We start from the raw sequence: 126,656 nt of genomic DNA, 5'->3' as shown, positions 1-126,656 counted from the left end.
GTTTTTCACTTTTTTCGACATTCTATACTATGACTGTTTTTTACTTTTTTCGACATTCTATACTATGACTGTTTTCTACTTTTTTCGACATGCTATACTATGACTGTTTTCTACTTTTTTCGACATTCTATACTATGACTGTTTTTTACTTTTTTCGACAGGCTATACTATGACCGTTTTTCACTTTTTTCGACAGGCTATACTATGACCGTTTTTCACTTTTTTTGACAGGCTATAATATGACTGTTTTCGACAGGCTATACTATGACTGTTTTCGACATAATATACTGTGACTGTTATTTGACTTTTTTCGACATGCTATACTATGACCGTTTTTCACTTTTTTTGACAGGCTATACTGTGACTGTTTTCGACAGGCTATACTTTGACTGTTTTCGACAGGCTATACTATGACTGTTTTCGACATATTATACTATGACTGTTTTTTGACTTTTTTCGACATGCTGTACTATGACTGTTTTCGACATAATATACTATTACTGTTTTTTGACTTTTTTCGATATGCTATACTATGACCGTTTTTCACTTTTTTCGACCGGGTATACTATGACTGTTTTCGACAGGCTATACTATGACTGTTTTCGACATAATATACTATGACTGTTTTTTGACTTTTTTCGACATGCTATACTATGACCGTTTTTCACTTTTTTCGACAGGCTATAATATGACTGTTTTCGACAGGCTATACTATGACTGTTTTCGACATAATATACTGTGACTGTTATTTGACTTTTTTCGACATGCTATACTATGACCGTTTTTCACTTTTTTTGACAGGCTATACTGTGACTGTTTTCGACAGGCTATACTATGACTATTTTCGACATAATATACTATGACTGTTTTTTGACTTTTTTCGACATGCTATACTATGACTGTTTTTTGACTTTTTTCGACATGCTATACTATGACCGTTTTTCACTTTTTTCGACAGGCTATAATATGGCTGTTTTCGACAGGCTATACTATGACTGTTTTCGACATATTATACTATGACTGTTTTTTGACTTTTTTCGACATGCTATACTATGACTGTTTTTCACTTTTTTCGACATGCTATACTATGACTGCTTTCGACAGGCTATACTATGACTGTTTTCGACATAAAATACTATGACTGTTTTTTGACTTTTTTCGACATGCTATACTATGACCGTTTTTCACTTTTTTTGACAGACTACACTATGACTGTTTTTCACTTTTTTCGACAGTCTATACTATGACTGCTTTCGACAGGCTATACTATGACTGTTTTCGACATGATATATAAAATGACTTTTTATAGACATACTATGCGAGCAGTTCTCAATAGCTGTCCGTGGCTAAGTGGGGAGCAAGGCTCCCTCTCAATCAGAGGGTCGTCGGTTCAGTCACCGGCTCATGCTATGCTGAGTCTCAATTCCAAAATATTATTATGACTGTTTTTTGACTTTTTTTGACATGCTATACTATGACCGTTTTTCACTTTTTTCGACAGGCTATACTATGACTGTTTTTCACTTTTTTCGACAGGCTATACTATGACTGTTTTCAACATAATATACTATGACTGTTTTTTGACTGTTTTCGACATGCTATACTATGACCGTTTTTCACTTTTTTCGACAGACTACACTATAACTGTTTTTCACTTTTTTCGACAGGCTATACTATGACTGTTTTCGACAGGCTATACTATGACTGTTTTCGACATAATATACTATGACTGTTTTTTGACTTTTTTCGACATGCTATACTTTGACCGTTTTTCACTTTTTTCGACAGGCTATACTTTGACTGTTTTCGACAGGCTATACTATGACTATTTTTTTTACTTTTTTCGACATGCTATACTATGACTGTTTTTCACTTTTTTCAACAGGCTATACTATGACTGTTTTCGACAGCCTATACTATGACTGTTTTCGACATAATATACTATTACTGTTTTTTGACTTTTTTCGACATGCTATACTATGACCGTTTTTCACTTTTTTTGACAGACTACACTATGACTGTTTTTCACTTTTTTCGACAGGCTATACTATGACTGTTTTCGACAGGCTATACTATGACTGTTTTCGACATAATACACGATGACTGTTTTTTGACTTTTTTCGACATGCTATACTATAACCGTTTTTCACTTTTTTCGACAGGCTATACTATGACTGTTTTTCACTTTTTTTGACAGGCTATACTATGACTGTTTTCGACATAATATACTATTACTGTTTTTTGACTTTTTTCGACATGCTATACTATGACCGTTTTTCACTTTTTTCGACAGGCTATAATATGACTGTTTTCGACAGGCTATACTATGACTGTTTTCGACATAATATACTGTGACTGTTATTTGACTTTTTTCGACATGCTATACTATGACCGTTTTTCACTTTTTTTGACAGGCTATACTGTGACTGTTTTCGACAGGCTATACTTTGACTGTTTTCGACAGGCTATACTATGACTGTTTTTTTCACTTTTATCGACATGCTATACTATGACCGTTTTTCACTTTTTTCGACAGGCTATACTATGGCTGTTTTCGACAGGCTATACTATGACTGTTTTCGACATAAAATACTATGACTGTTTTTTGACTTTTTTCGACATGCTATACTATGACCGTTTTTCACTTTTTTCGACAGTCTATACTATGACTGTTTTCGACAGGCTATACTATGACTGTTTTCGACATTTTATACTATGACTGTTTTTTGACTTTTTTCGACATGCTATACTATGACCGTTTTTCACTTTTTTTGACAGACTACACTATGACTGTTTTTCACTTTTTTCGACAGGCTATACTATGACTGCTTTCGACAGGCTATACTATGACTGTTTTCGACATAAAATACTATGACTGTTTTTTGACTTTTTTCGACATGCTATACTATGACCGTTTTTCACTTTTTTCGACAGTCTATACTATGACTGCTTTCAACAGGCTATACCATGACTGTTTTCGACATGATATTCTTTGACTGTTTTTTGACTTTTTTTCAACAGGCTATACTATGACCGTTTTTCAATTTTTTCGCCATGCTATACTATGACCGTTTTTCACATTTTTCGACAGGCTATACTATGACTGCGTTCGACAGGCTATACTATGACTGTTTTCGACATGATATACTATGACTGTTTTTTGACTTTTTTCGACATGCTATACTATGACCGTTTTCAACATGATATATAAAATGACTTTTTATAGACATACTATGCGAGCAGTTCTCAATAGCTGTCCGTGGCTAAGTGGGGAGCAAGGCTCCCTCTCAATCAGAGGGTCGTCGGTTCAGTCACTGGCTCATGCTATGCTGAGTCTCAATTCCAAAATATTATTATTATGACTGTTTTTTGACTTTTTTTGACATGCTATACTATGACCGTTTTTCACTTTTTTCGACAGGCTATACTATGACTGTTTTTCACTTTTTTCGACAGGCTATACTATGACTGTTTTCGACATAATATACTATGACTGTTTTTTGACTGTTTTCGACATGCTATACTATGACCGTTTTTCAATTTTTTTGACATGCTATACTATGACCGTTTTTCACTTTTTTCGACAGGCTATACTATGACTGCTTTCGACATAATATACTATTACTGTTTTTTGACTTTTTTCGACATGCTATACTATGACCGTTTTTCACTTTTTTCGACAGACTACACTATGACTGTTTTTCACTTTTTTCGACAGGCTATACTATGACTGTTTTCGACAGGCTATACTATGACTGTTTTCGACATGATATTCTTTGACTGTTTTTTGAATTTTTTTCAACAGGCTATACTATGACCGTTTTTCAATATTTTCGACATGCTATACTATGACCGTTTTTCATTTTTTTCGAAAGGCTATACTATGACTGCTTTCGACAGGCTATACTATGACTGTTTTTGACATAATATACTATGACTGTTTTTTGACTTTTTTCGACATGCTATACTATGACCGTTTTCAACATGATATATAAAATGACTTTTTATAGACATACTATGCGAGCAGTTCTCAATAGCTGTCCGTGGCTAAGTGGGGAGCAAGGCTCCCTCTCAATCAGAGGGTCGTCGGTTCAGTCACCGGCTCATGCTATGCTGAGTCTCAATTCCAAAATATTATTATTATGACTGTTTTTTGACTTTTTTTGACAGGCTATACTATGACCGTTTTTCACTTTTTTCGACAGGCTATACTATGACTGTTTTTCACTTTTTTCGACAGGCTATACTATGACTGTTTTCGACATAATATACTATGACTGTTTTTTGACTGTTTTCGACATGCTATACTATGACCGTTTTTCAATTTTTTTGACATGCTTTACTATGACCGTTTTTCACTTTTTTCGACAGGCTATACTATGACTGCTTTCGACAGGCTATACTCTGACTGTTTTCGACATAATATACTATGACCGTTTTTCACTTTTTTCGACATGCTATACTATGACCGTTTTTCAATTTTTTCGACATGCTATACTATGACCGTTTTTCACTTTTTTCGACAGGCTATACTATGACTGCTTTTGACAGGATATACTATTACTGTTTTCGACATAATATACTATGACTGTTTTTTGACTTTTTTCGACATGCTATACTATGACCGTTTTTCAATATTTTCGACATGCTATACTATGACCGTTTTTCACTTTTTTCGAAAGGCTATACTATGACTGCTTTCGACAGGCTATACTATGACTGTTTTTGACATAATATACTATGACTGTTTTTTGACTTTTTTCGACAGGCTATACTATGACCGTTTTTCAATATTTTCGACATGCTATACTATGACCGTTTTTCATTTTTTTCGAAAGGCTATACTATGACTGCTTTCGACAGGCTATACTATGACTGTTTTTGACATAATATACTATGACTGTTTTTTGACTTTTTTCGACATGCTATACTATGACCGTTTTCAACATGATATATAAAATGACTTTTTATAGACATACTATGCGAGCAGTTCTCAATAGCTGTCCGTGGCTAAGTGGGGAGCAAGGCTCCCTCTCAATCAGAGGGTCGTCGGTTCAGTCACCGGCTCATGCTATGCTGAGTCTCAATTCCAAAATATTATTATTATGACTTTTTTTAGACATACTATACTATGACCGTTTTTCACTTTTTTCGACAGGCTATACTATGACTGCTTTTGATAGGCTATACTATGACAGTTTTCGACATAATATACTGTGACTTTTTATAGACATACTATGCCTGTGGCTCTCAATTGCTGTCCGTGGCTAAGTGGGTAGCACGGCTGTCTCTCAATCAGAGGGTCATCAGATCAATCCGCAGCTCCTGCTATGCTAGTCTCAACCCCAACATATTATTATTACGACTTTTTTCGACATGCTATACTATGACCGTTTTTCTATTTTTTCGACATGCTATACTATGACCGTTTTTCACTTTTTTCGACAGGCTATACTATGACTGTTTTCGACATAATATACTATGACCGTTTTTTGACTTTTTTCGACAGACTACACTTTGACTGTTTTTCACTTTTTTCGACAGGCTATACTATGACTGTTTTCGACAGGCTATACTATGACTGTTTTCGACATTTTATACTATGACTGTTTTTTGACTTTTTTCGACATGCTATACTATGACCGTTTTCAACATGATATATAAAATGACTTTTTATAGACATACTATGCGAGCAGTTCTCAATAGCTGTCTGTGGCTAAGTGGGGAGCATGGCTCTCTCTCAATCAGAGGGTCGTCGGTTCAGTCCCCGGCAAATGCTATGCTAGTCTCAACTCCAAAATATTATTATTATGACTTTTTTTAGACATACTATACTATGACCGTTTTTCACTTTTTTTGACAGGCTATACTATGACTGCTTTCGACAGGCTATACTATGACTGTTTTCGACATAATATACTATGACTGTTTTTTGACTTTTTTCGACATGCTATACTATGACCGTTTTTCAATATTTTCGACATGCTATACTATGACCGTTTTTCACTTTTTTCGAAAGGCTATACTATGACTGCTTTTGATAGGCTTTACTATGACTGTTTTCGACATAATATACTGTGACTTTTTATAGACATACTATGCCCGTGGCTCTCAATTGCTGTCCGTGGCTAAGTGGGTAGCATGGCTCTCTCTCAATCAGAGGGTCATCAGATCAATCCCCGGCTCCTGCTATGCTAGCCTCAACCCCAAAATATTATTATTACGACTTTTTTCGACATGCTATACTATGACCGTTTTTCACTTTTTTCGACAGGCTATACTATGACTGCTTTCAACAGGATATACTATTACTGTTTTCGACATAATATACTATGACTGTTTTTTTACTTTTTTCGACATGCTATACTATGACCGTTTTTCAATATTTTCGACATGCTATACTATGACCGTTTTTCACTTTTTTCGAAAGGCTATACTATGACTGCTTTCGACAGGCTATACTATGACTGTTTTTGACATAATATACTATGACTGTTTTTTGACTTTTTTCGACATGCTATACTATGACCGTTTTTCTATATTTTTGACATGCTATACTATGACCGTTTTTCACTTTTTTCGACAGGCTATACTATGACTGCTTTCGACAGGCTATACTATGACTGTTTTCGACATAATATACTATTACTGTTTTTTGACTTTTTTCGACATGCTACACTATGACTGTTTTTCACTTTTTTCGACAGGCTATACTATGACTGTTTTCGACAGGCTATACTATGACTGTTTTCGACATAAGATACTATGATTGTTTTTTCACCTTTTTCGACAGGCTATACTATGACTGCTTTCGACAGGCTATACTATGACTGTTTTCGACATAATATACTATTACTGTTTTTTGACTTTTTTCGACATGCTATACTATGACCGTTTTTCACTTTTTTCGACAGACTACACTATGACTGTTTTTCACTTTTTTCGACAGGCTATACTATGACTGTTTTCGACAGGCTATACTATGACTGTTTTCGACATAAGATACTATGATTGTTTTTTCATCTTTTTTGACAGGCTATATTATGACCGTTTTTCACTTTTTACGAAAGGCTATACTATGACTGCTTTCGACAGGCTATACTCTGACTGTTTTTCACATAATATACTATGACTGTTTTTTGACTTTTTTCGACATGCTATACTATGACCGTTTTTCACTTTTTTCGACAGGCTATACTATGACTGCTTTTGACAGGATATACTATTACTGTTTTCGACATAATATACTATGACTGTTTTTTGACTTTTTTCGACATGCTATACTATGACCGTTTTCAACATGATATATAAAATGACTTTTTATAGACATACTATGCGAGCAGTTCACAATAGCTGTCTGTGGCTAAGTGGGGAGCACGGCTCCCTCTCAATCAGAGGGTCGTCGGTTCAGTCCCCGGCAAATGCTATGCTAGTCTCAACTCCAAAATATTATTATTATGACTTTTTTTAGACATACTATACTATGACCGTTTTTCACTTTTTTTGACAGGCTATACTATGACTGCTTTCGACAGGCTATACTATGACTGTTTTTGACATAATATACTATGACTGTTTTTTGACTTTTTTCGACATGCTATACTATGACCGTTTTTCAATATTTTCGACATGCTATACTATGACCGTTTTTCACTTTTTTCGAAAGGCTATACTATGACTGCTTTCGACAGGCTATACTATGACTGTTTTTGACATGATATACTATGACTGTTTTTTGACTTTTTTTGACATGCTATACTATGACCGTTTTTCACTTTTTTCGACAGGCTATACTATGACTGCTTTTGATAGGCTTTACTATGACTGTTTTCGACATAATATACTGTCACTTTTTATAGACATACTATGCCCGTGGCTCTCAATTGCTGTCCGTGGCTAAGTGGGTAGCATGGCTGTCTCTCAATCAGAGGGTCATCAGATCAATCCCCGGCTCCTGTTATGCTAGCCTCAACCCCAAAATATTATTATTACGACTTTTTTCGACATGCTATACTATGACCGTTTTTCACTTTTTTCGACAGGCTATACTATGACTGCTTTCGACAGGATATACTATTACTGTTTTCGACATGCTATACTATGACCGTTTTTCACTTTTTTCGACAGGCTGTATTATGACTGTTTTCGACAGGCTAAACTATGACTGTTTTTTTCACTTTTTTCGACATGCTATACTATGACCGTTTTTCACTTTTTTTGACAGGCTATACTATGACCGTTTTTCACTTTTTTCGACAGGCTATATATACTATGACTGTTTTCGACAGGCTATACTATGACTGCTTTCGACAGGCTATACTATGACTGTTTTCGACATAAAATACTATGACTGTTTTCGACATAAAATACTATGACTGTTTTTTCACTTTTTTCGACATGCTATACTATGACCGTTTTTCACTTTTTTCGACAGGCTATACTATGACTGCTTTTGACAGGATATACTATTACTGTTTTCGACATAATATACTATGACTGTTTTTTGACTTTTTTCGACATGCTATACTATGACCGTTTTTCAATATTTTCGACATGCTATACTATGACCGTTTTTCACTTTTTTCGAAAGGCTATACTATGACTGCTTTCGACAGGCTATACTATGACTGTTTTTGACATAATATACTATGACTGTTTTTTGACTTTTTTCGACATGCTATACTATGACCGTTTTCAACATGATATATAAAATGACTTTTTATAGACATACTATGCGAGCAGTTCTCAATAGCTGTCCGTGGCTAAGTGGGGAGCAAGGCTCCCTCTCAATCAGAGGGTCGTCGGTTCAGTCACCGGCTCATGCTATGCTGAGTCTCAATTCCAAAATATTATTATTATGACTGTTTTTTGACTTTTTTTGACATGCTATACTATGACCGTTTTTCACTTTTTTCGACAGGCTATACTATGACTGTTTTTCACTTTTTTCGACAGGCTATACTATGACTGTTTTCGACATAATATACTATGACTGTTTTTTGATTGTTTTCGACATGCTATACTATGACCGTTTTTAAATTTTTTTGACATGCTATACTATGACCGTTTTTCACTTTTTTCGACAGGCTATACTATGACTGCTTTCGACAGGCTATACTCTGACTGTTTTCGACATAATATACTATGACCGTTTTTCACTTTTTTCGACATGCTATACTATGACCGTTTTTCACTTTTTTCGACATGCTATATTATGACTGCTTTTGACAGGATATACTATTACTGTTTTCGACATAATATACTATGACTGTTTTTTGACTTTTTTCGACATGCTATACTATGACCGTTTTTCACTTTTTTCGACAGGCTATACTATGGCTGTTTTCGACAGGCTATACTATGACTGTTTTCGACATAATATACTATGACTGTTTTTTGACTTTTTTCGACATGCTATACTATGACCGTTTTTCACTTTTTTCGACAGGCTATACTATGACTGTTTTCGACATATTATACTATGACTGTTTTTTGACTTTTTTCGACATGCTATACTATGACCGTTTTTCACTTTTTTCGACAGGCTATACTATGACTGCTTTCGACAGGCTATACTATGACTGTTTTCGACATAAAATACTATGACTGTTTTTTGACTTTTTTCGACATGCTATACTATGATCGTTTTTCACTTTTTTCGACAGTCTATACTATGACTGTTTTCGACAGGCTATACTATGACTGTTTTCGACATTTTATACTATGACTGTTTTTTGACTTTTTTCGACATGCTATACTATGACCGTTTTTCACTTTTTTCGACATGCTATACTATGACCGTTTTTCACTTTTTTCGACAGTCTATACTATGACTGCTTTCAACAGGCTATACCATGACTGTTTTCGACATGATATTCTTTGACTGTTTTTTGACTTTTTTTCAACAGGCTATACTATGACCGTTTTTAAATTTTTTCGCCATGCTATACTATGACCGTTTTTCACATTTTTCGACAGGCTATACTATGACTGCATTCGACAGGCTATACTATGACTGTTTTCGACATGATATACTATGACTGTTTTTTGACTTTTTTCGACATGCTATACTATGACCGTTTTTCAATATTTTCGACATGCTATACTATGACCGTTTTTCATTTTTTTCGAAAGGCTATACTATGACTGCTTTCGACAGGCTATACTATGACTGTTTTTGACATAATATACTATGACTGTTTTTTGACTTTTTTCGACATGCTATACTATGACCGTTTTCAACATGATATATAAAATGACTTTTTATAGACACACTATGCGAGCAGTTCTCAATAGCTGTCTGTGGCTAAGTGGGGAGCACGGCTCCCTCTCAATCAGAGGGTCGTCGGTTCAGTCCCCGGCTCATGCTATGCTAGTCTCAACTCCAAAATATTATTATTATGACTTTTTTTAGACATACTATACTATGACCGTTTTTCACTTTTTTCGACAGGCTATACTATGACTGCTTTTGATAGACTTTACTATGACTGTTTTCGACATAATATACTGTGACTTTTTATAGACATACTATGCCCGTGGCTTTCAATTGCTGTCCGTGGCTAAGTGGGTAGCATGGCTGTCTCTCAATCAGAGGGTCGTCGGTTCAGTCCCCGGCAAATGCTATGCTAGTCTCAACTCCAAAATATTATTATTATGACTTTTTTTAGACATACTATACTATGACCATTTTTCACTTTTTTCGACAGACTACACTATGACTGTTTTTCACTTTTTTCGACATGCTATACTATGACCGTTTTCAACATGATATATAAAATGACTTTTTATAGACATACTATGCGAGCAGTTCTCAATAGCTGTCTGTGGCTAAGTGGGGAGCATGGCTCTCTCTCAATCAGAGGGTCGTCGGTTCAGTCCCCGGCAAATGCTATGCTAGTCTCAACTCCAAAATATTATTATTATGACTTTTTTTAGACATACTATACTATGACCGGTTTTCACTTTTTTTGACAGGCTATACTATGACTGCTTTCGACAGGCTATACTATGACTGTTTTCGACATAATATACTATGACTGTTTTTTGACTTTTTTCGACATGCTATACTATGACCGTTTTTCACTTTTTCGAAAGGCTGTACTATGACTGCTTTTGATAGGCTTTACTATGACTGTTTTCGACATAATATACTGTGACTTTTTATAGACATACTATGCCCGTGGCTCTCAATTGCTGTCCGTGGCTAAGTGGGTAGCATGGCTGTCTCTCAATCAGAGGGTCATCAGATCAATCCCCGGCTCCTGCTATGCTAGCCTCAACCCCAAAATATTATTATTACGACTTTTTTCGACATGCTATACTATGACCGTTTTTCACTTTTTTCGACAGGCTATACTATGACTGCTTTCGACAGGATGTACTATTACTGTTTTCGACATAATATACTATGACTGTTTTTTTACTTTTTTCGACATGCTATACTATGACCGTTTTTCAATATTTTCGACATGCTATACTATGACCGTTTTTCACTTTTTTCGAAAGGCTATACTATGACTGCTTTCGACAGGCTATACTATGACTGTTTTTGACATAATATACTATGACTGTTTTTTGACTTTTTTCGACATGCTATACTATGACCGTTTTTCTATATTTTTGACATGCTATACTATGACCGTTTTTCACTTTTTTTGACAGGCTATACTATGACTGCTTTCGACAGGCTATACTATGACTGTTTTCGACATAATATACTATTACTGTTTTTTGACTTTTTTCGACATGCTATACTATGACCGTTTTTCACTTTTTTCGACAGACTACACTATGACTGTTTTTCACTTTTTTCGACAGGCTATACTATGACTGTTTTCGACAGGCTATACTATGACTGTTTTCGACATAAGATACTATGATTGTTTTTTCACCTTTTTCGACAGGCTATACTATGACTGCTTTCGACAGGCTATACTATGACTGTTTTCGACATAATATACTATTACTGTTTTTTGACTTTTTTCGACATGCTATACTATGACCGTTTTTCACTTTTTTCGACAGACTACACTATGACTGTTTTTCACTTTTTTCGACAGGCTATACTATGACTGTTTTCGACAGGCTATACTATGACTGTTTTCGACATAAGATATTATGATTGTTTTTTCACCTTTTTTGACAGGCTATATTATGACCGTTTTTCACTTTTTACGAAAGGCTATACTATGACTGCTTTCGACAGGCTATACTCTGACTGTTTTTCACATAATATACTATGACTGTTTTTTGACTTTTTTCGACATGCTATACTATGACCGTTTTTCACTTTTTTCGACAGGCTATACTATGACCGTTTTTCTCTTTTTTCGACAGGCTATACTATGACTGTTTTCGACAGGCTATACTATGACTGTTTTCGACATATTATACTATGACTGTTTTTTGACTTTTTTCGACATGCTATACTATGACCGTTTTTCACTTTTTTCGACATGCTATACTATGACCGTTTTTCACTTTTTTCGACAGGCTATACTATGACTGTTTTTCACTTTTTTCGACAGGCTATACTATGACTGTTTTCGACAGGCTATACTATGACTGTTTTTGACATATTATACTATTACTGTTTTTTGACTTTTTTCGACATGCTATACTATGACCGTTTTTCACTTTTTTCGACATGCTATACTGTGACCGTTTTTCACTTTTTTCGACATTACATTACAGTCATCTTGCAGAGGCTTTTATCCAAAGCGACATAAAATGCAGTATCTACACACCGCAGGCACAGTTACGAGAGCAATTTTGGGGTTAAGTGTTTTGCTCAAGGACACATTGACATGAGACTAACAGAGCAGGAGGTGGGGATTGAACCACCAACCCTCTGATTCTAAGGCAGCCCTGCTCTCCACTTATCCACGCTACACTATAACTGCATTTCCTTTTTTTGACATGCTATACTATGACTGTTTTTTACTTTTTTCGACATTACATTGCAGTCATCTAGCAGACGTTTTTATCCAAAGTGACATAAAATTCTGTATCTATCTACACACCGCAGGCACAGCTAGGTGAGCAATTTTGGGGTTAAGCGCATTGCTCAATGACACATTGACATGAGACCATCAGAGCTGGAGACGGGATTCGAACCATTGACTTTCTGAATGTAAGGCGGCACTGCGCTCCACTTATCCACGGTATACTATGACCACATCTCACTTTTTTCGACATGCTATACTATGATCGTTTTTCACTTTTTTCGACATGCTATACTATGACCGCTTTTCACTTTTTTCGACAGGCTATACTATGACTGTTTTCGACAGGCTATACTATGACTGTTTTCGACATAATATAGTATGACTGTTTTTTGACTTTTTTCGACATGCTATACTATGACCGTTTTTGACAGGCTATACTATGAGTGTTTTCAACATAATATACTGTGACTGTTTTTTGACTTTTTTCGACATGCTATACTATGACTGTTTTTCACTTTTTTCAAAATGCTATACTATGACCGTTTTTCACTTTTTTCGACAGGCTATACTATGACTGTTTTCGACATAATATACTATTACTGTTTTTTGACTTATTTCGACATGACCGTTTTTTACTTTTTTCGACATTACATTACAGTCATCAAGCAGACGCTTGTATCCAAAGCGACATAAAATTCTGTATCTATCTACACACCGCAGGCACAGCTAGGTGAGCAATTTTGGGGTTAAGTGCATTGCTCAAAGACACATTGACATGAGACCAGCAGAGCTAAAGACGGGATTTGAACCACTGACTTTCTGAATGTAAGGCGGCACTGCGCTCCACTTATCCACGGTATACTATGACCACTTTCCACTTTTTTCGACATGCTATACTATGATCGTTTTTCACTTTTTCGACATGCTATACTATGACCGTTTTTCACTTTTTTCGACATGCTATACTATGACCGTTTTCGACAGGCTATACTATGAGTGTTTTCAACATAATATACTGTGACTGTTTTTTGACTTTTTTCGACATGCTATACTATGACTGTTTTTCACTTTTTTCAAAATGTCTATACTATGACTGTTTTTCACTTTTTTCGACAGGCTATACTATGACTGTTTTCGACAGGCTATACTATGACTGTTTTCGACATAAGATACTATGATTGTTTTTTCACCTTTTTTGACAGGCTATATTATGACCGTTTTTCACTTTTTACGAAAGGCTATACTATGACTGCTTTCGACAGGCTATACTCTGACTGTTTTTCACATAATATACTATGACTGTTTTTTGACTTTTTTCGACATGCTATACTATGACCGTTTTTCACTTTTTTCGACAGGCTATACTATGACTGTTTTTCTCTTTTTTCGACAGGCTATACTATGACTGTTTTCGACAGGCTATACTATGACTGTTTTCGACATATTATACTATGACTGTTTTTTGACTTTTTTCGACATGCTATACTATGACCGTTTTTCACTTTTTTCGACAGGCTATACTATGACTGTTTTTCACTTTTTTCGACAGGCTATACTATGACTGTTTTCGACAGGCTATACTATGACTGTTTTTGACATATTATACTATTACTGTTTTTTGACTTTTTTCGACATGCTATACTATGACCGTTTTTCACTTTTTTCGACATGCTATACTGTGACCGTTTTTCACTTTTTTCGACATTACATTACAGTCATCTTGCAGAGGCTTTTATCCAAAGCGACATAAAATGCAGTATCTACACACCGCAGGCACAGTTACGAGAGCAATTTTGGGGTTAAGTGTTTTGCTCAAGGACACATTGACATGAGACTAACAGAGCAGGAGGTGGGGATTGAACCACCAACCCTCTGATTCTAAGGCAGCCCTGCTCTCCACTTATCCACGCTACACTATAACTGCATTTCCTTTTTTTGACATGCTATACTATGACTGTTTTTTACTTTTTTCGACATTACATTGCAGTCATCTAGCAGACGTTTTTATCCAAAGTGACATAAAATTCTGTATCTATCTACACACCGCAGGCACAGCTAGGTGAGCAATTTTGGGGTTAAGTGCATTGCTCAAAGACACATTGACATGAGACCAGCAGAGCTAAAGACGGGATTTGAACCACTGACTTTCTGAATGTAAGGCGGCACTGCGCTCCACTTATCCACGGTATACTATGACCACTTTCCACTTTTTTCGACATGCTATACTATGATCGTTTTTCACTTTTTCGACATGCTATACTATGACCGTTTTTCACTTTTTTCGACATGCTATACTATGACCGTTTTCGACAGGCTATACTATGAGTGTTTTCAACATAATATACTGTGACTGTTTTTTGACTTTTTTCGACATGCTATACTATGACTGTTTTTCACTTTTTTCAAAATGTCTATACTATGACTGTTTTTCACTTTTTTCGACAGGCTATACTATGACTGTTTTCGACAGGCTATACTATGACTGTTTTCGACATAAGATACTATGATTGTTTTTTCACCTTTTTTGACAGGCTATATTATGACCGTTTTTCACTTTTTACGAAAGGCTATACTATGACTGCTTTCGACAGGCTATACTCTGACTGTTTTTCACATAATATACTATGACTGTTTTTTGACTTTTTTCGACATGCTATACTATGACCGTTTTTCACTTTTTTCGACAGGCTATACTATGACTGTTTTTCTCTTTTTTCGACAGGCTATACTATGACTGTTTTCGACAGGCTATACTATGACTGTTTTCGACATTATACTATGACTGTTTTTTGACTTTTTTCGACATGCTATACTATGACCGTTTTTCACTTTTTTCGACAGGCTATACTATGACTGTTTTTCACTTTTTTCGACAGGCTATACTATGACTGTTTTCGACAGGCTATACTATGACTGTTTTTGACATATTATACTATTACTGTTTTTTGACTTTTTTCGACATGCTATACTATGACCGTTTTTCACTTTTTTCGACATGCTATACTGTGACCGTTTTTCACTTTTTTCGACATTACATTACAGTCATCTTGCAGAGGCTTTTATCCAAAGCGACATAAAATGCAGTATCTACACACCGCAGGCACAGTTACGAGAGCAATTTTGGGGTTAAGTGTTTTGCTCAAGGACACATTGACATGAGACTAACAGAGCAGGAGGTGGGGATTGAACCACCAACCCTCTGATTCTAAGGCAGCCCTGCTCTCCACTTATCCACGCTACACTATAACTGCATTTCCTTTTTTTGACATGCTATACTATGACTGTTTTTTACTTTTTTCGACATTACATTGCAGTCATCTAGCAGACGTTTTTATCCAAAGTGACATAAAATTCTGTATCTATCTACACACCGCAGGCACAGCTAGGTGAGCAATTTTGGGGTTAAGTGCATTGCTCAAAGACACATTGACATGAGACCAGCAGAGCTAAAGATGGGATTTGAACCACTGACTTTCTGAATGTAAGGCGGCACTGCGCTCCACTTATCCACGGTATACTATGACCACTTTTCACTTTTTTCGACATGCTATACTATGATCGTTTTTCACTTTTTTCGACATGCTATACTATGACCGTTTTTCACTTTTTTCGACATGCTATACTATGACCGTTTTCGACAGGCTATACTATGAGTGTTTTCAACATAATATACTGTGACTGTTTTTTGACTTTTTTCGACATGCTATACTATGACCGTTTTTCACTTTTTTCAAAATGTCTATACTATGACTGTTTTTCACTTTTTTCGACAGGCTATACTATGACTGTTTTCGACAGGCTATACTATGACTGTTTTCGACATAATATACTATTACTGTTTTTTGACTTATTTCAACATGCTATACTATGACCGTTTTTTACTTTTTTCGACATTACATTACAGTCATCTAGCAGACGCTTGTATCCAAAGCGACATAAAATTCTGTATCTATCTACACACCGCAGGCACAGCTACGTGAGCAATTTTGGGGTTAAGTGTATTGCTCAAGGACATATTGACATGAGACTAGCAGAGCAGGAGATGGGGATCGAACCACTGACCCTCTGATTGTAAGGCTGCCCTGCTCTCCACTTATCCACGCTCTACTATGAGTTTTCAGTTTTCGACATAATATACTATGAGTTTTTTCCATTTTTCGACATATTATACTATGACTGTTTTTCATTTTTTTCGACATGCTATACTATGACTGTTTTTTCCATTTTTTGACATGCTATACCATGACTGTTTTTTTTACTTTTTTCGACATGCTATAGTATGACTGTTTTTGTCAATCTGTAAATACCTCTTAAATAAATAAATATCCTCTTCTGTGTTATGCTCATTGTATTGTTTTATTTTTATTGTATTGTTAAGCACCTTATAATGCGATTTTTCACAAGGCTAAGCTAAGCTTACGAGCTTTTGGCAGTAGCTTCACATACAGACGTGAGACATCTCATAACTCTAGTCAGAAAGAAAATAACCCTTTGCCTAAAATTTCAAATTTTCCTTTTCACACACTTGAGCAATAGTGTTACATGTATTACCGTTGGTTTTCCAAATGACTTCTCCTGAATTTTTGTTTAAGTATGAGCGTAATACAGCATTGAAATAAGTCATTTAATTCACATGGCTTTTCATCTTTTTCCCGAGAAGCGTCCTCTGCCAAATGCATGAATGTTGCTTCACAACCTCCCCCCCCCCCCCCTCCATCATCATTTTTAACTTACTGTCTCTTCGAACAGAGAGGCCTCATCTCCACCAATTCACGACAAAATGGAATAAATTCTACTTCGACAAGCCTGCCGGGCCATTGCTGGCGGTTCAGCTGAGCCAATCAAATGAGATGTCTTGGGGCTGTGTGAAACCAGTCTCACGATCGTTCTCACACTTGTGTTCAGGTGTGCTCTCCAACATCCATTTTATCTCTCGCTGTTACCTAATTCATTTCCTGCAGAAAATGATTTCCTCTCCGTGAACAACGGGATTACAGAAAAATTACAAAATGCTGAAATCAATTACTGAATAAAGCTTGTAATTCGAAATGCAGACCGCCTGTGCCTGTCATCTTCACGCCTATTGTCTGCAATGCTGAAATCATCACTGTGGGAGAGAGGCGAGATTGAAGTGACACTGTGTCGTATTGACTGCTGCTCTTTGGTATTTCATGACCATGGGGCAATCACATTATTGTTCAGAAACAGCTGCTTCTGCACATGATTGCCTTAACTCTGAATAGAGTTGCTTCCTGCTTTACTTTCTTCCGATTACATTTTCATTTTTTAGGTTCCAATATTGTTACTGTGATAGGAAGAGATTTAACATTTTTAATGTTGTCTTCTGTTCATGATGAATAACTACTTCTAGATTTTAGAGGCCAAAGGTGATATTTGAGTTTGAAAAATCGGATTGATCTATTAGCTCCCCCCACCAACATACACATAACAAATAATTAATAAAATAAAATCGACTAGTGATATACCTATATAATAATATTTGGATGTTAGACTGTTGGTTGGACAAAACAAGACACTGAAGGTTTCACCTTGGCCATAGTGGGATTTTCACTATATTACATTTGATATAATTTACAGACTAAACGATTATTTAAATTGCTATATGAATTGAGAAGACTAATACAAAATAATCATGAGATCATTGTAAATGTGCTATGCATTGAACAGGACATTTTACAGTAAACATAAATAAACAAGTCAGTGCTCTCTAGTGGACAAACTATGTAATGTTGTTCCGGTTTCTCATTGCATCAAAACACTGACATCTCCTTACTGCAATTACTTGTAATTCATCAGCCAACATTTACACCGACACCGGCTGAGCACTTAATTGTTCAGGCCCACCTAGCGAAAACAGCCCTACAATTAAAATCGATGGTAATTTGGGGGGACCGCAGATTGTGTCTTCTATATTTTTTGTTATGAATTATTTCTTATTACAAATACTACAACATAATCAAAACCAACCACGTGTAAGTATTTCTATAAATGCTTTGTGACTTCCCTACCTTGTCTGTGGCACTCATCCAAACCCATTTGTTCCAACTTGTGACATAAATCTTTAAGAACAGGTCACACATATATAGTTTATAGTATAAAACAGCTGGGCACTGCTGGGATTTGCTGACAATAAGAACATTCCACTAATACTAGTACTCTCTTTCATGGAAACCTAACCCACCAGTGGTTCAAAGAAAGCACCGAAAGGCTAAATTTCACCATTAATGGACCTGAACACAAATTTGAGTCATCTTCGCTCTTCGTGGCTTACAGTCTTTTTCCTCAGTGCCCACTCTATCAATCAGTTCATCCACTTGAGGCTTTAAAGGCGATGGACGGATGAGTTATTGTTACACCACAGAGACTCATTCAGCTGCTCGCTGAGGAAGAATGACTTGTTTCACTACAGACAAAATTGTATCAGGCAACGACTCCCACTGCGTTTTAGATGTTCCTCATTCCGACTGCGAGGCTTTTTTATTCGCTCTATGCTCATTTCAGTTATGGATTCTTTATATCACTGCTTCACGTCTATATTTTTATGATGTAGACATGAAGAACTAACATCATTTAAAACCTGTACTCTGGGACATTTATTGAGGTTTAAAAGTACTGTTTGGCAGCCAAATAATCAGCATTCTCTATGTTGCTATTTATTGCAACTAAGAAATACATACTTTGAATTACATCTAACAGCACAAGTTGCTGTGTGGCCAAATCAGGTTGTCAACTCATAACTGAAACGAGGGCGGCAAGCCTGAAATTGAAGCAGCAGCGAAAGCAGCATGTTTAATAACTGGCTTCGTGCATATGGTCTTGTTAAAATGGAAATGCAGGGTTTACACCTATTGACATGGGAGTAGTGCTGAAGCGCAAGGTGATCATAGTGAATTATTAAAGGCTGTATAATTTGAAGCCCAGAGAAGCCGTGATTCTGTAATTCATTGCAGCTACAGCAGATGTTCATATTTGATTTGAATGGTTGAAATAAAACCTGCACAGTCACATATGCAAAACTGTAGCAGCGCTGAAATAATCACTGAAAGGTTTATTATTTATTAATCTAATTGTTGAGCTGTATTTCTTGTACATTTTGTCTTTTCCACGCTTCAGAATACTACCACAGGAGGGAGAAACACAACGTCCCTTCATCATATTTTAGATAATTTACACCAAATATTGGTCGGTTCCAGTCTCTCAAACGTGAGGATTCAAATGAATAAATTTTCATCTTTATATCATTATAATCTGAACATCCATGAACTGTTGGTTAGACCAAACCAGTGATTTGAACATTGGCCCTTCTGCCTATTTCTGAATTTGTATAAATTAAACATTTATTGACAACAAATGAACACATGTTGTAGATAATAGCAACAGAGCAGTTTGTTGCAGCTTAATCGCGTTGCATCTGATGCATCTTGTGGAGTTGCTGCCCTCCTAAATGTCATCTCCTAAAAACGTAACCATCGTTGTTCGTTGTGCGTGGCCTGCGCTGCTGGAGCCTGGCCTGCCTCTGATGCTGATGCAAATGGCTCTGCTGGTGAAGGACGTTTACTTTTAATGCTTGATTATAGTGCTGGAAACATCATGTGTGTAGTCATGTCCCCTCATGAGGGGGGCAGGAGCAGAAGATGATTTATTTTTGACGTGAGAAAATAGTGTGCAGTGTAATTTGGGCACATCGCTTGTCATCTCCGTTGCGGTCGGCCCGTCATCAGCTGTCTCTCTTGGGGTTAATGGCGTTTATTGTGGAGACCACTCCGGAGGTCCCTCAGAAAGTGCGGGCACAAGACAAATGGAGCTCATCAATAATCTGCCTGCTGCTCTGTAGCCACGGCAAAATGAAATGAATGATAGAACGCTTCTTTGACGTCAGAAGATGTCTCTTGGGGGAAAAACGGCCATGCATAACTCAGATCAAGAGGCGTTTGGAGAGGAAACGCTGCAATCTGTTCATGCGACAACATCTCAGAAATGTTGTAATTAGAAGAAAATCTGTTGTTACTCCAGTAAATGCTAGAAATATTGTGCGTTAGACGTGTGCTTCTTCTGTTCAATTGAATCACATTTGAACAAAAACAGTGACATGAGATCTTTTTTCTTATTATCATTTTAATATCTTGGGGAATGAAATGATTAGAAGTCAGATTACAGAGCATCTTCCTCTTACTAACAATTATTGACCCCTGACCTTTCATTCTTTTTTTTTGTATTATTACTGTAATGTCACATTTAATCTATTATGGCATTGTTGAAAAAAAATAAAATAAAACATTGTTGCACTGATCCCCGCGGGTGGAAAATGTCAACTGTCACATCCAACATCACTGAGCGTGTGTTCTGTTATCGATGACCACACAGTGATGTTATACCGCAGTAGTGTAGGGGTGAGAGTCACGAAGGTAAATCACAATACAAAGCTACAGCGACATTCATCCGATGCATCTAGTGCTGAAGCAATGACTTTATTAGTCGATAAAAGGAAAACAAATGTGACAATATGCTGCTTTTTCTATTCATATCTTGTCGGACTAATAAAGCAATTTGAAGACGTCAGTTTAAATACGTCACACACCGGCCACTTCACGTGGCATTGCATCATCAGACGCGTGTAAATTGGCTCTGGACCACACCGGGGGCACGCTATACAGAAGAGGCAGTCATTTTACGGTAGCCTTGAAGTGCCAAAATTGAGGCTTCTCTGATAGGTTAACGTGAGTCGGTGCTGGGAAATAAGACAGTGGTGGCTCTCTATGCATGCGTTGACCCGTATGGACGAGAATCGATGCGCTACTGGTGTGCAGGTTTACATCACAAACAAGAGGTGCAGGCGTTTTGACGCATGCCACATGCTGCTGGTTTGTGTTCGATTGCCATTTTCACCATTTTCCTAACGTCTCAATGAATCAACAAAAGGTAACCTGTGACGTTCTGATCAGCAGTAGCGCTTTATTTCACGGGGCGGCCTTTATCGTCTCTTTATTTCTAGCGCCGTCTGCTGTGTCCCACTAACATCGCAGCTCCAGTTACGCTGCTCAATATAAATATGTAAAAAGTCAGCTTTGTCAATGTGAAAGGGAGGGAGGCAATGCATTTAACTTTTTCATTTGGTAAACCCAAAGGAAACATAACTTTTGTTTGTTTACAAGAAAACTCAACGGAGTACCTTTAGGATGAAAATATACCACTAAAATAGGAAGAAAACGTTTCAACAAGCCCAGCATTCACTGCACTGTTTATGTGTTTTATGTGATAATATTGGTGGCAATGTCTTGGTGTGCATTGTGATTTACTGCAGTCATTTTTTTTTTTTTGGTCTCACCTCTACAACAACTTTATCAGCGTGGGGACAGGCCGTGCAGCAAAGATAACATTTTCAACCAGCAGCAACAGCTGAAGTAGGATCTTCAGCCTGTGTGACAAGAGAAATAAATTCTGCACTGCTTTGCATTTTTGCAACCTATGGACAAAAGGCAAAAAAAAAGTAGGATAGAAAATATTGTTCCAAGCATCTATCCTAGAGCTACCAATTCCCTTTTTTTTGTTTTGTTAACACAGCATCAAATAGCACTACAATAACATAGTGTGGTCACAGGATGAAACAGTCAACCCTGTGGTACACAGGAGCTTTCCCTAAATCTTGACTTTTAGCTTACTTCCTCTAGAGTTTCAACTTAAAGAAGGTAGATGTAACGACATCTTTAAATGTTGCGTTAAAGTGTGCCATTTTGTTCCTCACTATCAGTACATTCCAATAAAATAATTTGTCTGCATATATATTTATTTTTTTTCTGTACACTTATCTTATATGCTACCATAAATTGAGAGCTTGCTGCTGCCCTTCACACTAAAGATTACTGCAGAACTGGCACAATACCACCACATGACATCATCACGTCAGGAAAAGGACTTCAGTCACATCACCGTCAGAGCTGCAGTGTCTCGAGAACAGCCATAAACCTTCACCGAATGCTCATCCTCCGATGGAACTGGAATATAGACACTAAAACAAGATTAGAGTGTGGAAGTTGGTGCCGTTTATCTCCAGGTCTGACATCATTGTAGTCCCGATTGATCCTTTTGGTCCGAAGGATTCTGGGGTTGAAGTCGCTTTGCTCCCGCACAAAGACTACATAAAGCCAACTGGTTGGACAAACAGCATCAACAACCAGTGTTTGGTCTCCCTTTGTCCAAACGCACCAGTACTCATTACATAAGCCTCACACAGACGTACACTCACATGCGTCTCACTTCGCCTGTCCTGAACGTGCATGACGCTGCAGTCCAGGAGGGCGAAAGTGCTCATCTTGACTTCCTCCTCGATCTCTTCACCGCGGTTCTTAAAGGCCCCAGTACGGAGCCAGGCTCCTGCGGTCCCTCTCATACACATCGGGTATGACCCCGTAGGGCGTCTGCACCATCTTAACAGAGTTTCGACCGAACAGCTTCCTCTCGTACTCGATGAGCTGGCGCCAGAAGCCACCGTTGGGCCTGATGATGGGGCGGCGGGCTTTGACCCAGGCGTGGGCCTCGGCCAGAGACACGCGGTGATACTTCATGAGGTACGCCAGACACAGAGAGGCCGAGCGGCTCACCCCCGCCGCACAGTGCACCAGCACCGCACCCCGCTTTCGTCCCACGCTGTGGATCTTATCGGCCACGCTGTCGAAGTACAAGGAGAGGGGGGAGTGGGGCATGTCCGCCAGAGGGACCTTTACGTACTCCATGTGGGGCCAGTTGAAGTTGGGGAGCTCGATGGTGGCGTTGACCACACAGGTGATGCCTTTAGACAGCAGCAGGCTGCGGTTGGATGCCACGTTCCCTCTGCTGAGGAAGAGGTTGGGGGTGATTTGCGCAATGCCCCCCAGCAGGCTGCTGTTCTCGGGAAGCAGCCTCGGCACCATAGTGGGCACCATGGTGCTACGATGGTGGTGGTGGTGGTGGAAGAAGCCTTGGCTGCGGGAACCCATCGAGGAATCAAGTAGAATCAAGAAGGACGCCAATTGTTTTCTTTTTAAAGCAAAAATGTTCAGGAGCTCAGAGTCATAGTAGTGCAGCCAGCCAAACAGCTCCTGTAACACACAAACAGATTTCCCTTTCAATCGAAATTCAACATGTTTCTACTTCACTGTAGGCCAAGCACAAACACGATACAACCACTTCACAACGATACGCCGTTGCCGTTTGCAAAGACTAAAGAGTGTTAAATTCCGTCTTCGCTTTACGATTACGTCAAAAGGTTTTTTCGTGAATCGACGGACAGATGAAAAATGTTTCCATCTCAGCCACAGAGATACATTCAGGTTGAAAGGCCTCCTTGCAACACCAAGACGTGCCTCCCTCTGCCATGTGAGCGCAGACCCCCTGGAGGCGTGTCTTCACCTCCTCCCATGTTCATCCATCCACGGCCCTCACATACAGATTACATCTCTCCTCTCCTCTCATCGTGCCGTTGATGTCATTTTGGAACCGAATGGAAAAGTAATTATATAAAATCATATAAAATATGATCACGCATCATTTAAGCACCACATTTTCCAAACTTTTTTTTTTTTGCTTTTCCTTTTTGCAAAAAAAAAAAAAAAAAAAGATCACGTTCCATGAAGAAAAAGATCTTACATGAACCGTAACGTGACATGTCTGGCTGCACTGTATATGATGGAAACACCTTCCCGTGTGAATACTTCAGTTATCAGCAGAGAGCTCACAGCTATACTTCACACACTGTTGCACTTTGTCGTGCGTCATCCACACCTTGTGCACCAGTCTAGCCGGCAGGTCTTTTTCTCTCATTTTCTGCTCCAGTCTGGTTAACAAGACACAACGGGTCAACTGCTTTAAACTGGAGCTCAACCTGCAGGAAAAAAAACCAGCGCCTGATCACCTGCAAAAAGACACACTGCCAACACGGATTGGGATTCTTCTCATTCATAAATTGTAACACGAAAAAAAACACGAGTGGAACGACATGAATTTAAATACATAACTGACAATACAATGAAATTGTAGCTTTGTTATCTAACGACAGATTTCTGCTGCCTCATCCTTTAAATCAGTGATTCTCAACTGGTGGGTCGCGACCCAAAAGTGGGTCGCGGGCCTTTGCCTGAAAAAAAAAGAAAGAAAAAAAATGTAAAAAAAAAATAATCCTGTGCTTTTATTTTGAAGGGGATTTTTTTTTTTATGCAGCAGAGTTATTCACACTCCTTAACAGTATTTGGCGTTAGTGCTTTGTAATGCTAATAGACACCCGCCATTTCACAGTATAGAAGAACACCCACAGTTTGTTTTCATATGTGCTAATTGAGCGAAACGCAAGTATGACACCGACTACATGAGATATGGATTGAGAAATTTAGGTCGCAGCTTGTCATTAAGGGGTGATGGTGGGTCCCTCAGCCAGACCAGTTGAGAACCACTGCTTTAAATCAGTTGGTCCCGAGCATCAGGGCCATGGTGTATTATTTAACCAGATAGAAGCCAAACTAGAAATATTTGTGCTTCACAAAACTTTTCCAGAATTTACAGAAATCAAATTATTACTGAATAATGTTGCCTCCCTGTGCCATAAATCACATTTTAAGATACAGTTTTAGTTGAAACGGTCACACGTTTGTTCAAACAGGTCACAAGTCAGACAGGTTGGGAACCAACTGCTTTAAATGTAACATAGCTGAAGGCCAATGTAAAGAAAGTATCCAGAACAAGTCAAAATAATAATAATCCTCATCTCCAGAATGTTTTGAGCTTCAGCGTTTCACCGTCACCTTCCTCTACACCCTCTCCTCCTATCGATCGCAGCTTTGCCACCTCAGCATGGTCTGCTTTTCTCTTTCCAAAAAGCAGCTACAGGAAAAAAAAGGATCGGAAGCTAAAACAAACACCCTCCTCCCTACTCGCTCAGTTCCTCCCTATTGCCAATTACTCTGCCTCTGAAATGGTTGCCAGGATCCACCGTCCAACACGCCGTCACCACTGGTGATGAGACAACATCGACGCAGCGTCCCAGACTCTGGGAAACAAGTGTGACCGTCAAACCGCATCAGGAGGCGGTCAGATAATAACAAACAAGTCCTACATACAGTAAGTCCTGCACCAGTGCTATGGTAGTTTGTCTTGTACATTGTTAGAACAGAGCAAAACCTGTGTACGCCTTCGTCTCACTGAACTCAAACAATTGGTTGATTAATGATCGACAGAAAGGTAATCGGCCACTACTTTGATAATTAATCAAGTCATTTTCTATAAGTATAAAGAGAACATTCCCTATAATCGGAGAGGATTTGCTTCTTTTCTGTCCCACGTGACAGGAAATTGAGTAGACTTATTGTGTGTATGATATTAGACATCCGTGTTTGACAACAGGGTTTATCTCACTCTAATCAATCAGTAGTGCTAGATCTGAAAAGGGGAACTTCGATGATGCGTTCTCTGCTTCAGCGGGACGCACAGTCGACGCAGTGATTTGCGGAGATAGAGAAGATGTACGTCAGCTGAACATATAGGTACAAACTCTGTTGCTACGGCAACCTACTGACCACAGCATAAGACGGTCAACGGAGAAATGAAGAAGAGCGAGGGGAGCGAAATGATCTCCCCGGGCCCTCCCCCGAAGTGCCGATGAACCACAGCGCCGGCCTTTGCTCCATCCACATGGTTATTTATACGACGAGCAGGGCAGGAGTGAAGCCGCACAGAGCGGAGGAGGGAGAAGTATGCAGAGAGAACGATCCAATGTCACGTTGGAGATGGTGGGAATACTCCGCAGCTCGCTGTCAATCAAATTTACCGTGATGACTGATTCTCCAAAATAAGGAAGAAAAAAAAACACACACACAGAGGAAGGTCAGTAGCATTCAAAGGCCAGCAGAGACCGGGAGCGTCGTTTCACAAATCAACCCCTCATGTCTCCTTCTGTTGATGTTACTAAAACAACCCGGCGATCAATCATTCAAGATGGATCTGTCGACAGGTGGTTCCACCTCACAAATCTTCCTTTGCACATCTTCGTCTCTCTCTCACGGGGGGGGGGGGGGGGGGGAATTCCTTGAGGGTCCAGTTCCACCTCCGCTAACACAAATTTGGAAACATGACCCACCTGCAGGAAAACTAGAGCAGCACAACCTGACGGCAACCTCACTCTTTACGACGACCGGAGTCTGAGCTGAGCCTCAGATCAGATCCTCGACGGACGCTCCCTCACACCACGGAGTAAAAACAGTGAAACGGCAGGAAGAAGGTGCACAGGCAGACACTCGGCCCTCATCAGTAGCTCTCAATCGAAGGCAATCCATCTCTACTGTCTGGCTGATCTCTGAAAGTGACTCTGCCGCCAACGGTCTGGATAATTATCAGGAGAAAATGAGCAGCAATGGTCGCAGCTTCTGGGTGCGACTTTACAACCCACAAACAAGGCTTCTGGGTAAAAAAAAGGTTTGCTGCAAAGGGTTCAAAAGAGAGCACGGTCAACAGGGGTTTAGGGACAAATTCCTCTTGAGGACAGGGTTCGGCTTTGACACCTTCCTGCAAACTGCAGCGACTGGGTGCCGCTCACTCCAACCACAACGTCACACCTCGGACACAAACAAGAGCCGGAGACTCTTAAAAAAAAAGCCACGTTTGTAGGAACAACTGCATCCATCACTACAGCAGATGGATGAGACAGATAAATCCAGTGACTCTATGAGGCAGACTTATTACCTATGATTGCTGCTACAAGCAATGAATGTCAAACAGAGCTGAAACCATTAGTAGGATCAATTTTGAAATTAATCTGCAACCATTTTGAAAACCCAGAAAAATACCAAAAGACTATGCAGGCTCTAGTAGTGCTGGGCAATAATCAATGTGATGATTTATCATCATCTTTCAATGGAGCCACATCCTGATGAAATCATACATCGCAATATCATGATACATGTCTAAATTGATAATAACAAGCACATACTAAATGTAATGTATTTTGCCTTAAAGTTCCTAATTACATGAGAAATCACTCATTTGTCAAGTATTTAATTCACACAAGAGTAAAACCATGTGGATGTTTCATATTTATGTATTTAAATAACAGAAAACCGGCTATATGAAATGACCTATATCATTATTGAGGATTTGGGCCGGGTCCTAATAAGCTCTAGCTTCCTAAATGTGATATTTGTTGATTTTCTTTGACACCTCTGATTTGAAATTGAGTATCACTGAGTTTTTACTTTTGGTCGGATGAAGGGAGCAATTTGAAGATGACACCTTGAGCCCTGAGAAATGCAAATGACCCTTTTATAGACAAATGAAGTAATCAATTACTATAACGAGCAGATTATTCTATAGTTACAATACTTGTTAGTTGCAGCCCTAATATTGAATATTGTTTATTCTAAGTAGTGTGTGATGCTCAGGCCATTACACATGTTTAGTCTTAAATTGATTGTACAGTTTAAGACACACCTTTTTATCAAGTTATTATTATCATCATGTTCTACATTGTAGATTTAAAAAGTATGAAAAAAAAAAAAACATTCTTCAGGGAGTGTCCACAGACTTTAAAATATCCACACTGCCTAAAGGAAGTGCGACACCGCCGTGTGTGAAAATGTGGAGCTTTAAGTGAACGATTGCCAGAGTTTTATTATTTATGATTGGAGATGTGAAAAGGACTGCTCCGCTGCGCGCGGGCTGCTCGTCACCGTTAACAATAGATTATTTTAAGTGTAAAATATAAAAAGTGTGGAACGTTATGGTCCTTGTTGGAATAAGACAGAACTAAGAGACATGTGACACACAGAAGTGTGGCAGGTGCCGCTCGATTCTTCAGTTTCACCCATGTTACATCAGAAAACTGAACCTGATGGTAAATGCTTTTAAAACATATATTAAAACATATATTAATGCTTTGTTTGAATTTAAATAAAAAACAAACAAACATCTTATTCTAGGTCATAAAGACGCAGATAAACTGCCTCCATCAGATGTAAAACTCAACTTACCAGTCGACTCTCAGTCGGGCAGAGATGGAGGTTCTTAAAGCGCCTTCACGGGCAGCAGCAATCCGGCGAGCTGGTCTCACACTCCGGACATCTATCTTCAGTCAGTCCGCTCTTACAGACGTCCGGCAGGAGGGCGAGAGGCCAGGTAGCGGGAGACCAACCGCGACACTCAACAACATAATGTGAAAGTCAACAGAAATACGAGCCATCAGCATACATCCGCCTGCTTCTACACTGACAGTAGCGGCGTGCACCGGGCAGCCTCGGTATGAGGAGTGATCAGTGCCACACAGAAGAGGAAGAGGAGGAGGAGGAGGAGGAGGAGGAGGAGGAGGAGGAGGAGGAGGCAGGGACATGCATGTCGAGATCGAAAAGTGGCCGATGGTATGCCACTGTTGCTCAGCGGTATACCGATGCCTGGAGTGGTATGCCACTACTTTCCCAATGGCATATATATATATATATATATATATATATATATATATATATATATATATATATATATATATATATATATATATATATATATATAGCCTAACATTGGTCATTTCAGGGTACATCACTTTGTCATTTCAAAAGCCTTGCCTATATCCCCAACAAGATCAAATAGATGCATTCCTTTATCTATTAAGCCGCTGTGTTGCGCTATTTTGTCGATAAAGTTTTTTTATTTCCTCATGCATCAGGAGGCGGCACTGGTGGTGTGTCTGTCTGACAATGAACTTTCACTTTCAAGCAGCACCTGCCTTCAGGAAGCGGTGTGCCGCTGGAAAAGTATAGTGGCATACCGCTCCAGGAATAGGTATATGCCTCCGAACAACAGTGACTTATCACTCCAGGCATTGGTACCGCTGAACACAGTGGCACACCATCTGTCACTTGTCCATCTCAGCTCAGCGCGACTGTGTTTAAAGACAACTGCATACAGCCTGGGAGGCGGCGCCCCGTTCATTCCTACGAAGGTTGTTGAGTGGCGCATGTAGAAAACAAGTAGTAGTTTAGAATTTAGATGAAAATACTTGGTTCATACTCTCCTCGTCTTCATTTCAGAGAGACATATTGTAGTTCTTACTGCACTACATTTATCTGACCGCTTTAGTTGACCCACATATGCTCACTTTATAAAACATGATTCTGTTCTAAACTTTTAAACAGTAAATTAAGTAATTCAAATCTGCTCCACCTCCAGCGGCTGTAACATTAAAATCCCGCTTACATGTTAAAGATTCAGGAATAATATGATTTATCTAATAATATAACTATGTGAAATATACCATTCTGCCCAAGTACTTATACTTCAATACTCCACGTGCATTTAGCTTTTAATACATTTGTGCTTTTAGTGAAATCTTGAATGCATGATGATGTTAAATTGTATTTTTTAAAGAGCTACTTTTACTTAAGGGACCTTCTTCTACCACTGGGAAGCATCTAAACAGGGCAATACATATATCATCATTACAACATGCAACAACTGATGGGTCACCGCTAAAGGTGCGGTCACAATGTTATTTATTCACTGAATACAATGCCAGTAAAACTCAAAAAGGAGAAAGCTTACTATTGTTCTGTTTATCACCGGGTCTACTGTTGTTTTTAATTGTGTGGTGCTCTGAAAAGCTCATTTAGTTTGTTAATGGATTGCATTTTTGGTCCATATATGTGTACTGACCACTATCTTTGCACATATTGCATAACATCTGGATTAAATGCATTTTTAGTGAGGTTTTGGATTCCTGTTTCAACGTCTCAACCTACATTTAAGCCAAAACCGTATAGACTAAAGCAGGGGACAGGAAGTACTGCGGGTTAGGGTGGTAAACATCTACTGCAGTAGTCCACAAAGTTGTAAATCAAACTGCTTTATCAAACGTCAACCTTAAAACGTGTACGTATGCAGTTTAACAACACCCTGACACTCCTGTGTTATTTGCTACAGCTGAACGTGATGCGGTAGCTTCACATACAACACTTTATTTGAATGCCTCCAGGGACCTGTGTGCTCATGTTGCAGGTCTTGAACTTATAAAACCCAGAGAGCAAACTCAGAGTTGGAGATGCAATAAACAATGTAGGATCACACCCCAAAGTGGCAATATCTTTCCATTTCAGTTGTTATGTAATTGTTTCACTATATGCACCCAAATGCGCACATTACCAATTTAAATGTGGGCTACAGGCGGGAATGGAAAACAAATACACTGTCTGTTATTTGAAATCTCATTATGCTCTGCCCTGGACAAAAAAAAAAAAGAGCTTGATATCCCTGCAGACCTGGAGACTCGTAGACGTTTCCACCGTCTACATGGCCACAATTGGAGACCTTCAAGACTGCATCAAGGCTGTCTGTGCAGCCCTTTGTGTATATATCCGTGTTCAAAACCATAATTAGACATGCCTTCCAAAGTCAATCCTATTTCAAGGGGCTCCTGGGGGAGATATAACACTATCCATAAACCCGTGGCCCCCTGCCTCAGAGTCGCTCCTAATTACATTGCAAATTCAATCAACTGGAAACAAACAGTCGCAGTACCAGGCAGTGCAAACTGACGCAAAAGGTGACTGTCTGCACAACAAAGGGAAAAAGAAAAAAAACGTGACACTGATTTTTTTTTTTTTTTAAACAATGTACTTAAAATGCTAGTCATCAAGAGATTGAAATTCACCGGAAGAGATGAGGAAACGGTGACGAAATTAACAGAATGAGCAAAGAAAAAAAAGAAAAAAAGATCGTATTTAAGAAGTGGCAACCTTGAATTTGAACTGTGAAATGTGAGCGAAGGATCGATAAGACGGATAAGAGGGATAAGAGTGAGAACGATCGCGCTGCAGGCTGGAGACGACGACGGTGGTTCACGCCGAAATGTCAGATGAGTCAGAGGGATTCTGGGAAGACGCTCCTGTTTAATATGGCTGCCATGGAGGCTGGAAATTTACAATGACACCATCGCGGTAATAACAAGCACCTGAAGCCACGTTCTGACAGAGCTGTCTGCTCGTAATGAAGCGGGTAGTGACATTGATTAACCCTGACCGCCTGTTACACAGAGCAACTGAAAAGGCTGATTTAACCGTGAAAAATCCTTTGCACATCTCTCACACACGGACATAGTAACCTGTGCTGCTCAGTTTTGGCACTTAAGAAAAATCACTGAGAGAGAATGCTGAAGATTCGTGATAGCAGAGAAACACAAGTGGTATCTGGAAATATTGGCACAAGCTAAGAGTCCAGATGAGCTCGTCTGCTAATAAGTTGATGGATGATTATCGCTGAGAAAGTAAACCGCAGACTGTAAATCTCCAAGATGATCCCAGCTTGTAACACTAGAGACGTTTATTTCAGTCTGTGCTGATGTGTGTGACTGGGAGGAAGGAGGGAGAAAAGGGGGGGGGGGGGGGGGGGGGGGTTGGGGTTTGGGATGGTGGTCGAAATAAAGTCGCTGCTGATCCCACAGGTGGCCCCGTGGCTCCAGCTGTGACGGCGGTAAATAGACATGGGGGCTAAGTGTTTGCTGTGGCAACACGTGAGAGCGGCGAGGTGGCTGCGCGCAGCATGGAGCCTCCCTCTGATCAGTGATGCTCTGACATCAAACAAACACATTCGCTGCGAGACCTGAGACGCCGCGCGCGCGCGCACACACACACGCACACACACAACCACACACAACCACAACCACAACCACAACCACACACACACACACACACACACACACACACACACACACACACACATCCTGTTACCATCCATCCATCCATCCACGGAGACGATATAAAACACAGTGGAGGCATCTTTTCCCTATACTATGTCTTATTGAGTGCTGGATGGCTTGCATTTATTTGCTCCCTTTCTTCCATGTTTGAGAGTCGGTGAGAAAAAGCACGTACACAGATGGGTGGGGGGACGGGAGGGGGACGAGGGGAGGCTCTGGTTAGTCACGACTCCTCTGCCCAGCAAATGAGCATGTGCAACAGGGTGAACGTCTGTCCCCTGGCTGCCTCCCTCCCTCCCTCCCTCCCTCCTTCTTCCCTCCCTCCCTCCCTCCTCTCCCAGACTTCAGCATGCCACAGACCTGGTTGCCAAGGTAACCTCTTGTGTTGATGGGTTCACCACTACCGAGCAATAAGGGCAAATTAGGAAGGGCGGGCGGCTCGTATACGGTTTGTCCTTTTAAAAAACAGAGGGTTACAACAACACTGAGCAAAGACGTGGGACACATCTTTTACACTTATTTCCCTAAATAGCAGCAACTGTAAAAAAAATAATAATAATAACAACATCAGCACCTTTTTTTCTTTCATTTCCAAAAACATGGTCGCATATTTTCACTGTTCTAATAAAAATCAAACGTCTATCTTAACACTGTAACCATGCAAATCATTAGAGCTCCATCATTTCCTCTGGATTATGTTTGTTATCCTTCTTCTCCGTGTTCTGTCGGATTAAAAATATATTGAAATTATGGAAAATAATCAAACCTGATTAATTCATTAATTTTGTAAAAAAAAAACAACTCTTGATAAAATAATAGACTATAAATACCACTTCTATAACCTACAAAGCCTAAAAAGCCAAAAGCAAGCAAACACACCAATAACAATAGAAACAATAACAAATACTAACAAAGACATAAGAGTCCTTAATTGATGTAATTTCTTCTCGTAATAATTAAGTTCCCCCTGCCTATTTAAGGCAAGATGGCTTCTTCTCTATAAATCACCAAGTATTATTGTTTGTGGGAACATAAACACCCACAAGACCAGAACATGACGACAACCCCCCCCCAAAAAAAAGCATCATATCCTCCATGTCATCATGACAAAAACATGTGTTTTGAGCCTCTCTCCCCGTATGTGACGTTTATAAGACCACCATCGATACACAAGTTGCCTCTGAAAAGAAGTCAGCATTAATGTACCTCCGCAGGGAGTCCGAGACCGGCAGAGAGCAGGAGGCATATAGAGAGAGGACGGCGTCTGAGAAGGAGTCTGCGTGGGCGGGTTGAGAAATGTTGCATCTGAGCACACATGCAGAGCGTTGACGCCAACATCTGCTCCATCTGCCGCTACAGCACCGACTCCACGGTGACAGAGAGAGGGCCGTGCTGCAACATGTGCTGGGTGAAACAGGTGGGTGAGTCTGCTCAGCTTGACTGGCAACCTAAGACATGTTCTGGATGGTGAAGTAATATGTGACCAATGCAGTGTCCAAAAAAAAGGCTAATTAACTTGTGGCTTTTATTTTACTGCACTTGGAAAAAATTGTCTGAAAAAGGCCTCCTGTCATCGGCCAGTGTTAACCCAAAAGACATATAACCGTAATCTAAAAAATACATTTACTCCCGATGATGATGATGATGATGGATGGATCTTGGTAAAAAGCCAACCATAAAGAGCTGTAGACAAAATAAGACTATTTAGAGAAATTAAAAAAAAAAAAATGTAATAAACCATCTGCAAGGGTCAAAACTCAAGAAGAATTTAAGCCGGGCTTAATCACCTCTGATTAAGCAATATGACCATGTAACAACCTCATCCATAGCCACACTGTATACATGTGAATGTCACTGTGCTCGGCCCACTATGACGTCACTACTGGATGCGGTCTTCACACTGGGACTTTGCTGTTGGATGGCTGCTGTGCATTGTATGTGGTTGGATGCCTCCATCTTTTTTCCTTCTGTGAAATATTTTCTGATGACCCACAACCCAAAAACGTATCAGTCTCACCTGAACATTTGCTCTTAATAGTAGACGATGTCGCTAGAGTTTGACCCTTTAAAACGGTTTTCTATGGCAAAATGCTATTTGCAGCCAGAAGAATGCAAGCTTCAAAACAGAAAGTAAAGAGGGAGAGAGGACAGATCAACGCCGAGGTTGCTGAGGCTGGTTGGGTAAAGACGTTAAGTGTGACACGAGGAAACACTGCATCCTGTGAAATGAGCAGAAGTGAAAGGAGTAAATTAACTCTGCTACTTCTCGTTTGTTGCGGAGCAATGATTTAATAAGATACATGCGGTCTGAATTTCTTATCCTTTACATCCTCTTAGATCCGGATCCTATCCCTGCATTTCAGCTCAGACGCTCCGGCTATCATCAAAGGTTGAATCTACCGTCATCATCGGGCCGTTAGCTGAGGTTGATGCCGCTGCTCTCTGCTCAGATAAGCCCAACGGAGGCTTGATGGCCTCCTGCCGGTGGCAGATTCATCACAGCTCTCACACGTCACTCCGTGCACAGATGGAGACCGTGAGGATGGAGTAACTGATGCCGCTAATCCAAAAAAATGCTGACAAAGCCATGAGCTCAGCAGTGATCAGGCTGAATTTTATGACTCCACAATGAGATCTATAGTAATAATAATGTGGAAACCTGTAGTGGCCATTCACAGGACGGGAATACATGATGGATGAACTTATACTACTCCTTATTGAATGTAATACCGTAGTTAGAGCTACAGAGAATCATCATATATATATATATTGTGAAATCATAAAGTTGTTTATCTGGCGTCAAGACTGATCCATACCCATCTTTATATTTAAGTTTCCTTCAAAAGCATTTGATTTCCCAATAATGTTCTAAGAGGTTTCTTAAAAGAACTTTTTGTTTTGGCTTCAATGACACTTTTTTTTTTTTTAATAGTTATTAGAGTTTGATTAGTTAAGTTTATGAGCAGTTGATTGATTGATTTATAGAACCGCTCCAGTCAAAGTAAAAGTATTCCTGAAAACTTCATCCACCATGTATGTTAAATTGTATGTTCGCCTGCAGACCATGTCATCTTCAGCATTATAATTTGAATTAATTAGAAAAGGTACCAGTTGAACGGTCTCTGCTTCCCTTATAATTAAATGACAGCGTTCTTTACACAAAACGTTCTATTGACTTACAGCTAATCATAACAGTATGGAGCTTGTAAAATAAAGTGTTGCCAGACATGTTTGTCAAAGTACGGCCAAATTCAGTGCAAGTACAAAATACCAGCATATGCATCTTTTTCATAAACATTTTATGACAGGAGAAATAAATACATCCTCATTTAGCACGAGGCCCCGTTCTTCTGACAGAGTATTATATGAGATTTGCCATTTTAATACATTTTAAGACTCAAAAAACATAAACAGACCTTACAAACGTTACAAAATTTCAAAAAGGAGCAGCAACAATCTGAACCTCTAACATAACACAGGCTTACAATGTTACACGATGAAGAAAAACACGAACCACTGACCACAATCCATTCTCCTCTGGGGTCAAATGAACGCTTCCTAGGCCTTAGTGATGTAGCCCTCCTTGATGAGGAAATCATAGATTTTACGCGTCTTGTTGACGTCGATCTTGATGAGGGCTCGGGCCTGCGCCAGCCGAAGCCCACCCTGCCGTCTGCACTCGTTCAGCAAGGCCTGCTTGTATTCCAGGTAGGCCCCCGGCACCAGCCGCACAACCTGGCACAACTACAAAGCACAAAACAAACATAAAAAGGAGTTATTGCAAAACGTATACAATGCCTTATTTAAGGCTTCGGTATGCTTGAAAGACCATGCTTGTCCACCTAACAGTGTCTGAAACCTTGGTGGAATAGAGGGAGTTTGAGAGCACCGGTTTTTATAACTTTCTGCAGAAATTGTTCCAGGTGTGTGGAAGCGTCAATGTCGGTCCGTCCGCCATGTTGGTCCAGACCGAAATCTAAATAACTACCGTTGTAAAAGACATTATGTATTCATATTCATGATCCCCAGAGGAGGAATCATACGGACTTCTGGTGATCCTCTGACTTTTCATTTAGCGCCATCAGCAGGCCCACATTTGAATTAGTCCAATACTTTGGTTTATGACTCAAAAAAAACCCTGCTAATGTAAGCATGCTAACCCACTAGATTACGACACATCAGCATGTTAGCATTGTGAGCGTGTTTAGTACACTGATGCCTCACAGAGCTGCAAGCATGGCTGTGGATAGGCGGACATTTTCCACCGGAATCCATGATAAACCTCTGTGAACATGCCTCCATCTGTTATTTGCGTGATCCTCCCTTGAATGCACATGGGATAAGATTCTTGCCTCGCGTACGATTGTCGTTCTGTGCAGTTAAAAAAAAACCTTTTTTTTTTAGAAGTACTGGGGCGACGCATAAGACAACCTACTTCATTTGAAGCATACCGGAGTCTTTCTGTGTGGCCCTTTAGCCACAGATAAGGGAGAGCCGTACCTCTTTCTCCCGCTCGTTGAGTTTCTCCGTCCCCGGCAACCCAGTCAGATTCAGAGGCGGGGCGCTCCGCCTACCTGTTGCTGTGGAGCACAAATTCAACAACAAGTCAAACAGACATTCGCAGCACCCCAGTGTTGGTCTGCACTACAAATAACATAACGGCAGGCTGACAACATGCAGTTAATCCCTCCGCTTGGAGGCGAAAGGGGAAGAAATATTTACGATGAGGGTTAAAATTGTGTAAATATAGCCGCGTGGGAGTGTGCTTCCTATTTGTGCTCTAGAGGTTAAGGAAAGGCCGCTAATTTTAAAAAGAAAAAAAGGGAAAAACAGCAAGATGAATATGCATGTAGGGGCCCATTTCTCCAGCGTATTCACGGAGGAGCGTCTGCATTAATGTGACTGTGCCTGGGGCCAAAGCGACAGAGAGGAGGGGGTACAGACGGAAAAAGGTGCATACCTGACACCGTGATTGTTGTGACAGCTGGAGTGATGCCAGCATCTCTGTAATGAGAAAGTCAAGTGTTAGCGTCTCGTACACACACACACACACACACACACACACACACACACACACACACACCTTTTCTGCTCTTTGTTCACTATTCTCTACACTCACTTGGATCCTCATCCAAAAAACATGAATCATCGCATACAAGCATTTTTTTTTTTTTTTATGGTGGAATAATTAGAGAAACTTGGATACCACCCAAAGAGCAACGCTCATTATAAAAAAAAAATAAAAAAGACTAAAAACACTGAAGAGACGGAGGTTTAAGAAGGATGCACGGCGACATAACCGCCTGCTCTATTAGTCTCAGAACGAGTGCGATGACGGAGGTCGCCGTCTCCAGCAGCCCTTCTACCGCACGCCGGATGACAGAGCAGAAAGACTCACATCGCAGCCTGTTTGCTGAGCCACTGCTGGCAGGCTCTGCCGTCCTGGATGTACTGCAGCACGTCGCACAACATGGTCCGCTTCCGCCGCTCCTCCTCCCGCATTCGCTTCGACCGCTCGTACACCTTGGCACCTGAGAGTTGGTTACACAAGAGAGGTCAGCAGAGACCGCAATGGATTCTGGGGGGGGACGACTAATACTCTGAAAGTGATGATGGGCAGTTTAGTAAAGCTTAATTTACTGAAATCATTCATTATGTGATAAGGGAATATTCATGACTTTTAATAATTCTCTGATATCATTCCAAGTGTAGCTGATATTGCAGCTCTATAAAATATTCAGTGCATCAACACACTAGCCAAACATTATTAAGTCCCCCAAAATAATTCAAAGAGTCACTGCAAATGACACAATTTGAAGCCAAACTCCAAATTAAGACTTCAGCTCAAATCTGAATATAAATTTCCCTGTTTATGCATGAAACTTTGAAAATGAAGTTTTGTTGAACAGAGGAATACAAAACAAAAAAAAAGGTCAAACTAAACTCACTGCAGAACGATTTGATCCCGGCCTTTCTGTACTCCTGCAGCCTGCGGATCTCTCTCCTCAGCTCAAACTCCACTGCGAGGAAAAAGGAGATGAAGGCAAATATGAACATACGCTACAAAACTCACTCTCTCACAACCACAGCTCACGTCAAAGACCAATAACTATGTGTTATTGGATAGTGAGTCTCGCCTTTTAGCAAATGTAGGGTTCGTTTTATCTGTCCGTCCAACAACTTTACTGTTTGGGTTCACTGCTCTCATAGTTTCGTTGTTGTTCGAAGAAGGATGCAAAAAAAAAAAAGAAGCTCTGGCTGGTGAACAAAGCATTTAGCAGCTAGAAACCCATATATTTCCCTCAGGAGTTGTTAGAGACCAGGGAATATTGGACTTTCATTTATCAGGTAGAAACAGAAATAAAAGCCTCAACTTGTTTTTGCAGCCCCCCCCATTTTGGTCAAAGAAAATAAAATGATTGCAGTTTTACTTCGTATATAAAACACCAAAATGGGAAAATAGCAATTTGCCGTTATGCAATGCTAAACCAATCAGCTGCTGGCTGAAGCTTTATATTCAAAAGGGACAGATATAAGAGTGGTATCAATCTTCCATCGAACTCTCCCCCGGAAAACAAACGGGCCTTTATCCCAGAATGACTTTTAGGACAAAACACAATAAATTAGACAGCGATCGTCACCATCATCAAAACTCCAAACGAAAGAACATCAGAAATTTGGAGTGGAACAGCATCTTACTGAGACACTTCATGTCGGTTTCCCCTTTAATTTGTCGCCCATTTGTACATAACAATATACTGGGAGTCTAATAAACAGGGGCTTGTGACTCTCAGAGCCCATCCATGTGAACTCAGCCAGATATACTGACGTGCATGACTCTCAATGAATTTGTCGTGTTCAACTGGTCCAACCACTCTGGCAAATCGTCTCATGACGTCATACAGCTCCTGCACCTCCTTTGGGTAACATCGCTCCAGCACTGAGAGAGAGAGAGAGAGAGAGAGAGAGAGAGAGAGAGAGAGAGAGAGAGAGAGAGAGAGAGAGAGAGGTGAGTGATACAAACAAATATAACAAGAAATATGAAAGAAAAATCCACCCCCTTACATACTTTTACACATCAATGGTTGATGTGATGCTTTCGTGCATTTAAGGAAGAAGTGCAGTCATTTAGATTCTTTTCATTTACCTGATTTCCCACAAACTGCACCGTCTACTTTATCACCAGCTCCGATTCAACACTGGGTTTATGTGCATGTAAATAATATATAACTAGTATCTATTATCAAAGTCCTTGTGTGGCTGCGCTGCATAACGATCTTGTGAAGCTGCCGTGTGGAGATCTGTACATTTTGTTTTCCTCCTGGCATCATTGCACACTACAAACACATCAAACAGAACTCCACTTCCTCTGTAAACTCTTGTCGTATATATATATATATATATATATATATATATATATATATATATATATATATATATATATATATATATATATATATATATATATATATATTATTGTTGTTGCCGTGTTTAAGCCGACGGCTATTGATTATCTGCTCGCTGTAGCCGTCAGTCAGCGCATCAGACCGCATGGCTTGGTTATGACACACCAGGCGGCACAACGCGGGGCTGCTTTACAACCGACAGACTCGCTCTCATGCAATCCTCGCTAACCTTTCAGTCCTCAGCCATGCTGGAGGCTCTGTGATTAGACAGAGTGGAGTTTTGAGCTAAATGTCAACATGCTAACACGCCGATGCTAAGCAGCCAAGCAGCCTCAAACCAGATCATCTGTACACCTATGTTGTGTCTATTGAGCACTGTTAATTCTAACCTCAAGGTCCTGATTTTATTTTTTACATTTCTTTACTTTGCTGTACTGAAACCTGCATCAACGTCAGAGCCACATGTTTTAAATTCAGATTAGTTTTAGATTTTCTCTCTCTTTCTTTTTATGAATTCAGAGCTTGATTTAAGAGCACAACAAGAACGTGCATTAAACTATCAGATCAGGAAGCTGCATTAAAAAGCAACTCGTAAGCATTTTAACTCTACACTCACGCACACACACACACACACACACACACACACACACACACACACACACACACACACACACACACACACACACACACTCTCTCTGAAGAGCTGGTTGTGTGCGTCTCAAAAGCTTCGCCCGTGTTGCTGAGTAACAGACAAGTGTCAGAGCCAGAGAGGAAAGCTGTTGTGTGGGTGTGAGAGGTGTGTGTGTGTGTGTGTGTGTGTGTGTGTGTGTGTGTGTGTGTGTGTGTGTGTGTGTGTGTGTGTGTGCTCCCGCATGGAAGTGCTAATGAGCAGCTGGCATCTCAAGCGAAAAACATGAAGTTTACATGTTTTAAACAAAACAGTGGACGGACACACACACACACACACACACACACACACACACACACACACACACACACACACACACACACACACACACACACACACACACACACACACACACACACACACAACAACATCGGAGACACCAAAACCGGACTTCTGTGCGGTTGCACACAAACACCGACTGCAAACAAAACAACACACACTTGAATCATTGAATGTAACGAGTCCATACAGGACGTCACACCGACGGCTGCCCTACAAACAACAAAGGTGGTCAATGTGCCTCCAGCACTTACTGAGACATGATACTGTGAGCCTCCCGGGGCGCCGATACTGCCTCCATTATTGCATGCGACACACACACACACACACACACACACACACACACACACACACACACACACACACACACACACACACACACACACACACCGACACACACACACACACACACACACACTCTTTGACAGTCTCCATGACAACCAGTCTGCAGCTCCACAGCTACTCTGAGTTCCCCTTTTGTCTTGAAAGACCGGGGAGATAAGGGAATGAAGGGAGGAAACAAGGGAGGAGGGCTAACTGGAGGCTGGAGGACACATAAATAAAACATGGAGGGGAGAACTCTTCAACTCCCAAACCAGACAATTTCACAGAGCAACACGTGGAGATGTATCGATGGGCTGTGTGGACCCTCGCTGTCTGACCCCTTCCAAAAAAAACCCCAAAAGATGCAAAAAATTACATTACTGAGCTCGCAGCTGAAATCCAACCTTTGACAAGCGGATCAATAAAAGAAGACCCCTGCATTTCATTCGTTACGGCAGCGGTGCTCACCACACGGGGATCTACTCTTAGTGAAGCAATCGCGCCGAGGCACACTGGCAGAAAGACCATTCGCAGCCTCGATCATAAATACCAACTCCCATCAGTTGCCACGCATGAGCTCCCCGAGGGGCCACGGAGGTTAACGTGGTTATTGCGCTGCAGTTGTTTTGCACGCATCCATAGGAACCCTAGGCAGCGAGTCGGCTGCTGGATATCACAACACTGTCACAGACGAGCTAGTGCGACTTTCACAAGAGGACTTACTCTGGAATTTCCGCAGGTTGATCAGTCCGTGGTCTCTGATAACCCTGCGGGAAATCAAGATGGAGCTTTATTATTATGCAAGTTTATGTTTCGATTGCTGCGTCTCTATGCAACATTAGGCCTATGCAACTATCTCGGCCGGTACAGTCTATAAAGTCATGTCTAGGTAAGCTAGGTGAAATGTGTTCAATAAGAGGAAAGAGGAGGGAAGTAGGAAACGCGTTTTTGTTTGACCAACTGTCCAAAACCTATGCTAATTAAGCACACTCAGCTATTTTGCTTTTGATCCACTAAGTGTTTTAGCTCTGAAGACAAAAGGTGTCACATGAAGCCACTAGAGGTGTTTTTAGAGTCTTATAGTCGGACGTTACTGGTTTTATTAAATGCATAACATCCACATTCTGTGGGCTTTTAAACATTTTCCAAACGTTGCAGCTGTGAGGATGCCGTCTTTACCTGCCAAAAGATGGGCAAGGTGTCAGTTTGGCATGCACAGCATTCACTGGAAAACAAACAGATTTCCTCCATTTCCAAAAAAAAATATTCAAGGTTTGAATAGCAGTAAACCTTAACAGGAGGGTAGAGTGTGGTAGACTCTTCTGACAGGTATTACATATTTTGCCATGCTATGCTTTTGCCATCATAATGAAAACCTGTGACATTTCTGCTGAATGACTCACTGTAGCTTGTAACGAGAGCCTGAAAAAAAAAAAAAAAAACCCCAGCTTAAATATGCAATTATGAATCACTCTGCTGAACAACTCCAGTCTCCCAGGACTCGTGTCTTTAAAGTGCTTATAACAAAATAATAACACAGTTTAGAAATTATAAATATATTAGCATTTGAATTTGAATTTATAAATATTAAGAAGGTACAGATAGCGGTTCAAAAGTGTTTTAATTTAGTATGAAATGCATTCATTCAACCTGAGAGCATAAAAATAATCCGTAGAGAATGAGGCTTCAAAAAGGTCAATGTAGAAGCTTAAAGTGCCATCTAGTGACAGACAGCGGGCATTGCATGACGCCAAACACATCAATACTGATTATTCACCGTTTAATGGAGGAAAGAAAATGACCTACTTTTTCCTTCGCTGTCTCTCTCTTAGTCTTGAATGATAAATATCAACAACTGAAAGCTTGAGTGCTGAAACAGAAGAACACACATTAGTGAAAGTTGTAGTGCGCGCCATCTTCAATTTCCAAAATGAAAAACAATTTAATAAAACTCTATTTAGAGTCCACACACACCACGAAGGATGTCCGAATCATCATCCACAAAGTCGATGTCTTTCAAATCCCACTCTGCGTAGTTGTCAAACTCCTAAGAGGACAGTGAAAAAAAAATATCATTTTCATAATCTGGAGGTTTGAATTTCACACTCAGCCGACCGACGCTCATATTCAAAAACAATAAGAGCACGAGTCACTGTTTCAATATCTTTTAGTAATGAGCCATCTAGTGGCCATTTCTTTTCTTTATTCATGATGACAGGCTATGTCAGCACACAGATGCTAAAGTACAGGACGCATGCGCCCCCTCACCTCCATGAAGTCGGCTCTGGCAGGCATGTATCCCGCCATATCTCGAGACAGCACAGAGTCAAACGTAGGCCGCGGAGGATCATCAGTGGCTGGAAAATACAACAACATTTGAGCATTTCCTTCTGTGTTGTGTATGGAAACAAGAAATCAAATCTCCTTCCAAAAGACCAGATTTTTTTTTTGAATACGTATAGCGATCACAAGAAATATCAGAGATGTGAAGAGTTCCTCTCTCGCTGCTGCGTGAACATGACAGTGAAATGTGTGCCGAGCTCTCAAACCTTGTGACAGATGGAGACCTCCAGAAACTGAGACAAGCTCCTGACTCACCAACTCACCAACTCCTTCTGCCCAACAAGTCAGTACCAGACTTCAACTTTCATCTCTCTTCAGTTACTTAATGTAAATCATTATTCTGGCCGCGCTGAAGACCCATAATCAATTTCAAAACTTAATATAGTTTAATATTAAAAAGGCATAAAGGGCTAATGGCTGGGAGGAGGCAACGCATAACTAAACCAACCAATATTAAATGTCTGTTGTCTGATTTTGTTGTGTGTTATTCTTGCTGTGACTTTAGGGAGGACAACAACAAAGGAGGCCGATAATGTTGGATACTGACGTTTGAAAGGAATAGCGCCCTCTGCAAAGCGCAAGTCTTTCGTTTTCCGGAGGCTGAGCAAGGTGGAGGAGAACAGCGGGTTGTGGATGAAATTCTTCATATAGTGGCTCTCGCATTCCTCTTTGGTTTTAGTGCGCATCTGATACGCCACATCCTGCCTGCGGGACACAAATGGCACAAACAGAAAGTGTTAGTGTGTAACAATAGCTGAAAAGAAAATAGTGACTAAATCCACCAGGGTGGAAATATTCTACACACATCACGCAGTACAGTACAATGTGGACGGAATGTATTTTAGGCATCAAAATAATAACTGGAAAGGTTTCACGCTCTACGGACCAATTTCATGATGAAAAGTCGTGACGCATTATCACTAGTTGGTTTTCAGCCAGGAACAGTTAACTAACTAGATTTAGAAAATCCACATTTTGGCTTACAAGCGAAACATTTTATATTCCATGTCAGCAAACAGCTGTAGTTGCAAATTTATTTTGCGTAACGTGACGACATTATGCAGGTGGTTGTCTTTACATGGTGAAATAATTCACATTACATCAAACAAGTAATAACATAAAGTACCAGTCTTAAAAGTCAGTCACAGTTGCTCTACAAATTTGAGTCTGATAAAATGAAAAATCGGGGGAAAATATGAGGGAGGAACGCAATATCCAGACAAGCGTGGCCTGTTGGGTAAAGACGTCTTTCCGCCTCAACGAGCCGCTATCTTGGTATCAACACTCTGATGAGGGACCAAGAAACAACAAGCTACAGGTGACAAAGCACTCACCAGTTTCCAAAGCCACAGTCCATGACCGCCTCCAACAGGGCCATCTCCTCCTGTGCCGTCCACCCAGGCTCCAGCACAGGGAAGTCTGATGTCTGCGTTGGCAGTAAAAGACAGTAAACAGTAAGTGTGTGGTGAGGGTCTGAATGTGCCAAAAAACACATTTGTATTTATTTTTACTCACCATGATCTCATATTTGTGATCACTCTCGTGCTTCTTGTATTCAAATCCTTTGGTGAAACACTGAAATAATAAAAGCATTTCATTTCAGCTCGTGAATAAACAAGCGCACTAATAACATGTGGGTACATTTGGCACGTGCTCACCTGGAGGCAAAGTAAGAACGGCGAGGGTCCACATTCTGCACACTTGATGTAAGGCTCGGTTAGATGAGAGGAGCAACCTCTGCATGGTGGTTTATCAAAAGGATCATCTGAAACCAACACGAGGAGTCTTTAAACACCGACTAGCAATACTAACATGAGCAACGATGCAAAACTGATCACTTACAAACTAGACACGGCTTTTGGCACAGTGTCATTTCAGAGCAAACTAAACTTGAAGCCAGCGAACGCCAACCCTCGGCTGTAAACAAACCACTGCATCAAACGGTACCGTTAGCCTTAATGCTAGCTATGCTAACGCTGCTTATAACGCTTAACTAGTTAGGTGTAACTATCTCAGCTTCGTAGCGATCGCTCCTGAAAGTTACCCAACAAGTAAACCACACGACGTGTTGTTTTAGCATACAACATATGTCGAAAGACGGACAAATGTGCCGCCATGTAAATACAGCTATCGCTATATGTGCTAACGCTAGCATAGCAATGCTAGCTGCAGTGGAGCTGAATGCAGTTATCCACAGATACCTCGGGAGAGGAGCGACATGTTCAGAGAGAAGCCGCAGCGGGTACACGCAGCTATAGTAATAACACCGATACTTACTTCCGAAAGATGCCAGGCGGTCCATGAGACAACGGTTTAAACAAAACTACTACCACAATGATGTTTCTCTTCTTGTTCCTTCAGGTTAAAGGTAGCTGATGTGCTCAGTGTTGCATTACTGCCCTCTGCTGGAGGATGCGAAGTGTGCCGTTCAGATTACCGCGTCCTAATCTTAATTTAGTCATTACCTCCCTTTTTAATTCCATTCCATATTCCTCCTCACAGTACCCACTCTATTTTAAATTGAATGTAAAAAGGCTTACCCTTATCCCCTGATCCCAGCGCAGTTATTATTATTTCTCATAATAAATCACGTTTCTTTATTGTAATTTCGTCATGTCAAACGTTGTTGTATTGTCATATTACAGTGAAGCAGTTATTGGCAATACAATTCTTAGTCCTCGGGCTCCCTCCAACAATGCTCATATAAATACATAGCAATAAAACGAAAACCACGGAGGAATAACATATATAAGATATAGCAATAAAAAAAAAGGTGTATATATAATAATATGGGGTGGACAGGTGTACAGTATTTACACAATAAATCACCTCTAATGCAAACAGGTTGTGCAGGTTTGTGGTAAATGTATTTGCGTAAGGAGAACCAAAGATAGTAATAAATGCACCTGAGTTACTACTGAACAGAGCAGAAACTAAATCACTATGATTAGAACATTGTTTGGTTTTGGTTTGTCCATCCTAATACAAATCCATTAGAACATACAACTCAACAGCATACACAGAAAGTTTGTTTGTATATTTCAACTCTGATTATCAGCTATCAGATCTTTCTATCCATCTGTTAAAACCTGCACACAGTCTTTATATTTGCATTGCTTATAACTAACCTATTTACTACATCTGCATATATATATAGAAAAAGTAACAAAAATGCCCCGAAAGACTTGAACTTAAAAAACAGAACATTTTCATTGAATTGTGTGAAGTTCATTATTGCCATCTTAATTCAGGGAATAAAGGGACGGTGGCCTTTCTCCATTCCACCACAAGGTGTTGATCTTGCACCGTTTCTGCTAAGAAAACAATAAGCGCCTTGAAAGTCTCTCTTTGTCTTTCTCTGGGCACAGGCAACCACCTGAGCTTTGAACAGGCCGATGTATCTTAAGTTGAATAATGGACAGACAGATTTTTTTTTATTCTAGTACAGAATGACTTGCCCTGAAAACAGCTCATGCTAATGCAGTAAATATCTATGATTCCTGAAAAATTCCCAGTGCCTTCATGTGCTTTGGCTCTCTGAATCAAATACAATTCATGCTCCTCAAGGACACCCATGGTGACCTGACAAAACAAATATATCAAAGCCTTGATACATAAAACTCGGCTGGCCTCAAAACCACTCAAAATAAGTATGAAAGTATGTTTTTATTTGAATGATTGGAATGAAATGATTCAGTAGAGATGCGACAATTGCAACTAGATGGAAACCATTTCACATGACAAAGTAATGGTAATGTTGAACTGGGCCTATCACTTTACAACCAAAGGTGCAACTTATTGAACTTAGGGGGGGGATTTTATTATAACGGATGCCAAAAAATGTGTAACACATACTCTTAATAATTTGCAAGTAATCTTAGTAGGAGCTGAAAAGAAGGGGGCAGAGTGTGGCTACTAAACCGCAGATGCTCTCGTTTCCTCTTTTCACCCTGAGCCATCTCTGTGAGGACGATCTGCAGTGACAAGTGCGTTCATATGCAGCGTGCCCTGCGTCCCGTCTCCTGACCCTCTAGGGTTGCCTTAGACCTCTGGGGACAGTCTCAGTCATCAAGCCCTGAGCAACACAGATTCGTGAGTAACGACAAAGCGGCCTCCCGACAGACTGCGCACAATAAAGGGACGGTTGTACTTTCCCCTCTCGGTGGAATTTCCATCTAACTGCCAGAACGCAGTTTGTTTAACAGTCCTGTGAGAGCGTTATGATTTATTTATCTTGAAAAGAGGAACTTCTCTTTTTGTGTGTGACAGTTTCACCCTGAACGACCCTCGCTGACGCTCACAACAACTGTATTTAAACACAAAAACGTTAGGAACTCCCAAACATTACACCCATTTGAGATTTCTGAAGATCTCAATCCAAAATAGTGGGCGCCAACATGCTGCTATGACACTCTGCTCTCCTGACAAGACAAGAAGATTCCCCCCCCCCCCCCCCCGACTGCAGCAATTTGCTCCCATTCAGCCACATTAGTGAAGTCCAACGCTGATGTTGGGCCGATAGGGCCTGGCTCTGCTTTCAATGTTCTAGTTCACCCTGAAGGTGTTGGATAGGAGTTGAGTCAGACCAGTAAAAGTTCTTCCACACAAAGCTTCATAAAGAAAAGCATTTCATGGGTCTTCACCAAAACTGTTGGAAGCGTGCTGCTGTCTAAAACATCATTGTATTCTGTTGCATTAAGATTTCGCTGGACTAAGGGGTCCAGATCAAAAGTGCGTCAAAACTATGTTGGGAGGGGTGTCCACTAGCTTCTGGACATACAGTTTTTCTGTTTTTTTTTAATTAACATTCCCACAGCGTTCACAGTGGCTTAATAAGATGACTGCCAATGTGGTGTTCTAATGCGCCAGTGGTCTAAAATGCATACGACATTCTGTGAACTTTATGTCTCTGGTTCAAATCCCAGGACCTGTTAACAATACATAAAAGGTAAAAATGCCAAATATAATCTGTAAATAATTGCTAGGAAGCTGATGTTTGCTGCGGCACTGGTAGTACTGTAGCCTCTATATGAATTTAATCAAACAAAATTCTCACCGCCAGCCAATTTGAAATGCCAGGGTCAGCATATGTGGGAGCGTACTGTTTAAAATCACATCTTGGCAGTGAATGCGGGCAGAATCCATTATCAACATGGAGACTAACAAAGAAAATAATGTCAGCCGCACAGAGTGACATGTGTGCTCCCTTACGACGGCCCCTGCTGCAGCATCACTGCCTGTGGGCACACAACCTGCTGTCTCTCCAGCCACATGCCACCCCCCCCACCTACCCACAGTGACTCTCTCTCTCTCTCTCTCTCTCTCTCTCTCTCTCTCTCTCTCTCTCTCTCCTATGCCTTCACTGCCCTGAAAGGCCAGGCAAACCCCCAGCCTGCAGGCCTCACACTGCTAATGTGGATCAAAGACTGAGAACCCTGGGGTTTCTCTGCTATAGACGTGTGCCAGATTATACACCGGCCAAACAAACTCACACCCCCACCCCATTACATCCTTAAAAACTCCCCCAGTCTCTGCCCACTCTTTTGCCTCTTACCAAAGCACTTCCCAGCTGCTGTGATTTGAATATGAGGGCCCCTCTGAAGAAAAGAGGGCATCTGGCACACGCCTTAGAGGCTAAGCAAAAAAAAAAAAAAAAAGTGTTAAACTGCTCCTGTCATGGAAATGTTCTGAAACAAGATTAAGCCTCTTTAAAAAAAAAAAAAGCAAAGAGGTAAAATGGACACAAGCCCTTAAATAAGTTCAGACAAAAGGCAACATGGCGAGACACCTGGATAACGTCGATATCCTCACAACGGAGAGGTCGCTTGGAGCGGTCGTACGCGTTGCTTCGTATATTGGATTCGTGGGTAAAGTTCAGCGCTGAACATTATTATTTAGTTATAAATTAAGACCATGTGAGTGATAATCTGGGTCATCGCTCTCTAAAGGGTGCTTTCGGAGTTATGAGACTACCTGCCCTCATCTCGGCACTACCGCTCATTAACATACAGTTGTTGTGTTCACAGGAAAATGTCTCGTACTTAGTGAATGGAAATACTTCATTGAGAAGATCAAGTCTGTATTGTTTTTACAGTAAGTTTCCAGGGAAGTCATTTTATTGGGTCTACTGATTACATTTTTTTTGGGGGGCATTTTTCATCATGAATTGTTTATGAATAGATAAACAATGAAATGGGTTTCAAGTGACGGTAATTCACAGTGAAGTCAATAGAAATGACACCTTATGATAAAAGCTTGTTTGAAACTCAATAAATGGCACAGATACTTTTTTTTCTCTCTCTCATCGATTTTGATTAAAAGCTTTCTTTTTAACAGTAAATTGTCTTACGTATTACATATTACACTAAGATTTACAAGGGGGCGGAGATGGTGCAGTGTTAGATTTTATGTCTATAACTTTTAATACTATAGTTATTCTACATAATGTCCTGAGATGTCCCTCCTACACAGCTGCAGAGATGTTAGATGATAGCCCTGCGATGCCTTACATAAGGGCATTCTGAGTTTACAGACTGTGCAGCAACCCTCCATTTATAAAGGGGCTCTCCAGCTCCCACTTGGTGCTTAATGACAGTGCCTAAAGTGCCTAAAAGCAAAGTAATTAAACCCAAATTAACATGATATAACACAATATGCTATTGAGTTCCATTATTTATTTAATATGAGGTATGTACCCTGGTTTACTTCAGGACATGAAATTTAACCCATGACTTTGTTTGACCTTTGGTAAGCCTTGTTTCCGCCATCTCTCATGTGACAAAAATGGCATGAAGTTACATTTTATTACCATTCGGGGGGGGGGGGGGGGGGTGTTAACAATCAGTTGAGATTCTGCTGTTAACCATTAACTAATCTATGCTGTGTGAGAAGATTTTTTTACGATACCAAACCAAACGTGAGTCACACAGAGAAGGCAACTATCAGATCCTTGCGTGGTGCAAAGTGACTCAGGGCAGAGATTTGTGCCTTTAAACAGAGAGATCATGCGTTGAGGAAACTCTAGATAAGCATCACATTTTTGGCATTGTGAGGCGCAGCTGTTGATCTTCATTTTCCTCTCGTACACGTTTGCTTTCATCCTGCTTTTGTAATAAGTGGGGAGTTTTCAGTTGGGTTCAAATGGCTCTTGACACGCAGCACTCAACACTGCTGATTTACATGCAAGCACAAGCCGTGAGGTGTTGAAGAACTTATGATGACTCTGCATTAAGTGTTATATATAAATGTCAATAACAAATTCACATCTGCAAAATACACAAGCAGTGTTAGATGTGCATAAATTAATGAAAACAGATGCCTCCCACACAAATGTGTCATCAGTTTATTTTTTGCTGAACGAGAGATTCCCACTACATATGTTCCTCCTCCCCGTGAGCTCGGTGGACATCCTCTCCCCACGGCCAAGGTAACACCGAGGAATCAGCGCAGCGAGAGTTCAGGGAGGTCAACAAGTGGGTGTGGAATGCAAGCGTTTCCCACGCGGCGTACCTCGACACACAGGCCCTGAGAAAACATGTGTCAGGCCTCAGCACAGCAAACTGCAAATCCACAAAGTCTACTTGGAAGTTTTATCCAAAGGGCAACGGCGGTGGAGGAGCCATCAGGTTAATTCAAGAACTCTGGGGAGCAGGGCAACAGCGGTGGAGGAAGTACTCCGATCTTTGACTTAAATCAAGTTCATAAAATACATCAGTGCAAATAAAAAAAAAAAAAAGTCCGGCATTCAAAACCCCCCTCAAGAGGCAGTAGCCAAATGTACTTTAAGTATCAAAAGTACAACATTCCCCTTAAATGTTGAGTGAAAGTACCACCACAGCAGTAAAAATATAGACGCGGCCAGAGTGGGAAATGTCGAGACTATGTACCCCACTGAGGCCCAGCTGTGGATGGAAAAAGAGCTCCCCATGTGAACCGCACCGTGTTTCCCATGTACCTCTTACGGCAGAGCGGCTCTACCACAACACTGTCAGAACGCATCAGCTGCTGGAGCCTTGACAGCTTCCACACTCGGGCTCTCCCAGTGGCGCTCTGGAGAGACACCACAGGCCTGTTGCTTTAGTCCTGCTCCCAGCAGCCCGTTCAGCCTGCCTGGGTCTCAGCACATTGCAGAGGGCTCCCTAACACAATATGCCCCTCGGCTTGATCTGGGGGAAGAATGGCGATGTGCATTATGCATTATCTATGGTGGGGTTTGGGAGAATGGACAGAAACAACAGCGAGGGTTCACACAGGACAATGCAAAAAGTTGTTTTTTTTTGTTTTCTTTTTATAAAAGGCTGATCTATTCTAGCTGGAGCATAAATTGCCTTGAGCTCTAGAGCTTCTATGAGAAGAATGATATATCCTCAGAGCGTGACCGGATGACCTCATTGTAAACTAAAGAGGGCGTCCAGTTAATCTATAATGTCTTCTTTCTACAGGGTGGCTAAAAATGTGTCACGTCATCACTATATTCTCCTCTCACAGTGGTATGCAGCCTGTCGGTAGAGTGAAAGTATTCTTGCTTTTCACCTGCTCTTTTAGAAGTGAACGTGTGCTGAAGTGAGCAATAAACGGCCGTCAGGGTCAGAGCAGGAATGCAATGACAACAGCATGAGAGAGACAGAGAGATAGAGACGCATGCATGTTGGTTAGACATCACCAGGCTCCCACACAGCCACCAATTCAGGGTTACGGCCCGTCTGCTTTACACTACAGCAGAAACTTATATATATATATATATATATATATATATATATATATATATATATATATATATATACAAACTCTGCCTGGGTGTCCACTGTGGGTTTGCTGTGGGACCAGATCACTGGAGGGGGTTAACCAGCTGTTGGGTGGGGGATTTTGACGTTTTTTCTTGCCAATTTAACAGTTCACGAGAGTACAAAGTGTGCTATTAACAGTGTGATTGTTCTCAATGGACCCAGTTTAACGACACCAAACAGCAGGGGGACACATATGACATGCCGTTGCCAACTTGCAGACATCACAGCCCAGAGACGGGCAGAAGGGGTACATTTACAAGTACATCACAGTGGGCCAGTTAGTGAGAAGGTGTTGATGTGTCAGCCAAGACCAGGCGAGTGACTTCAATCTAAAAGGGATGTTTTGGAAATAAACTAAATATGAGTTTTGTGCCGATTATTAGAGAAAACGCGCCAAAACGTCTGTTGTTTTGTGTGCTTTCTTAGGGCTTCAAATAACGGTGATCTTTTTCTGGTATGGTAAAAGAATAGTAAAAATGCCTGTCACAAGTTCACAGTGATTTTCAAGTTGTTTTAATATGAAAAACAATAACAGATCTGAAAGAAAACCAGAACTGGAGACACAGAATGCCTGGGATTTGGCCTTAACGTCCTGTTTTCCAACTTGTAAGTGGCTCTACAGTTGGAACAATAATGTTAATCCACACTGTCTGGCAGACTCATGTGTATTTTCCCTCACATGTTGCAACTCTACATTGAGTTGAATATTTAAAGCCAAGAATGTTTTTTATGACAAAATGGAAACATTCCAGATGTCTTGTGCATCATTTTATACACAGTTCTCCAAAATACTGTGCAATGTATTTTGGTATCTTTGGAAAGTTTGGGATATCTAGAAGAACTTTAAATAAAAGTAATTAAAGTGGTTATAATCAATATGTTTTTTTAATAATAATATGGTAACATGGGGAATGTGTGTGAAAGGATGAACCTACAGAGAATTATCACCTGAATCTGCAGCTCCTCCCGGCTCTACAGAGCTTCATAGCACGTTTCAGCTCATTGTTTAACTGTTCGGCTGCAACTTAACCGTTTTAGTTCACACTGGGTTCTCGTTGCTTTTGGCCGCCAGCAGGCAGCCGTTTTCAGCGAAAACAAAAAGCTCTAAAACCCACTGTACACTACCCGCTCTGCACCAATCGGCAGACAGAAACGGTTGAGCATTTAGCAGCTAAAGAGACAGATATTCCCCAAAGGAGTTAATGGAGACCAAAAGCAGAGATAATAGAGAATGAAGAGTGGACTTACATTCATCAGAAAGGAATGGAAACATAAACTTGACTACAGATGAACGATAACGTTGCTCTGTGTCGTATCTTGCGGCGTGAAAATACACAGGCAAACCCAGTGAAGCTGACAGGCTGATTTTACTTTCAGCATTGTCTTAATATCTTAATCGATCAAAGGCGCGGTGATGTTCAAGAAACATCCTGAAACAATGTTAAATAAGAAAAATGAATTTACACCCCAACTATTTAACACATCAGCCGATAGAATCCGGTATCGCAACACAAAGTGTTTGGGAGAGACTCCGCAGTCTCACAACTGCTTGAAAAGGTTGAATGAATGCAGAGCCATTGTTTGCAAGCTTGGGAACTGGGCTCCCGCGGGACAAGACACGACTGAAAACAGGGACTGGGATCAGGGCATTAGGGTTTAAACTGGCATGTGGTTCTCATTGCTGCAGCGGAGTGAGTGATCGCTGTGTACCGTGGCGCTTTAACCGGCCTCATGCCTTGCACATGAGCCGATCAAAACCACATGTTCCAGTGCGATCGTGTCCGTGGGTGTGCGTGAAGATGGAGCTCTGGCTGAAGAGCTGCGCCTGGCTCACGCAGCCACGCAGCGCACACGTTGCACGTTAAAAACATTTTTCCTCCACTCTACTGGCTGATGGAATGGAGGCTAACGTCCACATGGAGTGTATTTTCACTGACTAAGGGGTTTGGGAGCTGATTTATAGCACAGGACTGTTGTTGAAATGAATCTAGAGGAGAGGGGCTTTGTTTCTCTAAAAGGCCTACTTGAGTTGACAGTCCAACAGCAATCAGGGAAGAATGGAAGTTATTAAAAGTAAAAACACAGTCCAAGCTATGAGGAGAGATCACTTTGGTTTTAAGAAAGATGACTTCCTAATTTCCTATTTGAGGTCATTTGTTTAAAGAATGGTACTGTAGTGTTATTTGTGGTAACACGGTGCATCTGGTTTACAACTTTTTGCTTTCTTTAGATCTTGTGATCTGATTTTTTTAAATGCCAATTTTGTTGTACATCATAGCAGACAAATTGACTTATTACTGGTTACAAAATTCCCAAAAATAAAAAGACAAAGGTTTATAAGGTTGCATGTTTCTAACGGGATTATTCTTTCTTTTCTTCACGTGGCTGTCAGGCGATTGACAGGAAGCTCAGCGTAACGCAATGTGCACACTGACGCGAAGACATAAAACTCGGGTGCACAGAAACTGACAAAATTAGATTAAGCCTTCATGTCTACTGTGATGGATTGTGTACTGAATGGCCATTCTGGTGACGGAAACCAGCTAAAATAAATCCTGATATATCCAGGTTTTACTGACCGCGTACCGACTCAAACAGGAACTATTCAAAGAAAAGGAACAACCTAGATCAGATTCCCAACCTTCTTTGTCAACCTGATACCCCCTTATCCATATCAGATGAACTCAAGTAACCCCTCATCGACTCCACATGCTTTAGTGTTCATTTGATATTGAATATCGGAAGTTTGGTTTTCATACCACCACCTGGAGTGGCAGATAAGCTGGACGTTTCAACCATTTATCCCTAAATTTGAGCCAATTATTGAAACTTTTCATTATTTTTTAGCCGTTAGCGTCTTGATCGCTTGCTAATTGATTTGCATGCACCCTCAAAGTGATCCTCAGCCATCGCAGCTGACTCAATGTGTGTATATGTATATTTCATTTAAATCCTTATTTCTAGCTTTTCAAATTGTCTGAGCCCCCCCCCCCCCCCCCCCCGTGGCGTGCCCCTGGTTGGTAATCACCGACCTAGATGACTGATTCAAACTAAAACGTTATTTTTGAAAGGGTTCTCAGTAATTACTACACACAGCAAAGAGGTTACAGTGGTATAATGTGCTGGATAATGATGGTGGAGTAGTGAAATAGTGTCCGGCAGAAGCGTCCACAGCGGTGTTGCTGGTGTGGATGCTTGGCCCTGAAGTCTCCTGGCAAAAAGCAAGCCGCAGCCTCACACTGTGTCACTGTGCCTTATCTCCAGCAGCCAGGATGCTGATTACAGGGAGACTGTACCGGCATGCACTGTGTCAGCGACAGCACGGCTGTGCATCTACCTCCACACCACCGCAGATTATGCCCGAAGTCATTATATATGCCACTCACTGTAACAGGATAGTGGAGAGACTCTTGCTGCAGTATTGTTCGATGTAAACTGCTTTCTTGGACAATGATGGCAACACGTCATGTGAACAGAATTATATTTGACCACCGAAGAGCTGCCATATGTGATACCGACCCATTATTTGTTCATATAATCAGCCAAATAATTGTTGCTGAAAAACAAAATCTAGTAGTCTCAAACGACTGAGAGCATTTCAGCAGCAGTTTGCTGAGTTAACGCATTGGGATTCAAAAGATCCACATTGTCAGTCAGTCAGTAATTTGCACTTTGGCGTCAGCGTGTCACTTGTGAGTGAGGGCTGCTGCTTCTGAACCTCTGCAGCTGTAGCAGAAAAGTGGCAAAGAAAGCAGGTCCATCTTTTGTGTCAGCTATATCAGTTTCAGGGGAATGTGACACCAGAGGCGGAGTAAGTGAAAAAGAGGTATAAAATCTGACCTATGAACTCTCTGGCTGAGGGTAAAGAAGCACAACCATGGAGGAGCACCGCTCAAAGACTTCATCATCAGCTCAAACACAGGTGTCTGCCTGTGGGCTGGAGAAACAGACTTGATTTTGCAGCATGTGTCGCTCTCTCTTCCAGACAAATTGCAGCGCTTAAGTATAAATACATAAATACAATGAATGTCAAGGGATGAAGGAATGTGTACAAATGCAATGCATGCATGTGACATTAAACAGGATGAAAGCTCCGCCGTTATCGAGAGCCTCCAGCCACCTCCAGGCTTTCTGTTTGTCTCATCAGCAGGTTTGGCTCAGTTGTTGATCCTCTGAAACAGAGCTCACGAAGCCACAATGTAATAACCCCGACAGTAAAAAAAAAAAGAGAGACAGCACCAGCCCACTATTCAGACTCCTGCTCTCTTTTCAGTCTCACAGAAGGCACATTTAATTGTATCCTGAATGAATCACGAACAATCAACTCTGTGAAATTGAGAGAAAAGCTGTTTGGCACACAGATCGCACCATTTGCTGTTGAATTTAATGATGAAGGTTTTGTCTGTTTAATCAGAAGACAAAAGCAGGGGTGGGTGAGGAAGTGGAGGGGAGTCGCTAATTACAAGTGGATGATGAGTAAACAAGCATTACATTTCATCCCAGATGATTACAAAAGGTACTGGCTAGTTAAGTATTCCTTAAGTTTTCAGTTGAATCCAGTTTGTATTCAATGAAAACTGAGATATAGAGGAGGTGGGAGTGGTTTAAAAAAGAAAATGTCATAAGTGTCATAGTTATATCAGAGGTTGATTGTTACCTTTAAAAGAAGTTAGTTCAGATCGCAACGTCTCCCGTTTAAAAATATGCTTTCTTTGCAAGGAAGTCTAAATCTTTGAGTTTGCAATTAAACTTTTAAAAGATTTAACAATTTCTTAATTGTGGTGTTTTATTGACATATATTTTCACATAAAAACTGATTGTGGACCAATAATCCAAAATCTTAACCCCTCTTAATAGCAAGTTCTTTAGTATCGGACTACAGTATAGTTTTTAAATGCAAGTCAGTCGAGAAAGTTTTCATTCTGAAGCGAGAATGTGGAGAAAGTTTCAGTCACACAATAAGGAAGTTGCTTTAATTTGAGGACGACTGCAGCAGGATGAGAAAAAAAAAAAGTGGCGGCACCTGTCTCTGCTGCAGTACAAGGGGGTCATGACTCCTAGACCACCAGGAACTGCCAACAGTAGTAGAAGTTCTGGAGTATGTCCTCCTCTTCTGTCACTTCTTCATATTCTATTATCGTCATTTCTCCATTTCAAGGAAGGCCACAAGTAGGCCAAAAACACAATGTATTTTTTTTCTTTGCTGATACAGCTCTTTAAAAAAAATAAAAAAATAAAATGATTCAATGAATGGTCAAAAAAGACACACTTAAAGTCTAATATAGAAAATAAAAAAAACCTTCATGACTCTTTTTCCTGCATTGCAACAACTCAACAGCTTTCTAACAACTCAACCATGTGCTGAAGCCATTGAGGAACTCTTGAGCGTTTCCTGTCTCCGCTGGAGCTAAACCTGAAATCCATCACTCACTTCCTGTTTGCACTCCAGCTCAGTTGACATGCTTCCTGTATAAGCCAAAAGGAACTTCCCTCACAACACTCGCAATGCACCGAATCCCTCAACGGTCTCCTTATCTGCTCGTCACACAGTGACAGAAATGCAGGGTTGGAGATTCACTGGTGGACACACACACACACACACACACACACACACACACACACACACACACACACACACACACACACACACACAGATGCCAACAATAAAGCTGCTTGTAAATCCTTTGGAAAACAAAACAATAAATGGGTAACTTAAAGCACTTCTATTCACCAGTACCATGTCAACAAATGAGTCATGAGAAACTAGTCCAATCCAGGTCTTTGGCCCCCTCATTCCTAAAGATTCAGTTTGATTTATTCACTAAAAGACCTCAAAAACTGCGTCCTCTTATTGACCAACTGCCAACTCCAGATGAGGGAAGATCTGAGTTGATTCAAATGTTAAAGTGCTGTATGCAACTTCAGTCAGGACTAGCTAACTCCTCCTCTACATTATTGGGGAAGCAAAATAAATAAATGTAGGTGTCTGTTTACAGATAGTTCTCCTAAAGAGACGCTAGAACGGATGATCAATAAAAGTGAATCCAGTAAAAGACAGAGCTCTTTGTTATTGAGTTTACGGGGTTAGTGCATTATAATGCAGCAATTTATGTATTTTTTTCGGTATACTAACATTTTTATAGAAAACAAATAACCAATATAATTAGAATTTATTATTGCTCAATGCTATGTATTTATGTAAAATGACATAAAAGCATTACTAATTTTCTAAGTTTCTTTTTGTTGTGCTTGTGGTTCTTCCCCCACCATCTGAGTGCAACTACTGTATCTAAAGACCCTGACATACTACCACCGCGTTGACAGAGCTCTCCCCCGTTTGGGCTGCAGGGTCGTCTCTTGTTTACGTCTCCTCTTCAACCCCTCAGCGATCGCTTGCTATCATCGAGACCCCCTCGTGTTTTTGGGCCGTCAGGAAAGCACCGGGAACCACCGGCGGCACCTTCACCACCTCCACCACCACCACCACCACAGCAAAGTCAGTCTGGCAAACTCAAACTGCAAGAACAAAGAGAGAAAGAAAGTGTGCCAAAAGTTAGTGTGTGGTATAAAAAGTGCTGATCTTGAGTGTTAATCGGGAGGAAGAAGTGCTGAGGCTGCTCATAATGCCTAATGTTTCAAATCAGCCTAAGGATGCACTACAGCGGGTTACAAATACTAAAGTCGGTGAGATGATGCAACTAAAGTACTATGTGTAACTTTAAGGTTTTGAGAGTCTTGCACAGACAGACCCAGCTCGGCCTCTACCGCTGTGGATATCAAGGTAACGCTCCCTCTGGGCTTTGATGGCACAATGTTTCATTCATGAAGAGGCCACGGCTTCCGCTGATGCATTCAACGCGTACGTTGAATGCATCAGCGGAAGAAAAAGCAAGCCCCCTACTTCATGACTACGTGCCAAAATGTGTCCACCTTAATTATTTAACACTAGAGGTCAGTGACATAAGTGCAGAGCAAAAAAGCATTTTGAGAAAGAAACATAAAAGGCAGCTGCAAACATGAAGGCAGTGGGTTTTTGGGTGAAAGCTCGTCTTTGATACTCGTGCACACTTTCTGCTGTCATCCGCGACCGGCGATGCTATTCAGCGAAAGCCGGCGCACTTTGCCTGAGTGCATGTGAAGTGGTGCTTCACACAGAGAGGTAATCGTGCAGCTTCAGGTCCTCATAAACCTCACAGAGAGATTACCAAAACACACGCTCAGGAAGGGACACGGTCAGTCTGGGAATCACTGGGATTACCTATCAGTTAGCCATCAAGGCATTTGGGAAATATTCATTCTGTAATTGATTGTATAGAATGTGAAAACAACGTGACAATGTGAAAAGGGTTCCTCATATATAGATGCACCTGCAGAGAATTATCACCGCATCAGCAGCTCCCCTCAGCTTTAGGGAGGTTTATTATTCATGAAAGTCCAGCAAAATGGATGATGGAGCCATCGTGTTGTGTACATCAAGATTTAATATTTGTAATGCACTTTTCAGCAACAAGTTCTCCAACTCCATTACTCTGTCTTTTTAACTTCCTGTCTACACCGGAAGTGGGCATGGGAACGCATGTGATCATGTTGTGCCTACATTTTAGCAAGTACATGACCAGTTTTATATTATAAAATGTAAATAGTGTGAAGAACCCCTATTTACATACTAAGGCTAATTATTCTAAACTGTTTTATCAAATATGGAAATGATGTCAGTGTACATATAGTACTAAAATAAAAATAATAATGTGTTTGTGAAGACTGTAAATAAATAATGTTAATAACTAACCTGCAACATTTTCATGATGATTTTAGGCTCAGAGCTCTTGAAAATAGAAACACTGAGCTGCTGCAGGCAACAAAGCAGCACGGTAGTGGAGTTAGCTGTCAACTAGCTAGCGCAAACATAACTTTGCGTCAAAGATAGTTGTCTTGATCCACTATCTGTGGCGAGTTCAGGCTTCACGTTTAAAATGGTGACGCGTGTTCCCATCTTTGACAAATAACATACATCGGGCCGATCAGGGACCGCCTGACGTGACTTTCTGCATTTGGAGAGGAACGGTGTTGCACTGATTAAACACATAGCAGATAGCAGAGTTTTGATGCGCTTACACGAAACTGCAGCTCCACATTTTAACCAGGATTATCGAGTGGATTTCAAAATTGCAGGTGGGGATTACGGCATTATCTCTTCAATCCCAACCCCGTTGTTCAATATTTTACCCTGCAGATTACGGGCACACATGGCCCATGCGAGTCTTTCAGTAAGATTTATTTGACAGCAGAGGTCAGCTGCTACTGGAACGGCCCCCTAAGTAAATCTTATTCACATTTGACACATGATGTAAATCTCTTCAGAAAGAATCAATAATGTCCTGACTGAAGCAGATGAAGACGTGAGGTTTTCCCTGTTTGGGCGGGGGCTTAGAAGACATATGGCTGTTTCCCCTGATGAAAGACTTTTTCATTATGTTGTTAAACCAGCAGCACACCGGCAGCAGGGAGGAACCCCTCCCCACCAGAACAGCCATCCAGCTGGTGTCAAAGGTCAGAGCCCTCCCTGTTGGTCAGAGGAGAGGAGTGTTAACAGAGAACTGTGTCCATCTGCAAGCTGAAGTCAAACCTACAGCTTAGGTTTCGACTCCTCATCCTCTGTCACTGGTTTCTATTGTTTAAACATGGCTGCTTGATCGCAGTGTCCCCCCCCCCCCCCCCCCCCCCCGTTAAATGTGGCCACTATGTCTCCGATGGCTACTTCTCGCCTGCAAAGAGGCAATCCAAGCATCAACTCTGTCTCTTTTGATGCCTGTGACAGGAGATGGACTGGCTCGCAGGCAGAGTGAGTCACCTCTTCTACCTATCATCCATCTTTATTTCATCTGTCACCGCAAAGCTCATAACGACAGTTCATGACCTTCCAGCCTCAACTCCTTCATCCTCTGCTGTCTCGACAGGCTCAGCGGACTGAGATTTATACCCACTCAAGGCCATTACGATGCTATCGCCCTAATTTCTCACTACCTTTTGACTCGTGTCCAGCGTCTTCCACCACAAACTAGTTTAGAGATTGTTGCAGTACAGATTCCTTGTTTGAGTTGGAGAGGGTGTCCCAGTCCCTTGTGGCGTTCAGACATGTAACACATCTATAAGAGGAGGTCTTTACATTTTGTCTCTTTCAGATAAGTGTGATAGCAATTTGAATCATTCTACAGTTCTGAAAGACAAATTATATCTGTATGAAAGACAATGACAGCCTTAGAAGACAAGTCTGAAATTTGGGTGAAGTTTTGACTATTTTAACTCATCTTTTAATTAAAGAATGTTCTTTATTTACCATTTCATTTACCCATTTAATCGTTTTTGGAGGGTCACTACGTTCAGTGACCACTTTCTTCGGTACAACAGTACAATACAACACAAAAATAGGAGAAGAAAGAAAGAAACACAGTTAATCACAAAACTAAAAGCTGATCATAAAAAAAAGTTTAAAATAGAGGTGGATTTAGTAGTAAATATACTTGTTTTAAAAATCAGAAATTTTCAAAATTACAGCAATAATCTATTTTTTTCACAGACCTCTCGTGGTATCCGGCCCGCTGGTTTTATCTGTTGAGGTTTTGTCTCCACCCAGTTTGTGGTGCACATTGATTTAAAAAAATGGCATTCAAAAAAATGTACATGCAACATCTCTTTCCTGTGGATTATCCCGCGTACTCAGTATATATGTCTTTCCTTCTGGAAAGACAAGTTGCTGTTGAATCAGAGGCCTATTTCAGTGCTGCAAGCACCATCAATAAGAGTCCGTTTACTTCCCTGGTGGAGGAAGAAACCTTGCAGATATCCCAAAATCTGTGCCAATGAAACCAAAACTATCTGTAAGGCTGGATACATTTAATTGAACCGATCCTTCTCTTTCCCTTTTGCAGACAAAAAGAGAATGACCTCATCTTCATGTGTACCTTCCAGATCAAAGATAACCACCTCTGAGTCACTCATGAGCATGTTTCAAAGCTTCCACGCCTGCCAAGTATTATCTGTGCCCTGCTTCACATGTACATCGCGTCAGTGTGACACTGTTACAGACGTATATGACTTGATAAGACAGCGCTAAATATTACCAGAGCGGAGCGGAGCTGCGTCTAAAAAGGAACGTGATGGAAACGTGAGACCTGCTGGCTGACGTTTTTCACCAGGGCAGTGGCAGCGTTACGTACTCTACAGCCTCAGTGACTGAGATAACACATCGTAATCTATTTTCAGTCGGCGTAAATGAGTCTGTGCTGTTTTTATATATGCAGTGTGGAGACGTGGAGGAGAGGGGTTATAGACAGGAGAGAGACAAAGACATCACTTCTATCCTTGAGGTGCAACAGAATGTAAAAACCTCTCTTCGGTGTTGATCAACTGCTGATTATTAAAGCTGTACATCCTGGCTGTAGGACGCTCTTTCGACCCACTGGTTTTCCTGTTCTTTGTTTTGTCATGTGGATTCGGTCCCGCACTTTTCTCTTTAATGCAGATAAGATCAGCCCAGGTTGTGTTGTGTATTTTTTTAAATAATCAGGAGAATTTTAGCTTGGATTGATTTGACACTCTCTTACGAAGCCCTACAGCCGAGACTTCATGAGTAGTAATATTATACTTGTATCAAGCCATGGAGATTGTTTTCACTTTTATGTGTCCTGGTTTTAAAGGAATAGTTTATATCATATCATATTATATATATATATATATATATATATATATATATATATATATATATATATATATATATATATACACACTCTCCAGCTCTCACAGCTTCATCAGCTCCCCCTTTCTCAATGGGAGTTTTGCAGAAACCCTTGTTTTAAAAAAAACATTTGCAGTCAGGAGTGGGAGAGCACCTTGCAGTTTCAGCTTCATTGTGCCCAGGCTCTGGGACCGTAGCCAAGCATTCTCCGAAAGGGAGAAGTTCACTGATGTTGTGCTAATAAATGGCCCCATTCGTTTATCACCGGTGGCTCATGATGCAGGCTGAAAGTCCCCGAGCCGCTCGACTGTTGAACATGGTTTAATGTTTTACTCTTCCCCTGGCTGTAAAAGTCTTGCGTCTATACAAGAGGAATGTGTGAATCATGCCGAGCAGCTTTGACAATGACACAAAGGACGCTGGAGTCACTCTACCATGTATTAAAAAAAAAAAAAAAAAGCAGGAATGTTGAGTGCTGTCCAAACGGGAAGATGTGTGCAATGTACACACAAGCTCAATGAAGCCTCACAGGATTTCTGAAGTGTCCTTGAGCAAAACACACACAGAGTCTTGGACCACTGCGCTGCAGCTGACCTTGCACTTAAATCCCTCTGATGTATCTCCCTTTAAAAAGGACAATAATTGTGTTTAACACCTCGCATATGAACCATGCTTAGTTTTCTCTTAGAAATTGTACCATTTACCTTGAAGCTAATTCAGGAAGACGCCAGGCTGATGGTTTCACAAAATTATAGATTTTCATGGTACCTTAAAAGGGGGGGGGGGTTGCTCAGTGAACCCACAGAGAATTATCAACCAACTTCACAGTTCTCCTCAGCTCTACGGAGCATTATTAGCACCGTTCAGCTCTTGGTTTTACTGCCTTTACTGCAACGTAGCAAAAAGTAGCTCAGTATCAAACAACTACAAAAAGCAGATGCTCAACACGTAAACTGGGTTCACTCTTTTGAAATTACTCTTCTTGCCAACAATAAGTGCCAAATTCCAGCAACATTCCTCAGACTGCTTTACAACAGTGACCTCAGCTGCAGTAAATGGGCACCATCCTGCAACAACAAGTCTTAAATGTACATTGTGTTTATAGAGAAAACAAGGCAGGACCTCCTAACAAACCAGCCACTGCTTAGTCAGGGTGTGGTGGACGTCGCCCCGGTAAAGTGCCACATATAGTTAATCCGCTCCATGTGTTTGAAACCCGACACACTGACCGAGAGCGGAGGCACAACAGAACGGATGGCCTTGTCAGTGACGGAAGGCTCCCTGGTGACCCATCAATATAGAAACAGCGCTGCCTAATGATCATATTCTTCATCTTCCATCACCCCAAGACCTGCAGCCTGGTCTGCTCCAGCATGCAGGATAAAGCCGGGGGCCATAAAGCAAGAGACCACAGGGGCCACAGGTCCGGGCTTCAGTAGATCACACGTTTAAAGAACATTCTCTCAACCAGTTTCCTAATATGAGTGATTGGATTTTAAACAAACAAACATTTTCTCCCAAAGTTACAACAGTTATGGTTACTTGACGTGACGTCACGTGCACCACTCGTGAGTTTTGCAACATTTGAATTGAGTTACTTCAAAACGAACACCATCTACACAGTCCTGGCAAAGCAGATCACCAGAGTATGTTATAGTGTTATAGTCTTAGTAACTAAAGATTTGAACTCAACCTCGTAAATAAGCAGCTAACTCTTGCTCAGTAAGCCATGAATATTTAATGTTGAGGAGACCAACTTTTCTGCAGGGCTTTAAGTTTTGAGGTTCAGATAAACTTGCTTGTTGTTGTGCTTTCAGAAAAGGATGGAAAGACTGTAAAGTTAGATGATGAGACCACCTGTGCACTGTATGACGGAACAGTTGCATGTCAGTATGTTTAGATGAAAACACATGTAAACGTAAGCATGAGACAAGGTTTTAAGTTTTTAGGCTTGTGTAGGAACAGAAAAGAAATGATCATCCAATCCTGATCTCTCTCTGTTGCCCGCCTTTTCCACAGACGTAATTACCCAGCTGTGTTTGGCATGTATTACTTTCATTCAGCTGAGAAAATTAGCAATAATCACAACTTTGAGCATGACAGCGAAGTTTTAGCCGGCCAATCAAGACAATAGCTTCGGATCCCGCAAACCCAGAAAAATGTAGCACAGATCCCTCTCTCAGCATCTCTCGTCCCACGTGGCCGATTCTTAATCAGAAACAGGCAGACTGGATCGGGTCCCACATGTGGAAGACTGGATTATAAAAGCTGTGAACAATTAACATGCATGAGGGTCTGCCCTGCCTCAATGAGAAGGGAATGGTGTCTGCTTATATTCATTTCTCGGGATTAATTGAAGACGCTTTTAAGGGCACTTCGGTGGGAGGGATTTTCAAAGTAGACCGACTCTCTTTCCTGCTTTGTCGAGTGACGTGAATTATCATTACTGAAACAACTGTACATCCAGGACTTCAGATCTACCTGTATGGATAAATAATGAGTTAAGTGTGAGCAGCAAACTCTCTGGTGCCACACCACAACAACATTTTGGGACAAACACTAACGCGTGTGTGTGTGTTTCTGTGTGTGTGTGTGTGTGTGTGTGTGTGTGTGTGTGTGTGTGTGTGTGTGTGTGTGTGTGTGTGTTTCTGTGGCGTTGGCTCAGCGCTGGGCTGGCGCCATGTTTGGCCCCATGACTGCGGCTCCAGATGTGAACGACTGCTCAACACACCCCAAGGAGGAGGAGGAGGAGGAGGAGGAGGAGGAGGAGGAGGAGGAGTGTGCGAGGAAGAGTCCGCAGCAGGGTTGAGAGGGAGGAGGGACCGCTGCGGGGAAAGTGAAACGTGACCCCGTCGTCCTCAGCGCTCCCTGCACCGCCCTGTGTGACGCATAACTCATCCCGAGGAGTCTGAGCTTTCAAAGGACTGTACGCAAATTATTTCTTTTAATGGAGAGGGGGGGGGGCGAAATTTATGTTTATGTCACTTTTTTTAAAAAGCGAGGCCCTGCTCAGTGTTATTACATCATTTTGCTTTGGAACCTTTTCAGTTCAACCCGCTAGATTTGCCACAACCTCTGTGAAGCAATCATCCCACTGCTGTCAAAAGGTTCTCTTTCTCTGCTGCTGTCAGTTATACAGTGGCCGACCACTGCGACCCACCTCCACCTCCACCACTCCACCACCACCACCAGTCTGCAGACTCAATAATCAAATTTAAATCCTTTCGTCAACAACAATGACCACAAAGAAACGGTTTCTGATTGAACTGTGACATAACGTATTACATTTTTGGTCAAAGAATAAAAGCTAATCAGTGATGTGAAAGACAGACAAGTGAACGGACTACTGATTTAATGCAAATTCAACAACCTGCATTCATCTGATGGGTCACACGTTGCCCTTGATTTGTAGAACAATATCCTCCTCCATCAGACTACCCATCCTTTAAACAAACCCAAAAAAAAATACAAGATACAATACCCTCCCTCATTTCTGGCCAAAACAAAGCCAATGAAATCATCCCTTCTGATAGATACGGTGATGTGTACAGTGATGAAGCAAAGTTGAACAGATCCCTGTTGTCTGCTTCAACCTCCACCAGTGGACGCCCGCCAGTCCCGCTGTAAATCAACCACAGTGGACGAAGTCCTTTTATCGCATTAACTCTCCCCTCTTGCTAGGGGGCAAATATTGCTGATTTACATATGCAATTAGCGGTGCCGAAGGGGCAAATTTCAGCCTAACAATAGTTGTCATGGTCCAAGAGAGTAACGCAATTAGAGCCGATTGTTTAAGCACGTCCGCCCGATTCAATTACTCACGTGCTGCTGACAATCAGTGTCTGGCTGCTCAAGATGCACGACTAATGAGTGACATCAGGACATGCTGCCACCTTGCATTACCGCACGCCTGACTTTCCACAGACACAGTCGTCAAAATAACACCCGATTCCTTTTAAGTCACACATGGAGAAACATTTTCACGTCAGCGCCAAAATATCCCAGTGGCAAATGATGCACAACAAGACTCACAAATTGCTTTGATGTTTTTGAGGAGACGACAAAAGTTGAATTGGAAGTTACATCCAGAAGGCTTTTTTAGTTTTACATTGCTGGAAGGAAATAAAAAAAGTCTCATACTCAACTTGTAAAAAGGAGGTAATAAAAAGTAAGAATACTTAGAAGAGGCCGAGAAACCTCCACGGAGCATGCCGAGCTCATTGTTTTTCATCTCTCGCACCAAGTTCAGGAAGTTCACGTCGCACAGCTTCAAACAGCCTGAACTCATAGAGAGACGGTATTTTAATAAAAGCAGGGAGGATCTGTTTGTATGAACTGCTCAGATTTAATAAAAGTATGTAAATAATTCCTAAATCTAATATTACAAGCCCGAAATGTACAGCATGTATTTTAGTTTGATATATTCAGCTGAATTTGAAGGTAATCTTATAGTAAGAATAAATGTGATCAGCATTTTACTATCCTGCAATGGTGCAAATTCTATAATAGTATTTATACTTCATTCGTATCAGCAACGGATGCTTATCTCAAGGGTTCTGGTGTATGCCACATGAACTCCATGCAGAGTTAGATTGTGTATTTGGCTGGCAGCCCCCAGTAATCAATACTCAGGTGGGTACAGTAGTGTTAGTGCTACTAGAAACCGTGGCTGCTGGTTCACTTCCTTCCTGCCTGAGTGTAAGAATATCGATACAGAAGATCAGCCGTCCTGTGAAGTTTGAGGCACTTGGACTTTATGTATTTTTATCTACTTGCATTATTCTGCACTACTGAACACCTGAGAGGGCCGCAATGTACAAGAAAAAAAATCCTGCAGTCAAATTTTTTTACTTGGGTAAAAGTATTAGTAAAATATATTTCAAGTATAAAGTAAAAGTAATCGTTATACAGCATAATGGCCCCATAAATGTTATATTATGTACATATAAATGAATAATAAATACATTTTTACTGATGCATGACCATGTAAGCAACAGTTTTTAAACTATTTTACTGTTACGTTAAGTAAGTGAAGTATTGCTACTTAATTTGAATAAAAAATCGGAATAGTTCTTCCACCAATGACATTGGATTGTCAGTCACTTTATTCAGGAAACAGATAAACTTGTCTATTCAAACAGCAGCATAAATGACCACATGTGTGAGGCCTTTTTTAAGTGTCACCTTTTTAAACCTGATGAGCAACCTTGTTGCCAATAAATGTCAGCGTTGTGCCAGGACAGCTTGGCCCGGCAACAAAACATCAATTGTTTCCAATTGGCAGAATTTCCTTCCCTCAGCCGTGGCTGCGGCCAATCAGAGGCTGGCTTGGTGGAACGGAGCACGTTCACCGTGGCAACCGCTCCACTCTTCCTCTGCTCGCTGACACTCCTCCATGGATGCGTTATGCACCCCTCACACCGTCCTCTCTGTCTCCGTCAGATGGTCAAAATAAAACACCCACCGGAAAGGTGAAACCGGCCGTTCCTGCAGCTCAGGGTGAGGTTAATCCTGACCGAGCAGACATGGGGGGGGGTGGTGGGGGGGGGGGACTGTGTGTGTTTTACATCCTGCTTTCTGGAAAACCATTTCCCGAATAAACCAGAGCTAACAATCCACTCTAGGAGGTGAGGTTATCTCAGGGGTTGAGGGTGGTGTCTCCAAATGAGCGAGACATGAGACAATCTGCAAGCTTGTGCGAGGCGGCGTCCTCCGCCTGTAACAGCAGCTTGTTGGGGGGGGGGGGGGGGCAGTGATATTTGAGCCACAGCACAGATGTGGGAATAAAGCTAAAGACAAGTGTGGGTGGTGCTGTGTGTTTCAATACAGCTGGGTTTAAAGACAAACCACACTTATTTGAGTAACCCTTCCCTGACCGCGTTACAGCAAACACACAAAGATAGTAAACATGCGGACCCCCAGTGGAGAGACCTGCCTGACACAGAGCTGAATGTGTTTACTCCACGGCTTCTTTGAAACGACAGTGTTGCCATTAGGGGCTCGGAGAGACTGGGAAGCCATGTTTAGGGGATAATCTTGGCCGGACCATCTGGTCAAGATTTTCTCTCTTTTCTCTGGATTTCTGATTTCCTCTTTTCACCACGAAACGATGAAAGAAAAAAAAAAAAAACATTGTCTTTTTTGCAATGTCTTGAAATGCAACTGAAGAGTCACATGGATCTGATTTCACTCCTTCAACTGGATAATTGACAGACATGTAGCAGAAAGAGCAACGGCTTGTGCTGCATCCCAAGCCAGTGGTGAACTACATAATCTATACTTATACTATTACTGATCACTTTCAGTTGCCGCTGCCCATCTGGATGCTTCGGCAATCCCATTGCCCTCCCAGTATAATCGCTGTTGACATAGGAAATTTAATCTAGATATCTTGGTGATGATGAAAGTGGTTGTAATAGGATTAAACTGGGCTTGACAGGAGTGTGACATCGCTACTGCAGGGCTTTGCTCCATGAGTACAACACTGAATTATACCGTTGGTAGAATGCAACCTGCTGCGTATTTACCATGTGCCCAGGACCCAAGAAAAATATCTATTCATAAATAAGAAAGACATGTATATTTTCCCAAATTAAACATTAAAAAGCAGTTGTTATGAAATAAGTACCAGAGTACCTACAGATTTAAGATACTTAATCAAAAATCATGTATACTTTTACCATTTTTGAATGCAGGCTATATCGTTTTAGATTTTCCACTGACCTCCTTACTGCTTAAATATAACCAGTGTTCCTTAAACTCACTCAAGTTCCATCAGTTATATCCAGTTTGCATCAGTTTCTGATATTGTTACATTGTTGTTGCGTGATTATGCAGTTCAAGAACTGATTTATTTGAGAAGTTTGCCACACATTACTTCACAATAATACTGTATTTTGATGCAACCTCATTGTTTCCTATCTTAAGTTGTAACTATTTTTTGTCTCTAAACACTTTATGTTTGTATTTAGTATTTAATACTTTTTTTTTTATACTTCAATTTGTGTGTAGTAAACACACATCATACATTCTGCAACAAATCTGTTCTTATATTTCTGCTGAATGGCCAAAACTATGGGTATATTTTTGAATATTATTCTCTGTTCTGTGTGTCTTTCGTTCTGAAGACGCCTCATCTGTGGGGTTTAGGATGAATGGGTGTGTAGACAACAGCTTCACTCGGTGTTAAAAAAAGTCATCTTATTTGTCACTTTTAACTAGCCGATACCCGCTAGTTGTCTTTCAAAAATGTACCGTTTGAACTCCAAGAATAGGCGATAAAAATAGGCCAAAAGAATGTAAAATGTCTATTTCAGTCTTTTGCTTTGCTCATGTATCTGCCATGTGGCCTTTTACCATACTGCCAGATTATGGGTTGCATGGTTGTGGTAACAGAAAGCCATTACTTAAGGGCTAAACGCCGGAGTTAAGATTATGTGCAGGACTTCAGGCCAAAGAGATCTGTTTCCACAAGCAAAACACAACACTGTCTTTAGCAGTGAGAGGATTCTGAGGTGACAACGATTACATCCAAGCATTTTAGTTGAGTTTCTGTGGAAATTGTACATCATCCGTGAAGCCTTGGGTTGAAAATGTGATTGGATTTTTACAGCCTTGGTACTTTTGTTACTATCGAACGTGTAAATAATGGAGATTACATCGTTAAAACATGTGGTCATGGAAGAGCATGAAGTATCAGAAATGCCTCCAATTCAGTTTAATATGCTGGATTGGCGAGAACACGTGTCAACGCATCGATCCCACATCCCTTAATCATTCGATGTATCAATCCATTTATGCTAACGACAATAACACGTGTCCATCGCTACCTGACCCGTATCCTGCCCGAATGGTACTGCACATTTACAAACTGGTACTGCACTCCTGTGGTTTAACACATAATGCTATTGTGAAACAAATCTGCAGGAGGAAAGCTAGTTAATATTAGCTGTTAGCAGTCGGTGCTGCTTGGCTAAATAAAAAGAGCTAACGAAGGGCTCCTTGAGCTATCACGATGAGAGAATGCTAACTTAAAAGCACAAAATGAGTATTAACATTGACCTGGTTTAGGGTGAGTTATAAGCAGAGCGGGTGTCCTTTTCACTTTGGATGTGACTGAAATTGAAGATCTGACTGGGTAGCGGGGGAATTTTTTGAAAATAAAGTAGAGGACAGCAAGCCACAGGGACACACAGCACAGTCAGAGTGACATTCTTTACCGGAGGTTTTGATGTGGACGACCAGGAAGCCTCCAGAGGTTCACACGCTGCTGGAATGATTTGTCATCGAGAATGTCGACTCATGTAAGCAACGGTCACTGAAGGCCCTTTCGGGTTCACCGACTCTAACTGCAAACGTCCTGCGTACACACTGCACACACACACACACACACACACACACACACACACACATGGCCATGAAAGTTAACAATACACCGTTTTATCGGAGAAGGTGCTCATTAAAATGCCAAACCCTGGGAGTGAGTTTTATTCTGAGGTGTACAAAATAGCTTTGAAAAAAAGGAATTCACACGCCGCATGGGTGGAATCTTATGCAGTGTGCGACAGTGAATCTTTGCTTTCCTCACTGTAATAGTTTGTTAAATTATACAATACAGTCAGGGAGACACATCAGGGATGGACATCTGGGATTTAAACAAATCTGGCTAATTAGAATAAACAAAAAATACTAAATTAAAAAAAAAGAATGATCAGCAGAGAACTGCCTCTGAAGAAACTGTTGCTATTCTGACCTATTTTGACATCATTTTGCAAACGTTTATGGTTTACTCTTCAAAATCTCAACTCCACACAGCCACAGTGCTGTGCTCTGTCTGCGAGATTTAAGGCACTTAAACTTAATAACACAGGCGTGTTTGTGTATGCAGTCACAAGGATTGTAATTATTTTGAATCACACACACATATCAGGAAGCAACAGATTTCCAGAGACCACATCTCAAAAACACACTTTTCTCTCCCGCAGTATAAACAAGCAGAGGTTGACAGAGTCTCACCTCTCTGGAAGTTTGCATATGAGCTGTCGGAGAATCCCCACAGAGGTGTCAAATACTGGCTGTGTTTGGCTAATAAAAACTCCCTTAAAATATCATTTGAGTCTGAAATGCTTTTGCAAGCCCAATATTTCTTTAGTTGTTTCTTATCGATCAAGTGAGAAGAAAGGAACATTAGCTGTGGTTGATGTTTTCAGTTGATGAGCCCAAATGTAACACAAATATGGAGGTCAAGCAGAACAGAATGAAACGCATGCTTAAACCATGACAACATCTAACTGTGCACGCCAGTAGAATAGGCAGAAAAGCAACATTTGAGCAAGCATGTGGAAAACGGATAGGCCTTGGCATTTTGTTTTGTTTAAGTCTACATTCTTCCTGATCGTCCTGCTCTCCCAAATCTACAGACATGATGCCAAAAAACAACAACTGACTTTCTTATATGTAGCAATATTAATTCCAGATCCTCAGCACAGGTTCCAACATGCACTTGGCAGACGTACCTGTCGTATAAGACGTACAACAAAAACTACAAAGCCAAAAGGAACGGAAAACCAAACCAACCAGACCTAAAGAAACACCATCACACTGTTCACAATCTCTCATACAAGCAGAAAATGATTAGCTTACACATGAGTGACAAACAATAAAACATTCTCTTAAGACTCTGTCACCATAATCAGTATTAATAATGAGTGGTGGGGTAAGTATTCAGAAGTACTAATACCACACTGTAGAAATACTCTGTTACACTTAAGTAAAAGAAAGTAGGTATAATGAGGACAATATGTTTAAAGCAACACATATATATATTTTTTAACTACTTTGAAAAGGAATGAAATTGATGATTATCAACATTATGGATGAATTTTGCTGATTATTTTCTCCATTTATCGATTGACTGTAAAAATTCATAAGTGAGAAATTCTTTCACAATTACCCAGAACCCAAAGCGTCGCCTCCACAATGTTTGTCTAACCAATAATAAAGACGTCACAATTCTAAAAAATGAATTCAAAGGGTTAAATCAAATGAAAAGAGCAGAAAATACATTTGTGAACACTGAATCATGAAATGTTTTTTTGCATACAAAATGACTTCAATGATTATCAACATAACTGCAAATGAATTTACTGTCCATCAGCGAATTGATTGGTTGACTCAATGGCATGAGAAGTACAGGAAGTCATTCGCAGACGTAAGTACAGCGCTTGAGTACATTTATTTCGTTTCACTACACCGCTGTCAATAACCACAGATGTATTGTTATTCAACAGCCACAATGGGCACGAAAGGAGAGATTCTGGGAGATGCTGGCAGTTTACATCAAGGTGCAGACAGGGTGTAGCAGCTGCCAAGCTAACCAGACCAGAGCAATGACTGACCAGTCAACAGCTAGCTAGCTCACAGATAACACAACCTTGATCAAGCACAACTGTCAAAGGTCAGCCCCCGCCCACACTGATATCACAGACTTTTAACTGGCCAGAAAACGTCACGACATCTTCGAAAGACACATCATATTCATAACTGATTTAAAAAAAACATTGGCATGTATTTTATCTTGTTTGGTTTGTGGTTTTAGCTTTTCACGCCGGATTTACTCTTCTGCAAACAAAACAAAGTTTAGTAGAGCCGACCACACAGTGTTCGTAGCACAATTCATCATGAACAATCGGAGATTTCATCGACGTGTATGGGTGAGTGTATGGCCTGTGGACGCCTCCAGGTTCCCCCCCCCCCCTCCTCAGGGCCGGTGTATTATTCCGGTAATCCAGGCCAGTGATTGATCCAAGCATGGCAGCATCATACTGCTGGAAGGGAGCCACGGTGGGTCTTGACTGACCTTTGGCCTCAGGTCACTGCCTCTGGTCTTACTTGACTGATTTTCAAAAGCTCGCTGGATGGATGTACATCAGAGGGAACGCATAAATCAATATGCAGGAGAGGCTGTCTTTTTCTTTCCAAATAATAAATCCCCCATCTGTATTTTCTGATTCTGTGCACTCCAGCTGTTGTGTCAGACAAGCCAACCGGGTCAGTGAGGTCAGTGTGATCAGAGAACCTTATCGTATAGAGCTGTGCACTACAACTCTTTGTGATCCAATCTCTGATCCAAGCAAAGATGCTTGGGAGCACAGATGAGAGAATTAAGAGAAATCAAGCCGCTATCTGTAATATCTGTAGTCTACAAGCTGTGTTTTATCAATCTAAATCTTATTAATTTGATGACTCATTTGTGGTTAGATCTTTTTGTTGTATTTACTCAGCTGATGTCGCAATATTCAAAAATGACGTACATTAATTTGACATCGTTGCAGCTGTTCCAGTTTGTTGCAGGTAAGCGGATTCATATCAATGAAAAACACACTCGAAGTGCAAGAAATTAAGAAGTTAGGCAATGGGGGGGGGGGGTTAAGTTATGTTTTTACTACTATAATCACAAGGTACTTTTTACTTGTTGCAAGGTAACAGTTTTGATCTTGTAAAGCTATTATTTATTGTATCGAATATCTAAAAACTTAAAATAAAGGTAATTTAAAAAGTATTATTTTAAGTTATATTTATTTCTAGGTCTCTCCTAAACAAAATGTGTTAGCTCCTAATTCCCCTCATACGTACCCAGTACATATTTGATTAGTACTCTAAATGCACAAAGTATTTACATTGTACTTTGAGAATTTCACTCAAGTTGATTTTTTTTTTTTTTTATTAAGGTCAAACAAATGTTTCCAAGTTCAATGGAGCTTCACGCTCAACCACAGCTTGTTGTCAGGTGTTGAACTCCTCTCGGATGTTTTCCCACACCTGTACATTTCTTTCACCGCTGTGGGACGTAGACTCACCAACTCAGTCACATGCGGAGCTGTTTAACTTCAGCACGAGGGACGACAGCATGGCACCGCTTCATAAACCACGGCTCCTCTTTGATGTGTTGTTTTTCGTGGGCGAGGAAAGCCTCATGGGTTGGGCCTTTATCCGCCTTCACCACCACCACCATCTCCTCCTTCTCCGCCTCCTCCTTTCAACCCAGCTGCCGCCTCGCTTCCAGCATACGTTGAAACCAGGGTTTTTGGGTGAGCTCGCCAAGCAGGGGGAACGGCACTAGCGCGTGCGCGGCGTGTTTGAGAGCGAGACTGTACCTGCAGATCATTTACCCAGCGAGCGGAGGGTCATTTGAAAGAGAGCAGAGCCAAAGGGCAGCGCTGTGCACTGAGCTGCGCGTGACTCTGCTCTGCATGGGAAACACTGAGCTTGCTAACATGTAATTAGCAGTTACTATTTTCATTCTGCATTGCCCCGAAGCAGCACAGGGCTGTTGGCTGTACACCCTGCGCCAGGAAAGTTTGAGGCTGGCTTCTGAGTCTTATCCTCTTCAGCTTCATCTATGAACTTTCTGTATTGGTCTGAGGAGAGACAGAGAGGGGGGGGGGGGGCGTCCTGGCCGGAGGACCCCTCCCTGAAATGAATGATCGCTCTCACAGAAGGGAAACTTAAAAACAGCTATCCTGAATGAAAAACAAGCTCAGGGTTTTTTTTCCAAGAGTCTTGGCAATATCCTCCAAAAGGACGACTTTACACAGAAGCAAAGAAAAGTCCTGCTTGTATTCCTAAAACAGATGTTGTTTTCACTTAAAAGCAGAAAAAGAAGTAGTTGCGATTTGACACTTTAGGGAGACCATGGCCAGCTATTGTGCACTAAGTGGAAAACAGGACTGTCCTCCCAGGGGACCTCTCAGTGGCTTTGACGTTAAAAAGCTCATTTTCCTCTTCCTTAAATCCTGCTGCACCGAACATCATCCAAACTGCAAAGCTTATGCAAACTCCTGGCACCGCTTCAAAGCGGGTCTGGTGTCTGCCTCACTTCCTCTGCCCCCTTTCCTCTGCTCCTTCACTTCTCTACATCTCGAGCGGCGTTGGCGCAAAATAACCACTGAAGAAGCAGGACAGAAACTAGTTGCAGCTCTAACCTAGATCACCGAGTGGGTGTTGAAATGGAAATAAAACCCGATTGGCGAATGGGGATTCATCAGATATGTAGAGTGCAGAATAGAAGGAGTGCCTCTTTATGGACAAAATACTGACGCTAACAAAACAAAATCCTTTACATGCAGCTACTTTTCAATATATAATGAGTGGAGAAGGCGGGACAAGAGGAAGATCGTTTTTTTCCAGAGGAGACAGACTTTTTTTTTAAAAAAAAGGCAAAGAAACACTTTAGAGGAACAACTCGGCTACTCTGCATCACTGAGCCGAATGTGAATCTTCAGATGAGCTTTTAAGTATTTTAGGATCATTAAGAATTAATGTTGATGATAAATTTCATCAATAATTCAAATGGTGTTTTATGTCCATGCTCATGTTTTAAATGCGTTCAGTACTGCTTTGGTGGTCAGTATGCTAATTCAGGAAAACAATATAAAGCAAGTCGTCCAAAACCAGTCATGCAGAGGAAGTAACTACCGTCCAACACCCATACTGCCAGAACCGCATATAGTAGAATAGGATATTGCAGTATGCCATCAGGTTGCATTTTGCATAATGCTGCCTGGCAATTAGTCCAGTCCTCACAATATTATGCAATTAGCTTTTGGCTACACAACACAAGCATAAGCCATTAGACTACGGCTGCAAATGTAAATTATAGATCAAGGGGCTACATTATCAGCTGCATTAGGCCCATTCAAACTGCACCAAATATAAAACACTTGATGGTAATTGTTTACTGATGAGATGTGCATCCACATTGCCCATCATGCCCGGCTGATTCACATTTTATATTCAATAACATGTCAATGCATTCCTTTCAAATTTGCATCGGTCCACGGTTGTAACTTAGGCCTTGACTGAGAGATGATCCTTCTCTTGTTTTAAAGTGACGCGCACCTAATAGAGAAGTGGCATCACACCCACGTTGCCTCTGGAGCGCGAGTTTCGTTACGTGCACGCGCGTGTTAACGCGTGTACAAAGTGGCCGCAATCAGACAGACGAAGAGATGCTAAACTCGGTGAGCAAGACGATGCAGTGCGATCGTGCACGTTACCGTTGTCTGCTGACGTCAACGTTTTGGAGAGGAGCACACGTTTACCTGACTGTTGTCGCCGCACTTCACTCTGATTGTTTTTTCTTTTCCTGGATATTGACACGAGCGTTTGACACGAGGGGTGGGCGTGGCCTTTGAATAATTTGCGTAAAAAAAAGAAAGAAGACATACCATTTTTAGGAGAGGAGAAGGGGGTTTCATTAGGAAACAGGCTACATTTAACGAAATAAAAAGTTGAATTACCTAAATTAATTATGTAGAACTTCTTACAGTCTATGATCGATACCGGATCGAATATCGGCCACATGCTGACTCAAATAGAATGATAGTGGGGCCAATCTGTTCAATTCAGTGCTCTGATTATATATAAAATACATTAAATACTGGAAGTTATGACCAATTTGTTGCTGCATTGAAGAGGCTTACACTTGAATTGAATGGAGATTTGTATCCTGAGTTATAATTGTAGTAATAAGTAACAATTCAGTTAATATATACCTATGTATATTTTTGTTAAATTTTGTTTTACAGTTAGGAAAGCAATGTTTAAGTCGAGCCGAATTGTGCCCATACAGCTTATTATTTAAACACAGGTATTGGATCACACTTAGCATCGGCTCATACCCACTGTCTTGGTATCGGTATCTGCATCTGGGAAAAAAAAAAGTGACATCACCTGAGTAGTCATTTTCACTTGGGGACTACAGGTTTTTAACAGAACGCTTGTGTTACAAACTTGGTTGTGTGGAACTTGAAAGAGGTTCATTTATCAAGCAGGGAGGTTCTAACAGAAGTGTGACCCTGAACATTATGCAAGCGCAACACTAAATCAACAGAGTTCCCCTTAAACACATTTCCACAGCAAGGTGTTATCGGTTTAGTATGTGTGCCGTGCCATATTGGACATTATGTCTGACAATATGACTGGAAATATTAAAGAACGTCGTTATAAAAGTATTTTTTTTAGAGTTTGTACCCTAGTTTGTTGCAAGTTTGTGTACACCATAAAGTACTCAGGAGCACTTGTTTCACCTTTTCGTAGAATTCAAGAGCTCATTTCAGGATTTTCTTTTCTTTGATTTGCGCCTATGTTATTGATCCTTGGATGCTGGATGTGTTTGCAGTTGGAAGAGCTCATTGACTTTACTTTGTATGGATGCTGGGAGGATCTCCTCAGGTCAGATTGTGTGTGCTGTCTGACTGTATGAATGGCATCCGATTCAAACAGTCTGCACTGTATGAAACACAAATAGGTAAAACAACTATAATATATGGTATTTTATTTCAATTAAGAAATTGACAAGCACTCATCAATCAACATATTAAAACGATTGTGCCATCTGTTCAAACTCACACGACGGCTCCTTAAAATAAATACTTTTAAGAGGAAATAATACAGACAGAATATGTGAGGCTCAAACCACAAGTACAAACAAATTATCCAAATGTCCAAAGAGACGAAAGGGTCTGAAAATTCCCAAAGTCAACCCCGACTCTCCAAACGAAAAGTGTTTGTATAAAACAGCTAAGTGTTTTTAAAAATACAGAATCTTACAAAAAAGTTTTTTTATCTTCTCACCTCTTTAAATCACTGTAAAATATCAGCTGGCATTATGACAAGAAATCAGGATTTTTTTTTCATGTATAATAATAAAAAGACAGAATGTGCTTCTGCATTTTTACATTAGTATTCACATACGTCATGAGTGTAATGCATCATGAAAGTCCTCCACCCCTCTGATGGTGCTGTGATGGAGACGGGTACATCGCACATCCCTCCAACCGCTCCGCTCGCCGTCACAACACTGTGTGCCGAGCTGAAGATAGACACCGGTGACCATGGTAACAACAAAAGGTGTAGTCAGTCCCGAGACACCCACTTATTTGCAGACACCATGTCATTAACCATCTTTTCGAACAGTACACCACCCATGCCGAGGCTATGTAAAACAGTACTCTTCACAGCCAAGTGTTCATGTCTTTATAGGTTATTACCGACAGCGTTCACATTTTCTGTATATAAAAAAACAACAACAAAAAACAAACAAACATACTTTTTGACAATTTGTCAACTTTCAAACGGTCCAAAAAAAAAGAGACAAAATAGCCATCAACGGGAGAGGACTTCAAGAATACAGGTTACAGTACAAAAATGTGGTCCAGGTGGTAGCACATGAAGCATGCATGTGTTTATGTTGCCCTGCTCACCCCTAAAACCCTCATGCGAAGACATACTGTATAAAAAGGCCACATGGCTTTTTCTTCACTATTAAATGCACGTGTCCAACAACTGGCCTCTTTGTCTGCTCTGCTCATCTTAAGACCGACGAAAGGTGCTTTGCTCCCGTATTGGTGGACTCCACAATAGACACGGAGCCTCATAGGGTCACTATGAAGTGTGTGTTTGGTACGTGAGCATGCTCCTGAAGCTATTTACGACTGGGTCGCACTACTGACGAACAAGACTCACAGACAGTTACTGTGATGGGAGCAGTTCACTAGAGGAGACAGATATGTAGCTTCAATGTTGTCAGGTAAAAAACTTGTCCACTTAAAAAAAAAAAAAAGAAGAAACAAAATTGCTTGGTTGATCTTGACAGTTTCCTTTTTATTTTTTTTTTAAAAGCCCCAAACTTGTAGGACATTCTCAGTATTATGAGAGGCATGTTTAATTATGGTTTAAGGAATAGTTTGACATTTTGGGAAATTAGCTTTTTTGTTGTTTTTGCAGCGTTAGATGATTGATACCACTCAAATCTTTCCACAGCAGCCAGTTAGCTTAGCCTAGCATTAAGGCTATGATCAGGAGCAAACGGCTAGTCTGGCTCTGACCAAAAATGTTTGTAAGGATTCAACAAATGAGACTTAAAGTGGCTTTAATGAGTGAGCTTTACAGGTGCTGGTAGGTGGATTTGGTTACCTTTGGACAGAGCCAGGCTAGCTGTTTCCCCCTGTTTGTAGCCTTTATGCTAAGCTAAGCTGCTTGGCAGTTGGCCGTGCAGACATGAGAGTGGTATTGATCTCATTCAACAGAACCAAAATGTAACACTATTCCTTTAAAACATGAAAATTACCAAGATTGAAGCTGCAAGTTTCTCACTTGAAAACATCGATCTGATGCTTGTGTGTACACAAACCTCGGGCAGTTTCTTACCAAGAGCTCTGTGTTTGTTAACGGATCAGTGGGAGTATACTGTATGAGCATGTAAACAAAAGGCAGTTGGGCTTGAGTCTGCTGAGCTCCCTCTTCTTTAGATCAGCCCAACAGGACGTGTCTAACCAGAGTCTAAACTTTCTCTCCTCTCTAAGTGCAGAGGCTTAGTAAAGCCCTTCACCCCCGTTTTTTTTCATTTCTTTTCCATAATCTTCAACATTTGTACTGCGGAAATAACAACAAAAATATAACTTAAGATAATCTCTCTAGGCACTGTTTGATTTCCAAGGCTTTTTGTTGTAGACTGTGATAAAAGGTCAGCAAACAGATAAAAAAAAAAAAAAAAAAAATATTAAAAAGAAACACCAGAGAGTGATGGTTCTGCAGACCAAACACTTTCTCCTCTGTGATGTATCAAGGTCCTCCGAGTCAGCTCCCACAGCCAAACAGACTCGCTCTGTGGTGGAGAGGCTGTGAGGGCAGACAGTATCTAAAGGGTAAGTGTGTAGAAGTTTCAAGGTTAAGTGTCAGTTCCAGTCTTCAACCTATGTTTCTCCTTCGTAAAAAAAAAATAAAAAATGAAACAAATGTCGGATCTTAAGCCATAATCTTCTGGGGAATCTCTATAGAAGCCTTGATGAAGATGCAGTTGTCTCGGATGTAGTTCCTCTTCTTGATCTCCTCGTGAGAGATGAACTTGGGGTAGCCGAAGCCCAGGGTGCTCTCGTCCAGCGAGTTGCGGCTGCTGCTGGGCTTCTGGAAGTTCTTCCAGTTGGGGTCGGGGTTGAAGGTCTCCGTGATGTGCTGGGGTTTAGAAAGCGACGGGTCGCTCTGGTCCATGATGGAGAAAGTCACCTTGTAGGAGAAGGGCCACTCCAGCAAGCTGTCGTACTCTCCGGGTAACACGCGGATGTAGACGGAGAGGTGGGAGCCCTCGCCGCTGCCGTTGCCGTTCAGGAAGGCCGACACCTGCAGCTTGTAGCCGTAGCGGTGAGTGTAGAAAGGCGGGCTGAAGAACTCGTGATTGCTTCGGAGTTTAGCCTCCTGGAGTTTGCGCGAGTAGTCGCTGAGCTTCCAGATGAGAACGCCGTCGTGACTGACGGACAGCTCCTCCATCTCCCTCCGCAGCTCCAGGATCTCCTGCCGCTGACGCCCCACCAGGTTACACATCATGGTCAGGTGAGACTTGGTGGTGTCTTCCAGGTGACGACTGATAGCCAGTTTGGGGCACTGCCAGAGAGAAATCAGATTCATTATTAAAAAAGCTGCTGCACAGTGAGTAAGTGAGGAGATGCGTAACACATACGGAGGTTTTCATACAAGGAAACAGAATAAAGAATTTAGCTGTATTGCACTTTTTTTTTTTCAGTTCAGTTCAGTGTGCATTATCTGAATCATGGATTTGTTTTTACATCCATGAACAGTCACAGATAGACAAAGATGTGGATAATGTGATTATTATATTTAATAGTCACTCTACTGCTGTGGAGACATGTTTTTGCTTTCCGTCTATAAATGTTGTACATCAAGTTTTCCACAGCGTATGCGGAGCGCGTATGACGCTCATCTACAGCTCTTCCTCGAGCGTTTCCACATTTTCTCAAATTGATGTCAGTTTCAAAAATAGACGGAAATGCACTGTCAGAATGTAGTGTTGCTCTCATTAAAATAGAGCCTCCAGGCACAGTGCTGTATGTTCGAAAAGAGAAAAAAAGCATTGCTTTGGAAACAATGATTGAACAGCAATGATTTGAAGGAAATATAATGAAAATAAACGCATGTAAACAACAAAGACAAACAACTCGGCACTTGATTAATAGGAATAGTGTTAACCGAGAGAGGGAATAATCTTTTAAGGGTAAATGGTGCGGGTCGGTCTTACCCTGTGCTTGCAGCCGGCGTCTTTGAAGGGGCAGAGAACGAGCGCGCTGCCGCAGTTGTCCTTCACATGGTTGGCCAGATCCTCTCGGGCGATGTTGGGTGTGCCGCACTGGTTTGGGCACTGGACAGGAAACCGAGGGCAGTGGTACTGGTGGTTCTGCAGAGGAGTCAATGATAAGTGTTAATGTGTGCGCTGCTGACCTACGGCACGAGTGATAAGAACACATGCTGCACGGTGGGGTTGCAGATTAATGGTTGCGCGAGGAAAAATGTCCTTGAAAGTAAAACAAAAATGCATGTGGTATTAAAAATGAGGCTGCAAAAATAGACCAGAAAAGAAAGAAAACAACTGATCATGCAGTCACATGATCAGTTGTTTTCTGAAGCCACAGAAACGGTTGGGACCATTCTGCCAATAACACATGCAAATCTGCCTACCGGTAATTTGATAATTAATTGTCTATTGGTTATTGCTTTTCTTGCTGCTTTTCCTTTTCTTAACTTACAGTAAACTGAATATATTTGTGTTTTTAGATTTTTGGCGGGACAAAAGAGGCAATTTGGTCACCCTGTTGTCTAGGATATTTTCTCTTTCTTCTGATGTTTTACAGAAAAAAATATTAATAATAAAAATAATCTGCAGATTGATCAGTAATCAAAACACGGCTGCAACTAATTCCTTTTATTTTCATTATCTTTTATCCTTTTTTTGATTAATTAAATATTCAAGTAAAATAAAAATGTACAACTTGTTTTGTACGTCTAACAGTCCAAAATCCAAAGGTATTCAATTATATATATATATAATAACTATAATATGTAATATAATTACTAGTATATTTTTAGAAAAATTGCTTAAACGATTATTTGATAAACAAGACAAGTCGCAGACAATCGACTAATTGGTGCAGCTTCAGATAAAAATAATCACTAGTTGCTGCCTAAAGATATACTGTGTATATATATATATATATATATATATATATATATATATATATATATATATTATATCATACTTCTATAAAATCTAAAATACATCAGGAGGCAAAAGGCCTTCAGACTCAACTGAAATTATGTTGAAATGAAATGACTTGTAAAAGGAATTGTAAAAAACTTTGTCTAAGATCGGGTTATTACATCTTGGCCCCGAATGTGGGGGAGGAGAGAGTGACACTGGCTGCTCAGCTGCTGGCTGGCTGTGCACAGAGGCAGGCGCTTCAAAACAGCAGCTCACGCTAACATCCAGCTGCCACAGGTCAGAGACACCGTGAACCACAGAGAGCCGTCTCTGGGCCGTCCTGAGGCTGGAAACCCTTCAAGAGCCACATGCAGCACAGGTACCACGATACTGACAGGAGTCCCATTGTGACAAAGACTGACTCAGTCATGCCCAATATAACATAAAGTTATTTCGCTAAAAACAAAGATTTAAGATACAGGTGGTAAACTTTGTGTGGAACTGACCTGGATTGTGTCGAAGACGAACTCCTTGCCACAGTACTTGCAGGGCTGCGTGCGTTTGGGACACTCTGCCAGGCCGTGCTGGGACAGCAGACGCCGCATCATCCTCGCCCCACACTTGTTCTCACAGTAAACACTCTCCTGAGGACACACACCCTGGTGGTTCTGGGATTGAGGGGAAACACGTGATCACAATTTAAAGCGGGGTTATAAAGTCAACACATGTAATACTGTAGATAAAGTAGGTGTTACCGTTTACTCAAATGCAGTTTATACACTGCAGTTTTCATAGCTCAAAACTGTGTTTTAATGAATAAAATGTATAAAATTCCTCTGAAAGCAATGAGGCTATTATATTTTTACGAAATCAAATTTACTCTCAGCTCTGATTGACTCTGATAAAATGGATTGATCAAGCCAGACAAAAATAAAAAGTGAGCTGGCGTGTCAAAGAAATGTACAAATATTTTCAAAATACTATAATCAGACACTATTTTGATTATAGATGATCATATATAATCTTATATACTGTATATAATCTTATAAGTATTTTTTTTTCTTGCCTAACCATCAACCATTCTGCGGTTGTAGTGTCTAGTATAAAGGTTTTGAATAATACACGGTTGTAAACATGAGTGAGTAATTCCATCAACCATTCTGCGGTTGTAGTGTCTAGTATAAAGGTTTTGAATAATACACGGTTGTAAACATGAGTGAGTAATTCCAACGTGAGAGCCAAAAGGTGGATGAATGCCACTGTAACCGTGTGCAGAGGGGCGACCATGTGGGCCGGAGTAAACACAGGAGGGGCGGTGGAAATGACAGAGGTGTTAGTGAGGAGACTCTGAGGCACTTCAGCCGGCTCACCGAGGAAAACACATTCAGCATGAGAGACCCACTCTGAGGTTCTTTCCTTCTGCCAACACACGTGTTCTTTCAACACACGTGCATTAGTCTCTCCTGCTGCTTTTCACAAAGACGTCTTTCATATAGGCATGGAAATTAAGTGGCGTCACTCTGGGTTGTTTTACGTCGAGCTCCCGCTGAGTTGTAGCGGGAAAGAAATAGAATAAAAACAGGTTTGGTGTCGGTGTTTACCTCGTAGGCTTCGCCGGTGAACTCGCTGCCACAAAACTCGCACTTGACCTTGCGCTTGGGGCAGTCGTGCTGCAGGTGGTCGGGCAAGTCGCGGCGCGTCAGCTTGACGGAGCAGCGGTTGGGGCAGGGTATCACATTGAAGGCGCAGGTGGAGAAGTGGCCCTGAGGGAGACATAATGAAACACACCCACAACATGTTAGGAAATACACGAGTCAGAGTGCTTGATAGGGCAGCAGATATATATAAAAAAAAAAAAAAAAAAAGGACAGAAGATGGAGGAGAGACAGATGAGAGGACATGAAAGCTTCTCACCTGCAGCTGCTTCATCTGGCCGGTCCAGCGGCAGCCCTCCTCACTGTGGATACAGCGGATGGGCAATGCCAGGATCTGTTGCTCCAGCTCTGGGTCCGGGTAGATCTGGAGAAGACAAGCAAGGCGAGGTCAGTGCAGCAGTGGCAGGAGCTGACCAGGTCACGTTGGAAGACGGTATTATACCTCTTTCATAAAGCGTACAACATGAGGTGAATCTGCATTTAACCAATAAATCATGTAAAACCCACCGAAGTAGCAAAAAAAAATGCAAACTTATGAAGCTGAAAACCAGGCTTTTACTTTTAATGCATGAAAAGCAGATATTTTGGAGTTGCCGTTGAGAGGCAATCGAAATGCTCCCAATTTCTTGCAACAAACAAGATAAATTGTGCAAGTACGTCAACCCTGTTAACCCTGTTAGTCTTTATGCTAAGCTAGGCTAAACAAATCCTCCCACACTGCAGGTTAATGCCCACAGTTGAGATTATTATTGACTGGTGTCTCTCGCAAAGACGGATAAGACTGAACTTTATTTATCTCGAGGGAAATCATTGTGCGGCAGTTACAGTACAAAGTAGTGCAAATAGAAAATATCAAGAATATTAACAAGTTAACGGTGTCAATCATAAAATCCATAAACAGGTTAAATAAGTGTGTTCACAATAATGGTGAACTCTCCTTTACAGATTCATTAAGAGTGACGGAGCATGTCGGTTTCTACACCGTATCGTACGAGACTGAATGTTGAGCTACAGACACACGCGCATTGGAGAGTTAAACTGTTGGGATTGAGTTAGCAAACTGCAGCAGCGAGTCGACCCAGCCGCTGCAGTGATAATGAGTTAGTTTATGGGTTTATGGGACCTTTGAGAGAGACAGGAAGCATAGGAAAAGATTTATTTTTCCACAGACACTGAGCGATGAGGATGAGTCAGTTTTCAGCCCAAACACCCCAAATCCTCCCCCTACAGTACGCTGCCCTGGGGATTTACAGCTCTGCTCTGCATCCCCCCCCCCCCCATGCTGTCACACGAGCAGAGGACCGGTCAAACAAGACAAGCCACTTCCTCAAAATGCCACAACAGCCCTCTGAACAAACAACAGCTCAGTAACAGCCCGACTGCGCTCACACGCGCCTCCGCACCGAAACCTGGGAGCCGTTGCCTTGAAATTAAAATTTAATTTGGAAAATAATGTACAATTAAACACTAAACTCATGAGTGAGTTAAGTGTTTAGCTGCTGTGTTAGCGGATATATGCCTCTGCCAAATAAAATAATCATTTACAACTGTTAAATATGATCTACAGACACAGATATATCTAGCATTAAAACAGATGCTTGACTAGCGGCGCTTTTACAGTAGAGGCAGACATTTTTGCTGCCATAATCACATTCTTTCAGCAGAGGCAAAGGGGGGGGGGGGGGGGGGAATCCTCTAAAGCAAACGGAGACACTCTCTCATTGTTCCAGTCTTGGAATCTGCAGGGAGACGGCAATAATGACCTTTTAATAACTTAGTCCCAGGCAGATGGGGGGGGGGGGGGGGGGGTTAAGCTCTTTGGAGCTCCAACTAGGGGGTTTATTCTGTCTGGTTTAGCAATTGTTAGTTCGCAAACTATAACTACTATTACCACTACCACTACAGCAGCTGCAGCACAATCCCTTAATGACTGCAACGCTCTTGTTCTGTTAGAGCGAGGTTGTGTTTGTGCATGTTTCTTTTAAAAGGACAGTTTGCAGTGAGCGCTACCCTGACAGTAGACCACCAAGTCGGGGTAATTTGCAGGCGACTGGGAGCCTTGGTAAATAACAATGTCTGACAGGTGCGCCATGAGCACATCCTTCCCGCGGGGAGTCCCTGCTATTACAGGCGCCTTCATCGCTCTCAGCACGGCATGCAGAGCCCGCACTGCTGCAGCTCCGGGTTAATGGCTCCACGGCTAATTCAGGCTAATGCTAACTAACTGCATGGGAGAATTAAGGTACAGAGGACTTCTTTCGATCGATGCCAAAAGCTGTTCAGACACGGGGATGATCATGAACTGTTCGGCGGCTGCATGGGCGACTTAAATCTCTCATGCATAGTTCAGAATTAAGCTCTTATCCTTTTGTTTCACTCTCTCACTTTATAACGGGGATATCACTTGTGAGGGAGCCATCCTCTGACTCTGAACTCAGTTATTCACTATCTGTGTTCCCCCTCTGGCACAGTTTGATTAACCGCCTTTAAAAAAAACAAAGAGTTCAGGAGAAATTCAGATACACTTTTCTTTTCTTCTGGGAGAGATTTATTTTCGGGGAAAAACTTCAACTGAACGTACTTCTTTCCCACTATAATGTGACTCTGGGTTAAAGAGTTTCCCTTTTTTTTTTTTTTTGCCATGCTGGCTGCATGCACACCCACACACACACACACACACACACACACACACACACAGATAGAATTATAGGAAAAATACCTACACAAACACATGCAACACATATAATATGGTTGGGATGTATGATGTTGTATAACGTGTTTTTATTTCTTAAACGAAGGACAAGGTCCGCAAATTAGCTGGGGCTTGAAGTTCTTCATACATTGCATCTGTTGCACTTTACTTAAATGTAACAATGCCTACATGTATCGTCCCGGTCAAATAAATAAATACATAAATAAAATGGCTACAGGGATGGAAAGGTCGGTCTGTCAGTGGGTTCACCTTTTCGATGCGGACTGAAATATCTCTACAACTACTGGATGGATTACTAATACATTTTCTACAGATATTTATGATCCTCAGAGGGTTAATCCTAATGACTCTGGTAATCCACTGACTTTTCCTATATTGCCACCATGAGGCTGTGTATTTTGTGGTTTTGACTGGATGGATTGCCATTCAATTTGGCGCAAATGTTCACGTCACTGGGTCAACATTTCTATTTGCCCAATACTTTTATTTATGACCAAATAGCTGGGAAAGTAATATCATTCCTACCAGCCTCAGCTATACTTTGTGTTTCGTGGCAAATGTTAGCATGCTAAAATGCTAAGCTAAATGGGTGATCATGGTAAACAGTGTACCTGCTTAGCATCAGCCTATTATAGCATTGTCACACAGCTCAAAGCACCACTGTGTCACATGATGCACGGAGACTCTTTTTGGTCTCATGTTAATAGTGTTATTATTATCATATTTGAGAAGAAAATAAGTGTGTTGTGAGAGTTCTAATCATACCTTGGCATAGTCCAACGGTAGCTGGTCCTCCGGACACTTGAAGACACCCTCACTGCAACAAAACAACAGAAGAAGAGCTTTGTTATTATTGGAATCACTCCAGATAAAAGATGACTGCAGACAGTTTGCAAGCCTCTCAACAAGGGTGATCAGCCATTTTTAAAATCACTTTCAGCGTTCAGTGAGATCACCGTCTCGGACGCTGACTGAGCACAACTGGAGCTAAAAGCAACTTCTTTGACAGTCTGTAAGAGCCTTTATTTGGATTCTGTCTCTTCACACACTCTTAATATGAGAAGCTCTCTGACTCATCACTCTGTATGACCTAAAAAAGACACACTCTCATCCACACACTGCACAATAAAGTCAGACTTTTGAGCTTCTGGCTTCAATAACAATGACTCTTTCATCCTGTCTCCCTCAGAGGAAACGTCCGACAGATTTTTATTACAACAGAGGACAACACTTAAATTTGGAGCCTGATCGCTTTATTTATAATACATATAGAAATGATGACTTCCCAGCTACTTTTATAGATTCTCTCACAGCTTCGAGTGAGTGTTTAATTTTTGCTACACAGTCTAGACTCTAGACAATAATGAGCTAGTTTCAAGAATAAAGCAGTGTAGGCCTCGCCTTCATGCCCAAGGCTTTTCCTCAGGAAAAATAGACGATTTGCTGATTTGCTTGTGCAAGTTTTGTTTTTTTTGTTCTTTTCCTAATTGTTGTCCTCCAGCAGTTTACCTCAAAGGAAGACTTTATTTCAGGCCCCCACTCTCACTTTTTTGCGGCGCCACAGCGGAGCCCTCACCGGCCTGTTTTAGGGCCAGATGAACGAGTGCCACGGCTCATTAGGACATCCCTACCCTGATGTCATCATGAAATATTCACACTTGTAAATAATGGAGGCAGCAGCCACTAGGGGGGAGCTGCGACACAGAATCTAAGCTTGCAACCATCCAGACACACAAAAGGTTACTTAAAGAAACACAGGAAAGGCAATTGGTGGCGGATCTCTTGAGATGTCGGCTGAGCGGACTGTCTCGAGCGCTCCTGCTGTTTCTGGAGCCGAGGTGCTCTCACGGTCTTCATTTCCAAGTCTACTATTTTGATACACTGTTAATTCGTTTCAGTATTCATTAGTTCCAGCTTTTCCAATTTGCTGCTCTTTTTATGTGTTACGTGATAGTAAACTAAACACCTTTGGGGTTTAGACTGTTGATCATACATAAGAAGACATTTAGAGTTGCCACTTTGCGACTGTGGGCACCTGTAAAAAAAAAAAAAGGCATTTTGACACTTTATCGACCAAACGATTTATTGCTAGTAAAAACAAATCTTTATCTGCAGCCCTAACCCGTTAAATGTTTGTTTTGTTTTTCCCCATTAAATCTACTGAGGCTGCAGACAACAGAAATGCACAAAAATGTGCTTTTGTTCAAAAGTCACTAGCCCTGAAGCTTGATCTGACCTCCTGCAAAGAGGCCTCATGTAACCCTGGCCATGCCTAAATTATGTTAAAACTAATTAAGGGACACCAGTGTGCAAACAGTCAGTGTTTGTCTCTTGGTGCTTTAATATGGTTGGCTGCAGTGTCACCTGACCGCGGCTCCCAGAGGCACAGCGACATGTGACAGGACGGGAGTGCACTTCGTCCCGTCTACCCAGCTGCTATGAGACGAGGGAGCGTGCTGACGGGGAGGGGGGGATGGGAGCAGAGGTTACGCCTGAGAGGGAGGGAGGGTTGATGAAAGGGGGGGGGGGGGGGGGGGGGGGGGGAGGTTAATGCATGACGAGACAGCAGTAATTCTCCTCCATTAGGGTCACTGTGTCAGCATGAGAGCTGGAGTCCAATTAACAAGCCACAGAGGACTGTAAAAGAGGGTCAATCGATTAGAGGCTAGGAGAGCCCAGTCAGCATCTCACAGTGCAGTGTGAAATCATTTACAGTGCTCATCGCCATCACCGAGGAATCATCCGCAACTGTGGAGTTTAGAGAGAGCGCCGCAATCACGCGGCGAGAGGAGATGGGAAGCGACAGGCTCTCGGCTCCGGACAGGGGACGGCCAGAGGCCCCGTCCAGCTCGGGCCCCGTATCTGACACACAGAGAGGCAGACAGGCGAAAAGAGCCAAGTCACAGACTGTCAGGATAATTCCTCCCACGGTCGCAGAGAAGCTCCCGCAGCCACACATTCATGTGTTCGGGGGGCCCCGCTGCTGATAATGCCGCTCGACTCTCTCGGTCGCTCGTGAGTCAAACTCTCTGCCGCTTTGTGACAGCACATTAGCAGTGAAAGGTTGGGCCGACGTGTAACGCAGCTCTGGTTCCGTTACATCCATCTTCTCTGACTACCGAGGGCTTTAGTAGAAGAGACTGGAAAAAGCAGCATGACCAAAAAAACTGAATATCACGAATAGGGCTTCAGAAAGATTAAAAAAAATGCTCAAAAAAGTTGCATGAGTCCAATGAATGCTTAGCATTTTTTTAGCCATACCAGTGGCTTTATATCAGCCACTGTTAGCCTGGATGGAGAACATGGTAAACAGAAGCTTAACGCCAGCATGTTAGCATGTTAGCATAAAGTACACCGCCACAGGGCTGCTAGCATGCCGTAGACACTCGTCAGTTGCTTGATGAAACGTTGTAGCTTATCAGAATTGTTTACAATTTGTTTTGCTGTAGTTCAGCCAATCGATCGACCGACTCATTTTTTTTTTCTACTCTAATCACAAATTTGACGCAGAGCCAACTTCGTTTGAATCGTTCGGGAAACAATTAGTTGATTCAACATTAGCCGAAGAACAGAAAACAACGTTGATAATTAATTCACTCTATATTCATTAGGTAAACAATGCCAAATATTTGATGATCCCAGCTTCTCAAATGTGACAATTTGCTCTTTTATGTGGTTCCAATATTTTGGGGTTTTGGGCCGTTGGTCAGAGAAAACAAGAAATCTGAAGATGTCACCACGGGGCCTAGATCATTCGTAGAAGTAGCAGAGAGCTTTATCGGTGTAGGCATAATCGTTTGCAGCCCCAATGCAGTCATTAAAGGATAAATATAACTGTCACAAAAGGCCCAAAGGGAAAACTCCTCTGCGCACATCCTTGGAAGTGGGAACTTGCACCTCACAAACAAGCCAGCCTCTTTTAAACCAAGCTTCCCCACAAGTGTTCGTCTCTGACCACAGTTCACACCCTCGTCAGTGAAAATCCAGGGTGAGAGGCCGATAAACAAGTGTTTCAGCGTCATGTTGGGATGTCACAGGGGAGCAGCTTAAGACCGGACAGCAGACAGTATAATACAATCACCTCATTAAAATTTCATCGCCTCCCTCTGTCTGCGAGAGCAGCAGAGGCTCTACAGCTGCTCCGCGTTTAAATCACCTCAAATCCACCGTCAGACAATGGCACGCACATTATCACTTTGTGTTAGCATTCACCCCCTCTGCAGGTGAACTACACCCACTCGTCAAACCCCATCAATGCCTTGGACCCTAAATCCTTCTCCCCTCTTTTTTTGCCCCCCCCCCCCCCCGCTGAAATCTTCTTTTCAGGCGCAGATTAAACAGCCTTCCATTCATCCAGGCGATACCACGAGGACAGCCGTCACAACATGCTTCGTCACTCTGCGCACGGCTGCTGACAGGCAGACGGTGAGAAGTACAAATCCCTCAGGTTTAATCTCACCGGTGCAGAGCGGAGGAGGGTTTTTTTTTTTTTTTTTCAAGCGACAGCGACCAGTCTGCAGGCCGCACAGAGAGAGCGTCGCCGGTGACAGTAACCTTGAAAACTGTTCTATATTAACTAACAGAGAGACTCCTAAACAAAGCTTGCTGTGTTTGCCATCGTAGAGGGCAGGGCTGTCGAGACACGCTAAACAAACTAAATCAAAAGCATGAGGCCTTTGGAGAGGACGAGTCTGTGGCGCATTAACACTCTAAACAGACCTCTGTCACACGAGGTATTTTCTCAGACAGCATCGAGGACCCTCGACTGAACTGCCCGCTTATCTCCTGCTGGAGCTCACCACCAGCTTTTATGTTCATCCTCGTGCTAAACCCTTTTTTTTGTCTTTTCAAGTTACACCACGGATTAACATTAATATAGACAAACACAACCTTAAATTCCACCAGAGACCTCTGTTTGGGCTCTCGATTTCAGAGCGGAAACGAGACTCCTCGATTCTCCTCTCAGGAAGTTGAAGAGAAAACAGGAATCTAGTTTTATCTCAGATAGAGTTCCTATAATCCCCCCAAATCCATCTGGTTTTCAGTTTGTGTGTTTAAGACCGTGTGCAGTCATTCTTTCTTCTGAGCCTCCGAAATTTGAACAATAATGAGTTTCGATAATATAGAGACATTACAGAGCGACTGATCTGGGAGTTTTGGAAAGCGGATTTCTTTTACTGAAAAAAATGTAAATGTCCCAAAAAAATGTGTTGGTTCCAGCTTCTCAACTGCTTTCCCTTGGCTTACATTATAGTAAATTTAATATTTATGGGTTTTGGACTGTTGCCTGGAAATTTTGGAAAAAAATATGACTATATATCACGGGATTTTTTTTCTTCTCAATCATTAGTTGCTGCCCTATGTTTGACTGTACCTGACACACAAATTCATCAACAACTGCAAGATTAGTGAGGTTTAGAGGTGCTGCTAGGCTGATTAGGTTTCCTTTGGACGGAGCCAGGCTAGCTGTTTCCCTCTGTTTCCAGCCTTTAAGCTAAGCTAAGCTAAGTCCCCGGCTGGCTGCAGCTTCATATTTACCGTACACCAATTCCACACTATCCTATCCTCTGCCCTCTGTTCTAATACTATAGTATACTGAAAGTAGACTGATTAAACTGGCATATAGTCAGAGTCAGCAGTTTTGTACTGACATAAAATGATGTACGATGTGTGACTTTGGACTTTAATTACGGAAACTTCACGAAGGGAAAGCAAAAATGTTTTTCCACAGATTTAATGGATTATTTTGATGTTTTCCCAGCTGTCTCTGGAGCTGTCTCACCACAACCCACAATGTGTTGTAATTTCTTCCAAATGTAAATCGGGGATCTGTCTGTGAGTTTCTGTTGCTCAGGCAATTTGGAGCAATAGTGTATATTCAGTGGAGGACAAAAATGATTTAGCATAATGTCATCTTTCTGTATAGTGACAACTGACCATCCATCCTTGGAACAACTTGATCTCACTACCTGGACTTTAAAGCTGCAGAAGTCGTTCGGCCTGCAGAAGCTCTTCGTCTCATCCTCTTGCTGGATTAACTTGAGCAGTCTGTGCTGACTAAAGTGGCCCCTAAACGAGGTCGAGCGGCGGGGGCTGAGGCCGGGTGGCGTCTGCACTGGTGGAACCTGATACGATGCGAGCGCACAGCTCCCTTCGCCCAGGCCTGATTTGTCTCTTGTTCGTCTGAAAATGGGAGGAGAAGCGCCTACTTTCACAGAGTGCGATGACACACCCGCCCACAGGTGGATCGACCGCTCCTTCTCAGGCTTTCTGTGTGGGACGTCCACAGAGAGTGGCGCTGTGACAGCTTCTTGTGTGGGATTTAATACCCACGGGATAAGCCGTCCATACCTGTGGTTTGCTAGAGATTATATTGTGTGTAAACCCTCCGAAATTTGTGGAGACGTTCTCCTCCGCCACGTCTAACAGGAAGGCAGCGCTGCATGACACGGAGCTCGTCCACATATCAAATGTTAAAATCATCAAAATGTTTGATAACTGTGGGTAACTAACACGCTTATGCTGCAGAAAAAAACAACTATCATTAACCAAAGAGAGGAGCTGAAATAATGTCAATTAGTCAAACTATGTTGATAATCGATTAATCATTTAAGAAGTAAAACAAACATTCGGCTCCTTAAAGTTTTAAGTCAGTGAATTTGATATTTTCGGGTGGTTGGACTCTCGGTTGGACCAAACAAGACAACTGATGACGTAATTTGGAACTCTAGGAAAAGCATTTTTCTGATGTTACACTGGCCTTACGATTAATCAAGTGATGTTGAAGATAATCAGCAGATTAATTGTTGATGAAAATAATCGAAAAAACAAAGCAACAGAGGTACAAAGCATCTAGCATGAGAGGAGACTTCTTTTTCAGCACCCAGCAAAGCCTTTCAGCCAGTTAAACAGTGAAGACTTACTGTAAATCCTCTTCTCTGTTCTATGGGACGGCTATAACCTGCTGTCCTCCTGCAATTCTATTCATATTTATAGAGGTCATCTGTGTGCTTAATCTTTTTCCAATCTGCTTTGTCCTTACATTGTAAAGTAAAACAAATTCTGTCATTAATTACTGACCATATTTCACCAAACACAGATTCGGATGAATATTAAGTCCAGTGTGATTTAGTATTTCACGAGCGTCCAATAAAGCTATCCGTTTGCCAAAGGAGCCTTCGGATAGTCAGTACATTTGAGTGAAACACAAGGCTTTAATCTACTTATGAATTCTGCAAAAAAGCACAGAAGAACAGGGATACATTATTAAATTAACTGTCTTGTGTAAATCTAATATTTCTATTCCTTTAAAAACATTTTTGCAGTAAGATTTTTTGATGGATTTCAGGGAACCTGTTTGTTGAGTTTATTGGAAGCCCGTCCGGAATACGACACCTGTAAAATCCCATTCGACTTCCTCTGCTGGTCACTAACAGCCACTGGCAGCTGTTTCATATGAAGTAACAATGGCTGCCAGTCTGCAGGTCACGGTCATCAACGAGACAGAAATAAATTACATCTGACTCTGTGTTAGACAACCCTAAAAAGACAGGCGGAACATCGAACCACTTCCAATGGCGATTACGCCTATAAATAAATCAAACAGCGCTCAACTTTAACATGCAGTTAGAAATCTCTATTTTATGCCACCTTATCCAGACTTATACTATTTTTTTTTAGTGTGTTGCTTTGCCAAAGCAGGAAAAAAAAAAATGATGCAAGTGGAAGAAAGGCACTACTACGAGTGTGTGTGTGTGTGTGTGTGTGTGTGTGTGTGTGTGTGTGTGTGTGTGTGTGTGTGTGTGTGTGTGTGTGTGTGTGTGTGTGTGTGTGTGTGGGTGGATGTCTGGCCTCTTTCCCTGGCTTCATCTCCAGCACCCCATGTAACACACTCACTGGGACCAAATGTGGACCAAGTAGGAAAAAAAACATTAAAAAAGGGATGGTTTTATTATGAGCTACACTTACACTGACTAAAAAACGTGAATAAAATAAAGCATATGTTGATGCTTTGGCTTCCTCTCCTTTGCATGATAACCCTACGCAGAGATAATTTTACAAACAGTCGGTCCGGACGGTTCGGACACCTGAGGCCATGCTCGCTCATGCCGTCATCGCTTATGTAATGATATTCATTTCTCCTTGCAGTTCACCTCACCGTGCTGACATTTGTGAGCACAAGCCATCTGTGAGCAAGTTCACGCAGCTATAGAGCGTCCAAAGGTTAACAAATTCTCAGTTTGTTTTTCTGAAATGTCAACTTTGCAGTGGCACCGGCAGCAGATAAAGAGCCCTCTAAGAGCACACTGTGTTGTTTAAAAACTCAATTTATCATATTATTTATTATTATTTACATTTCAACCCGACAGCAACATCTCTGGGCTCGTCCATTTCTTCTTCTTCTCCCGAACGGTTGAAGAGATAATGAAAACCCCCAAACAATCTTATGACACAAACCATACTTTGGATAATTTCTATTTATTACACTTCCTTTTTGCCTGTTTACATTTCTGCCATTGTTTACGTTCATTCCTTTTTACCTAATTGATCATCTTTATTGTCTATATTTTGTTTATTTGCAGTCGTACTTTGTACTGCAACTACTGCAACAACAATTTCCCTTCAGGATGAATTCTATCTGATTTGAATCCTGCTATCACAGAATGAATCACCCATTGATTCTAAGGTTACCACACACATAGGGGCTTGGTAGAGCACACTTATCATTGGTTGAATACAGTATCTTCAGACCTGCATTTCCTGGACGGAAATATTTTGCTTGTGTGATTACAAAAAGTAGCTCAGAAGAAGCTGGAGAGGCTCGAATGTGTGAGCATTGAATACGATGACTCATCGAATTGCCAGAGGTGCAGCTTAGTAAACACCACGCCACGAAAGCAAAGCGTAAAGGAAGGAGCCACCTGCCAGAGGACAAGCTGGCTACAAAGACAGAGCGAGAGGAAGGAAGGAGGGATGGATGAATGGATGGAGGGAGGGTCAGAGGGAGGAGGAGCAGCCATCTGCAGGCTGAGCGCAAGCCTGCGAGATGCCTTAATCCATCCTTAAGTGTGTGAGGAGGGGAGACAGCGCTTAGAAGTATTTATAATCCCCTCGCACTGTCTCCTTCCATCAGTGTGATCGGGCTTTGACATGGAGTCTTTATCAGAGGGGATGGTTATAACATGAAACGCTAATCCAGCTCTTCTTAGTTTGTTTCTGTTGACTTTATGAATTCATAGCAACCCAAGTTCTGCAGGACGTCCTCTTAACTCGCACCTAAGATATTATGAATTTGACATTTTGCGGAGTTAGATGAGGTGATTGATCACTCTTAAGTGTGTACTTGAGAGTGATCAATCTTAGCAAAAGACTGGAAACAGCCTGGCTTTATATGACGGTTTTTATACAGATGAAACAAACATGATATCATTTATTAATTAGTCAGATTTGGAGGTGCTAGAGGAGGAGCTTTAAATAAAGCAAGGCTAGCTGTTTCCCCCTGATTAACTAGCTTGGCAGAAAAGAAGTAAATTTATTGAAATGTGGAGCAATTACTTTACCACCCTGTCAAAAGAACCGCTTGACATAATACATGGATTTCAGTCTCAGTTATGCCGTTTCATTGGCAGGCAATCAAATAAATAAAACCGTAAATGTGATAGAATGTTGAAGGATCTTTTGTTTCCCTGGTTGATTTCCTCCCCCATACTAAACGCTGTATGCAGGAGGTACAGGGAAAATCAATCCACTTTCATTAACTGCTGCTGATCTGGGTGCAGAATGATGGTGGCGGCGGCGGGGGATTGAGGGAGAAGTCTGTACCATCAATTGTATCGGGAGCTGAGCTCATGCATGCAATGCAGTGCAGTCACCCTCACCCACGCAGCAAAAAAAAAAAAAAGAAAAGAAAAGAAAAAAAAAAAAAGACCACCATAACAGAGGCGTACCCACATGCACGAGGGCCTGCGCTGCCTACATGAAAGGAAAGGAGGGCTTGAAAGGAGATTTACGCTACGTTTGATCTGGCTGAAGGGCGGTTTGTGGAGGGGCAGAGCGGGTGGAGGATTGCGCCTGGAGATCAATGAAAGTCCTGAGCTTTAACATGTCGCACATGTGGGAAGGACCTACTGGTCTGTGAAAAAGTGCTAAAAGCACTTGCAAGGTTGCAGCACGTGTGAAAAACCCCACTCTCCATTTTACTACCCACTGTCACACATTAGCGAAAAAAGAGTGATCAACTGTTAGTCACCAACTCAGACCAAATGGAAGCAGTTACATGCTATAAATTACTCCAGACACGTGTGAATTTTAGCTGTTTTAATCACAGATGGCTGGTCTAATTTTAGCTCAGCTTCAGAGGACAGATTTCTGCTTAAAAAGGGCGATCTGCAGCGATGGCGGCTGGCTTCGAGGAGCTGCGACGCTGCCTAGCTAATCCTGTGGAATGCCTGCACTGGACAGAGGGGGCTCTGAGATTGCCAAGGCATTGCCTGGCCTATTAAAAAGGAAGACTTTCCTGCCAACTGTATGCATATGGTGCTGGAGAAACAGCACTAGTCACAGTCGCCTAATTTTTCCTTAAAAAAACCCCCCGACATTAATGATTCAGCTATTGGCGTCGTAATCATCGAGAAGCGCAGCATTAAATCGCAGCACTAATACAGATTAACTGTGGAAGCGGCAGTGCGCTACGGGCCATAAGCTGAAAATGCATTTTCAATCAGAAGCCTATGTGAATGCTTCAGTAATAGCCTTAAAGGTGTCATTCAGAAAACAGAAACTCAATGTGCGTTTTTTTTAGTTTTGGGGTAATTTCTTCATTTGTTTATTAAAACTTAAAGACGCAGCCGGACAATTTTGGAAACCTGCTTACTCGCTTTCTTGCAGAGAGCTACAGCCCGCAACCGTCTGGCTTAATTAGCTTAGCATAAACACTGGGATGAAGGGGGGAAACAGCTAGCCTGCACGAACCAAAGGTAACAAAATCACCACTTTATAGCTTGTTTGTTTAATCCATACGGTTTCCAGTCTTAATGCTAACCGGCTGCTAGCTGTAATGTTGTAGCTTTGTATTTAGATGGCAGATAATGGAAGCCGTATCGATCTTATCTAACTTTCGGCAAGAAAGTGCACTTCATGTTTTTTTTTACTTTAGCGTGAGCTAATGTGTTGTTGATTGCCAGACTATGTGACAGATGGTTGATAGTGAAGAGGTTAATGCCTTGTAAATAGAGGGATAAACTATTCAGTATCACAAACTATTTCACTTTAATCACACTTTCTCTGATTAGTTAGGATAATAGCAGATAATTATGTCCTGACCTGGATTTAAATACCAGGAAAGATTTTTGTTCAAGCATCCAGAGTGGAGGTGCAATTATAAAATATGAAACCTCCATCAGTCAAGACAGGATTGAGCTTTAATGGAGTCTTTCTACTTCCTCCCTCACTGTAATAAAGATAAAGGGGAAAAAAATCAATCCCGACACAAAATCCCACAAGGCGGTTGTGTTAAAAAGCCATTAAAATTTAAAAAAGGATTTAACATCCAAAGGTTTCATGCTCCTTTAACCAATTAAGACGCCGTGTGTGAAGTCATCCCATAGTGGGATAAATTGCAAGCCCTTTCCTAAATTAAGCGGTGTGGATTTCAGTGTGAATTAACTGCCAAAATGCCTTTTTTTGTCAAGACGGTCTTAACTCCTGTGGAAGAATGAAGAGGAATATGCCAATGGCTTGTTAGCTGGTTCGAACGGCTCATTATTCCTGCGTAACGACCTCCTGGTGCTCTCCGTGGGGTTTGTTTTACGAGTTTCAAAACCACCAAGATCTGTTTCAAACAGCCCAGAGGCCAAGAGGGACAGTTTCTCTTTAAGAGAACTCACCCTGCTGTTGGCCACCAGAGGAAAAGCATCAATCAGAGGCCACTTTGAGATAAAGTTTCACGATTTAGCAGCACCTTTAGACACATGAGCTCATGGCACCAGAGGAGGAAAAGGATGAGTTTTGCATGTATTTACCATGAATCAAGTTTTATAGCAATTCGTAGGAACTTCACTTCACTCGTTTATGGAGTCTGCGCTCAATGCCAAAAAGCCCTAAAGCAGACAAAGACGACAGTTGTTTTCATTGCATGCTGATCTGCTGCAAGCCTCTGGGGAAAGAGCCTCAGAGAGGCACTTCTCTCATCACCATTCAATTAAAACTATTCTTTTATTCCACAGTGATTGTCACTTCTTTGGAAATATGTGGAGCACAAGTCAGTTGTAAACATGCTGAAGAGGGAAAAACAACACAATATCTGCAACCAAATTTCATCAAAACAGACCACGATAACTTAAATCAGCTCCAGGAAGGCAGATTTTCTCTCCTCATTTCTGTACGGCCTTCCTGCCACCAACAGCAGCAGGTGGGCAGTGCAGATAATCCCTCCAACCAGTAACATCTTAGGGACAACCTGCACCCGTTCACCCCGTGCACCGGAAAGGGAAATGTAACTCAAGAATCTGCAATCGTGCCTACAACGTACTTGATTCAATCCAACACACAAAATTATTCTCGCTTGCTAGATGTTCAAAAAGTTAGTTTTATCATCCTGTTTTTAACGCTACACCTTTTAATTGTTCTACATGATGTGCTGTGTCTATGAGTTTGCATCCATCTATTTTACGCCGTTAAATGAACACTTTCAATTTGCATTTCCAAAAAAACAACTGTCACGGTAGAAAGTTGGAAATTTGGTTAAAATTTGGTTAAAATTTGCGTTACATTTGACTTCTGTTTGCAACTATCCACCATTGTTTTCTTTTAGTGGTTGGATCTTTGAACACAAACTGTATCAAACCGCTGGTAATAACAGACAGGGCAGGTCTGCAGTTACTAACCAGTGGCCTTTTCTGTCCCGTCATTCATACTCAAACACAGCTCTCGAGCTGACCTGCTTCGCGTGCGTGACATAGCAGGTGTGGGTAAACCATTATCAGCTTTACTGTGGGAGCTATTTTAGTCCGATCCCACGAGCAGGAGAAATATGTGCAATGCCCTCTGTGACACATTCATTAGCTAAAGGTGGAGGAGTCCAATCGTACAGAACCCTTATGAGTAAAGACAGACAATGTTTTTATGTGTCGAAACAATGACTCATTGGTTGTTTTAGAAGTTGTGAAACTGATAAGCACGTTGGCTTTTTGCATCACTTGAACTTAACCAGGTCACAGTGAACTGAAGACAGAATGGAGATGGGATAATGATTTGGATTTCCCCTTGTCAAAGTCTGTGACCTGCCTCACTGTGATCCACCGTTATCACAGCCGAGTGCGGGAAGCACAGCCACCGGTCTGATGTGTCATGAGTCACTTGGGTTCCTCTCAACCTCGTCTTTCTTCCTCGACGCCGCTCACCTTCAAAAAACGAGTCAAATTGACGGCTCACTTCCCTCTCCAAAGATATCCAAAAAGAGAACAGCGTTATATAATGTGAATTTCTACTTTGGACTAATTTGCATTCCTATTGAACTGCTAGCAGAAAAGCTCCTTTTCCTGATTTTGGAAAAAAAAAAGAAGCAAATTCAGGCCTCTGAGGTGTGCACATCAGTGGCAGTGACAATTTTAGGTCCTGTGCTTTTGTGTCCATGGTAACGGGGAAGGAAGGTGAGGGCTTTTTAGAGTGTGTGTGTGTGTGTGTGTGTGTGTGTGTGTGTGTGTGTGAGCAGTTTGCAGACAGTGGGAACACACAAACACAAGCACTAATTCACAAAAAACAAACAATCACTGCTCCTCGTATCAGCTGTTATAATCTCAGGCATGCTGTGGAGAGTAGGCCTGCATGTACAGTAGATTAAAGCGATACAGAAAACCTCCCCCGGCCTGTACATGCCCTCCTCTGACTGACTGTGAGCCACCTCAGAGCTGCGCCGCCTGCAGTTGTCCACTTCTCTGCTTTGTGGATGCAATGTCTTTGTTCAGCGGGGCGAGGTGCTGACGTCAAATCGCCTCCTTTGTTTCAAAACGCCTCGGCTGCATTGTTCGTCTAGCGTGAATTCTTCAACCTGCCCCTGTTGCTGGGAGCAACAATGAGATAAATGACAAGATTTTTCAATCAGCGCATGAGAGAGAGCAGAGGGGGAGCAAAGAGGAAAACAAAAAGAGGAATTAGCAACAAATAAGAGATGTCACCCATTCCTCGTAAGAATGAATCACAAAGAGGACAATGCAATTTTTTTTATCTTTTGTCAGCCAAATTTTATATATAACGGCGTTTGTTTCTTGTTACGTTGTGCAAGAAGTATTTTCTGGTTTTCCTTTTTCATTGGTGATAGTAGAGAGATTACTTTGGTTTTGGAGTTTCGGTTGGACAAAAGAAGCCATTTGTTTGTCTCTTTTTTTTCCATTTTTAAAAAATATTTTATTGACCAAACGATTGACAGATTCCTCATGAAAGTCACCAGCGGACGAATTGATAATGACAACAATAATTAGCTGCCAAGTAAGGTGCCCATTTATTAATCCACCACCAAGATCAGCTAATCCTGTGCCATTTCCACGGTTTGGGGGAGGCGGGGGGGGGGGGGGGGGGGGGGGGGGGGCTGAGAAAGTCTAGAAAAACAAGCGCTCCCTCACCCTGAACGAGTTGACTGATTGATCCATCTGGACACGCACCTGACAGAGCGACTTCCTGTGCGGCCCCTTTCATGGGATCAATAGTTGGCTTGTGCAGAGGGAGGAAGAAGTTGGTTCGGAGCATTAACGTGTTGACATATGTGAGAATGAGCTGCGAGACACAACACAAGGGAGGTAGTGTTTTTATAGAGTCATTGAGCTGTTTGGTTAAAGGGCCGCCACAGTAAACAGCACAGCTGATGAGAGGAAGGTAGGAGAGTCTTGGCAGGAAGGAAGTGGAAAGGCTGAGGGGCAACTGGGCAATGACCTTAACATCGACGGGGGCCCCTGTGGATAAATGACTATAATTCAGAGTGTGTTCGCTTCAAGTGAAGGGCTTAACTGCTCTGCCGACACCTGTTCCGCTCCACAGAGGAGCCTTTCACTGGAGGACAGGTGCCTCGGCAGCGAGACGCCCACTTCCCCGCGCTCTCTGCTCCGCTCCCAGCTGCTCTCCTTTCAGACCTCAGACTCCAGATTCCTCACATGCCGGGCCTGTCAGCTCAGCAACCACTGCAGCGGTCAGTCGGCAGCCCGATAGCGAGGACAGCCCCTTGATACCAATGAGACCCTCCGCCAGATCACCACAGCAGCTTCTTCTTGCATCATGGGTGATAAGGTGGGAATATTACAGGACCAGTGTGTTTACGATAAGATGGAATGTGCTGCTTTCTCACTCTACGCTAGACGGGAGGACAAGTACGTGTAAGCGTCACTTCATAGAGTAACGACATGACATTACTTCTGTTACAATCATCGGCTTGACTCAAATTCAAGAGAAATGAACTCCTGACTTGCATCAGTCATTTCATTTCCTGACTCCATTCTCTGTATGAGTGGGAGCGGTAATTGTTTTGTAATATTTTATTAATTAATTTCTCAAACAACAATTAATCCTTTGATCTATAAAACGTCAGAAAACATCAAATAAAATAACAAAAAGTTGACATCTTCAAATAGCTTTGTCACAGTCCAAAAACCCGCAGATATACAACGATCATACAAGACAAAAAAAAAAAAAAGCAAGCGCACAATTCAGAAGCTGGAACAAGGGAATGTTTTGGTATAATGACTTTAAAAAAATGACTTAAATGGTTAACCGATAATTTAAGTAGCTGCCAATTAAGTTTCTGTTGAATCAACTAATCAACTAATGGTGTCTGACTCTTGAACACCCTGTTTTGGAAATTCAGTTTGCTGCAAATCAGGAAAAACAAAAAAAAAAAAGCATCCTGCTGGAATAATTTCTGTGGGAGCTTGAACATGTGTGTGCTGCTGTGTGCATATTCACACAGGGAGCTTTCTAGCTGGTTCAGTGACCTGTGCACAATACAAACAGATTGGGGAAGGGGGGGGGGGGGGGGGGTTAGTACGATGGGGGTGCAGAGCCCGGATGAAACCGGATTGAGCACTGAAATATGCTTTCAGTTTGTTCTGCAGTTCAACACCACAACTACGAAACCTTCTGGAGAGGCTCGCAAGTTTTGTGGGAACATGCGGAGAGCATGTGCGTGTGTTATGATAACCATACCTTTATCTAAGCCGTTTCACATAGCATGCATACCCAGGCAAGTGTAAGCACTGGCCATGCTTCCCCCGATCTGGGCCAACTGGCTGCAGTCCAGCAGCAGCAGCAGCAGCAGCAGCGGGGCTGGGTTTGGCGGCTTGGTCCCAGCATGCTCGCTGTGTGAGGGGCAAGGTGCTTCGCTGCATAGCTGGAATGTTTTCCATCTTTGTTTGGCCCCAAAAAGGCTGTGAGATTCATTTAAAGGACCTCTTATAGAGGAGGGCAAGTTGAGGCATGTCTATAGCTGGCTCTTATAAGCAGTTGCATTCACACACTGCTGCTGCTGCTGCTGCTGCTGCTGCTCATTGAGTGATGTTGGTGTTGTTTTCCCTCCAAAGACAGTGGTTTAGGTAATCTTGCTAATAATCGATGTCTTTCCCCGTCAAACTTGTTTTTAGCGATGCAGCCGTGTTCCCAGATCCCAGCTACTATATAGTGAATATAGTGTCATTACCAGCAGTAGCAATTAGAGCTAAAGCTACGTTTTAGTAAACCTTTCCTTTCAGTAAATCACCTTCGTAATTTAGAAATGTGAAAAATAAAGTGTCGTCCTGAAGACCCAAAGTTTAAACTAATCACCAAATATAAATGTCTTTTGCTAAAATCCACAAAAGCTACAATATTCCCGATCTATACCCCACAACAACAACCAAACCACCCGGCGACGGTGAGTTCAGCTCTCTTCATGTGATATGAAGTCAAACTAATTGCAGTAATTTGAAGTTGTTCTCCGCGAGTGATTCAGGTGTGTGGATGTTGAGTTACGACTTTAAGACTTTTCTGTAAAACAACAAATTGCCTTTCCGTCTAAACTTTTTACATCATTCTCGACCACAGGGCGCAGAAGAGAGACGATGTGTGGTCACTGGATCTGGCTCAGGGGGTCATGTAGAAGTCGAGTAGAGGCTTAACGTTCTTGAACGCGGCGGAGCATTTAGGGTGGATTTTTGTCGGAAGCTGGCTGAACTGTTTCGCTTGTGACTCGAATAAAAAAAGCAGCCACTTTCAGGGGTCTTTCAAAAGCGATGAATTCTGCTTGAACTGGCTGTCTCTAATAAACTCCCTCGCAGCAGACGGACGACGTGACCTGAAGGCGACGCACGAAGAGCCGACCCGTCGCGACGAGAGGCCGAAACAACTCACTGAGTAAACCCACCTAAGACGTTTAAACGCCCCTCCATCCTGTGAGAGTCACAAGTGCCTCGTTCTCGTTTCTTTACGTTCCAAACAGCTGTCACAATACGAGTCTCACAATAACAGATTTTCTGTAACTCTGCAGCTGTGTGAAATGGTCATGGCACTTTCTCTCAGCGATGTCGTCGTCACAGCTGCGTCTCTAAAGCCTCTCTGCTTCCTCCCAGGAGACTCGACGCAAATTACCTTACCCTGAAACAGGCCAGCTTAAATGTATCTGCGTGGAATCGACAAGAATAGGGCTATTAAGTTAAGGACGTTTCCGCTGCAAATATCCTTTTGTCCAACAAAGAAGCGATTATTCTTCTGGTAGTTTTCTTTACTACAAACCATGGTGGGAAAGTTTACAGGCGGATCAGAGCTCGTTAAACTTCGTATGGGCTCACGTGTCATTTTACCATGAAACTGAATTCTGTCATAATCTACCTTCTCTGGTGATAACACAAAGTGAGAGTTCACTAATTTTAAACCAGGTTGTGGGTCAAAAGCTGCAGTTAGAGTTTTTTTTTTTTGGGGGGGGGGGGGTTCTAAACATGGGAAACTGCTGGCCATCCAGTGTCAACATCAATTTCCGTACACCCGTAGAATACTGTGATTTAGACTCGTTTCCTGTTGTTTATTTGGAGTTCGTTCTCAGGCTTTCATTTTCAGCTTGAGTGCAGCGCCTCCTTTAATGTGCATCATTGTTCATAGTTGAGCCGACCACAAAATGTAGCAACTTTTTAGATCACAGATTAATCATTTTGGTCTTTTTTTTTTTTTTTAAAGCAAAAACCTAGATCATTCACTAGTTTTAGTCTTTTGTCTGTTTTACATCATTGTAACCTTAATATCTTTGGGTTTTGGGATAAAACAATAATAATAATAATAATAGTAATTTTAAACCACTGTTTTTTTTCAATTAATTAATAAAATACAGTATTTGGCAGATAAATCAGCAATGAAAACAAGCGCATGGCTGTTAGCTGCAGGCGTGTTTCATAATGCCGAGCTCAACCAAACTCCATGAGTCAAAGTCCATATTTTGCTTCAGAAACTCCATTTGAAATTCAGGAAGTGATACATTTGAGGCAGCAGGAAGTAAACGTCCACATTAAACTGTAAAGATCAGTAACTTCTCATATGGTCATTAGTTTCAAAGTCCATGAGCGAGACGACGTGTAAAGTTCAGGAACATTCAGTCACTGCAATCAGAGCTTCACAGTGTTCGTCTCTTGACTTTACAGGTACATCACGGAGGTGCAGGTACATGGAGAGAGTACAGAGCACTGGCTGTTCTTCTCCCAGCTATACTTCTTCTCCGAGTGAGTGTCTCCCTCTATGCGCTGATGTGTTCAAATTTACTGGGCTGTTTCCAGCTCTGTCACCCCAAGTTCATCAGCTGACAGCGGCCTCAGTGCACACCACTAAGAAAGATCCACAGACCCCAAACTGCAGAGCGGAGGCCTGAGGGCTTTCACTCAGCTAAACACAACATCTCTCTCTGTGTGCGGCTCACTGACCACCGTTGTCGTCGGAGACAGGATGGGACAGTAGAGACCCCCCCCCCCACCCCCTAAACTCTCCGGATCTGGACCCAGGATGCCTGTGCAGCCTGTGGACACCTGCAGGGGACTGTGAATGTCTCTGTGATGGGACTGAAGGACGGTGGATGGTGGTGAACACACAGTCATTCATCAGCCATCCATGGCGTCGCTCCCATTCAGATACAGATACCCACTGAGACACAAAGCCCCAGCTGCCTCAAGTGGCAGACTTACACACAACATTGGGCACCAATGCAACACACAGCTCCATTTAGCCCTTTAAAAAAAAAAAACGCCCAAAGTGCCTCTCTATACATCCCTCTGCACGGCTGCGCGCACAATGGATGGAAGTGGATTCATCATGTGTGTAAAAGGAGGGAAAAAAAACATTGGCGATCGCATGTTGACGGAGCCAAATGCCCGGGCGTTTGATTTTTATGGCACTACTTTCTAACAAATCACCCTTTATCAAGTGTTTTAATGGTTAATAAATCACTTTTCTAAAGCTATACAGATCAGTTATTAATCTAAATAACGTTTGTGGTATTTAGAGTGTTTATCCTCCAGCGGGACAGGTGTCTTTTGAGCTCTGTAAACTTTGAGGTTATTTACCGTCTTGGCAAGAATCGAGAAGACTTATTCCACTCTCATGTCTGTGCTGTCCATATGAAGCCGCAGCCAGCAGTTGTATTAGCGTAGCATAAAAAGACTGGAGACAGGGGTGAAACACTAGCCTTGCTCTCTCTGAAAGTGACATAATCCACATAAAAGCACTTCTAAAGCTCATTAAGACATCTCATGCATCTAAGCTGTACAATATCTGAAATGAAAGAAAAAAAAACAACTCAGCTTGTGGTTTTCATGAGGATTATTCATTTGCCAGAGCAGTGACTTCTGCAAATTAGTGGGGGGGGGGTTTTTAACCACAGGTTTATGCACAAAATAAACAAACGAGATCTGACAGCTGTTTCCTCCTGTTTCTAGTCCTTATGCTAAGCTAAGCTAACCAGCAGCTGCTGACTGCATATTTACTGTACATACACGAGAGTGGTGTCAATCTCCTCGTCCAACACTGACACCGTATTAACATGTGTAACTGCAGACGTTACGGATCATTGTAACAAGCATTTGTTGATGAATTAACGACATTTATAACTGCATTAAATAGCATGTTCTGCTGTTCTCGGTTTCTATCGATGTAAATTGATGAAAGGGGTCATTTTGGTGTTTGGGGGAGATTGTGATTGGCATGTTTACTTTTTTTATGGAATAACCAGTTCACTGATTTGACTCATTGGAAAATTGCTCAACAGATTTGTTGACGGTGAAAACCAGCGTTAGTTGCAGCCCTGACTTCACTGATTTATGAACCATTAATGAAGCCATCAGTTAGACCGTGTAACCCTTTCATAAGAGGTCACTGATCATGCATCGATATTTCTCGCCCACACGTTCATAAAAGACATACTTCTGCCGTTGGTAGAAGAGTAACAGAGTCTGTAGTACTTGTGTTGGTGATTGTGCATCAGGGCATTCAGACTATAAAAGCGTGGGAGAGTGAGTATCACCTCCATCACTGAGGAGAGAAATAACTGCGCTACACACAACATGTCTCAAAGTTAAAATGAATCACGGCCAACCCCCCCCCCCCCCCGCCCCCCAAAAAAGAAACACTCCCCCAGGCCTTTGGACTGTGAATAATCGAGTCGTGAACATTTTTTTTTTTTTCTCATATTAGCCCACTTTGTAGTTCCTCGTGACTCTGGCTAAGTCAGCGGTTGCAGCAGTACACGACTGCGTGGAAGGAGAAGCTCCCGAGCCGAACGAACCAATTACACCCATGGCAAGGCCGTGGCGCTGCGCTGCGCCGTCCCCACGGAGACGCCGCTGTCACATTGCGTGGCACTACCGTGGCTCGGTGGACCCAGGACTGATGAGCCATGAGGCCTGGCATGTTGTGAGGGCTACTTAGCCCCCACACAGTGAAGGGAATTGTGTTACATACAATTAAGTGCTGATTCTCCTTTATTAAAGAGGCAGTGTTGCTAAAACAAAAGGCTGCCTGCCCCCCCCCCTGGGGTCACACTCAATTGTTGAAGCGTGTGACTCATATTTGATTGCAGTGAAGCTGCCGGGCTGGGCTGCTTTTTTTTTGCCCCCGTGACTCTCCCTCGGAGCTGGGGCAGCCTCCACGACTGTGGAGTATTTGAAAGCATTCCTTGAAAGCGGAAACACAGCCCATCGGCATCACATGCTAACATGCCTACGGACACAGGCGAGGCACACACCAGCCATTCTCAGCACTGACCCACAACATGGGAAACGTAAAAGCAATTCTTGCGTTTCCTCGAGTGCCTCTCGGGAAAGTTTATTTCGACAACCTTTGAAGTGACAATACAGGACTAACCCTTTCATTTGTGAACACTTCGGCAGTACATAAACATTGAATTAATGTGGTTGTGAGCAGATATCAGTGATTATTTATGTACAAGTCAACAACCACAAGTCCTCGTGTGGTGAAGCACCCGTAAGTGGAGGCTGGTGTATAAAATACAGTTGTAATAATTCAAAATATGTCTTCGTAGGAGGAGTTAGAACTGTTGAAATTGACATTAATATACAATAACATCTACATTAAAGTGTGATATAAAGCATTTATTATTTAGCATTTCTACTGCTTATGATTGCTAACTGTGGGGAGTGTTGCAGATGAGGTAACGTTAAGGAATGCTTGTTGAGGAAGGATGATGAACACTGAAGAAATGTCATGCAGTAGCATTCTTGCATGTCTTGTTGCAACAGAGCGGCGAGCTCCGGAGACGGCGACGGAGCTGTCGGGGGGTAAGAGAGGACAGAGTCAGCTGGCAAGCCCCGACTGGATGTTACACAGCCTCCCAGAATTACAGGAAAAGCATCAACCTAGTTGCACAATGGGTGAAGCATTAGCTAACTACTGTCTGTCAGCCTCAATAAACTTGAACTCTCCTCACAAAAAGATGCGTGCGCTCGATGGCCAAGAGAGCCCAACGCGGCCATAAACTGGCACACTTTGTTAATTAAAGAGATGACGGAGCAGCTTTCTTTCTGTTTGTCAGAGCTAGTGAAGGTGGAAGAGCTGCTGAAATACAATTCACTGTTGACGGAAATGTCTATTCAAGCTTTTATCCTGCCTGAGAAGTGGACCACAAACTCGTATTTAAGGTGCAACATCTGAGAGAAATCATGTCACCTTTTACATCAAGACGCAAAAACATTTTGACTGTCTATAAGTTGTTACTAAAAGCTTTCACAATGGTTAATAAATCATCTACTAATGCTTTATAGTTATGTTTTGAGCCATTATAAGAACAACCTTTGAGTTGCAAAGTTGAGAGAAATCTCCTGATACGGTCTAGCCTTTCCATTTGGTAATAACACATTTATAAATGGTTTAAAATCGTCAAGCTTGCAGGAGTAAGCCGTAATAAGTCATTAATAAAGGGTTTTAACGAGCAACGCTTCCCTCATACATGTTAAATAAAGAGTTTTGATCTTGAAGCCTTTAGTTATAAATGTTGATAAGTCATGAAGAAAGTCTTAATCATCAAATCTATAGCTCTAAGTGTTGCAAGTGGTTAAACGATCTCACCAGTCAAAGGGAGGTTTTAAAACCCTGCAACTGAAAAGTTGATGATTTATAACATTTTATAGTGAAGTATCCATTAATAAAGGCAAATTTACAAGAGGCCTGCCCACTCTCAGTCGATTAGTCGACTAATCGGACGTTTTGGTCTTCGATTTCTTTAGTTGATAAATCTTTTTCTTTCTTTTTTCCCCATGCTGAATGACTTATTTTCAAGAAACCTATGAGCACATGTCTGGCAAACACGAGATTCAAAGTGGTGCTTTTGTGTGATTCTTTATGGAGAAACTCAGTTTGACAGAGTGTTGGTCAGCTGAGAGCGTCTTTGGTCGAGGACAGCCCCGAGCTACACGTTACAACTCCTTTATGAAGGGTGCCTTATTATCTAAAGTGGGTTTTTTTTTTTTTTTTTTAAAGGTGTACAGATGATGCGCCAACTGTTACATCGTCATGCAGGTCAGAGAAGCAAAAATCACATCTGCATCGGCATCGCGACCAAAACGGAAACAAAAGAGTCACTCAACGAAAACCCTCATAAGTCGGGAAACTTTTGCTACATTCAGTCAATCTGTGGGAGTATGAAAAGAGCGTAAACCGGAGGACAAAGACGGAGGCGGGCAAGATGAGGCAGACAAAGCGTCTGGCCACACTTATTGATCAGCGGCGAACGCTGTTCCTCCCTTGGTCTCTTTGTTCATTTACTTTTCAACAAGATGCAATTTGCTGCTGTCTAGTGAGCGAGAGGAGGCTCCCTGACGACTGTAGGAGCGTGACACAGCGCTTCACTCACGTCTCCACCTCTCTCCTGTCAACTAGCAGCCTGTTATTCTGACACAAGAAGCGTAAAAAAAGTTGATATTTCACGATTAAATGACATATTCCTCTTTCCTGATATATTGTCGGTTACAAATAAGTTGGATTTGGTTGAGAGTTTCTCTCAGGGTGCCTTCAAGTTCCATCAAGTAAAAACTGAAGATCTTTGTCAGCACTGGTTACAGTTAAATAGTTGTTACTGAAATAAAAGTGCAGACCAGACAGATTTGATTACTCACTATAAACACAGCACACTGACAAACCACAGCACTGTTAAGAGCTGCAACACTGACTTTAGCAATATTGAAACGCTATACTTTAACTTTTCACCAGAGTTTCTGAAACAGAAATGAGCAAAGCGCTCTGTTCCTTTCTGTTTTGTCTCCCTCTCTTTATCTTTCCAAACGCATCACCGAAGCCCTGATATGACTCATGCAAAGGAGCTGCTCTTCTTGATCATCTAGATGCGAAAACATCAGTATGGTTGCTCTGCGTGCGAGTAAAGAACATCCGCGATCATTCACAACATATTAATGAAACGCACCTTACTGAGAACCAAAGCAGCTTCTTTCACAATCAGATCCTCAGACCTTCATTCGTCTTTTCTCAATTTATCGATTCATCTTTCAGGCCATAAAATGTCCCAAAGCCCAATGTGACGTGTTCAATTGCCTTCATCCGACCAAACAGTCCAAAAATAATCAGTTTACAAAAGTATAAAAGAGACGAGAGGTGGACAGCATCATCTGTACAGCATGATATTTCAAGGTTTCGTTTCATGGAACTCCCTTCAATCATCATGTTTTTTGTTTCATGCGATTATAAACTGAACATCTTTGAGTTTTGGATTGTTGGCCAGCCTCTGGGAAACTGTGTTGAATATTTTTTTTTTTTCTGACTAAACATGTATAGATTAATTATGAGAATAATTGAAATCGATAATGAAAATAAGCATTAGTAACAGCAGCGATAGTCTACTGCTCGAAAATAAATCAGGACCCACTTTCCAACAAAATCTCATCATCCTCCTGATTGTGCCTGAAGCGCAGTAAATAACTGTGAAGATCTTTGGCTTAAAGATAAACCGCATGCAACACACGATTCATCTTTCTTCAAACTCCAATAAAGGGTTACTTTTAATAGACGTAACATTACATCACAGAATATGAATTATTCGCTCTCGCTGTCTTAGACGTTCATGATGCAAGTTCAGAATTTGCAGCTAAATTGTGGTTTTTGTTGTTATTATTGGTTTCCTTTTAGTGTATGCTAGTTTGTGACTGTTTTTGGACAGTCCCCCCCCCCCCCCCAAAAAAAAAGAAGTAAAACAAAGACTTTCTTTCTACAAAGTCTTAACACAGACTTCAATGTGGAGCAGATGAGGAGGAGGTGAGGGGAGGTGAGGGGAGGCATGGAGGGAGGAGGGAGGGTCCATCAGACTGCTGACCTCGGAGCGAAAGGTCCCTCAGTGGCCCCCTGACTGACACCAAAGAAGGAATCTGTCTAATCCTGGACTAAGGGCAGACTCTCCAACACACACACACACACACACACACACACACACACACCCTAATCATCCTCAACCCAGCAACCCCATGCAGACTCAGCCACCCTGAGGGCAAAAACACAGCCAGCATGGGGAGACAGGGACCCTCTGTAGGACACCACAACAGGAAATAGATTAACACTAAGTCACTTCGCCATAAAGATTGAATTAGTCAATTCTGCAAAAAGCACAAAAATAATACTTTGCTCGTGGAGGATGTGGCGACGACAAAAGCCATCTCCTTTGAGCGGAACAATGACAACATCCTCTAGCTGTCCGTCAAAAGCATCTGCATGACTGATCCAAAACAAGGAGCTCCTCGGTCATGTTTTCATAGCAGCATTGAATCATTACCTTTCCGGGTAAAGGAGAAACACACCTGAGCCTTAAAAAAAAAAAAAAAAAAAAAAAAAAGGAGGGGAGTTCAACGCAGGCGCTGTTTACCAGGCCCCGTGTATGTACTATCATAATAAATGTGCAGCAGCATGAAATAGTAAAATGAATGTTAAACCCCATTGAGGAAAGGTGAGGACTGACGAGGACACACCTACAACATCCTTTATTTACTGCCGCTCGACCGAAACCAGACGAGGCTGCGGTGTAGTCTCTAGTATCGCCTGCACAGAGGTGGATCTACACACAAACAAACGCACCGTAGCCTACCTCAGAAATTCTTGCAGACAGGTGTCACAGAACCGATGTCCACAGGTAGACACTTGGACCGGCTCCCGCATCGCCTTGCTGCAGAGCGGACACTGGAACCGTCTCTTTGGCTTTTCCAGGAACTTGTAATCAAACCCGGGCATCGCTACAGGTTCCGTGGGTATTTCTTCTTCTTTCTTTTTTTCGGCCTTCAGCTGCAGGTTAATAGGTACAAATGTCCTCTCTGGTCCTCTGTGAACTCTCCCCCCCCACCCACCCCCTGAAAACGGGGCTATTTAGCTGCACTGCTGTGTTAAGCCGATGAGGGGTTCATATCACGTCCCTTCCGCCACCGACCGATCGGGCTGTAAGAGAGGCGAGTCCTCCCCAGTTTTTCCTCCTGCAGCCCGGCGACTGGCGGCAAAGTAGCGACACGATCGCGTCCAGGAAACGCTGCAGAGATGATCACAGATTGGTGCTGGAAAACCCTCTCCCTGCACGTTCACTGCTCGGGGTTAATGCGTGGCCCTCGTCTCCTCCTCCTCAGTGGATGCAGCACTGACAGACTGAGCACAATGCATAGCCCCTCCGTCTGTTTAGGTGCACCGAGTCCCGCCTCCTCCTTCCACGCAGGAGGAGTCAAGAAGCTGAAACGGACTGTTCACACCATTTTATCCCTCTCATCTCTCCTTATGGAGCTTAAATTGGAGCTTTTGTGTGGCTGCTAATGAAACACATTGTTTGTTTTCCATGCCTTTGTTTAGATGTGTATTAGTTCATTTATTTGTCAGATGCAAGCACATGTGTGTATTTAGTGCACACACGCACACACACACACACACACACACACACACACACACACACACTGGCCCTGGCTTAAGAAATGTCAAATAGTCTTCATCAGAAAAAAAAAAGTCAGAGGTGAGGAAGGTGTTGTTGTTTATATCTCAGTCAGATAAATATGAACGAAATGACCAATTGATCTAATACAGAAGCCAACAGTGCAGTCAGAGGTGACAGGTGCCCTCTAGTGGTAGAGCAGACACACAAAGCGAATCATGTAATGGATCTCAGTGTATTTATTGTTACCATGTTGCCTTTATACATTAGAACAAACAAAACCGGACACTCTGTGTTACACAACAACACTGGACGTGATTTTACAACAGTAGAAATAAAGAGCCCATCCAAATATTTAGCTCTTTTTTTCCACCTGCTGTATTGCCACTGGATTACATCATCATTACATCATCTCACAAGACAACAGAAAAAAATTAAAAAAATAAAGAATGACATTCTCAAAAAAACCAGATATGTACGTACAAATATGTGATTTCGAATAAATAAAAAAAATACATATTAATCTACAATATAACTGTAATACCATAAGTTACCATAATCATACCAAGTGATAATAACTGTATGAAAACTACATAATAAATCAGGTGATTAATGTGAGAATAAGGCGACTGTGGAGGCTGAATCAAAGCAAAGGTAATCACTGAGAGATCCGGCATTACACTGTAGGTTAGTTATTCACGTTAAGATGGCGATGTACGTCTTGTGTTATTATAAAGTCTACCTTCCCAGTTTATTTATCAGTATGTCTAATTCTTTGTTTCCAGATGTCCTATAGCAGCCACCGGGAAACATTACATTCTCTGAAATAGGTCGCATGTTTGAAACTGTTCAAAGTGTCATTTCAGATATCCAGACACCGACAGACACCCGAGAGGATTATCCTTTTTATTGATTTATTTGATTTTTTTAGTGTGACAATAAAGGCTTTAACTCTAGACGTAATGTAAATATAACACACAAAAACTACACATATTTTACTCACACCGGTGCTGGTAAGTAACCAAGTACATTTACACACATTTAAGTGCAATCGAGGTAGTTTACTTGAGTATTTCCATTTTAAGGTACTTTATTCTTTTACTCCACTACATTTTAGAGGCAAACATTGTACTTCTTACTACACTACATGTATTTGGCAGCTTACATTACTTTGCAGATTCAGATTATTAAAACAAAAAATAATCAACTAATACCTTAAGGTTCATTATTATTGATTAAGTATATAAGAAATATATAAAAAAAAATAGCCCCACATTACCGGCTGCAACATTAGTGATGAACAAATTAATGCATCACTAATTATAATAGAGTAATAAAATATATATATATATTATTCTGAAATGTGCTATTCTGCATTATGAGTCATTTTACTTCTGTATTTTGATGCAAATACTTTTACTTATTGAGTAAAAGGTCTGACTTCCTCTTCCAGGTCATCTTATGAATACAGTTTACACGATATATATGTACCATCTCATTTGAAATAGAATACGCATTTCTGTGAGTTACAACACAGTTATTGTATAGTGCACTTCATTTGCTGTCTACCAGTGTGACATTTATGCTCTATAAATAGAGCCCCAAACTCCTACAATGCAACAAAAACAATAGTGTATATGAGCAACTTATGATCCCCACTGTTAACCGTCTTCATATTTTGGTATGTACTTTGGATTTTGTATCTGTTTATTGATATTTTTATAGTTTTTTATTTTGTGTTATAGTTGCACTATTTCTGACTTTGTACTGCAACTGCTGTACAGTACAACTGATTTCCCTTAGGATAAATAAAATTCTACCTTTTCTTATTTTACACTACTATCTGCTAACAATCCCACAATACAATTGGCCAAATTACATAAATGTCAGTAAAGAAGAAAAAAAAGTAGACGATTCATACATGTCGATATTTACGGCTCCCTGCAGAGTAGACTAAGTGTCTATTATAAAGGGAGTAGTGAACGAGTGAACGAGTGAACGAGGGAACAAGGGAGTTATTTGGGACACAGTCATTTAGTCTTAAAGACGTTGTTGAACCACGTCGTTATCTGCTGCGTTACAAATGTATTGGAGGACTAATCCAATAAAGCACAATGTGAGCGCTGACGATGCGATGGAGATTATTGCGTTAGGTTCATTCGACTGATGCCACTCAAGTGGCTTTCATTCTTTTCGTTTCTCTGCATCGAGTCGTCTCATTCACCAGTGGCTTAAGAGAGCTCAAACCAGTTTGACTTTTACTGGCTTTTATCATGCTAACTCTGCATGTGAGAGAGGACAATAGCTCGCCACATGAAAGCTGCCTAATGACTTCCTGTAATCCATCTCCAGTAGCCGTGTTGCAACATTTTTTTAACTAACCTGGTAGGAGGTACACCTGCTGAAACACACTGGGTTTCATCTTCTCTGTGCTTTGCTGCATGATATCAAACCGCAGAATGAAACAAACATTCATTCCTGGAGAGAGAGAAGAAGAAGAAAAACTAGACAGAGAGAGGAAGACCAAGTGAGAATTTGAGGGCGCAGCTGCGGCGTGAAAGGAAATCCTTCAACGGCAGCACAGACGGGGGCCTCTGGGAGGAGTTATATCCAGAGGAAGCTTCACCTGATGCTACAGATGGGCTCCAGGGCGACCGCTGAGCGGGCGTGGGTTCGTTTTTAGGACAAAATCATCTCGGGACAGGTTCCTCAAGCAAAGCTGAAAGAAGAGAAAAGGGACAGGGGCGAAACGTCAATAAGGGCTGAAACACGGCCATTTCAGTCATTTTTCAGGATTTGCTTCTTTTCATCATCGTATAAGATAGTTCACTGAATATCTTTCGGACCGATGGTGGGATAAAAACAAAGAGTTTGAAGATGCTGGCGGGAATAGTTCACTACTCCCTGACATCTTTTAGACAAAACAATGAATCGATTGACTGAGCAAATATTCAACAGAACAATCAGTAATGATGACACTAATTGTTCAGCCCTAAACGTCCACACGTGACTTATCTTGTTGAACAGATTACTGTAGGCCGATGAATCAATTTTACATTAATGAGGCCGTATAGTGGCTGACAGTTAATTAAATATCGATACAACCTTGTCATGTTCTACGACCAATGTGTAACAGGATCCCCCACGGTTAGCCAAGTTTTGGACTAAAATCAGCTCCACCACCAAACTTAGATTTTGATTAATAAGCTTTAAATAAGCTCAGACTACAGAGGGGGACACAGTGAGTAACGTTGTATTAGGGGAATCAAACAGTTTAGGGTTTCTGTTTATTTTTATTTTTTTTACCAAAGACATGACTTTCACTCCATTTATGATACAGCATGTGTTTAGTTCTATAACAAATCAAGGTGTTTGTGGGTTTCACTGCGTTTTGATTTACTTGGTATATAGTGCACATGTCAACATGTATCAACACAGTTCTAATAAGGTGTAGCAGTGCAGTAGTAGTGCAGTAGTCTCTGGACTTGGTCCGATCTGCATCAAGCCCTGCTAATGACCTCTCTGAGTGTTAGTCCATGTTGGTCTCCATGTCCTTGTCACATGATGCAGTTCAGCGAAACATTCAAACAGCAGCCTGTAGCGAGGATTACCAACATCTCTGTTACTTTTTAAATTGTGATGCAGTTTAATCTTCTCTAAATCTACAGCTATTTTCAATTTGGAGTGTAGAGGGACGATTTAATCCCACCTTCACTGTTTTTCAGTTTTCATTAGAATCTGTGGCTTTGCACCGTCAGGACAAAGAGGGACAGATTGCTGTTTTTTTTGTTCCTCTCAGTAAGATTGTCTATAGCAATGTCATAATCATTTTAGTCTACAATCAGCAGCCACAATGCAGTTATTACTGTAGGCATGCAGATAGAGAAGTTCAGATCAGCTGCAGCTGGAAGGAACTAGTTTGTTCATGTTAACAGAGCGCCTGTGAACGTAAATGCTTGAAGATGTACGACTGCATAAAACAAAGCTGTAGTCGTGTCATCAGAGAGCTTCCAAACTTACAAATGAGCCCTTTATCAGTTCTTCATAAACATGAAACTCTGTCGACGCTATCGAGAGAAGCTCGTCTCAAGTTGAGCCCGTCTATCATCCGGGGATTAGCGCTCTCTCAGTTACATTTCACCACCATCCCGACGTCTCACAGTGTTTGTTAACAAAGGCTAATAAGCGAAATATTACGTTTCACTGCCAGCAGAGTGTTGCCATGACAACAAGCCACCGATGTCACCGCGAACGGGTGGCTCTCGTCGAGCTGCGCCGCCTTGGGTATCCCAGAATCCTCTTCTTTCCGTCCGAGGCGGCCGCGGGCCCCCTTTCCCCAGGTGTACACCTCCCCATCTGTGGAGAGCCGGAGCAGAAGAAGCCGGTCACTGTTTCCTGACAGCTCTGTCTCTCCTGCAGCAGCAGCATAATGACTCTATCTGAAGGAAGGCAAAGCTGAACAAAGACTTCCCTCAACAAAGAGAACCTACAGGCAGCGCTGCCACTGCTGACTTTCTCCCCGGGGAGCCAGTCGCAGGCACAATAGGACATTTTACCATTTAACCACCAAAACAGAGACTTACACACACACACATCTGTTACCTATCTGTTAACCCACGTGTTCAAAGAAGCAGACCAATGGTTTTGTATATTAAGCCCATTGGCTAAAACCCTGTATTGTACTACTTACAATTTTTCCAAACCATACTATATGTTCCTTGTAACCATGAAACTTTCAGTTCATTTCAGTTTTACATGAAAATAAACTTCCAGAGACTTGAAAAAGTAACAAAATCCGTCACAGTAGAAATTCAATGGGCTCCGTTTTTGAATTCAAGTTACACTTTCGTTGTGTGGTCACATGGTTGCTCACAGGCACTGTTTGAAAATTCATCATCGTTTCTTTAAACGTGATGTGTGTGTGCTTATGGTTCGTCTTCAGGTTTAGTTTTCAGTTCAAAACTTCACGGTTTTCAGTTAAGACTGTTTCAGACGTCAGGGTTTTCTGGTCTCAACCAACAAGAATAGTTTCCAATCAGTCCCAGCATGCATTAGCATCATCACGCAGGGACAAGAAAACTATTTCCTGTCTCCCCTGATTTTGGCCACACCATGCGAGTACATTTCGACCTCACATATTCCCTTTAAAAACCGAGCCCGATAGAGTAAGTTCTACTCACCAGATCCGATAGCTAAGGTGAAAGCGTCTCCACAGGCAGCCATGTTGATGCCCTGCAGCCCCGGCACCGGGTAGGGAACACGGCTGCTACGACGGGAACTACAGCCCATCTGACCATGCTGGTTGCTGCCAAAAGTAAAACACTGACCCCTCTCTGGAAAGTGTAGGTGAAAGCGTTTCATTATTAAAAATCAATGTCAGTATTAAGACTTTGACACAATACATTTGTTGAAATGTAAGTTTAGCTTTAGCACTTTGGCTTTACTGCAGAACACGTTGGAAGTGATCTTTTCAGGCAGCGTTTTACTCAATCCGGTGCCGCAGGAACCTAGAGAACTAATTTGGCTAATGGTAAATGAAAGAATGACCTGCTTTTATTTCATATCACTATGGAGGCAATCACTCAGAGATGCATCATTTCAAATCTGATTCAAAAATTGTGATTTGATAGATTAACAATGGGAATATTTCACCTGTAACAGCAACAGAATGGGCCGTGCCAATGTCAATGTGAACAATCTTCTCACTGTTGAGTGGGGCTGACTGGACAGGAGAGTAGGAATGGACTTCTTCCAACTGATTCGAGGGATTTGGTTCCTCTCCAGTTGTTATCTTATCCAGCCCGAGCTTGTTGAACCTGACCACAGCAAAACAAAAACAAAAAAATACAGGTACTTACAACAGAGAAGGGAATAGAGACAACTGCATTTATTATATGTGTTATATGTTAGTTAAAAAACCCTCTAATATTTGTTATTCCTGTTTCCCTAATCTGCTGCAGGAAGAGAGTCCTCAGTATCTAAACAATGCTACTTCTACTGAGACATGAAATGAATGCTGTTGTTTTTACCCTCCTACTCAAACACAACTCTACATCTTGTCCAAAACCTCTCTGAGAGAGACGGATTAACAATGATAGAAAAGTGTTTGTCATTTTAAGAGAATGCCGTCTCACAGGTTCTGCACCAGGAAAGTATCTCAGATAATCATCTCATCTCATCTATCACCACCCCATCTACACAAACACACACACACACACACACACACACATATATATATATATATATATATAGTGGCTTTGTCTTCTCATTAAATGTAAAATGACATGGTTCACAGCTGATCATTAGCTGTGACAGACATCGAAACATATGGCCGTAGTTTTGAGTGGGAAAATATAATTACCTGTTGCTTCCACATGCCACAATGCTGTACTGGGTGCTGATAATCATGGAGCAGTCGACTCCACACACCACCCTCTGGGCCTCAAATTCCCCAGGTAAACACACCTGCTGCGGGGAGTTGTGGGTGTCTTGGGTGCCTAGCCCGAGGCGACCTTCCAGACAGAGGAGCAGAAACAAGGACAGGGACCCAACAATCAAGCAGGGCGATGAGCTGCTGCTGTCATAAATCAGTCGCATACAACACAAACACCAAAAGATTATTTACTAAGATAAATTAGAAAACAACCAGTTTATTTACTAACCATTGTCTCCTCTTCCCCAGGCAAACACTTCTCTTTCATTGGTCACAGCGAGTACGTGGGAAGCACCACATGACACCTGGACCAGCTCGTAGCCGAGGAGTGCCTCAACTATCTTGGGCTGAGTACAAAAACAGAGAGACAAAATGAAAATGTGTAGGGATGTAGCACTCGGGTTGCCCAGTCTTCTTAAAGGTTAAAACGCCAAAATAAATTCTTATGAGACTAAATATGAGAAATAAAGTTTATTAGGTACACCGAGCTAAAACGAATGCAGTCTACAGTAACACAACAGTCCTGCAATAAATCCTACCTTCATGATGGGTATAATGGAAAGTTAGAGAGGTGCTACGATTGAACTTTATGATCATTTTGGAAGACAGAATGCGTGGTGCTGTTGAACTGTATTACATTATACTGAGATGTGTTTCTAATATTTAGGCAAATTTTATATAAATAAGGTGAACTATATATTAACACAAGTACAACTTATTGTAGGACTGTTGTAGCAGACTGCATAGGTTTTAGTCAGGTGTATCTACAGTAATAAACTGGCAACTGAGTGCAGATTTAGCATGAGTATTGTTTCCTTTGGTTGGTGTACTTGTACCTGTGTAACATCGTTGAAGTTCCCGTGTCCTAGGCAGCCATTGCTCCCACTTCCAAATGTCATGATAATGCCTCTGTCTGCAAATTGAAAATAAAAAGAAGGGATTAAAGACACTATTAGTCGACGGCCGTAGGTGTATTCTTACGTAGACCAACACAATGCTTCTAAGCCTCATCTAGGAAACGCTAATGTGTGTCACTACAGTGAAAAGAGATGAAAGAGAGGCGACTGAGCTGAGAGGACGGGTCTTTAATCCTGTGTTATCTGCTTTGCAATACTGGACGGACTGACAGCAGCGTCCTAATGCACACCGACTAACGGAGCACCACAGTTTGAGCTCAGGGAAAAACCGCAAATTTGAGAGGCAAACATGGAGAGGTTTATTTTACAAGTGGAGCCACGCTATCTGATCAAGTCTGGAAAAACAGCCGACTGTGTCCACACCTTCATATGTACGTTCAAACTCTGCCTCTGTGTTTCACAGCCATGTGGTGCTGACATTTATTTCCTTTAAAGAAGCTGCCTGCTAAACTGACATGGGTGTGATGTCTCTGATGGGTATAAAAAGCAGAGCAGCCCACCAACCTGTCATGCAGGTGGTAAAAAGGTCGCCACAGGACACAGACTTGATGGTGACTCCAGACTGACCCTCAAGGAAACGTGAAATGAATTGAGGCTGCATCTGCTCCACCGCACCGGGTAGACCGGCCTCACCAGACCCCACCGATGGAGCCTGTGACAATACATGATGATTAGCCGTAATGGGGCCAAACTGTGAGAATGTAACTGTGACCTGGAAAACACAAGCAACTAAAAATGTCAAAAGGAAGAATCCACCCTCTGATTCACCATTAGGAACCATCAATGTGTGATGCTCGACGCCTTCCAGCAGTTATTCTATTATTGGGTATCCATATTCTACAGCCAGCCTCATTTAACTGTAAGGAAAATCAAATCAAATCCAAAAACATGTTGTTTTCAGCAAATTGGCTGTGGCTGTTTGCACTGAGGCAACTGCTGGTGTAGAACTTGCTATCTCTGTTCCTTTAACAGTCTGTTTTCCCCTCTAATGGGGCAGTTTAGTCTACGAAGAAGCTCTCTGAGGGGCTGAAACAAAAACCAGATTTTTAACATTGATATCTCTGACAGCTGATTAACAACTCAATACAACTGAACTAGCTAGTTATGAAAACGCCTAACTGTATTTGGGAGAGAAGGTTTGACCCAGGAGGGCAGAGTAGATCACAGCTGGTCCCTGATAAGTGGATCAGGACTGAATTGTAACACAGACCTCCCATGAAATCAGACGGCCAGACTTGGTCACTCCCATCTTCTGAGTGCGGCCCAGAGACACTTGAAGCACCTCGGTGTTGAGCATCGGCAGGCGGAGAGGCGCCGAGATTCCACTTCCCCACGTGTACACCGCTGACAGCGGGAGGGAATGCACCTTCCCCGATCCTAAACCGACGGATCCGTCTGTTTAAACCCAAGAAATAACAATCACATTTGTAGTTGAAGTACAGTATCTACCGGCTAGTTCTGTTGTCAAATAATAGTGTTATGAGCCTGACCTCTGGACCTGTTTGTGGGAACTCTCCCTCCTGGTCTACCTTGAGGACCAGTTTGCACAGTGGATAGTGGTTTCTCAATCCTGGAACATAGAAGAAAAACTCAAAATATAGGAAATCTTAATCTCAAATCATTTGCATCAAAATGTCTCGTCATTAGTCACGCATTAAGGCAGTACCTGCGCATTTTGACATTGCCTATATCCGTGTAGAGATTAAGCAGGGGCCTGATGCATACGGGAAGAGCCATTATTTCATTGAGTTGAGGTCGTTTGGATGGATCCAGATTGAGCATGTTGAGGATGAGCTGTCGAAGTTCTGGGCTGTAGCGGTCTGAAATCGGAGCAAATGTTCCGCTCATGATCTTCAGAACAAGCGCAGGTAGATTCTGAAAGCAAAAATGATAAAGTGGTATACAGTGAAATTACAAAACTTATTAGAAATATGGGAAAAATCCCCAATCATCTACGAGAAATCTCTGGCAAAGGAGTACGGTTTTCACATTACTACCCCACTGTGGAATTGGCAATGATAATATTTGAAACGCTAACACAAGTGTGGTGCTATTTGAATCACTACATCCAAGTAAATAAGGGATTTTTGTAAAAAAAAATAAAAAATGTTTTTCTTACAGCAGCCTCGAAGGCTCTCTTAAGACTCGCCAGCTCATAGAGCACACAGCCCAAAGCCCAGATGTCACTCTTCTGGTTATACGGCTTTCCCTCACACAGCTCTGGGGAGATGTAACATGGGGTACCGACCACCTGCAGAGTGAAAAGAAAAGAGGAAATGATTTGCGCTGGCACATGTTAGGATTCAACATATCAGGACATGTATGTCGCTGAAGCAATCACAGTTCCAAACCAAAGGAAATTAAACGCACCGTGTAAGCTTTGCTCTTGCTGACGAGGATTTTGGAGATGCCAAAGTCACCGACTTTGACGATCATCTGGTGCTTGTCAAGAAGGATGTTCTGTGTCTTAAGGTCTCTGTGCAAGATAAGCTTGTTGTGTACGTGATACAGAGCAAGTAAGATCTGCACAAAGAAGTGAAGGATAGTGTCCTCGTCCAGCAGAGAGTTACAGCGCTTCTGTATGTAATCAGCCAAGGTTCCACCTGCATGAGGAAAACACAGCAGGTGTTGCAAATGTTACTGTCAACACAAATGATGTATGACGATGTACCTAAACCAAACTACTACAACACTAGAAGGGCGAGGAAAACAACATGGAAACATTACATTCCACCTTTAAATATAACAGAAAAGTTACCTGATCACCTCCAAACACCACCGGGCAGACCGATGCTAGATGGTGACATGGGAACAAGCAAAGGTATGGAGCCCTACAGCACTAAACCATGGGAGCAGTAAAGCGTTAAGACACTGAACAAAAGGGGGTCGTGTAATAAGATATTACAGTAAGCTTACCTGGCGCATACTCCATAGCTATCATGAGGGCCTTGTCTTCCAGGAAGTTCTCATAGTACTCGATGATATTCGGATGGTTGAGCAGTTTCAGGACCTGACACTCGTTCTGAGCCGACAGACGTTCGTCTCGTGACATCTGCTCCACTGGGATCTCCTTCAGGATGACAAAGGTCCCGTCGCTGCGCCTGCGGCACAGGTGAACGATCCTGACAGGGGAGGACATAAAGAAAAGTTAGATGTATATTTAGTTCCATAGACAATACAGGAGGGTGGTCGTTGGTGGTTTGTATCTCGTGTGACAGTTTTGTTTTCGACACAAGCATCTTGTATGATATGAGGGAAAAAAAGGTGAGGGTGGGGAGATTTAAATTGTGCTGTGATGTCTGTTGGAAACCCAATGAAAAGACTTATAAGAAATAAGAAGAAAAGAGGAAAATAATGTAAATGAGCCAACAAACATGGTGCTTCCGTGAAGAAGGGTAATGGGTTTGTTATGGGTTACTACCAAATACACGGGCGACTGTGGCTCAGTGGTAGAGCAGTGTGGAAATATGAAGTAGAGCCACGAGTAATGTAAAGTGATGTGAATGTAATTATTCAGTTGACCGTTCATTTATGGCTAGTCGAGCTAAAAAGTCACTCAAACTGCTAGCTAGCGTTACAAGACAAAACCTACCAAGTTTGCTTAGCAAATAATAAACCCAGAAATGCTTTGGCATTACGATGAATCACGCAGCTCGCTTCAATAAACTAAAACACGTGTTTTTATATTTAACGTGTAACGTTTTCTAGACACGTATTCTTCCCCTGAGGGCGGCGCACATTTAACGGATCCCGTTTTTCCCATTTTGGGGACTTCTAGCTTTGTTCATTTACACCTGACAACACTCTATTGTCACACATGCAGTCAAGCACAACGGATGTGTGTAGCTCAATCCAGCAACAAAGTGTAACTGAACTCAAGAGTTTACCCGAAAGCTCCTCTTCCGACAACTTTGATTTTCTCATACTTCTCCATCGCTGCTCCCAAACGTTTCCGCCGTCTCCAGGCAACCCGTCCCAACTACTACAGGAAGCGACGAGGGACAAAAAAAAATAGGCGAAGGAAAAACTCTCCTGCGAAATACAACAGTAGCCTACTGTTGGTGGCACATATTTATTAAATGAATGTTTTCAGTCACAGAGTAAAATGTTTCAGAGACACATTAACACAATGTTTTGTTTGTAGAATAAATATAGTATATAGGATTGACAGTAAGGAGAAGATATGTATAAGACATAAACAGAGTGAAAATGTGGAGCATGTTGGGCAAACTAATCGGTACAGATAAGCAGTGCCAAGAAATAGAAAGTGATCTACATTTGGGAAGATTTAATGTGAAAGTGCCGCTAAACACATTGACAAATAAACTGTGGGCTTAGGTTAACTTAAAGTTTTAAATGAATCCTGGCCTCAAATCAATTGAGATTCTGTGACATGAACTGAAGAGAGCCATTCACGAAAGACATTCCTGAAATCAATGTCAAAATAAGTAGTAAAATTGTCGAAACTTCGCCTGGCCAATGTGGAGATATGATCAACGTGCAAGAAAGATTTGGTTGAGGCCACTGCTGTGAAACAAGATTTAGATAGTTACCAAAAACAAGGTTTCACTTTCTTTTAGTAATTAATAGTAAGGCAGAGTTTACCAGTATTTACTAGATCAGATAAATACAGTATGGACAGTAGTATAAACACAAATACACTATAGGTCAGATATGTAGCATGTCAGGACATCATGAAATGTACAGTTGTGCAGCCACAGTGAACACTGAACAAACCAAAGATAACAACAAAGAATACATCGGCAAATAATTGGCTTTATTTTGTTATGCTTGATTTTACAATTTCCACTTTTTCCACTAACAGCAATCCAGTTTGAAGTCTGTCCTACTCGATTTTGTTGTCATGATAAAGAAAAGATTACATCCAACCAATATAATTTCCTTTCTGAAAAGTGAGCCAGTATTTTAGGTTGTAAACTGCTTTTCTTACAGTACATTGTATGTCATTTTAGTACTGGCATGCCAAAAATGTATTCAGCACAGTGTTGTCTAACAGTTGTGACAGGAAGCGACTAGAGCATGGACTTCAGATACTGTAGTCTGACAACCAGACGCCTGGTGATTATAAAGTGCCTTCCCCTTGTCTGAGATAAGCAGGAAGAGGGCTGCATGAGCACTGTTTCCCCTCTGCCATGGGGATAATAAATGCTTTGTGCTGTGACAAAGCCGGCTCTGTTTTGTGCTGAAGTGCCTCCACTATTATCGTCAATCTGAAATTATGATATATCACCA

At 41.6% G+C, this 126,656-nt stretch overlaps 4 protein-coding genes and 1 long non-coding RNA gene across 5 annotated transcripts; all 5 read right to left on the bottom strand.

Annotated features, from left to right (window-relative positions):
- Positions 1–21,091: 21,091 nt before the first annotated feature.
- Positions 21,092–29,212, bottom strand: dusp14 (dual specificity phosphatase 14). Its single transcript, XM_068715555.1, has 2 exons — positions 28,958–29,212; positions 21,092–24,046 (listed from the first exon to the last, which is right to left on the bottom strand). Exon 2 carries the CDS (start codon positions 23,942–23,944, stop codon positions 23,315–23,317), a length of 630 nt encoding a protein of 209 aa, XP_068571656.1. The 5' UTR covers positions 23,945–24,046; positions 28,958–29,212; the 3' UTR covers positions 21,092–23,314.
- Positions 29,213–35,945: 6,733 nt separating this feature from the next.
- tada2a (transcriptional adaptor 2A) lies at positions 35,946–46,092 on the bottom strand. The gene is made up of 15 exons (XM_068715476.1): positions 45,985–46,092; positions 45,366–45,472; positions 45,223–45,282; positions 45,042–45,133; positions 44,255–44,412; positions 43,633–43,721; positions 43,339–43,411; positions 43,171–43,234; positions 42,088–42,131; positions 39,497–39,607; positions 38,616–38,687; positions 38,066–38,198; positions 37,628–37,671; positions 37,168–37,247; positions 35,946–36,411 (listed from the first exon to the last, which is right to left on the bottom strand). Exons 1-15 carry the CDS (start codon positions 46,007–46,009, stop codon positions 36,226–36,228), a joined length of 1,338 nt encoding a protein of 445 aa, XP_068571577.1. The 5' UTR covers positions 46,010–46,092; the 3' UTR covers positions 35,946–36,225.
- A 12,568-nt stretch (positions 46,093–58,660) lies between these two features.
- Positions 58,661–75,347, bottom strand: LOC137885837 (uncharacterized). Its single transcript, XR_011104928.1, has 3 exons — positions 75,087–75,347; positions 71,448–71,598; positions 58,661–59,009 (listed from the first exon to the last, which is right to left on the bottom strand). It is a non-coding gene; the product is annotated as an uncharacterized lncRNA (long non-coding RNA).
- A 3,201-nt stretch (positions 75,348–78,548) lies between these two features.
- On the bottom strand, positions 78,549–113,773 carry traf4a (tnf receptor-associated factor 4a). Its single transcript, XM_068715466.1, has 7 exons — positions 113,235–113,773; positions 88,412–88,463; positions 85,193–85,297; positions 84,880–85,041; positions 83,785–83,946; positions 82,322–82,477; positions 78,549–81,669 (listed from the first exon to the last, which is right to left on the bottom strand). Exons 1-7 carry the CDS (start codon positions 113,375–113,377, stop codon positions 81,037–81,039), a joined length of 1,413 nt encoding a protein of 470 aa, XP_068571567.1. The 5' UTR covers positions 113,378–113,773; the 3' UTR covers positions 78,549–81,036.
- A 270-nt stretch (positions 113,774–114,043) lies between these two features.
- On the bottom strand, positions 114,044–125,367 carry nek8 (NIMA-related kinase 8). The gene is made up of 15 exons (XM_068715457.1): positions 125,291–125,367; positions 124,320–124,525; positions 123,774–124,006; positions 123,523–123,654; positions 123,070–123,278; positions 122,894–122,973; positions 122,614–122,798; positions 121,908–122,055; positions 121,323–121,399; positions 120,716–120,833; positions 120,415–120,565; positions 119,706–119,869; positions 119,234–119,386; positions 118,251–118,409; positions 114,044–116,772 (listed from the first exon to the last, which is right to left on the bottom strand). Exons 1-15 carry the CDS (start codon positions 125,335–125,337, stop codon positions 116,744–116,746), a joined length of 2,091 nt encoding a protein of 696 aa, XP_068571558.1. The 5' UTR covers positions 125,338–125,367; the 3' UTR covers positions 114,044–116,743.
- Positions 125,368–126,656: the final 1,289 nt, after the last annotated feature.

The sequence above is a fragment of the Cebidichthys violaceus genome, unplaced genomic scaffold, assembly GCF_023349555.1.
Source record: "Cebidichthys violaceus isolate CVI_PGR_0920_01 unplaced genomic scaffold, fCebVio1.0.p SCAF_1, whole genome shotgun sequence".
Classification (NCBI taxonomy): domain Eukaryota; kingdom Metazoa; phylum Chordata; class Actinopteri; order Perciformes; family Stichaeidae; genus Cebidichthys; species Cebidichthys violaceus.
The sequence above is the reverse complement of the archived record's forward strand: the minus strand, read 5'-3'. Positions and strand labels throughout refer to the sequence as shown.

Coding starts and splice junctions, on each gene's coding strand:
- dusp14 (XM_068715555.1), bottom strand. CDS start 23,944: ATGGGTTCCCGCAGCCAAGGCTTCTTCCACCACCACCACCACCATCGT.
- traf4a (XM_068715466.1), bottom strand. CDS start 113,377: ATGCCCGGGTTTGATTACAAGTTCCTGGAAAAGCCAAAGAGACGGTTC. Junction 83,947..84,879: donor TCACCGGCGAAGCCTACGAG/GTAAACACCGAC, acceptor CCTCAATCCCAG/AACCACCAGGGTGTGTGTCC. Junction 82,478..83,784: donor TCGTCTTCGACACAATCCAG/GTCAGTTCCACA, acceptor ACTCCTCTGCAG/AACCACCAGTACCACTGCCC.
- nek8 (XM_068715457.1), bottom strand. CDS start 125,337: ATGGAGAAGTATGAGAAAATCAAAGTTGTCGGAAGAGGAGCTTTCGG. Junction 122,799..122,893: donor TCCCACAAACAGGTCCAGAG/GTCAGGCTCATA, acceptor GGGTTTAAACAG/ACGGATCCGTCGGTTTAGGA. Junction 118,410..119,233: donor CACCTTAGCTATCGGATCTG/GTGAGTAGAACT, acceptor GGCTCTCCACAG/ATGGGGAGGTGTACACCTGG.
- tada2a (XM_068715476.1), bottom strand. CDS start 46,009: ATGGACCGCCTGGCATCTTTCGGAA. Junction 44,413..45,041: donor GACTGTGGCTTTGGAAACTG/GTGAGTGCTTTG, acceptor TGTGTCCCGCAG/GCAGGATGTGGCGTATCAGA. Junction 42,132..43,170: donor GAGAGACAGCGAAGGAAAAA/GTAGGTCATTTT, acceptor GATTTCCCGCAG/GGTTATCAGAGACCACGGAC.